Here is a 143,503-nt window from a genome sequence, read left to right on the forward strand (position 1 = left end):
CTGGTTTTGGCAGAGGAATTTGGAGCAGTTAATGGATAAATGCATGGCAGTGGAACCGCTGTGTGTTGAGCTGAATTGTGTGGTTGCTGCATGGTTACAGTGCCATCATGTGGGCTTGTACGATATGAAGTCCATTTGGTTTGTGTTGGCAGCCAGAGTTCTTTCTCCACTACCTGGATCATGTTTTGTTTCCATTTTTCAAATGATGAAACCTGTTGTATGAACTTGTTCTTTGAATATTAAACCCAATGATCTTTAATTTCCCCAATCAAGAAAATCTCAAATTATTGCCTTCCATAATATGGAGAGAAAAAAATGATGGAAGTCAATGGGGTCCATCAACTGTTTGATTACTGACATTCTTCATAATGTCTTGTTTTCAGCAGAAGAAAGAAATTCATACATGTTTGGAACAACTTGAGAGTTTAACTTGGGTCAACTATCCCTTTTAAGTTTGTTTAGGTTATCTAACAGTGGTTCTCAACGGGTTTGGCCATGGGACCTACATTCGCCTATATGGTCTTTAAGCTGTGACCCCAAATTTATTTCATTATTTATTCTTGATTCAATATCAATTCACGTGTGTATATAGCCTACTGTACATATAAAGACAATATTTTGTTGAATGCAGTTTGCCTTTTTAGCACCATTTTTTGCTTTACTTGGGTTAAATTCAGTATTTCTTGCATTTATTAATATTCACTTGTGTGTGCCAATAAGAGTATTGTTAAACTTTTTTTAAGTATATTATTTGAAATATTTAGTGTTTGATCATTCCTACATGCAAAACCTAAAAATAAGTAAGCAGTTATGACCTGCGATACTCTTTTGAGCAACTAGACTAGTAGATACATGTATATTTATTAAAGATACAGGCACCTACTGTGTAAACCATGGCATTACAAATAAAAATGATTTTTCTGGCCACAAAATGACTAATTTTCCTCTTTGCATTGGAATTTAAAACCCTTTTCTCCATTTTAACCTTAAATACTGTATTGTAATCCAAGTAATACAAATTTTTTAGAAAAAATATAATATAAAAAATATATAAATATAAAATATAAGTTGTCATTAATGGACCATAATTATTGCACAAATAGAATTTAGTACCAAAAGATCTCAAAATATGAAATAGTATTGAACTAAAATATAGAACATTTAATAAAAAAAGTGTATAGTGTATGGTCACATTTGACCACCTATGAGTGTGATCAGTAAGGAAAGAATACCTGAGGGTTATATACAAGAAAAACATTAACATTAATGTTGCTTCTCCATCACTCTCCAGAATAAAGTGATAGGCCTACTGTAAATGTCTTCGACGTAATAATCAATGCACACTATGATGCAATGTTTACCAAAAATTGCTGCATATACCTGTATCCTGCTTAAAGCCATTCAAATGTATTGACAGCGCTGGTTTGTTTGGATCTAATGAGAGCTCCATGAACCACGTGACCGTGTGTCGGCGAGATCAAAGCATGTTTTTTCAATGGCCCTGGCTTCAACTGAGGCGCTTCAGCGATCTGTCATGCCGCATTAAGTGTGCCAAAACGGTATTTATTGTTTGAATTTCGTATCAAAACGTACAAAATTTTAAAGCTGAGACTATGTTTCATACCAAAAGCAGGGTTGGCAACTTGGCGTGAGATTTACTTGGGCAGAATGAGCGTGAGACAGAACCTGAAAGCGCGTGTCTCACGCCAAATGCGTGAGAGTTGGGAACCCTGCTGTAATATAGTCGCTGGGTCGAGCAGCTAAATGGATGGCTTAATGTAAACAAATTGCTGCTCTAACCCAGCGGCCCTTTTTTTTTTATTTTTTTTTTTTATCGTACATAAAGACAATCGTGTGCGTCTCTGCTAAAAGCAGTTATGCTATTTTGAATTAAGCTAACGACATATGCAGCGAAAAAAGACTCTTTGTAATGGGGACAACATATAGCCAATAAAGTAGACTAATATTGTACAGTTAGTGGCTCATGACTGGATAAGAACGGCAAATATAAATTCACCAGTGGCAAAAACTTGGGTTGGACTAGTTTTAGGCTAATTACGGTTAATGAACGCCAGAGGGCAGCAAATATCAAGATTTGTATGGAGCGCGAAGCTGAGCTGCATCAAAATAAAATCTAGCCTAGGCTACTCGAGTCATGATGCACCATTTACTTTCGTTAAGGAAAAACATGAAAGAAGTAGAAAATAGTTTCTTACATAATAAATAGGCTACCGTATACGATTATATCAACACATTTTGTTCACGTCGGTGTCACTGCAGACAGTTGAAATGTCCCGGGTGATTTGTGTTTGAGTGCCGATTTGTGTTGTTTACTGTTCTGTGTTTGCTTGACACAATGTTTGTTCAGATGTTCCCTGGGAAGATGTTTCATTCTCTGTGTCTATTGCTCCGCGGCAGTTTATCAATGGTCGTGTAAATACAGAATCTCTTTTTACAAAATCAGTCATCAACATAATTGGCGTTTCTGCGTTTGTCCTTCATCTCTCAAGAGATAGCCTGACTCATTTCATAACATTTTCATATCCCCCACTCAACTCGCCAGCTGTTTGGGAGCACCTGAACCACTCCTCTCTCTGTCTCTACCCTGTAATTTGGAAGCAGGAGAGAAAGATAAACATGTCTTTGAGTGATAGAGGAGAATGTCAAGAATGCTGGTTTAGAAGGTGTTGCTGTTTGTTCACTTGCTACTGTCTGAGTGCGGCTTGGCCTCCAACGATGCCGCCGCCGCCGCCGCCAACTCCGAGCCCTGCAGCCTTCACGTCTATTATCTTTCCAGGGCATTGTTTTCATAATGGAGTCTGTGGGTGTATATGGAGGAGATTAAAACAGTAATTACTACATTTAAAATTACAACATTAAATAATTAAGTTATTGTGCTCACGCACGCCTGTTTAAAGTCACTATGGAATCATCAAAATGGACAATTTTGATTTTTTTTATGGAATATTGTATTTATTATAAATGATTTATCTGTGCACATAATCATCTTTTTTTAAATATTTTTTTTTTCATGTGCCCTCGTAAATTTTCATCAAAATAATCCCCCCTCCCTTTGACATCTCAGATGACGTGTTTACTGGCCCGAGGCCGGGAAAATCTGACAATCTTATGAGATTACACAACCCGATCTCACGGCAGTTCTTACGAATTTTACGAGGTGGCTAATTTGTACGAATTCATACAACCTCACTGATACGAATTTGTACGATTTTTGCTAAATCGTAGGCCTACATATTTTACGAGTTGCCCAATTCATATGAATTCGTAGACCCTGCCCCTAAACCTAACTGTCACTGGGGTTTAGACAAATCGTACGAATTTCACATTTTACTTACTCCTACGAATTGGTCGTGAGATAGGCTAGCGCTGGATGTAGCAATATAGGGCCGGTTCACACAGAGCGCGTTTTTGCTGTTTAAAATGCGAGATGCAGGTCACTGGAATGAAAAAAAGCTCAAGGTCTATGCGTTTTTTAAAAGTTGAACTTTTAACTTGAACGCAGCGTTCTTAGAATCTTGCGCTGTGTCATGCGCAAGACGCTGATGAAGACGTGAGATTTGAGCGCAATGGTTAAAGACGTCCGTCTATTTGTGTTCACACTGAAAAACAATGGAATGCAAAAACTCTTTCTGTGTGAACATAGAGTGCAACAGTGCCTGCCCCCATTTTTCAGTGCAAGTCTTCGTTTCATAAGCCATTAAGTATTCAGATAGGCTGCAGAACTGACAACCGTATTCTACTGCTGTGTGAACGTAATATTCTTCAAATCATTTAAGAAAGAAAGGATAGGCTAGATAAACACTTATTAAATAAATAAAAAATCTTTCAAATAACTATTAAGAGTTGTTTTTATTAGGGCTAAAAGTAGAATAATCAATCGATTATTTCTAACAAAACCCAAGAGTACTACTGTGAAATTGGTACTTCAAGCTTCAATTGTTCTGATGGTTGGAAAATGCCTTATTAAATATAAATATGGGTAGCCTATTAAATATGTCAAATTGCAATGAAATGATAACTTTAATATACAATAAAAGTATCAATGCAATATGTCTATTTATATGAGTACAAATTAATATTAATATGTTCATATTTGTATTTTTTGACTAATCATACCAAATTGGCATGTTAAATTACCAGCCCTAATTTGTCTTCCTAATAGTTTATCTTCCTTTAAACTTGACTCTGCTTTGGTCCATCCTTTGACAGGTGTTTGACTATGTCTGACAAACGTATACGAACCCAGATCAAGTGCCAAACAGACACACTCAAACAGTGTTTCTAACCTGCATCTGTTCATAGCTCGCCTTTTGCCCTCAAAACAGGTGTTATGTCCAAGGGAGCAGGCCATGCCATGTGCCTGTTGAGTAAAGACAACACAGGCTTGTCTGGCCTGAGGCTGTGCCACACACACAGGGAGACATCACACAGCCACACAGAAGATTAATACACAAAAGCACCAGGACTTACTACACCACCTGCCCCCCAAACACATACAGAGCATGATGGGTAGATTAACAAAGACGCCACGCAGAAGCTGAGTGTCAGCGACAGTCGGAGAGGAAGACAGTCTCAGGGACCATTCACAAAGAACGCGCTCGTTTAAAAAGTGAGATGCCACGCTGTCGAATGGAAAAGAATGCTGAATCTCAAAAGAAAGTTGTGCTTCCTGTAAAGGCGCCAATATATTTAACATTGCTCGACTCATTTTCACTGGCATTTCAATAGACCCCAGAGGTAAGTGTTTTACTTTTGCATAATGTGTTTTGTGAGTGTTCCTACTCAAATCGGTTTGCTTTTCTTTTTTCAGAAAGACATTCAACACCAACAACAATGGCTGTTTACTTCAGCTAGTGGACGGTAAGATTAAATTAGCCATGGCCAGGACAGAGGAAAAATAATATTTACCCACACTTCAACAGTAAAATGGAAGAGCACATAAATGGAGAACAGTTCAAACACACAACCAAACAAAAGCTTTGTTTAACAGGAACATTCGGTTATATCTTAATCTTTTTATGGATTCTGTCCATGCGTTTACCCACCCTGTCATCCTGACCCTCTGTCACAAATTTATCCTTGCAGAAAAACAGAAGAAGGGTGTTGAGTGGCTTTGAGACTTCACTGATAATACAGTTATTTTTGAGGAAGCAGCGCACGGCCCAGAAATCCTCCAATCAACACAACACATTACAGACAGCAGACATTCTGTTAGCGCATATGCAGCAAGGATTGAGATGATGGAGCCTGTCGTGATGGGTGATTCAGAAACATGCTTTGTGAAGCTTCGAAACCTTTGTGAATCATTTGTTTCGAACCACGCGATTTAAAAAAACGAGGCTTTGTTACGTCATAACTTTTCGATAGTTCAGTGGTGGACACATTTGTATAGGCTCATAAAAAGGAAGAGTTTTAGTTAATAGTCTCTTATTGGCCTGATTAACCAAGCTCTCTATAAAACAAGCCCCACAATAAAAAATAACACATTACAGACACTTCATTTTTAATGCTATGATTCGTTAATTGATTCGATGTTTAGAAAAGCTTTGTTTCTCCCATCACTACTTTTAACATTTAGCTGCAATTACGGGAGTTCGTATAATCTTTTCTTCCCTGTTGTATCATATTCAGGTGAAAATGTTTGGATATTTGTTTGGATCATTGTGGTTTGTTTGTTTGCTAGAGTTTGCTAGAGCTAGGGTTTTAAGGCACTATTCTCTGTTTTGGAACTATATATATATATATATATATATATATATATATATATATATATATATATATATATATATATATATATATATATATATATATAAATCTAAACAAATAAAATTGAATTGAAAATGTTTCTTTTCAGGTTTGTAAAAAAATGACACTGAATATTATACAGGTAATGTAAATTTTTTTTATTATATACATATATATATTCATCATATTTAATATTAGCTGAAAATCCATTTAATTTTGCATAACTGTTGCTTATGATATCACACTGTTTGTCTCACACATGGAACATAAATATAGCCTACACCTTACTTTGTTTCAGCAAGGGGGTCCATTGCAAAGAGATCGTAATATTCGAGGGTCTTCAGGTTTTAAATCTCCTGAGAAAGAAAACAGACACACATTCATAAAGGTGAGATTGACTATGATGTATAGATGCCACATTTGACCTCTTCAGACACGTTGGCGCGCCCGCCATCTTAGAACGTTCAGCGTGTCATCACTCACAGTAAGAATCGATGATGACACAACATTGCGCAGCTTCTGGTTGTGAAACCGCCAAGATTAAATGCGCAGCATTATTCAATGTTTCTTCCACGGAAACAGGAAGACAGGGCAGGACATCAGCTCATCTCCCTTTTTTAAAATAGCCAGTAGTGTTTTGTTTATATTACAGCTCGGCAAGAGCTGTTGAGCTCGGTAAAGCCGCAGTTTTCAATCTCTAACTGTTTCTCCTCCAAAACTCCTATATCATTGTAAAATATAGCATTTTGTGCAGAATTCAAATGGGTCTGATACGTTTTCTGGTATGCGCCGACTGGCACATATGATCCGCTCTGTGCTATCGTATCTCTGGAACGGACTGTGTGCGCTGCGGCGGTTCACGTGACACTAACGTGAAACCAGACTCCATTCGCCCCAATGGAAAGTATTTTTACAATGTCTGAATCGTTTCCTATCCCCTATATGTAGTGTACTATGTCCCATTCACCATGTTAATTATTATTTATTTTTTTTAACAATTGACCGATTTCAGTCACAGCTTCAGTGTCTAATGTAGGAGACAGGATTCTTCAGATTCTAGAGAGCATTTGATTGGACAGAAAATCTAATGAGAAGCTGAAGTGCAGAGTGATGTCATCAAAATCATTGATCCATATTGGTGGAAGTGAGAGACTATGTTTTAAATGCTTATATCTTCTAAATGTGAATTTTGTCATTGTTTTGGAGCACCCTAGCTTATAGATAACAGGAAGCCTGACATATTCATACTGAAGGCCAAAAAACTCCAGAAGAAATGGGATAACCTTTCACAGATGAGAATGTGTTGGTTTTTGTCTTTATATTAATTAACTTAATATTACAGGCTTTTACCACGGTACTTTTGAATGTTTTTACTTTTACTTTGGTAACTTTTAAATGTTGTGTTAGCTGATGCCTTTGTCTTGTTGTATTGTGTTAGTTTAGCAAAAACATCTGCTGAAGTCTGTTGCAGATTTAGATATTCATATGCGTCTAACTACAGTTGCACACGCTCAGTCAACTTGTTTTTGAATGTTCACAGACATTTGACCAGCTTTGACCGCTCCAATATGGCAGACGGCTTATGTAAAGTGGCCCATAGCAACAGCCACTAATGAGGCATCTATGTATCTATGAGTAAACATCTGGTAAATCCAGAAGATCCGTCTAATCCAAAGTGAATTATATAGTAAGGTGTGAAATGACTCCTAGCATGTGTTCTTGAAACATGATGTTATCAGAAACATCTACATTCTGAAGGATAATCTGTTCCCACCCATCCAAATAGCCGACAGTCACATACAAGCTTGTTTGGGTTTTGTAAGGGGTTGTGTTGTCTCTGTCTTTGCTCTTAAACAAGTCCTTCTTATCTAATCACACAAAAAAAGATAACCAGAAAACTCTCCTATTTCTGTTGTATTTCTCTCACCTGTGCCACCCCCCTCAGTGGCTACCATCACTTCACCTCTCTTTCAACTCAATGCACTGTTCACTATAAGCTCTCAGCTGTTCTGACCCCCCCCCCCCCCCCCCCCGAGTATGTGTGGTCTTATCTTAACAGCTTCTGACCCAGAGTTCTGCTCGCATTTACTCCTATCATCCCATTCCTCTCCCATTCACTTATGCAGACAATGCACATCCACCATCCCACTCCTCCGTGCAGGAATATGAATTTTGCAACACCTTGGTATTAAATATTTACTTCGGACAGTGTCCAGAGGAATGTGAACATAAGCCATGCACATACCTGCAGTTATTTATTAAGTCTCGTGTAACAGTCCAGATCCCTGCAGTTGGTTAGAGCAGCCCGAACAGACACGCATGAGTTAGGGTTATTAGAGTGGCTGAACTCTTTAGAAAGACAGAAATGGATTATTTATGGCTGGTCAGTGCTGATGGTATGATAGTTCTTCTACAGTTTTAGAGATGTGTTGAATAGAATAATATATAGATTTTACTTTGGGCAAAGTTCTCCCACTTTTCTCTACCCTCATTCCTTTCAGAGTTCTGGCATGCCGTGTGTAAGTAGTGCCTGATAATTGGGTGGATGCAATAGTGAAGAATTGTACATGAAATGTGTGTGTGACAGAGTGTACTTCTCTTGCCAGATTATGCATGAATTTGGGAAACATAGGCCGGTTTCACAGACAGATCTTAGACTAAGCCAGGATTAGGCTTGAACCTAGTTCAATAAGGGCATTTAAGTAGCTTTTATAAGCATGCAAGTTGCTTTCAGTTAAAAAAACTCAAACATCTCATTTTAGTCCGGGACTAGGTTAAACCTTGTCTGTTAAACCGTTGGATAGGATAGTAGGGGAGACTGCAACCCGGTGATCCCTACACCAAAGGCTCATTGCTACACTGTAAAAAATTTGCTGTAGTTTAGCAGCTGTTTGCCAGTAACTTACTGTAGATTTAAATTTATGTTATTTACTGGCAACAGTTTGTTCAAAGTTAAATGAACATTAAACATTAACAAGTCTTTGTCTTTAAAGAATAAAATTATAAAATAACAATCTAATGCAAAGCATTCTGGGAACCAGAAATCTTCATCAACCTTTTTCTGTTTTTTTCCTTCAGATTTTGGTTCCCAGAATGCTTTGCATGAGGATGTTATTTTAGTTTTATTCTGTAAAGATAAAGACTTGTTAAAGTTTAATGTTCATTTAATTTTGAACAAATTGTTGCCAGTAAATAACATCAATTTAAATCTACAGTAAGTTACTGGCAAGTAGCTGCCAGTAATACTGTAATTTCTACAGATTTTTCTAACAGTGTACTTCTACCTCCAGTCATATTCATACTTGCTGTCTGGCTTGCTGTTTCGCTGATTAATCAGGTATAGCTTTCATTATGAATATAAAGTAGTAAATAAAGATTTACAGTAAAGACATTTACACTGGTATGATTCTGAAGAAAAACAAACTGTCTATACATCAACAAATCCTGAAAAATCTATTTGGTTTCCTCAAAAATACTGAGCAGCTCAACAGTATTCAACATTAATAATCTTGAGTACCAAATTAGTATTTCTGAAGGATCAAGTTACACTAGAGACTGGAGTAATGATGCTGAAAATTCAGCTTTACCATCACAGGAATAAATTACATTTTAAAACATATTAAATTAGAAAAGTTATTTTAATCATAATAAAATGTCACAACATTACTGTTTTTACTGTATTTTTGATCAAATAAATGCAGCCTTGTTGAGAATAAAAGACTACTTTCAAAAACAACAATATAAAAAATCTTGCTGAACCCAAACCTTTGAATGGTACAGTATATGGCAAGCCTCAGTGATAGTCTTTTCAATGAATTTTTCTCCATCATTCCATTTCTCAATCTTTTTCCTGTTATTTCTTACAGTCTGCATGTTCGTGCAGTTGAGCTGTATCAGAACTGGGAGAGAGAACTGGTGAGCTGGAGAAAGAGTTACCAGGTCTGAATTCTTTTATCTTCCAGTCTTAGAGCTTGTCCATCAGGTAGTGCGGAGCCACTGTGAGACATTGAGACCACTGTCTACAGAACACTGACTGTCCCCTTGCCTTTGAAGGAGAAAGCTCAGGAGAGAGCTCACATGGAATGCTAATGCTACAGTCAAAGTCAGGACAGTGAAATTTTGGGACAGTGTTCCAGAAAGGAGACATTGTGTCATTGCTCTGAGATCCATTAGCATGCCAGGCTGTGTTGCATTCCCTATCGTCGTCTTTTCAAAGGGACAGAAGAGACTTTGAAACTTGTGAAATGAAAGTGAGGTGTCTGCTACACTACAGGTTAATTAGGAAAATGACTAACAGAGCAGAAATGGAAATATGTGGGTTAAAAGTACTTGAATAATTTCTGCGAAACTGTGTTAGCGATTATAACTTTGCATCTCACTTTGTCTCATTCAGAAAGTCATCTGCATACTCAGAAGCAGATGAAAGTCTTGAACCTGCTTTAAGGCTGCGCAAATGTAACAGACAGACATTTAGTGTTACATTATGCGTTTGCCTGAGGCTCTTCTCCTCTACAGTAATGGGGAGTCGTGCTTCCCTCTCTTTTGATATATGAATGACCCTCTTTTTCATTTTTCATCACGACCATGGTGCTTCTGTTACAGCTGTGTCTCATGTCTGGCTGTGTTTTAAATCTGTAGCACAGCACACACAGCATTTCATGAATAACAATGCACTGCTACTATTCCTTGCCCTATGGGAGTAATGGTTGGGTGAGTACAAAGACTCTTGCCCATTAAAGTGGCCTGCAACCTGCAAGCATGACTGTCACTCAGCTCTTGCTGCCTGATTTAAACAAAAAAAAAATTTATCTAATAGCATGTTTTATTCTGTTTGTTGACCCATTGTGTCATTTCCAGCCCTGACTTTATTGCAGAATGAGTTTCTTTGGCTGTTCGGCATAGGTACAACTGTATGATTAGTTTCTTAAGGCAACAAAATATGTACACTTGTTCCTTACCTCTATTAGATTTAATACTCCTTCAAGACCTTACAGTTGCCTTTAAACTACCATTTGAACTTCCTTTTAATGCCGTTCATTCTTTAATTTTCACCCTGTGCTCTTAGCAGCTTAAGTACACAAATATTGCCCTTGTTAGTGCCCTTCTATGTGTGTTGTGTCCTGCATTGTACAGCCAGTTCTGACCTGAATTAAATACCCTTTCTTTCCTTCCACCTTTTCTTCTGACCCTTCTCCCCAATTTCTCCAACCAAGAGGCAGAACGTGTGCTGGAGGAGTGTAATCTGCTCTTCTGCTCTCCTTTATTTCCATTTCAATCCCTTGTTCACAGCTGGAACCCAACCGCTTTGCATGCTGATGAAGAGTGGATCAGCCCGATGTGGGGGAAAAAACACAAACAGACAGGAGGAGGGAATGAGGGATTATGTGGTGGAGTAAAAGAGAAGAAAGGGTGAGAGAACTGAGCAAAGAAAGAGAAAGAGTGCATTTGTTTGTACGCTTTTAAAAAGCACTCAGAGAAAATCTATTATTTCCACTTATAAACCAATCGATTGTTCTTGCATTTTCCCCCTTTCTTTTATATTTCTGCCAGTGGTAGCGCTCGTTCTGTTGACTGCAGTGTGAAGTCATCACTGTCGGGAAGAGTGAGAGATGCTGAGTCAGATTACTCATAACTTAGAGTATTAAGCAGCGTTATTCCACCAGGAAGTGGTGAGCAGCGTTCTCTATGACAGAATAATTGATCTATTGTGTATAATGTTAGAGAGATGTTGAAGTTGAGGGTGTAAGAACGTGAGTCAGATTGTGAAGAGATGAAGTGTTGAAGTGTGTGTGTGTGTATACATTATGTACTATGCATAGTGTTGAAGAACTGCACCATTTCAGAAACACCATTACCACCATTAACATCATTAATATAGGCCTACAGTTGCCCAAAAAAGTATTTGGACACTTAAGGCAGACTTAACAGAACTTTTCTTAGAACTTTTTTTCTGAGTGATTTTTGCTGTTACTTTTAATTATCTGATCCCAAGGTGATTCAGCTCCTCTCACGTATAGTATACACAGGTGTCCATGCATGTATATCATCACATCTATAAAACATATTGCAATGTTAACAGAAAGTGTCCGGAATTCATTTCAGGTTTGAAAAGTATCTATTGTTTTATTTGAATTCATTTAACAAACTTCTTTTTAAAATTTCCCTCATTCCCTGTGCTTTCTTTCTTTAAAAAACCCCAAACATCTTGGTTATATTGGTTAAATCAATCTATCCATCTATGGTTAAAGTCACCATGAAATGGAAATCTACTTTATAAAGGCACCCTTTACTTGATTTTCAGGTGAAATGCTAAACTTGGTCTGGTGACTTATTCAGATCTGCCTCTAGCAAATGGATAACCGATGGATAGAACCAAGTCCTGCCCTGCAATTTTTTTTGAATAGTTGTTTCACTCAGATGTACATCACAAATGGAAGAAATTATTTGTTGCTATACTGATAATGCTGAAATAAAAGAAAAAAAAAAACAAAACAAAACAAAAACCCTGGGCATTAGCTGTTGTTTTGATCTTTCGTGGAGTTGTACTACTACCCTAAGTACCAGCCTTACTTGAAAGTAACATCTGGTTATTTTAATAATTGGTATCTTTCACACTTGAACTATATATACAAACACTTCAGATTGCTGGATTAGGAAAAAAGGAGGACTATATTGTCAGATATCCTGTTTATCCTCAGTGAACTCTTGTACAAATAGACATTTTACTATTGACCTGTGGATATGCTCAGTATTAACAGATTCTCTATCTGTATAATGGATCCTGTCATGATGATCTATCATGATATGCCTCTGTTGAATGATTGAGTCTGATTGGCTGACAGATGTTTTAAGGTGTTAATTATTACTAGCATGGCCATATGAAGTACTTCCAGATCTTGACTGAATTGAATTATTTGTTATTTCCTTACAAATAAATATGATAATCAATAGGATTTTTTATTTCAAAATGAATTTATAAATAAAATAATAATAATTTTAAATAAAGCACCACTCTGATAACAAGATTTCGGGCTGTTTCTAAACAAGATGCTAAATCAATGATGTAAGAGAGAAGTTCTCCCCACAAGATGTGTTTATGTGCTTACTACGGTGTAAGCAGAATAATCAGCTGTTGAATTATTGATAATTAATGCACACCCAAGCTGTGACTTTGCTTTACATTGTGGCTGCATTAGCACCATGCGCATTAACTTTTAATAATTCGTCATCCACCATCATCCCTTAATGCTTTCTTAACTGTAAATCCAAATAAAGCGTTTGAAATGTGTGTATGAGTGAGTGAGAGAGAGAGAGACTGAGTGAGTGTGAGTTTTTGCAGGGGGGCTGACAGAGACCCGCTTGCTTGATCAAAGGGACAGAAGCAGCTCAAGCCAACCGAGCCTGAAGAACACACTCACAATCACACACACTCTCCCGTGGGATGCTGCGCCTCACCATATGCTGAGTATTGATTATGATTCCTATTGATTTATGCTCCCGTGCCTAAGCAGTAAATGAAGCCTCAACCCTTTTCAAAAAATTACTGCATTGAGCGTACAGTACATTACGTTGTCCTTGGCTTGTGAAAATGGCTGAGTTTCCTTTTAACCTGAATAATGTCATGTTTTTGCAGATCTCTGCAGTCTATTTCCGCCAGCAGACATGAGTGAATCATCTAGTAATTTGATTAAAGGAGCACATGGCCATTCCGCTGCCCTGCCACACTCGTCCTGATGAGCGGGTATGCCGGGAGCTTGGCAGCAGAGATCACAGTGCTAAATCATGGCGGTAAGGAGCTTGCTTGCACTGACTGCTTTAGGCTGGGATTTCCGGCTCTCTCTCTTCGATCTCAGCATAAAACTGGCATTGGTGCCAGCGCTCCGTCATTGTGCCGGAGCGTGTGTCATAGGTTCTCTTTCCTGAATGCACCGTCATTGGCGGCTAATAAGATAATGACCATCATCATGAGTAATAGAGGGTGAGAGCGAGACGAACAGATATGGAATTATAAAGAAAGGGCTTTTTGAGCGACCGAGGAAGCAGAAACAAGGATAAATGGAATGAGGTGGAACATGGAAGGAGATTAGGTTAAGGAAATGTGGAAGAAATAAGATTGTGAGAAGAAAACTAGGCAATGGGCAAGGATTAGCGTGCTGGTTGGGTCGATAAAGAGCAGAAGTTTGTGTGTGCGCTGGTTTGGGTTAGTCTGGGGGTTCCCTCAAAGGAGGAGGCCACTCAGGGGAGGTGACATCACTGGGGTTTGGCACTCACTGCACACAGATGGGGCCCCGATAAACCAGCTAACACACACGGACAAGCACAGTTTAATGGATGCACAGGTGGACAAACACTGCCATGATCTGACTCTAGAGACAAGAAATCTGAGCTCAGAGAGCTCTTAGACGTAAAAATGCTCTTGTTTTCGCTGCATACTGCACTGGTTTAATCATCATGTGCAATTGTGGGAACTTGAGCTGTATTGTAGGTGTAAATATGTTTTGATGTGCCCACAGATCAGAGAGCAGTCTTTGTGTTTGGGATTATGCAATGTTTTGTAGCTGGCATGACTTATTGACACACACACTGGCTGCCTCATTAGTATGCTTCATACATAAACAGTCAAGCTTTGGTTCATCCATATTTACCACTTAATTCATTCTGTGGAACTTTTATTATTTATCTTTAAAGCGAGTCGAGGATTTTTTCCACTGAATTTTTCTCACTCTGCCTTAAGCTCCAACACCCCCATCTCTACTCAAGCTCACATACACTTTTTCTCGACTCTGTGCGGAAATGGACCTCAGGCGTGTTACAGGCGTATATGTGTGGAAACAGAGAGTGCTAAAAGTGGATAAAGGTTTAAATTCTCCAGGCATGTTGTTTCAGCATATGAATATTTCAACATTTTTTTCAGAGAGAAATTATTTCATTTATGTAACTGAATGTGTGGTAAGTTTGTGGTATGGTTTTTAATTGAGAGGGTAAGTACTGTTTCAAGTATATTTCTTCTGCTTTTCAGCATCATTACTCCAGTCTTCAGTGTCACATGATCCTTCAGAAATCATTCTAATATACTGGTTTTGTGCAGGATGCAAAAAAGCAGCATCTATTTGAAACAAATCTTTTGTGATAATGTAAGTCTTTACCTTTAATGTCTCTTTAAATAAGTGTGTGTCACTGTGTGTGTGTATATAGAGTAGTAAAACATCATTACATCAGTAAAATCACTATTAATGCAATGTAAATAAGCCATATATGCCCATTTTAACCCCTCTAGTATGTGTGTATTGTGTGTATGTCGTATGTGAGTATTAAACAAAGGCTTTTATTAGGTGCATTGTTTCACAGGCAGTGAATTTGAAACCCACAGTTCTTTTGAGTGAGTCATCTCATGAGTTTACAGTAAACGTAAGTGTCATTGTGCACAGAGCTATGAATCCAGTTCTGTACACTGACTGTGTTTAATGAAGACCATGTCTTCCTCAGTTTCTCTTTTGACCTCTGGCATGAGTTAAGGTCAGTTCACCCACATTGAGCTCTGATCTGTGTGGTCTGTAGTTTATGATAATTTGCTCTGTGTGTAAAGAAAGATGTTCAGTCAGGCTGTGAGGGGAAGGAATGATAGGCTCTATTGTTCTACTGAAAGCCCTCATGAGGATGAACCCTGCAGCCGAAATGTCAGCACATCCGCCCACGTGCCACGCCGAAATGACTGGTACAAATATGCAAACTTTTTGGGTTGGATCCCGACACTGTGCCGCCATGATGACAGACTGTTATGGCTAGATCTAAAGGATACATGTAGCTTGTGGGTTTAGTGTTGTGACGGTTATTCCTGGGAAATAGAGCAAAATATGGATCTGTCCTTGACTTATGCCGGGGACACACTTGAAGACTAGCTGAAACATTCTAAGACTGAACTGAACACACTTACATACTTTTCAATGACTGAAGCAGATTTTAAACACCGACTGTGAACACCGACTGAACGCAACTGTCTCCGACTAGGCACGTTTGGGCACGATCAGTCGTAAGAATCAAATTACATTCATGATCGGCCTTACAGTCATTAAGTGTGTCTCTGGCTTAAACCCTCAGCTGCAGGAAAACCCTCTTGTGCAGTATCTCCCAACAAGAATTTAGCATTACCTGTAATTTTTTTTTTTTGTAATTTTAACAGAAAATAATGTAAAAATGCTATGGTAAGAAAAAAAAAATGTACACTCACCTAAAGGATTATTAGGAACACCGTACTAATACTGTGTTTGACCCCCTTTCGCCTTCAGAACTGCCTTAATTATACATGGCATTGATTCAACAAGGTGCTGAAAGCATTCTTTAGAAATGTTGGCCCATATTGATAGAATAGCATCTTGCAGTTGATGGAGATTTGTGGGATGCACATCCAGGGCACGAAGCTCCCGTTCCACCACATCCCAAAGATGCTCTACTGGGTTGAGATCTGGTGACTGTGGGGGCCATTTTAGTACAGTGAACTCATTGTCATGTTCAAGAAACCAGTTTGAAATGATCCGAGCTTTGTGACATGGTGCATTATCCTGCTGGAAGTAGCCATCAGAGGATGGGTACATGGTGGTCATAAAGGGATGGACATGGTCAGAAACAATGCTCAGGTAGGCCGTGGCATTTAAACGATGCCCAATTGGCACTAAGGGGCCTAAAGTGTGCCAAGAAAACATCCCCCACACCATTACACCACCACCACCAGCCTGCACAGTGGTAACAAGGCATGATGGATCCATGTTCTCATTCTGTTTACGCCAAATTCTGACTCTTTCATCTGAATGTCTCAACAGAAATCGAGACTCATCAGACCAGGCATATTTTTCCAGTCTTCAACTGTCCAATTTTGGTGAGCTTGTGCAAATTGTAGCCTCTTTTTCCTATTTGTAGTGGAGATGAGTGGTACCAGGTGGGGTCTTCTGCTGTTGTAGCCCATCCGCCTCAAGGTTGTGCGTGTTGTGGCTTCACAAATGCTTTGCTGCATACCTCGGTTGTAACGAGTGGTTATTTCAGTCAAAGTTGCTCTTCTATCAGCTTGAATCAGTCGGCCCATCCTCCTCTGACCTCTAGCATCAACAAGGCATTTTCGCCCACAGGACCGCCGCACACTGGATGTTTTTCCCTTTTCACACCATTCTTTGTAAACCCTAGAAATGGTTGTGCGTGAAAATCCCAGTAACTGAGCAGATTGTGAAATACTCAGACTGGACCGTCTGGCACCAACAACCATGCCACGCTCAAAATTGCTTAAATCACCTTTCTTTCCCATTCTGACATTCAGTTTGGAGTTCAGGAGATTGTCTTGACCAGGACCACACCCCTAAATGCATTGAACTGCCATGTGATTGGTTGATTAGATAATTGCATTAATGAGAAATTGAACAGGTGTTCCTAATAATCCTTTAGGTGAGTGTAGAACCGTATGGTTCTTGACTTAATTTTAAAGACTATGTTATGCCAAAACTTCAATCCATTATTCACCAGCACCCACTTCACAAATGTGTCGAAATCTCCCTTAGGACCATCCACTGATAAGCGTGACTTGCACCGCTTGCTCAGGCTGGAGAAATATAAAACACAAAGAGCGAAATCAGGAAAGTTGTTGTGGCACACCATGTCGAAAAAGTTCCTTGTGTGGTCCTCGAGGCTTTGCTTCTTTTGCTCAAGACAGAGCAGCTGGATGGCCAGCAAGTCCGTAACAAAAGGATAAAAAAATATATTCTGTAACGGAGTATAATGCAAGATGAAGATACGTTTAATGAACACAGGAGAAACAAACGCTACACAACCGTTACAGTGTCTTAATTATTGATTGTATTTAAAATGACTCGGAGGACTTTTTCGGAGGAATATTGATTATATTGATATATAATATATGTTTATCTTGTTTGCGGGTCTGATTGTTTTTGTTGTACATTGTAATTTACTTTTTTCATTCCGAAAGCTTTACAATGTTTGTACAGGTATGATTATAAAACAAGGGGAATAATGCCAGTTATTATCGTAAAATAAAGCCTGACAGGGTGATCAGGACCTTGATGTGTATTTCTGATGTGAAATATACTGTGCATCTTTTTTTTGGTTACACTTTATTTGTGTCTTTGTTAAAGTTCAATTATACATTTAATTAATGAGTAATATTAATTAAGTACAGTATAGGGTTAAGGTTAGGGTTAGGGTTCGTTGCATGTAATTATGCATACTGTTATTTGTAACGTGTAACAAAGACTGTGATAGTGTTACCGTAAAAAAAAAAAGGTTTATTTAGGCAATTATTTTCCCCTGCTTCTATACTAAATTTGTCTATTAAAAGAACATCTGTGGTTACAAGATTTTTCATCCCTGTGTGTCTTGTGTATTCAGCATTTATCAAAAAAAAAAAAAAATTGCAGGAATACCATTATAATAAACATACATATATAAAACAATATAATAAAAGGGTAAACAATTACGCGACTGAAAAGATGTAGGCAAATACAAAATAGAGAGAGCAGTTTACATAACCTATAATTGCGAAAATAATGTAAAAAGTGCATCAAATTCAATTCTGCGGTCCAGGCTCTTTTTGGTCTGTCCTTACTCATTCTCTGATTTACTTGGCTGGTGTGCAGTCCTCTTTCCTTTCCCTTAAGCCCCAATTTATCATTCTGTTTCTCTCTTCTCCGCTCCTCTGTTCTGTATCCCCTTGTTCCCCCAGGCCCCATGCTAGTCACACCCTGACACAAGAATCAAAGAGTTCTTCTAACCTCTTCGCTCCCTTTTCATCATTTTATCATTACATCCCTCTGTCATCCAGCCATGCAGAGTACTTCTGATGGTATTGTTCCCAAAGAAAATGACACTTTTGGTGAAAATCACACATACACACACACTTTGGATCACTACAACATTCGGGGTCAACATGAGGCTCTGATGTTTTCAAAGAGCAGAGTCTGGACAGTGGAAAGGTCACAGAGTCGGTTTCAGTTACTAGTATGCTCTCCTGTCCTATAGCTGAGACAGGAAAACTCACAACTCTGTGCCATACAGCAGCTTTTACAGGAGTAATTCATGTTAAAGGAACCTCTTGTTGTTCCAAACCTGTTTTTTTTTTTTTTTTTTTTTTTTAATGGATTTTAAAGAATCTTCATGCTGCTCTTTTTTTTGGAACATGAGATTTTAAATTCCGTTTTAGATTTCCATTTAAATCTCATTTTCCATTATGTTTGTCAGACAAAGCTATTGTATGGCTTGTGCACTACTTTAATGGTGCTCAGTTAGTTTTGTCTAGTTGCATTTTCTCAGTGGTCAGGGAGGGAGTTCCTCTCAATCACTAAATCAATTAATCAATCAATTAATTCATCAATCAATTCTCCTAAGAATTAAAAAAACCCTAAATAATCTATAAAGGTGGTCTCTATTACCTATTTGACAATTAAATATAATAGCTGACCAACATTTCAGTAGTAAATTATACATCAAAAATGACTGGTGCCGATTTATTGTAATAAACATTCAAAAACAAATAAACAAATATGATTTTTTATTTCAAAAAATCAGTCATTTGAGCATGGGATCAGGAAAGTTTTACCTTATTTCGGAAAACCACATGTCACTGATTTAGCCCTTTTGGAGGTTGACTATTGTGAACAATCTCTACTATCAACATGAAAATTCATAATTTTCCATTTCCACAGAAAATAACATCATACATGTTTGTATCAACATGAGGGGGAGTAAATGATTACAGATTTTTCATTTCTGGTTGAACTATTCCTTTTACAGCCATGCTTTTCATATCAGTCTGCCTCATCTCTGATGTTATTGTTACTGGAAAATACATATTTCTTTAAGAAATTTCCCAAAGCAAGGCCTTATTTGTTTCTTGAAAACAGACTTTAACTTTAACCCATTTTTCCTAGAGGACCCTTTGAATATTCCCTAACTTCTGGATTTTAGGCATTAGAGTATAGCTAAAGCAATGCTTGTGCATAGCCGGTGTCTATGTGAACTTTGAAGTGCAAAGAGTCACTTCAGGCGCCATGAGAAAGGCAGTTTAATACATTGCTGTGCTGTCATAACCCAAGAATAGCACAAAATAACAGTAATGAATGACACAGCTGAATATATCACACTGCATCCTCTCCCTCCAACACAAAAGCTCCACCTCCTGTCTTCTCTCTCATATTCTTTCATCTCTTTGCCATACTCCATTTCCCAAGCCCCTCTCCTCTTATCGGGTTCGATAACGCACTCTCTCTCCCGCACACCCAACTCTTACTCTGAGAAAAGTGAAGCAGCTGTTTTGCTCCAGCTATCCCAGGAATGCCTGTTTGAAACCAAGTGTGGGCTTAGAGACTATTTCCAAAGGGACACACAAATACATTGTCTAAACCGATGGAAGAGCTAGAAACAAGTCAATCACACAAAACCTGTAATCTATAGCCAACAACACGTTAGTTACCCCCCCCACGTTTTGTGCAAGAGTATTACATATTTATAGAGCATCAAAACAGCCCTGTGACAGATAAATCTTATTCTTAAACTAATCTCGCATAATGTTTTATTCAAAGTATTTTTTTATAATTAGCCGTTGGTATACCGTGTAAAAGTCTTACTCGTCTTTTGGCAATGTGTTCACTCCAGTAGCACTTTACTCGTTTGGGAAGAGAGAGGAGAGGGGAGGGGCGCACGGTCACCTTTTGTGCAAATATATCAGCCAAGTCACTGCCATCCGCATCAGATTTCTTGCGCCAAGAAGGACGGGGGAGCGCACTAGACTGCTGCGTGTGAGCGCGAAGGAGCTGTACCGAGACGAGACGCTGCAGAGAAATACAACAACGCGACGCGACACAAAGCCGCCAAGTTAAGACGCAACTATGGAGAGAACGATGTTGGGACGGTTCGGGGTTTGCTGCACCTTGCTTGCTGTAGCGCTGCAAGGTAAGGAGGCTACAAATGAGAATAGGCTACTTAGAAAATTTGCGATTTTACTATATGGCTAATTAAAAGCATAAATTGTTGTTTTAACCAATCACAAGCTTTACTTAATAATTTTCAGTGAATAAACGTAAATGGCTTGTTTGAATGTGGAGTAAATTAAGAGCAGGTTACTTTTCTGTTGGTTCTTGGAACAACCTGTTACCGTGAGCGCAAGTTGAAGTGCCGAAAGGAACTTTAGGGGGGACGTATTATACAGGTTATTTTGTGGCTGTCGGCGTCTATGATGGTATGTTGCTCATGTTTAAGTCAGGGAATGGTTCAAGGGTTAACCTGGACTGGTCTTGGTCTTTGAGGAGGGGAGGGTCGCTCCTGCTCCGCGCGCGCTGTCGCCGGATAGACGCGCTTGCTTTCATCCGAGTTCAAGTGTGCGGCTGCCAGACTCCAAATTCATATTATGTCAGTATGATTATTAGTACGCGTTATTGATATTTGGATTTACAACCTTATTATTAGATTTTTTTGAAATCAGATAATATATTCTCAAATAATGGCTTAAATGAAACCTTTGTTAACTCGTCACCTTGTGTTTACAATGCGGTTAACAATTTTCGACATTTAAAACTAGCCTATTTATTGAATTTATTACAGAAATCTTGTGTTGATGTAAAACTACCAGAATTGTGTGCTTCTATTATGTAGCCTACAATACAAATACCAGAGTTAAAAGATGGGTATATGCATGAATTTTTTTTTTCTGTGACACTACACTGCAAAATCAATTTCTGATGAACGCAACTATCAATTTTCCTTTTTTTTTCCTTCAATTAACAATTTTATTAAGAGCCTGATATAACTCAAATTATATCTGTTAGTATTCTGACAGAATATATGAACCTGCTTTGTGCTACCAAGGTCATTGGGGCGTAACTGTCTGCACCCTGCGGTTCAGTTAGTAGTTTTGTTCTGTTTTGAAGTGTTTGGCAGCCTATGACCAATAATGTTTCAGCACAGGGGCAACGTGGCCCCTCCTCTAGCTCCACCTCAGACTGACCATCTTTACCACCTCTCTCGCATATGTGTTGATGTATTACCACTTTTAAAATGAAGCCTAAATGCAAAGTAGCACACTGTTTGACTTGTGGATAAGATTGAATTTTGATACCAAATTTACATTTATGACAGACAATTTGACTTCAGTCAGTATTGAGAATCTATATGTTTTCCACTTAAACATGACTGAGTAAAAACACTCATACAAAGATGCTCCCTCTAAAAAAACTAAAAACTAAAAAACCCTCCCAGGCATACATTCTTCTCCATCCCAGAGGTACTTGTGTTTTATCTTTCTGTCTGCTCTTAAGGCTCTCTCTCGCTCCCCTCCCTTACTGTGTATCTGGTTCTTCCAGTGTTCTCACCTTCTTTCAGTTCTGCGGCTATCGGAAGTCCTTTTTTTTTTTTTTTTTTTTACCTATCTTATCCCTCTGCACCATTCCATTGTTTGAGACTCCTCTCATGTCCAGAGTTTGAAAATACGCGTGGAGCAACAGACAGATGAAGTGTTTCTTCTGATGAGCTCAGTCAAGTCTCCAGGCTGCTGCGTTGGTGTTGAATGCACTGATCAGTGATGCTTCTGTTGCTCTGAAAGCAGGTCCTGTGAGATCTTCTCTTCTGTAGCTGTTTTCTCTCTCTCTCTCTCTTTAACTCAAACGTCATTAAGAATTCACTTTTTTTTTTGCATGTCCTTTAATTGGGCTGATCATGGGATCCGCAGTTGCTTTCTTTTGATGCCAATATCTGTCAGATCTGATGCTCATACCTGTCCCACATGATCCGTGACTTCTCAGGCTCAGTGGGTTTGAAAATGGCTACGCTTCCACAAACACTGCAGCATCTTCATGCATCCTTTGTGCGTGTCCTCAGGAAAACCTGTTTTGATGACTTTATCCTCTTTCCGGGCATAAATTTCAATTGATCTGTAGCGTTTAACTGCCAAATGACAGCCGCTGGAACTCTGCCCGTTCATTTCAATTTGTTGCCTACCTCTCCCAGAGGTGTGCCAGCCTCTGCTAGAGCTTTCATATAATTTGCCTCATAATGGAAGTCTCAGTGATTAGCATTTAAAATGGTTCCCGTCCAGCCTCATATCGGAGCCACATGACCTTGTTACTGTAACCACCAGCACTGATACCAAAGCAATAACCTCTCAGGTGATATTTCAACAATATAATTTGCGTTTTCAGTCCCTAGTTGAGTATCCTGAGGCGGTATCGGTGCAGCACCTTGGTGGCTGCTCATTTGATCGTGGTGGGATGTCAGTAGGTGGCGTAAAAAATTGTTGAGACAGCTTGTCAGCTGAGTTTTAAGGAGCCGCGCAGAAACAACACGCTTCCCTTCTTTGTCTATTTCCCCCAGTCATTTCCTTGCTTAAATTTTCTCCTCAGCAGAACCTCCCCAACCACAGCGGCATCAAACGTGAGCACGCACACACACATCACCCCCCGCAGCCGGCAGTAATTATTATGGAATTAGGAGGCTTCAAATTAAAACCTGCTCTTTGTGCTGGGCCAGCAGATAAAAGCCAATCTTATGTCTGAGGTTGCTTCTGCGAGCTCAAAGCTCCTATAGATATCCATCCACTGCACACACCTGGCATAAAGCTAGTCACGCACACCTGTGTGTGCAGTGTCAACCCACACGTTGTGTAACTGTTCAAACCAAGGTGCTAATTTGGCCGGTGATGATGATAGCGGTGGAAAGAGGCGGTAGAGTGTGTGATTTGGCTCTCTGCTGTGGGCCCCAGTCTCTCGGATCAGCTTTGTGATTCATGCCCGTGAGGAGGGGGGAGTCACTGCTTGGAATGAGAAGCATTCAGCAGGGGACAGGTTACATCTCGCCCCCTGACTCTTCAACCCCCCAGATTCTCTCTCTCTCTATCCCGTCTCTATTTCTCTGCCTCTCTTTCTTTCGGCACAGATGGACGCGCAGGCTGCCAGTGAAAGCAAGTCACGCAACCACAACACACATGGTTTTGATCCAAGATCACAATATGGCACTTGGGTGTTAGACCATAGATACTTTTTTACACATAGGTCACATTTTAGTGGTTTAACAGCCTCATGACCCTGTAAAAGGTGGAAATTAGATCCATTTACAGATTGACAAAACTGTAGCTGCACCTGAAATTGCATACTATTTGATGAGGTACAGCATTTGAAGAACTCGCATGAAGAACTCACTTTGTTGTAAAAAAAAAAAAAAAAAAAGAATATAGAAAATGAAAATTTTTTTATTTAATGTTTTAAATTGAGGAAATTAAGACATCTCATCACGTGACCTACAGCATCAATTGCGGTGCTTCTCTGATTCACAACTTCTCTCCTGTGGCATCATGGGATAGTAAAGTGTCCACAGTTTGCACAGTTCACAATCTCGGCAGAAGTATAGGGTCATTTTTGCCTATTCGCATATATTGTGAATTCAGATATACTTCTCTTTTTATGTACTGTTTTTCAGTAGGAGGGAAGTTTTTCACTTAGGGAAGTAAGCACATTCGGACACAGGGTGTTACTTAGAAGAAAGTCTAAATGATTCATAACACCTTAAATTATAATCAAGAGTGTTTGGGCTTGTTTTAATTGTTCTGAGACCCATCATGAAAGCTTGTTTTTGGATTGGCAGCAGTTATTTTGGCAGCCGGTTTGAGGAAAGCTCACTGCTTGCTGGCACAAAGCAGCAGCAACCACATGGTCACTCTGAATGAGAGATGCTAAGCAGCCCATCTTTCATCTTAATATCATCTAAACCAGTATTTCTTGATCCTCACCAAACCATAAATGTGTTACTTTTTTCACTTTTATAATATATACAGTACATTGGATATCATTTAGCATTATTTTTAATGTTATGAAGGTTGTCACTATTAAAGTATTTCACTTTTAAACTAAAACAATTGATTATGTAGCTTCCTCTATCTTTAATGAGACATCTGAACTTGCTTGTGTTTGATTTTTAACAATTCTGATGGCAATCGTGGATAAGCTTTATAATCATTTATAATCATTTTGTATAGTATGTTTTATATGTTTAATAATCATTTTTAGCGTAAGTACCGGTTTTTATGTGTTGGGAATTATTAAAGGGATAGTTGTGGCCCAAAAAAATTTAATTCTGTAATTTACTCCCTCATGTTGTTCCAAACCTGTATGACGTTCTTTCTCCTGTTGAACACAACATATTTTCAGAAAAGGCTCCAGTTCTTTTGCCATGCCGTGATAGTCGATGTTGTTTTGGACCTGATTGTCTTTCATTAAATGAACAAAATTCTCTCAAATATCTTATTTTCTGTTCAACAGAAGAAACAGTCATACAGGTTTGGAACAAAAAAAGATGAGTAAATGATGACAGAACTGTAATTTTTGGCTGAACTAAATTGTACTTTTGAAGTGAATGTAAACGTATTGACTGATCTGATGCTGCTGCAGATGTTACACTACCAGACACACAACACACACTGAGAGTTTTAATGCTGTGGATTAGCTCTGTCTGGCTTGCTTTTGTGTATGTTAGTCTCACTCTTTGTTTTCAGTAATGGCGGTGGTGTTTGCGATCAGTGGGTGACCATTGATGTTTTCTGTGATTTACGGTTGGTATTGTGCGTGCTCCGGCATAGATAACTGCCTCGTACACTCACAGAGGTTGACCGAAAGGACAGCATGTCTATATAGAATCTGTATGCAGGAACGAATTTATTCACGCAGACCTGCAGAGCTCTTTCACTCAGAATTTATAACCAGTTCTGATTGAGTCATTCTTTCTTAAAAAAGCAGCATCTCTCTATCTCTCCTCCCCTCTTTTTCTCTGTCTGCACTCAAGCCCCCCACCAATCCTCCCATCTTTCATGAAATCTGGGTCCTGCCCAGTCCTTCAGCATTCAAACACTCTGCCCACACCACAAAGCATCCTGGCACGGCAGAAACAGAGATAGAGGAAGTTCGGTAGCCTGATGCCCTTTGATTTCTCCAAGGCTGCAGCTTCAAGGCTGTTATTAGTGGCATACAGGAAACAGTATGTGGAAGATATGGTGTGTGTGTGAGTGCGATGGCTGTTTTCTGTGAAGGATGTTGAAGTGGTCTGATACTAAATTGGGGAGCCGAAGGATATGAGGCACAGTGAAAAGCTGCATCTGTGTGCTGGGGCATAGTGCTTTGAAGAATTGGTGCTTCAGAGGCCCTTTGGGGAGACGAGGTTAAGAGCGGCTGATCCATTTAGCTGTGGAGATTGTAAGGGCGATTGGCCGACGCAAATCCTGAGGCCTCTCACAGGCATTCTTAATGGATTCAGGGCTGATGGGTTTCCTTTTGGGGAAAATATCGTTTTTTAGCGAGGAACTTAGGTCATGCTATACTATCGGCCATCTTGTAGTACATTGCCGCATCTCCCTAAGCTCTATTATAGCGGTATCGATTTAGAGATGGACATTAGTTGTTCTGCATTGATTTGTTTCTCCTAGCAGTGTTTTGGGATTTGGTTTACAAGAAATGCTTCATCTTGGCGCACTTCTACAGCTTGTCTTCTGTCATCGGTGATCTGTGGCTTAATCACATATAGGGCTGGGCAATAATAGCTTAAAAAATTATGTTTTACATAAACTATTTAATATTTAAATAAATATAAAAATATTTGAAAATACATATATCCATAAATATAATGTAGTAATATTATATATAAAAATATATATACAGTATATAATATTTTAAATATGAGGATTAGAACAAAACACTAAACCTGGTTAAGGTGTTTATCTGACAAAATAATTTAGCAAAAATAAGATCTCATAGGAGGACCCATACATTAACTGCAACATAATCAGTTATTAATTTTGGTTCTTGTTTCTTGTTTTTGCATAATTTCTTTGAATGACAGCCTGGCCAAAAATTATGTCTGAAGAATTTGACTTGAATTTTGCATTATCACAAATAAAACAACTGACTCCAAGTGCTATACACAATATGCTTACAAAATCTTTAACACATTTTTAATAAGATTTGAATAAAGAGTGAAGATGTCAATTTTCCTAGGCCAGACATCATTTTTGTCCAGTACCGTATAAAAAAAAATAAAAAAAATGTATTTACACTTTTTAAAAACATATTTAACATATTAAAATTTTCACATGTATTTGGTTCTAGAATCTGATTGGAACTACTGCTGTTGTGTCACGAAATGTAGTTTTAAGAGTTTAAAAGCCGTATATTGTTAATATCTTTAATTTATTTGCTTTTAAATAGTGATTTTGCAGCCATTGTTGCATTTCAAAATGTTAATGTTAAAAAAAGTTCAAAATTAAATATAATCAAGTCATTATTTTATTAAATGATTCACAGAAATTATTCACACTTATTAACTCTGATGACTACGGTGACCGGGAGGGGACATGTTCGGTTCACTTATTTTTGTCGTGGCCACAACATATAAACTCGTGGGAACGTGATATTAAGTCGTGGGAACGTCATAATATCTCGTGGGAACGTCATATTAAGTCGTGGCCACGAGATCATTTTGTTGAGGTAACGACATCATTATGTCGTGGCCACGCGATGCAAAGTCGTGGCCTCAAGATCACATGTTGAGGGAACGATATATTTTTCTCGTGGCCACGAGATCATTTTGTTGAGGTAACGACATCATTATGTCGTGGCCACGCGTTGAGGGAGCCACAACGGCCAATACTGTAACCGTACCAGACTGGGCTACAGCAGAGATGGAGATGACAGAAGAAATAACATTTTACTTTAAATTAGGAATGTCATATAAAGATATAGTGCGGTCTTTGCCATTAAGACATGGGTATGTTATAAAGATAAGCGCATTCTTAGACTTTTTTTGTCGCACGCATATTTAGGGACCGTCTCAAAATTACATGCGACATTGGCGTAAACGTTTCTAACTTCAACAGCATTTGAAGACAATGACTTTCAGTCATAAAACCAATTGTACATTGTTCACCCAGGTCTCATGTATGATGCACACCTTTTAGATTTTTGATATTTATGACAATAAACTGCTAAATCATATGCAAATATTGCTATGTATTTCACTAATGTATGGGATCATATACAGAATATGACAATATTTAAAGCTCAATAGCATTTGAAGACAGTGACTTACAGTCATAAAACCAACTGTACATTGTTCAAATAGGTCTCATGTATGATGCACACCTTTAATATTTTTGATATGACAGTAAACTGCTAAATCATATGCAAATAATGCTATGTATTTCACTACTGTGTGGAATCATATACAGAATATGACCACATTTAAAGCTCAATAGCATTTGAAGACAATGACTTACAGTCATAAAACCAACTGTAGCCTACATTGTTCATCTAGGTGTCAGGTATGTGGCAGTAGTGAAATAGGCCTACAATATGATTTAGCAGTTTATTGTCATAAATATCAAAAATCTAAAAGGTGTGCTTCATACATGAGACCTGGGTGAACAGTGTACAGTTGGTTTTATGACTGTAAGTCATTGTCTTCAAATGCTATTGAAGTTAGAAATGTTTATGCCCATGTCGCATGTAATTTTGAGACGGTCCCTAAATATGCGTGCGACAAAGTCTAAGAATGCGCTTCATGTGTCTTTCACTTATAACGTACCCATGTCTTAATGGCAAAGACCGCACTATATCTTTATATGACATTCCTAATTTAAAGTAAAATGTTATTTCTTCTGTCATCTCCATCTCTGCTATAACTCAGTCTATGGTACGGTTAGGCCTACAGTATTGGCCGCTGTGGCTCCCTCAACGCGTGGCCACGACATAATGATGTCGTTATACCTCAACAAAATGATCTCGTGGCCACGAGAAAAATATATCGTTCCCTCAACATATGATCTTGAGGCCACGACTTTGCATCGCGTGGCCACGACATAATGATGTCGTTACCTCAACAAAATGATCTCGTGGCCACGACTTAATATGACGTTCCCACGAGATATTATGACGTTCCCACGACTTAATATCACGTTCCCACGAGTTTATATGTTGTGGCCACGACAAAAATAAGTGAACCGAACATGTCCCCTCCCGGTCACCGTAGATGACATCTGAAGTTTGCGAGTCTTAACACTTTCATATTTGCAGGTTGTGAAACTAGGGAAAATGGAGATTATTGGTCCATTGGTCCATTGGTCATTTGGTCACATATCAGTTGGACCTCCATCACACCTGGTTTAAACTGTGCCAGCTTTACCTGATGTGACTGAAAACAAAGTAATGTTGAAACAGTGCTTGTTTAAGAGCTCTTTAAACATCCTTTTCCTCACACAGACTATGGCCATTGTCTTCATACTATCAGCTGGCAAACATTCCATGGAGAATAGTCTTCTGACGCAAGGGAGAGAAAAGCCTTTAGCCCTCAGCTTACGGCTGTTTGGTTAGTCGAGCGCACCCCCCAGGCTGAGCTATTCACTGCCCCGCACTCGACAGACCCTTCAAGATGTGGTCTTGCTGAAGATTACACACACACACACAAACACTATTTGTAATCCTGATCTTTTGTTTGCACTCGCACCACCTGAAAAATATACACACAGATCGTTTAGTTACGAGAAATGTAAAAGGTTTGGTTCTTGTTTGAGGTTCACTTACACGTTACAATTTTGTTTATCACTGTTTAAATATTGAATCATAGTTCAGTGGGTGAAACTAGACATCCATGTTGTGTGTTTCCGATTGTGATTTATCATCAGCAATCTATTTCACAATCATTCTTTCTCCATTTTGCACAGTGTGGGCCTTTAACATGAAGGACACTTTTTTTCCTTGAGACACTATTTTTATTTAAATCTGGTTAATGGTTAGCCGAGCATTGTTAACCTCTTCAACGAAAATGGGCACTGTTTGACGAGCCGCATTGTTGATTTAATAGTGCTTGACCCGTGAAGCACCACAAGGCCCTCTGGTGAATTTAAAATAAATGAAGTGCATTTGGGAGTATGTTTGTGTCTGAGGTACATTATATTACATGATTGAAAAATGCTGCAAAATAGCAAGGTGGTTTCTGGCCATTCAAATGTGTGAAAAAAACATTTATAATATTTGCACATTACGTGGCCTGAGGGATTGTGTGCGAGTCAGACATTTGGGGAGGGTCTGAATGTCTGAGATTGGGGCTTCCCAGTTAACACGCTGAGATTGGGTGACCGATCACATTTCATTCAGGAGACACATGTTCAGGTGATTACCTGCGGGAGAGGAGTGTATCTCGCTTTACTCAACCTCAACCCCCACAGCCTGCTCTGTCTCTGTAATACACACTTCACTGTCCTGTATGCTGTAAAACCTGTGTGAACATGTGTTTAAATATGACCAGCACTAGAAGAAGTTATATAGCAAGGAGCTGAAGACTTATATTACCAACGTCTTGCTCTTGCTCTTTAAAAATTCACTTTCTTGATCAGTATTTTTGTCTCGTTTTCCACTGAGAATATGTAAACATCATTAAAACAACATGATAAATGTACTTCTTTAGCAAAATTACAAACGACTTCATAAGACTTCAGAGTGTGTATATATATATATATATATATATATATATACTGTATATATCACACAACAGCTGTTTGGGGTCAGTAAGATTTTGAATGTTTTTTTTACAGAAATCTCTGTATCAATGTTGAAAACAGTTGTGCTGCTTAATATTTTTGTGGAAACCTTTCAGGATTCTTTGATTAATAGAAAGTTCAAAAGAACAGCATCTCTTTGAAATCTTTAACATTAAACTTTATAAATGTCTTAGCTATAACTTTTGATCAATTTAACACACCCTTGCTAATATATAGCCTATTATTATTTTATTTTTTTGCAAATAAAGAAAAATAAAATAAACTTAATTGTTTATCTCATCCAATCATATGCAATTTTGCTTCTTAAATACATTTATCTGATTTTAAAGATGTTTATACATTTTCACTGGAAAACATGACTTATGATTTATTTTGGGATTGCTCTTATTCTCTCTCCTTCGAAACCCTTCATCCCTGTAGATTAGCAAGCACTCTGCTTTAGTTTGTGGTTAATGAGTGTCCCTGGCTGATAGCTAATCAGGAAGGTGGTCTGATGGACCCCAAGGACCGCAGTGCCAACTCTAATTCTGTTGCCTTTCTGATTGACACACAGCTTGATAATCATATTCAGGCCTGCGGGGCTCCAGCATTGGTTCCCCCCCTTGCATAATCTCAACCAATCAGTGATTTCCCTGTACGGGATACCAGCATGACTGGCAGCTAGCATGGCTACATTTCCAATTGAGTTTCAGGTTTCATACCTTGTCATTTCTTAAAGGTTGTAGCCATCCATTTGCTCTCAATTGAAATCTTATTAATGGACAGTAATTGGTTTTGGATTTAATTTTCATTTGCAGAGAACACAGATGAAATTTGTAAGATTAACATTATGCTTCAACTCTTTTGGGAAGGATATTTCTTTACCAGCGCCAGGATCTCAGAAGATCATAATATGTTTATTGAGTTTTGAGAACTAAAATGTAGCACAAATGAAAATCTTGTTACGTATTATCAAAGGATATGGACTTTGTGCGATCAAATTAAGCTTTCATGAGGGCCAGTAATTCTTTGTTTGCTGTCTATTCCTCACAGAGTCCAGAATCTCTTAAAATACAATTAAACAGACAATGGTGGCATTTGGCTTATGGTGGATTAGTTCAGTTCGTTAAAAACACAGAAGCTTATGAAATGGTTCTGCACTAAGACACACAGGGCTTTGACTCTTTAAGACAGACTTAATTAGACTGTTATTTTGGGAAGATGTCGACACGCACTGGAAGATAGAATCTGTTGGGCATATGTTTGAGGGACTTTGTTGGTGTCTTTGGTCCTCCTTGTGTCTCATATGGGGTGTGGAACGCCCGCTGACAGTGGCGGCTGTGACTCCACACCTTGGCTGAACATTTTTGGGACAGCGGTCAGTCTAACCCCTCCGTTCTCTGCCAAGTAATCATGGTGACAGGCACGTGGAATTCCCTAGTCAATTAACAGTTGGAGTGGGAGTAGGAGTGGGCGTGTGGGCGCATATTGACTGGTGCAGTGGGGAGGGCTGATGGAGCGAGAACAGAGGACACATGTTCATTAAAATCATCCATCCTGGATCAGATGGTAGATCTGGAGATTTTTCCCTCCCTCCCCATCTCTTTGAAATGCTTGTGTTGCCCGTTTGTGAGTGTGATACTGTACCTCACTGGGCTGAAGGCAACTTTCTCACACTGCTCTGCCCTTTCCTTTGTCCTTCATTCATTCTCACTCGCTTTGTTAACGTCTCTCTTTTTTCCTTTGGGGGAAGCCCCTTTCCTTTTCTCTCTTTTTGATTTTTCTCTTTTTAGCTGCTGTCACTATATTCTGCAAATGGTGACATCATGTAAGTCATACAAGTCGTACATACAAGCCAGTATAATCAGAAGAGAAAATAAAATCCAATACGAGTAATTATCAAAATGCAGCTGATGGCTGTGGAATTCAGTTTCAGTTTTGCTTTGACATATATAACCTTGTATATTAAGATATTTTGAAGAATATGGGTAACCAAACAGTTGATGGGCCCCATTGACTTCTATGTAAAAGAAAAATCTATGATAGTCAATTGGCATATATTCAGCTTTGTCATCACATGAATGCATTACATTTTAAAATATATTAAAATAACAGGTCTTTTAAATTGTAATGATATTTCACAATATTACTGTTTTAGTAGCTTTGATTAAAGCAGCCTTGGTGAGCATTTTTTTTTTTTTTTTTAGTTTTTGAAAGAGACTGCTATCAAAACCTTTTTATTTTATTTTTTAATTGTACCGACCCCAAACGTTTGAATGGTAGTGTTTTTATTTTATTTTATTTATTTATTGGTCATGTTGGTCCAGGGCATTTAAATCTATTTATGTCTTCTCACTTTCTGTATACATGTGACCACAAACACACACACACATGCATGCTCTTGTACCTGTGCAGCAGTTAAAGGACAAGGCTACATTGTTAAGACATTCCTGGGGCTGCCGGAATGCAGGTATTAATGCGGAGTGATTAGACACAGCGAGAGAACAAGCGCAGAGAGGGCTGGTATAGAAAGGAAAAAAGAAGGACAGAGGGGCTGGATTGGGGGGAAACAAGGGGAGAAGGGAGTGATGGAGTTGGACAGATTGAGGTACAGAAAGGGAACATATTGCAGAATGAGGAGGAGACCTTGATTTGAGGAGAGGATTATGTGTTAGTGAAGGTCAAAGGTCACTTTGTTCAATTCACCCAAAATTCACCCAAATTTGAACATTGTGTCATGACTGACTGTGTTTTCAATGCTTTTTGGCATGCAGTTACTGTACAATGAACGGGAAATGAAACTTTCAAGCTTCAAAAGGGACCAAAAGCAATTAAAAGTATCAAACAAGTGACAGAATCTTCTGAAGCTGTACAATAGCTTTGTATGAGAAATAAACTCAAATTTAAGTTATGCACTAAAGTCTTGACATATGCCCTAGCTCTCCTTTTTACGTTCATGAGAGTTAATGAGAAGTGGTGATTTCTAACTTGTGAATGGATTATTTGACTAGAATGTGTTGATCTGATTCACGAAAACTGTCTCAATGATTTGTTCAGTCTGACTGGCTGAGTTCAAATCACAGACTCAATGATCCAGTTGAGTTGCATTTTGAAATCAGTTTTGGTTTGCTTCTCACATTTTAAAGGACTTATATAGTGCATCAATCGAATTGACCACTTTTATTATACGTTCATGGTCCTTTTTGGAGCTTGAAGGCCCCAGTATCCATAGACTGTAACTGCAGAAAAAAGTGTTCCCCAGAAGAAGAAAAAAGTCACAGGTTTGGAATGATACGTGGGTGAGTAAATGATGGCAGAATGTTCATTTTGGGGGGAACCATCCCTTTAAGTTTAAGTGTGTTGACAGTGTTTGTGTGTCAGGAATGTGCTTTGACATAAATAATATTACAGTATGTATATGCATGTGTTGATATTAGAGGTGGAAATATGCATGTGTTGATATTAGAGGTGTGTCGGTGGTGCATTGCTATCAAAACAGGAGCGTGTGAAAATGGTCTTTTTTCATTCCAGAGAAGAGTTTGGATTTAACTGTATTTAAAAATAGGAAGTGGAATGCCTGGGAGGTCCCAACATAACGATAGCAGTACCAGCTGGTGATCGGATCTGCCATGGATCTGTGAGAAAGGGAGGACGAGAGCGGGCAGGGGAAGGCGGGGGTTGCCTGTTGGTGCTTCCATGGTGAGGACAGCATTGCCAACCAATGTCAGTCGTGCCATCTCTGCTATATGGCCAGGTGGCATCAACCAGCAACATGTCCTGGCATTAACTACTACACACCCCTTCCAACACACAAGGTGGTGTAATCAATGTCAAAGTCAACCTCCTCTACCCGATGATCTGCCCTCACCCCTCCTAGAATCCCCACCCATCTCTCCATCTGCTTCCTGTATGTGCTGGACAAATGGATTGAGGGTCCATCTAACATTTGTGGGTGTCCCATATCAAAAATTAGAAGCTTGCTGTTCAGAAAACTTTCCTTAACATAGCCCTTAGTCAAACCCTTAATTTTTATGGTTGATTTAAAGCTAAAGTTTGTAATTACTTTGTCATTTTCAAATGTAATTGCAAAAATAATAATCTTTTCCCCTCGTATGTCATTTGTTAAACAGATAATCCAGCCCAACTCACAACTATTGTTTTATTTTACTTAAAAATGTTGTCATCTGTATGACATTTTTTTGTTTTCATGTATTTAAGATATGTACAGTATGTATGTTACATATGACATCTACTAAGGTCTATGATTGAAACACTAATTAATGAACAGGCAAGATTGTATACTCTTTTTTTCTGTTGCGCTCCCTCTTCTTTTCACTCTCTCTTGATCTTTCCATCTTTCCGTCTCTGGGAATGATAGTTTACAGTGTTGTGTAGAGCTCTAGATGGAGTGACAGAGAGGGAGTGAGACAGCTGGACACTCATGGCTCCAAAGATCAGCTTACACAAACTCACTGGCATGCCTGGCGGCAGTCTCCCTCTCTTTCTCTCCCAACGTCTCTTTCGTTCCACTTCTCTTATTTGCTTGAATCATTTCTCTGTTTCAGTCAAACAAACTACCTACACACAAAGTGCTATGTGTTACGGTAGAGTTGGCATCTTGTGTTGGTTTGTCTGGAGTGGAGCTCAAGCCTGACATCAAACACACAACTAAACAATGAAGTCATGAAAACAGGATGAAACTGCTCTGGGGCAGTAACTGTGAGCCCTCTCAAACACACACATTCATAAAAACACGTTTTAAAGGCATGACTCCTCAAGCCCCTGCCGTGTCATTCATTTATAAAGAATGGAGCGGATCGCACATGGAAAAATCTAGAGGGTGCAGATTGAGTGACAGACAGGCAGAAACTGCCCCAACACCCTGCCCCCTTCTCTCCCTCTGTACCCAATGTTTTTAAGGCGACAGATGGCTGTTTTCTACTCTTTTCTTCTGTCACTCTGTTCTCTTTTCCTCATACCTGCTTGAACATGGACGCCCCCCTCCAGCCTTGTAAACCCCTACCTTCAGCAAACATCCTAAAATCCACACTTTATCCAAGAGTTAGGAGGACACAGCCTAGGGTGGTGCAATTTTCTCCAGGTGTGTTCCCTCTTGGAAAAGCCTAAGATGGAAGCTTTGTTTTGGAACATGCTACGCAGTAGCTAGTTTCTAGTCGAAGTTGATTCAAGCTAGTTATTTGCTGGGTGACCGGGTACTATGTATAACAAAACGGCAAAACAAAATTGCCCAAACTATAATGAAATCTCAAAATATAAAACTAAATGCTAATTCAAAATATTAATAAATACTATAATATACTAGAAATAGACTAAAATAACACTGACTACAGCTTTGACCACTTCTTTGACTACTTCTCCAGTAGAGATTTAGTACTGATGTATGAAAGAGATATGCTGCATCCACGTATGCTTACTATAATAGTATATAATATGTGAAAATAGAATGTAGAAAAAAAAAAACCCGGATGACAACTGACGCTGGTAGATCACATGACACTGACAACATGGCGGATGTAGTATGTCTGAATTTCATTCATACATCGAAGTATGTTTCACACCAAATGTAGTACCAGACAGAATATGTGACTTCAGACGCAGCTACAGTCTGCCTGTTGAATTGATTAAAAATCATACTAAATATCTTTATGATGTATGGCCATTATGATCATTAATGTCTTTTAAATTGTTAAAATTAATAGTATATAATCAAAGTATTTGCAAGCTTACTGCTCAGCTTACTATCTAGCACACTGCTAGCTTAGCCTTTCTGCACACAAATTTTCAGTTATACATTTTGTGTTCAGGCAATACAAACAGCTACCCCCTGGGGTCCTAGACAAATTGTTCATGACACAGTAGCTCTTTAGGGATTAAGTTACAGGTCTAATAGAGCAGAGAAAGACTAGTTTCCATGACTGACACTTTCCTCTCCTTCTTTTACACACTGTGCACAGCTCCAGTCACACTGTTTGTGTGATGTTTAGTGGATAAACTTTGACATGCCTTTTCATGTAAGATGTGTGCGTATTCGCCTACCTCACCAGTCAGACAATGAATCACAGCACAGAAGAAAGACCGAGATTACATCACGCTCCTTTAATGTTTGTTTTTGTCATGTTTTTCAAATACTTCTTATATTTGAGCTCTGCGTCACACTTTTACTTGTTATCATGTGTGCGTTTGTGGAAGGTTCTCACTTCTCCATAATTTCTCTGGAAATTAATTTCAGTAAGAAGGATTTGCACCCACTGATAGTGTTATTTATTTGCATGCGCTGTGTGCATCATAGTAGCACTCTTCAGGATTTTGCAAATCAGGTAACATGGCACAATAATTTTTTTTGAGTTGAAATACTGAGTGTGAAAGTGGCTGTTTAGTGACTTTACTATTCCGATTTTTCTTGTTTCTGAATTGCAAAAGAAACAATGGGACACAGAGTAGACAGCAGTAGCCTCTGTTCTTATCGCTCTCTTTCACCCAAGGTTCCAGCTAACTGCCCTCATCTACAGCTCTCTCCGACTATCCTTATCTGCACATGCCCAAGGTTCTGTCCGTCCTGCCAGAACAGTTGAAGCTGAGCAGCCTGTTCAATTTCATTCATTTTTTATAGCTTTTCTCCTTATTGTTTTCCTTCTAGAATCAGTTATCACTACCTCTGTTGCTAGAAGCCATAGTTTTAACATGGCTGCATTACACAGTGACTTTCAAGGAGGGTTCCCTTTGGGGGTTGGAGGGCTGACGTTTCGGATGGCTGCCCCTAAACATAAAAACAACTTGCTTTCTCTGTTTAAGCTTTTACTCTTCTGAACAGATCTGTATATTTACATTTGTATTATTTTATATAAGTCTGGTTTGTGGTCTTACATTTGTGTTTTTTTTTCAGCATTATTCAGCATTTCAGCATAGTATTTTTTCAGTATTTGAAAAATGAGTCAGCTGTGTTATAAATTTATTTATGATATACAATATAATTTTTTTTTGGTCCAGACTGGATTTTATGCTATAATTTAAGACAACCCCAACCTCTCAGTTTTGATGCTAATTCAAAAGAAAAGTGTTGGGAAATATTCCCTCCGGTCTGGTAATTGTTTTACTCTCTCTGTTCCATTTGTAAGAACTGAACTGGGAAAAGGTGCTTTTATGTACGCAGCTTCATTTGAATGGAATTTACTCCAAACGAAATTGAAATTACAAACTCTGGTGCCTATGGAACATTTTAAATCTATTATTCGGTCACCCGAAGAAGACTCATTGATTTGCAATTGTTTTTAAGTGTTTTAATTGTATATTTGTTGTTTCAATCTGTAAATTGTGACTGTAACTGCTGTCCATTCTTGGCCAGGACTCTCCTGTGAAAGAGATTTTTAATCTCAGAGAGATTTTCCTGGTTAAATAAAGGTAAAACAACAACAACAACAACAACAACAAAAAAGAAGTCCATTGAGGAATTTAAGCTTTATTTTCTGGAGTCAAGTTTGCAAAGTCTCTTTCTATCTTTCTCTCTCTTCTTCTCTTCCTGTCAAGCTGGAATTCTGATTAAAGCGATAATTTGTCACCTGCCACCCTAATGATATTTCTGGCAATGCTGGTTCTTCCTTCATGTCTTTGTTTTCTCTTTACTCTTTGTCTTTAAACTTATCTGCTCCTCAGCAGACCATGAACTCCCCGGCCTGTAATAACATTTAGTTATTACATGCCACTCTGGAATACTTGATTCTGTTTGAACAACTGTCAAAAAAAGTCGAATGTGTGTGTATTTTGACATTAAACTGTACATTTGACCATTTTATGTGACAAAACAAAATCTTTACACTGTGTCTGAATCCGTATTATTTTTAAGGGAAGGAAGGTAAATGAAGGAGTGTTTTCTGTAGGTGGTGGAATGTCGGGAGTCAGATCTGAGGGGCGGATACGGAGATAAAGATGTGTTTACTGGCAACAGCATTAATGGAAGGTGGCGTGAGCAGCAAGCAGCGTCCCAGAAATAGAGAAACCCTTTCGTATGATCATAAAAGAGAGAAAGATGCAATAATATGTACATCCGATCCTTATATCCTACCCACAGCCTTAAGGAACCCTAGTCTCAACATCCGACACTGAATGACAGATTTTAAACAGCCATGAGAGAATGTGTGTGTGATTATCTCAATCTGGGATGGTGTCATGGATTCCATGTGTGGTCCTCAACATGATGTTTTATTCCACCTCCCTCATTTTGTGTGTGTGTGTGTGTACTGACACTCCATTTTCATCTCCATTTTTGTATATACAGACTTTTCTGGCTCTTCTCATTAATTCTAGCGCTCTATCCCCCCCATCCATACTATCTCTCATCTCTTTAGTTCCTGGCTCCTGCAGGTTGAGACATGTTATGTCTAATGCAGATAATGACCATTCTTCAGTTCACACTGCAGATCTCAATCTGTACCGCAGCTCGCACAGGCTGAGCTCTGCTCTGTTGTTAAACTTTTAATGTGCTTTTACTATTATTCACTAAAAAGTAGGTCTTTCAATGCTAGCTTTGGAGGGGAAATCTTTGAAATTCCATAGAATGGATTTAAACCCTTGCTCTTCATTAAGCTTCCTATGTTGCTAATTTGAACTAGTTTTATAAGACTGTTTTTCTTATCCTAAATATAAGTCAACATGAAACTTTGTTCAGCACCCAGCGTATTTCTGAGTGGGACGGGATATTCTCTAGAACAGTTCAATTTTTCCTGATTCTTGTAGCACTCCATGGTCTCCGTCGTCTCACGTAATAAAGTAATTTAAACACCCATTTAATTTTTATATTCAGATGTATTTCAGAGCGAGGCAGACTATCCAGAGAAAAATTCATTAACTAGAATTAATTTGGACTTGATTACACCATATACCATTTCATATACCAAATTAGAGCCAAATGGTTGGAGTGGAGAAGTAAAAAATTAAGCAAGACATTTGGCATTAGGGAAAAGGTGAAGCAAGTTTAATCATTTGTATTAATGCACACTGCAGAAATGTCTAATAATAAATTAAATCGGGTCAAATTTGATTTCATGCTGACTTTAATGAGGGTTTTTATGTGGGGTGTTTTGTCTCTTCTGTGATGTCTTAACTCTGATCTCTGCTTTATAACTTTATAATAATGCAATCAAAAAAAGACAGGCCTGTGCATGACCTGACCTGACCTGACCCCACCCTAGACCCCGCCACCTATCTCAGTCCTCCATCCCGCCTCAGTCCATCTTAGGGGACACGCCCCCTCCCCATCTATCTCTGTCCCCTTAGTGACTGTCCTACAAAGACAATTACCCCCTGCTTGTAAACTTGTTGACAGTCCATTGTTGTCCTCTCCGCCCTTCAAATTTAGGGCTTTTCCCAGTGGATACAAAGCAGGAAGCATTTATTTTTTTCTGATTTGGTATGTATGTATTAGTTATAGGCGACCCCTTTTTGCGACAGGGTGGAAAAGGCAAGTGGACGTGCTGGTTGAGTGTGTGTGTGTGTTAACAGACTGATATATTACAGGTGTCTCATAATTGGACAGATTAGGTTTGAATATCCCATACAGATACACAGTGGATGGAAATGCTTTGGTGAGCAACTCATGTGTCTACACTCGTCTATCCAATCTGTTCATCTGTGTCTCAGTGCTATCATCCTATCCGTTACATCAATATGAATGGAATTCAAACTTCTTTGCATTTATGTATGCGGTGTGTGGAATGTTGCTGCTCACATGACACAGAACTCAGAACTGACGCAGGTAATGAAAGCATGATACACAAACACATATTGTCCCAGCGCAGATAATGCAAAAACACATGGTATTAAAAATGTTTAACATGTGAGTGTGTTATCTCATGTGTGCGTATTACATATGAGGCAAGATGTTAAAACGAAAGGCCTTTCCGTCACTCAACATGTAAAAACAAAGTAGTTTTTGTGTGTACTTTTTGTGCTTTTTGTTTTTGTGTGTACTTCTCCACTACAAAAACACAAAGTAGTTTTTGTGTTGTGTTGGTAATCAGACTATATTAGTGGAGTAAATCGACAATTTCCCTTAAAGTCCACTAAAAGCATTCTGTAATCAGTTCACTCCATCATTTCTCCAGGTTTTCCATTTCCTCTTCCTCGCTCACTTTGGGTTTATTCCTCTGTAAAGTTCTTTCAGGATGATTTTTTGTTTGTTTTATCAAATATCATGAGCACCAGACATATTAACTAAAATCATCTTTGTGCAATTTCCGTACATTTTTGAGAGTGATGCGTTAATATGGTTATGAAACTGCTCCATTAACTCTATTTAACCTGTAGTGAATTTTTGCAATTGCATTATAGGCTGTTAACGTGTCAAGCATGATGGAGAGGTAACAAAATGGTTTTAGAGTGAGATAAAACACAGGCATCTACATTTCATCATTATATGGCACTCTGGAATACTTGATTCTGATTAGTCAATCGCAGCATCCTGCAGTAAAATATTGTTGTAAATGGCTATTAAACTGTATGCTTGAATGTTATATATTTTTTCCAAATATTTTACTAAATAATTACAAATAATAGTTATATAACATTTAATATTGTTTTTAATTTGTATTTTAATATTGCATTTATTTGCTCAGTTTGGTGGTAGCAGCCTGTGGTCTCTTCTCACATAAGCAAATCATATAGTGTAAACTCATACTATGAGTTATTTTGTGTCTATTTATATATTTATTTGGTAAGTTGTCATCTAATTTACAGCATAATTTACTCTGTCAAATAGTCATTATTACTTCGACTTAAAAAAAAAAACCCAAAAACACTAGCACAACCCTGCCTTCACTGCTCACATGCTCTGTTGCTAATATTTTGCATAATTAAGTTCAGTTCCCAACAAATTGAATTTCCTGCCAAAATGAATAAAGGTCTGCAAGTGCCCCTCCGTGTCTGTGGTTGTGTGTTTTAGCATCCTCTGTGCTAGGTGACCCTCTGTTTTAATCAATCAAAGTGGCTCACAAGACCTTGACAGCTTGACACAGAGAGGATGAAAAGAAAGGCAGAGAGTACAGTATAGAAAGATGAGGAATGATGTGAATCTGTGCTGTAATTGCACAGGAGAGAAGTGGAATCATTAAAGATAGAGTGAGCTGCGCTAACGGGGATAAGATGGATAAGCTAGCCATGAGCTGCATCGATCCCTCTGTCATACTCTCTGACTTGTTTACACGCTCAATGCCCTGAGTTACAGAGCTAGAGACACAAACCCCAAGCGCCTGTAAGACCGTGACTCGTTACCCTCCACTTACTCACGGTCATTCAAGCATTATAAAGCTAATCCGCCCTAATAGGGAAAAGAGAGAGAGAGTGAAACAGAGGGCTTGGTGTAGTAGTGAAGGAGAGCAAGCAAAATGGAGGGATAAAATGGAAGAGTGGTTTTATACTAGAGGCTTAGCTCTGTGTTTTTGCTTCGAGACACTGATAACCTGTACAGACAGTCCCGGGTGGTGATGGCATGTCATGTTTTGTCCCGCCAGTATAAACCCAGCCATAATCATACATAAATCCCCTCCAAACACTGAAATACACTGATACAAATGGTTTGGCAAAGGAGAATAACAAGGAAATTTGCAAAAAAGTGAAATGGTATGGTATTATCATGTTTTTGATATAGTGGTACCATAATAATATCATGGATGGTATTCTTTAAGTTCAATGGAATATTAAAATAATGTAATATAATTTAATATTCTTTTGGGAGATACGACAATCATGATATGTTACTGAACAATAACCAATATATGGATTCTTTTCACAAACTGTAATGATACGGTTGCACAGGTACTAAAATTGTAAAACTAGCAAAGTTTTTAATATTTTCATTGAAAAAATTTAACGTACATTTATAACACTATACTTTGTTTGTGGTCCATGCTTTAAAAAAAGTGACTATCCGTATTTAAATTAGTTAATCTCATTTGCATGTATAGACATGACAACTTTTTAAATTGAGGAGATAATACTTATTCTGCAATCCTAAATGCACATACAATGAACAGCTTTATTTTTATTCAACATTAACAAAGATTAATAAATACAGTAACAAATGTATTGCTCATTGTTAGTTCATGTTAGTTAAAACATTAACTAATGAACCTTATTGTAAAGTGGGTAACACTTTATTTTACAGTGTCCTTGTTACATATGTTACATGTTCTTAATGTTGTAATAACAGTAAATAATGCATAATTACATGCAATTAACCCTCAACCAAAACCTAATCCCACCCTAACCCTGTAGTAAGTACATGCTGTTAATTATTATTACTCAGTACCTATATTTATAATTACACTGTAACAATGAAACCTTCAAACAAAGACTAATGGCAATAAAAAATGCCAGTACAAAAATACAGTAATGTTATGATTCTGATATGGTCCCCAATATATTGTACATTTATACTGAAGTCCCTTGGTTTTACCATCTGATGTTATCACTGTGCCATAGTATAGTACTTTTTTGCAAAGGTAATAGAAAAATTCTTTCTATCGAATAGAAAATTCTGACCTGCAACTGAACAGTGAGTGAAACAGTGAGAGGAAAGATGAAATGGTGTGTTGAAAGTTTGTGTATGTGTGTGAATCTGACCTTTAGCCTTCAGTTTGCTGTTAGCACTGTCAACATTGTAAACAGACTCACTTTATACCGGAGACAGGCTCAGAGAAGAAAAAGAAGCAGAAGCAGCGGGAAGAAAATAAATTCTGGAGGGAGGGACGTGAGGCTGAGAAAAAGTGAAGAGAGAGAGATTGGAGGGGAGGGGAGGGGAGAGGAGGCAGGCAGGTGCAGGACTGACTGTAATAGCATTGTGCAGAAAACAGCAGGACACAAGCAAACCCTGACCTGCTCCTCTCCTCTCGCTCTGTCCTTCACCCTCTCATCGCCCTTATCAGCCCTCAGTCCTCCCTTCTTCCACTCAGACTCTTAAAACTCTCTCTCAGATTCCGATTTACTCCATCAGAGCTGAGATTTACACGGCCCAGTGGGTCTCGCTATCTTTTCCTGACACACACACACAGACTGCGGTCACTACAGCGGCGGGGCCTCCGGTAAGTGGACCTCATGAGATCTTCCCCGGTGTTCGCTTTCCCTGTTTTCACGGGACCGGTTCGACAAGACTCCACTTATTGTATTTCACCATGGAGACGTGCAATGTTATGATAACAGTCTCCTTTAATCCTATCGGATTAACACCGTATCATTTGATTAAATTTTCGCTCATGGGGGAAGCTGTCAATATACGCATTGCAGATGTAATTATGCATAGTCATTTCGCGTTTATCACTCGGCCCACAACAGATGCTTATTTTCTTATATCCTGCCCTCATTTCATTCTCTTCCCATTCTCACCAACCTGGAAACGGGAAAGGAAAACGACACCAGTTTAACTATATGCCGGTTGACAGGAAAGCAGGCCCGGGGATGTACAGTCAAACATCAGCAGCCTCAGGGTTTGGAGTCACTATCCCTCCCTCCCTCTTCTCCTCTCTGCTGCCAAACCGAAGCTCATTAGAGGAAAAGGGATTCCTGACTAAATAGAATGGGGCTCCTGCCAGACTGGGTGAAAGATGAGGGAGAGAGGAAAAAAAGAGAAAAGTGAGTAGAAGTGAGTAAATATATTAATTAAAATGATCACATATATATATATATATGAAGTATATATATATAAACTTCACTAGTAATTAATTGTGCGCGGTCTATTAGATTTAGAATTTGAAATTTTACACTGTAAACCCTGGGTGAAAATTCTTATTTGCATGTTTATGAGGTTTAATAACATAGATGGGCAACTATGGCATGCAACAAGCACATAACCCGTTTTAATATCTGCTTCATTTATGGAAATGTCATCACTTCAGTTAATATGTGTTGACATTTTTACAGGTTCCCTCAGACACTATATGAAAGTTTCTGTGCAGAGCTCATGAATATTTAATGAGACAGGCATTGTATCGTTTATGACTGGCTGTCTAACATTCTAGTACCGCATTGTTTCACACTGTACCTTTTTTGGCACAGCAGGGCTTCATACCCCAGGGTTAGATATGGTGCCAACCCCCTTTCAAAATGACAAATGTGAAGCGTTACTGAACCCAGTGTTAAAACTGGCCTGGTGAAAAACGTAACTGTGAGCTAAAACAAAATGTGGTGTACTGCATAGCCTAATCATCCTTAAATCTTTAAATTTAAAAGCCAAAGAAAATAGTGAAATGTGGGCTGAAAGTTGCAGGATTATTTTGTTTGTAGGATCCTGTTACTTCCTCAGTTTACAGTAAAGCTACAGTAAAGTTTACTTGACGGTTGCGTATATATATATTATGAAGTTTGTGTCCCAGCCACCCGCAAAGTCACCGCCTCATAGCCCCTCCCTTCAAATGTCACCCGCACCATTGTCCAACTAATAAAGCACCTGAGTGTGAGAAATGTGGAGCTTAAGGAGGGTGAAAGAAACAGTGAAAGAGCAGACAAAAGGAGAAGTGTTAACTGAAGTCAGGAGACTAGCATTAAAACTGACATGAGCAGCAGAGGGCTGGAGGAGGGAAGCATGTATTTGTGTGTGGCCTGGCTGAAAGCAGACCTTCGTTTGAACTTAAGTTCATAATGACCAGAAAACATGGAGAGAGGAACTAGTATAACATGAGATCTCAGTTCTCAGTTGCCATTTTTCTCTTAGACATGGAGATTAAAATGAGGTCAAGCATTGTGATTGATGTAATTGGTTCGGTTTTCCTACTCTCTCAAACTACTTATAGTCAAGTCAAGTCTATACAGATTGTTTCAAGCAGCTTTACAATGATAAATGATTCAATTGTGAAAATAGTGGCATTGTTCAGCAATAAATAAAATATATTGTTACTTTACTTACACTACCATTCAAAAGTTTGGGATCAGTTAGATCTTGTTATTTTTTTTATTATTATTATTATATATATATAAATGTGAAATGAAAAACATAAAAAATCAGTAGTGTGCAATCAACAACTTTAAATCAATAGTTGTATGTTTTTCATCGGATTATCTCATTTTACAATGCTTTATACGCAATTGCAGTTTACTCCCTCATTAAGAATGTGAAGTACACTCAGTATTTTTTCTTTTTTCTTTCATACATTTTATTTTCGGTCAGCTCGAAACACTTTTTTTTTTTTTTTTTTTTTCTTCAATGAAAAAAATTACAATGAATTTCAACAATTTTCTCATCTATTTCTATATGTTTTTAATTTGTGAGCAATTGTATAAAAATACACAATTAGCCAAACATCAGTCATTTTAATAAATAAAATAATTAACTATAATTAAATCATTTCAATGAGAGATATAATTGACTTGGATATCTGACCTCAGTGGACATATTTGCAGTGTTTTGGGTTCATGTTTATTTTTATGACTCGGAAACATATAACATATTTCCTGCTGGAACAAAGCTCTGTTGTTTGAGCCTGGATAACCCCTTTTCCTTCTGGTTATCTACACCCTAAACACACCGCTCTGTCTGCTCAATATTTATAAATACAACTTACTATCATTCCTCAAAGAAAACCATGCTGCACAAAGGGAATGTTGGGACGCAGCAAGAGAGAGATGGAGTAGAGAAGTGAAGTGGCTCTGGATGGAGAGAAATAGAGTGAGTGAGTGTGTGGGTGTGTGTGTGTGTGTGTGTGTGTGTGTGTGTGAGAGAGAGAGAGAGAGAGAGAGAGAGAGAAGGGGCAGCACTCGCTGTCCTAACCCTTTTAGCGAGATTAACTCGAGCCGTAATGTCTCTCTCACATGGCCCTACTATTTATCTTCTGACTCAGCTCTCTCTCTCTCTCTCTCTCTCTCTCTCTCTCTCTCTCTCTCTCTCTCTCTCTCTCTCTCTCTCTCTCTCTCTCTCTTTCTTTTTTCCTTATCCTTCTATCTCAGTAATAAGGTTGGGTGGTACAGCAGAGCCTGCATTGTGGATGCGGCAGCTGTAGGATTAAAACACACCAGCAGCATGGCAGCTCTCATGCAGTAACTGTCAGCACTAATACACCCCACACAACCCCTTCATCCACTCCCACCCAACTGCTGTCAATCAAGTTCTTTTTTTACTGCTGCCTGCCTCCATTTTCAGTTTTTATTCCACCTCTTTCTCTCTTAGAGCTCTCCTATTTAATTCACTTCATTTTAGATGTCCATTACTGGCTGTTCCACCATTAACTGCCATCTAGCCCGACTGATTGTTTGCTCTGCCAAACAATGCATATATCTGGCTCCTGCTATAGATGCCCATTTTTTGCTCAAATAAATGGGTGAGTGCAGACATGCACTCAATTGGAGCATTTAGACTCCTTCCATTTAGACATCTCTGTCTCTTTTTATATTTCCCCATTTGCATCCATCCATCTTTGGGGTTTTTGCACTCTCTGCTCTCAAATGTAACCGCCCAACCCCCAAAGAGTAGCCCATCTCCCTCCCCAGATTTCATTCTCACATTGGTCTCTGCTCTGGGAGCCGAAGTTAGGAATACGGGGCTGTAATTGCACCGCCTGGGGGCCCGTGAGGTGATCGGGAGAGCGGGAGTTGTCCCTCAGCATTAAATATTAACTCTTTTTTTCATATCTGCCTCTTTGCTGACATGCCCTAATAAGAATCCCATCTCTTCAGTTTTGTCAATGTCATGTGAGGTTCATTCCAGTTCCTTAGAGGCGATTTCAAATCGAGTTTCCTGAAACAGGTCATTTGAAACTTTCGAGAAGGGCCCTAATATTGCGCTCCGTCCCTTCTTGCTGACCGCATAACGAACTATGATCAGATTAAGTGACATACATCATGTATTCTGATATAATTTGTGTCATTTTGGCAAACAGATATGCTTCTATATTTAGCCTTGCAGTGCAAGCTTACATATCTAAGATTTGGATATTTTCCTCATTTAAATTTTAAGTTACTTAGTAAAAAAAGAATAAAACATCAGCTGTGTTGGCTGCAGAGGATATATTTTGTCTGAATTATTAATTCTGGATTTGCGGCATAACCTTCTTAGACAAAATGCACCAGCCTAACTAACCAGACTATAAATTATAGATGCAGAACAGTGTATTGGATAGCTTTTAATATATCCCCTACATAGATTTAGCATTTGATGATGAAGTGCATGCTTAATAACACCCATCTTTTATTCATTTATCATACAGATCATCGTAATGTGATCTTCACGTTGCTCCATTTTATTTGTGTAAATGTAGTTTCCAATGTTTCTTTCCTCTTTCTCTCAAGTTATGTGTTGTTGTTAGGGCTGGCCCTCAGATTAAATGCGTTTGACTCGTGGTGCCATTGTCAGGGCGACAGCAATAGCGGGGTGGAATGCCAGCAGCACAAAAGACCAAGCGTGAACTGACCTTGTAGCCCACTTCCCACTGTTCATCCTCAGACATCAAGATACTGAGACTATTTACCTATTTATAGAAAAACTAGAGTGTCCTGGGTTTACTTTATCATCGAGAGAGAGGGCCTGGAAAATAATCATTTCGGTTGACTTAGTCAATACGAAATCATGTTTTTACTTTTCTAATGTGCTTCCTTTTATTGTAGTGTAGCAAGTCTAAAGACTTAGTTTATGTTCTATATCAGGTGTGATCTAGGTGCATGTATTTTCTTTCATGTGTTATGTGTTTTGGTTGTGTGGGGCTTTAAGGTGTGTGCACAGTTATGTGTGGGCGGGGTCTGGGGAAAAAAGTTTGAGGTTCGCAGAGAAACATTTAGAGAAACATGGTGGGTCACATCGTTTCAACATGGCGATACATTGAGGGGAATGACCCACATCATACATAATTTGCACACTTTTGAAAGGAAACCATTTTAGTACAGTCTTATGTGACTGTACACCACTCAGATCGCTCTTCACTAAAACACATTTTATTTTTAATAGCAACAAAATTTTAATTGGCACCAAACTACTGAATGCGCTTTTAATTTGGAAATATACCACTTCACAGATGTAAAATGGGTTTCAAACTGCAATTGACAGCAACTTCACTAAAGTGCAGAGAAATGTGTAAGGCTAGTCAATGATTTAACAACCAATAGCATGCAATCATAACAGCATGACTGTAAATATATACTATAGCGTCATTTGTCACAGGTCCACGGTCCCAAAAGGAAAACAGAGAGATGCACGAGGCGGAGGAATTTAGCGCTTGGCAGGAGCCAAAAGATTGAATGCTCTTTTGATGTTCTGTTTTAGTAGAAGACTCTGACCACACACACAGACAGTCTTTAAATCTCAGTCAGTTAAGCCTTAACGCTTAAAGTAAATATTCAAGCCTTAGTCTTATGTCAGTGAAAGTGTAAGTGCAGTCTAACCAGGGAAAGATGTGCTTCAGATGTGACCACTTTCTGGTTTATGGCAGTCATGTGCTTAACTCAAACAGGAATTATCAAATAACTTGAGTAAAGTGTATTGGTCATAAGGAATGTCTTCGTTTGATGACTGGCTCACACATGCACTTTACAAAACGTACCGAAATGCAAAACAAATGCTCAGAGGGTCTGACTAGGGTGACTCAATTCACATGGTTTCAATTTGTCTCAGTTTGTTGGTGTAATAGGTGACTGTAGGATAAATGTCTGGCTATTCTAAGTGTAGCTCAACCTATGGACTAAAAGTTTAGTTCTTTAATTTTCCTGTCTTTTTGCTTTTGGCAATTTCCTGCTACTCATCCCCAGTTTCACTTCTCATTCTTTCTCCCACTTATGTCTCTTTTTCTCTCCTGCTCCAGTACGTGTCTGTCTTTTTCTGCTCACCCTGATCTCTTCTCTTTGCCTTGTGACTGAGGGTTTGTGTGCCAGTGTGTGTGTGTGTGTGTGTGTGTGTGTGTGTGTCAAAGTCAATGAGAGAGCCAGCAGCTGCTGTTGGTGCTCTTGCACCTGTTCTTGTCTCATCATGGCAGTGATGACGGATGTCAGGCCTTACATGGACCCATCATGCCCCTCTCCACCCTCCACATCCATTAAACACACACATACTCACAGATACTCTTTATCTGCAGTTTACACTTTTTGTATTTGGCACCTTTTTTGAAGATGTCAGGAAGGAAGTTCTACATTTCCCACCCACTTCCTGTTCTGAAGAAGCTGTTTTCTTAGTGTTTTGTAATTAGCTTTCATAGGTCTTTTTGAGGTCTTGTGAGTCTTTAGTCTGAATGCTGTTGTTTTTTTAAACCTGCATGGTTTCTTGAATTGTTGAAGAAACTGCTGGCCACTGTAGTTAAAGTGTCAAGCTCTAAAGATACCACCAAAAAGAAAAGCAGAAGTGTTAATTTAGTATTGTCTATGTACTGTTATGTTTAGTAATATTTTGAATAAGCGTTTATTTTATTTTCAATTTTCAATTCAATTTTAGTTTAGGTTTTCTGATTTGCTTGTCATTTTGACTATTTTTAACTCTATTTTTATTTCAGTTTTAGTAATATTAGTAGCCTACTTGAAATTATTTATTTTAGTTAGTTGCCAAGGCATTTAAAAGTGGAAGTTTTTTCCTTTAAATAGTTATATTTTATTTTAATCAGCTTTGATTTCAATGAACAAAAACAATGTCATATTTTTAGTTTAATAAATCTCCCTAAAAGTGGTCCATATGGCGTTTACACTATTTTCTAAGTCTAATAAATGCATACAATAACTTTGTGTGTCAAAAGGATTGAAATTTAAGTCTTGACATCTGCTGTCAGCATCGGCAGTAGTGAACGTCACCCAGCTGTAACTACTGACATTGAGGCAGCACTGATACTTTCCCTTCCCACTCACTGCTGTTTCCCCATCGGCAGTTCTGCTACCCTGTTGCCATAGCAATAATGTTCAGCACAACATAATCGCTGAAAATTACAGCTCTCCATAAAAATCAGCAAGGTTAACACTTTTTCTGTTTGTGTACTGTACACATGTGTGGGTTGATATTTCCTCATGAATATTCATGTTGTTTGTGTCTGAATGCATTTCTGTTTATATAATTTAAATATCAGAATCTGTTTGCTTGGGTTAGTATGCAGAATCCATACTTGAGGGTCTAGAAAAAAATTCTTAAAGAGGTTAAAGTTAATTCAAATTCTATATGTGCCTATAAGCAATTATTACTGCAGTTTTAAGTTAGACCAGAACTTATTTGAGAATTTAAAAGCATGAATCTCAGTACATTTTGAACAAGAAAAACCAACAAGAAAAACTCTTGTCCAGTGGTCTGAGAAAAATAAAACGCATTTAAATCATAATAAATTCTCTGAAGTTTTTCTATGAAAAGTCTACGACAATCTCTTATGCAGTTTCTCAAGTGAATTTATCCTATGTTATGTTCACCAAAACAAAAAAACGAGTTGCCCCCAGTGATTGATTTCAGCTGTGTTCGCTGGTTGTGTCAGATGCATAGGCAGTTTTCATACACTGTAAAACCCAACAAGTTAACTCAACTCAAACCGATTGAGGAAACTGATTGCGGCAAACCATTTAAGTTTAAAAATAAATACATATGAGTATTGTGAACTTATATATATTGATATATATAAGTTCACAATACTCATATGTAAACAAATTGAGTTGAGTTAACTTGTTGGGTTTTTCAGTGTACAGATCCTTCTGAATAAATGAAACCTTTCAGCTGTGCTCACCCGCTGTCACATGCAGTTAGACATTTTCTATCCATTCAGTTATTTTACGGACTGGATATAATAAAGGTAGTCAGAATAAAATGAGAAGCGTGAAAGGTCAAGTTTTATTTTAATAATAAAAGTAAACTGAAAGTGGCCAAGCAGATATAGAAATGCAGAGTGAAGATACTTTCAGAGCACTGTTAGATTATCATCGTTTGTGGGCAGCAATGGCTAAAATGACTTTTTACAGTCACTAAGATCAGCCACAGGGCTCCAGAAGGTTTTTGTGTTTGTTTCCAGCCACAAACACACACACCACATCTCAAACCACTCCCATGAGACACTCTCTCACAGTTTATAACCTCTGTGTGTAGCATCCAAACACAACTAGTCTATTGATAATTCAGTTTCAGTTTTTTAGTGAACAACAATAAACTATAGCTTTAAGGAGTGAGATGTTTTTTGACCTTAGGCCATTTTGAAATGAAGGAATAAGATTTGCGAGGCAACTGTTGCAAGCCGGACTCAAACATCTGAGCACCAATTGAAACACATGCAGTTAGTGCCGCTCCTGTTGCTTGAGCCCTCAGAAAAGAGACAGATGATGTACCCGTGACAGGGTGTTAATGGAAAATTGAGTTTACATTTGAAACTGTTGGCCATGAGGGAGCGATCACCTTTCCACATATCAAACCATATGTGTGTGCGGGCCTGCAAAAGTGTACAGTATGTCCGCCCAGTGGAAAAGTACTGTATACACATCATTCATTTGTATAATACATCAGTCCCTCTGTGTGTGCATGTGTTGGCACCAGCCAGAACATTAAAAAATGAGGTTATAAAATACTGTAGAGGGGAGGGCATGTTGTTAGATTAAAAATGGCACTGAGTCTGCCCACTGTTACTTACACAATTTATCGTACTTTATAGTACTTAAATTTGCTCTTTTTGTGAATGGCATATTGCTATTTGCACTTGGTGTAAAGAGATAATATTTGTTGCTTTTGTACACTTGGTAGAAACTGTAAATAGCCTCTGCCTTAAAATATATTATGAAAGAATATTTAAAACATATTACACAAATAATATTATTTCGTCGACATGAAAGTCGACATGAAAAAGAAATTGCGATTGAGGGGGAGGGATGTTAATGTTTCATATTAAAGATTAGAGGGCACGTTAATTTAGAAAATAATGATGTGCATGGATTAATCATTTAGAATAAATACTGTAACATTCCATTAAACAAATAAAAATAGTCAATTTCGATTTCATGGTGAATTTAAATAATAACGATTGACTGAATGATTCAACGATTCACTCATAAGTCACTTCTTTCGTTCCTGAATGCGTAGCAAACACTATCTCACGACCAATTCTTACGAATTCGTACGAATGATAAAAAGGTGGCTAATTTGTACGAATTCGTATGACCTCACTCGTATAAATTTGTACGATTTGTCTAAACCCACGTGATGGGTAGGTTTAGGGGCGGGGTCAGGGGTAGGTCATTCGTATGAATTCATACGAATTGGGCAATTCGTAAAATATGTACGATTTTGCAAAAATGTGGTCGTATGAATTCGTACGAATTAGCCACCTCGTAGAATTTGTACGTTTTCCCGTGAGATCAGGTTGGACTGACTGACAGTCTTGTCTGGAACGTGCAAACACAGACAGACTGATAGAAGCAGTGAAAAGTCAGTGCTGTTGTACTGTTTGTCAGCTCACTGAGCCAATCAAATTTGAGGACAAGAACTGTTATATAAGAGAGGTATAAGATTAGAAAAAAGAGGACAAAAATAAAAAGACAGACATTGGAAGTTGAAGTGGAGAGGCAGCTGGCTCTTATCACAGCAGCGTCTGTTCTCCTACTGTGTGTGCGCGTGTGTGAGGGATTCATCTAAAACTTTGGGGTAGAACTTCAGGGGTATAACAGAAGTCTTTTACAGTGGCAGCTCTCTGTCTCTCTGAAGTTGACTGGCCCGTTTCTGTCTGTAACTGTCTCGCCAGCAGTTGCCAGTACTGAAATGATCCATCTGTCTCAAAACTGCCTTGAGTTTTCAGAATGCAGTGTGCCGACCTGATGCGCTTCATAAATACTGAATGTGAGGGTGTGTGTGTGTGTGCACGTACGGTCTCCTCTCAGTGTGAGTGTCTGTCGATGTGTCTGCTGCTCACAGTCAGAAAGTCTCCTGTCCATCTGCTTCTTTCGCCGCCGATCACGCATGCTGTCTTTCTTTCTTTAAATCCGATTATCTTTACCACTTGCTATGACTCGCACCCACCCGCACGTGCCCTTGACCGCACCCCATCCCGCCCCTGCTGAGGGGGAGATTGAACAGAGGAGGCACTAATTGCCTCTTAATTGCCCCTCTGTCTGTCCAGCTGCTCCCCTAGGCAGAAAAGAAGTAGTATTGATCAGAATGGGGTGAGAGTTTTAAACAGACATATTAAAGGGATAGTTCACATAAAAACGAAATTTCTTTCAACATTTACTCGCCTTCATGTCATTCCAAACCTGTATGACTTTCTTTCTTCTGTGTAACTAAAAAAAAAGGTAATACGAAAGTTAGGACAACCAAAAATGTTTTGAAGAATGAAAACACAGGTTTCCAAAGCATTCCTACCAATCCGTCCATAGGTCGTCTGCTGCTTTAAATGCTCTTTAAAGCAGGATGAATTCTGATTGGCTGTAAGAGTTTTACCGTTCAGCTGGTAAAAATCATTTTGAAAGTGATTCCAATGATATAGTTTCTGTGTGTGTAATCGTTATAATGTTGGTGCGAACTTCCATATCCTCAAAGAATAGTAACGAATATTAAAAATTTATAGTAGTTATTGTAGTTATCGTCTTTGGTGTGAACAGTTCTTTAATGTGCACTTGTGACCTTGCGATGACCTTTGCGCTCACTATTGGATCACTATACTCTCAGTGGATATTACAAAACAGTCGGTGATGAACTACATCACCACTGCAAAGGCTGGCATGTGGGACAGGGCCAGATAGTAAGTGATGGAGATGTAGGAGGGAGTCAAATCAAGGGAGACAGTTAATAAGAGAAAGGATATGAAAAAGGAGTATTGTTTTTGAATGTCACATAGACTACAGAGGAAAACGTATGAGAGACAGAGAGACCTTTGACCCCACTATAACATACTGAGATCTGTGAAGCGTTCTGTCAATCACAAGAGGAATGTCACACACACACACACACACACACACACACACACACACACACACACACACACACACACACACACACACACAATTGTAAGGCACTCTGAACTTTATTGACGCAAATAGCTACTACAAGCTTCTAGCGAATATACACAAATCATTTGTATTATGACATTAGATGACTTGTGTTGTCCATATCAGCCCATTTCAGTGCTAATTGAGTGCTAATGCAGAACTCTTCAACTTCTGGACCTGACTGTTGTGCGTTGTGTTAATCTGTTGTGCTGATTTATTTTTAAAGGGAAAGTACAGAGTCTCTTTGTTTCACTGTTTCTGTAGAGCTCAGTGTGTGAAGTTGCTCTCTTCTGAACTGTTTTTAACCCTTCAGACAGCGTGCACTGTATAAGAGTGATCATGAGCTGTTTGTTTGGGTTCTGTGCTCCTGGTGGGAGTCATGAGAATCTGCTGGTGGGTGTGTTTATGTGTTTTGTCTATCAGCCAGAGGGATCTAGGGAAGAGGGAGGATCTTAGAAGAGATTATTGTCTGTCTGGATGCCACACTACTCCTGAGATATTTCTAAACAAGGCAACTCCATGGCCATTTTACATATACACATGTGTATATGTAAAATGGCCATGGAGTTGCCTTGTTTAGAAATATCTCAGGAGTAGTGTGGCATCCAGACAGACAATAAATTACTCTTAATCTGGGTTTCGGAGTGTTTTGAAAAAATCTAGTTATCTATTCTACAGTTTTTGTTTGTTTGTTTTTCACAAAGAAAATTTATATTTAATCATTTATATATAAAGGAAAATTATTAAACATAAATATTAAATATAGGTCCAGATATGCACCAATATACTGTTTAAAATGTCAATAAGATTTTTTTTGTTTTTGTTTTAAAGAAATGTATTAATCAAGGATGCATTAATATGATCAAAAGTCTTGATATTAAAGGGATAGTTCACTTTGAAATTAAATTTTTGATATGTTTTAGCTTACCTCAAGCGCATCCAAGATGTAGGTGTCTTTTTTTCCGCAGTAGTTTCAATTTTGATATTTTTAGGTCAAACCGTTCTTGTCTGTCAGTCATATAATGCAGGTCTATGGTCACCCCCTCAAAGAGCATGCACAGAGTCCAAATTAAAACAATTCCCCATCGTCCAAATTAAACAATTCCCCATCGTAAGTACACATTGATGGCCTAAGACACGAAACGAGTGGTTTGTGTGAGAAAACGAACAGTATTTATATCGTTTTTAGCTCTTATACACAGCCACGTCCAAGTGATCTGAGGACGCGCGCGCATCCTGGTGTGTGACGTGTGCGCAGACTGGTGCATAGATATATATATACACTAGATGTCGCCTTAAAGACATTCGTTCCAATGAACTGCCGTAGCCAAGGCGACATCTAGTGTATATATCTATGCACCAGTCTGCGTACACGTCACACACCAGGATGCGCGTGCGCCCTCAGATCACTTGGACGTGGCTGTGTTACAAGAGGTAAAAACTATATAAATACTGTTCGTTTTCTCACACAAACCGCTCGTTTCGTGTCTTAGGCCATCAATGTGTACTTACGATGGGGAATTGTTTAATTTGGACGACGGGGAATTGTTTTAATTTGGACTCTGTGCATGGTCTTTGAGACAGTGACCATAGACCTGCATTATATGACTGACAGACAAGAACGGTTTGACCTAAAAATATTAAAATTGAAACTACTGCGGAAAAAAAGACACCTACATATTGGATGCCCTTGAGGTAAGCTAAAACATACCAAAATTTAATTTCAAAATGAACTATCCCTTTAAGCAGCAAAACTGTTTTCAACATTGATAATAATAAAAGTTTCTTGAGCAGCAAATCATCATATTAGAATGATATCTGAAAGATCATGTGACACTGATGACTAGAGTAATGATGCTGAAAATTCAGCTTTGCCATCACAGGAATAAATTACATTTTAAAATATATTCAAATAGAAAACAGTTATTTTAATATTATTTAACAATATTAATGTTTATTCTGTTTTTTTTTTTTTTGTTTTTTTTTTTTTTTTTCCAAAAGCCTTGCTGAGATTTTTTTTTTTTTCTTGTAAACCAAACCCCAATCTTTTGAACAGTTGTGAAACAATAAACAGCAATTTGAAATGTTATAAGATTAAGATCTTTAAATAGATTTATGGGATTCATAATTTAAAATGGACAATTTGGAAAGATTCACTGAAATGAATACAATTTCTACACCATTTTTGGAAATGAAGCTATTGAATTAAAATGGACACATTTAAAATATCTTTCACAGCCATCTCAAGCTGCATAACATTTTTTTTTAAAGAAAACTTAATGGAGAAATTAAAAACGCATTAAAATATTCATGATGTTTCTTAGTTTTATATTGCCTTCAAAATCATTGCAAATATATTATGGATTATAAAATATATCGCTCAGCCCTACTGTGGACTCCTACTACCCGATTTCACGAGAGCAAAGGGTTATCAGCAGTCTTTTTTCTTGCTCTCTCTTGCACCTGGTTCTCTGCAGCTGGGCTTCATGTTTGGAGGCAGCGGGAACACAATGGCTGTTTCAGTCTCACAGCGTGTGGATCATTTCTCACTGCGTGTGACTCCGAGACTGCTGCAGTGAAAAGCCGTCTGGCAAATTATTATGAGTGTTGTTCACTGCCGCCCATCCAGCCCTCGATCCTTCCCGCCAAAACAATCCTAATTCTCAATTAAAATAGACATCATTGCTATCACACAAGTAATTTTTGGTCTCTTTTTCCTTCTCTTTACAGTATGTTTGGCTTCTGTAAAGGTCACTGTGACCCCAAAGGTGGAAGTGATTAAAGGAGAGACCGCCATACTGCCCTGCAGATACAACATCTCTAAGGAAACCTCTAATATTGTGGTCCAGTGGTACATTGTGAGTACATGAATGACTTAGAATATATCACTTTTTTCATTTAATCTCTCACTTGTTTTGCTTTTCTTATTTAATATACGGATCATGTAAAATACTGGGTCCCACTTTATATTAAGTGTCTTTAACTACGATGTACTAACATTTAAATGAATCATTTGATACAATGCACTTACTGTGCACATACTGTACATTGTAACCTGCTTGTAATTTCAGCTGTAATTATTATTATTATTTTTAAATCATATTTATGAAATAAACCATTTTACATATTATAAATGTAATCTATAATTACACTGTTGACCCTTTCCTTACCCCTTAACCCACCCTTAAACCTAACCATACCACCAAACCCATCCTTAACCTACCTCAACAACAGTTAGTTCTTTACTGCATTGATGAATTTGTGTTTCCATCATCCTCAGCAAGTCGCAACTGCAAGAATGCAAATCGCTTACAAGTCTCTGCAAGGTTTTGGTGTTGACTCTGGCACACCATTGACAGAACGCTTAAACATGGGAAAGGACTTGTCCCTCTCCATCTCCCCAGTCATGGTGGAGGATGAAAGAAGCTTCTTCTGCCAAGTGACCGCAGGGCCTCTTGGGGTGTCTGACGCTGAGACCAAGCTCAAGGTTTTCTGTAAGTCTGACTGAAAATGAATGCATGTCATATTTCTTACGTCTTTATTAGCTTAGCCTATACTTGGTTTGAGTGCTTGTATCCACTCCTCTCACAATTTCCATAAACTCAATGGGACATATGGCCAGCAATTTTTACCCCTATTCATTAGTCTTGTGTGTTGTTTTGAGTTGGCCCGGGGTCAATTATGGCCGTACAGATTGCATTTGACACTATTGATTAATAGAGTGATTGCACTTGTCATGTTTGATGGATGTCATTTTAAGAATTATGAGAGCCAAAGAGCTCTATGTGCATTGAGCACTGTGTTAATGACCACTGACCTGAGAGCAGAGCTGCTTTTCCTTGACTCGCTGATCCCAGAAATGCTGAGAGATCTTATACTGAGAAAACACAATTAAGGGAGGAACATCTAATCAGTGATGGGTTGAGGTGTGTTTTCTGTAGAGTCTTCATGATTGGCTGACTAGCACAAATGTAAAATGTAGAGCTAGATATTATAATCATGTTTCTGTGTGCCAAATAATACATAAACTAAAATAGATGTTAGAATAAACAGACTTTTTGTCAGAACTGCAACTGTCAGAATTTGACAACTGTAAAATTCACAGTAAAAAGATGATCTCGTTTTCCTGTAAAAATATTGAAACATTCGTAAAACAACAAGATACACTGACTTGAAACAAGAACAAGAAAAATGACGTTTAATACGCTACTATTCAAAAGTTTTGAATACTTCAACAAAGATGCATTACATTGTTAAATTGTAAACACGTTTATAATGTTAAAAAAATAATTAATTTCAAATGAATGCTCTTATTTTGAACTTTCCATTCTTAAAAGAATTCTGAATGGATTTCACGGTTTCTGAAAAACAAAATATTGACTAATGAGTTGTTAATTATATTAAAATTTATGTAAATATTTTAATAGGATTAACAAATAAATCTTCTCAAATGGTTGGATGAATGATAAAAAGATTTTTAAACATATATTATTTATATTTAATCACTGAGATGGCACCCATTTCATAGAATGAACTTTGAGTTTACTGTAAAAGGTGGTGTAACACTGTATGTATATTATATATTATAGACCTCAGTCAGGGTACATGGCATATTTATCACAATTTATGGTATATTTAATTTATCACGGTTTATAGATTTTTTATATTATTATTATTATTATTTTGCGTCTCTAATTGGCCTGTATTAGATGGTATTGAACTTTCAGCCCCCTGCTCAGCAATTCATTATTTCTTTAGAGACCCTCCCCCAGCTGTGTGTGATAGGGTCACTTTATGAAAAACTAGACAATTGTTTGTGTGTAGGAGGGCGTAGGCTGCGTAGTATTGTGTGTGTGTGTGTGAGTGAGTGTGTGTGTGTGTGAGACACAGATCAGAGAAAACAGCAGAACAGACTCTTTGTTCATTTTCCATCCCAGACTGCATGGAGCGAGAGAGGCAGTAATGGCTATAATAATTGTGAATGAGAGCAGTGGGACTGGAAAACAATGGCATCTCCTCCCAGGAGACGAATGCTGCTGCCTGCTTCATGGCTAATGGCTGCACCAGAGGGACATGTCCTTATGTAGAGGGAGAAAGAGACATCTATCTCCATGCAAACTCACACATGTTCTCTGTGCTGGGTCTTTATTTAAAGTGTCTTTTTAAAATATTTTTGAGAAAGATTAAGACATGAGGGCGATGCTTTGGTGACTGAGAGACCGACCGAAACTAAGTGCTCTGGGAAGAATGGCATGACTGTTAATGTTATTAAAAATGATTCAGTTTATTTTAGAACCAGATGACAGCTGGGAGCAGTGATATGGTGACCTTGCGTGTGAATTGGTGGGTAGGGGAGTGGCTGCAGCGTAATTTGGAAATGGAGCTGGAAGTGTCATAGTGTTAATGCATTTGCTTTTTAACATATTTAGCTAATTTTTTAGGTTTCCATGGGCAAAATTAAGCAGCAAATTCACAAAAGTTTTTTGCACAAGGTATTTAAGTGCGAAAAACCTTATTCTTATTCACCCACTAGCTCCAATCCAGTTATACCTGGCAAAACCATTTTAAACTGAGTGAATGTCATTCTTTTCGGCACAATCGCGCCTTTGCATGCAAATTAGGCTCGTTATATTGTGCCATATTCACAAAACTCAGCACAATTTGACTGACACATTTAACGTTACGGTATTACCGCCCATAGAAAGCAGGTGGTAAACTGAATTTTATTTAAAAGAGATGTTTGTGTATATTTCTTTTGATCATGGCAGCAGTTATTCATTAAAATAATGATAAAAAGTTGGAGAAGAAAATTATAAATGGGCATCCTGGGTATATATGGTTTAGTGCACATTTTAAAGAGCCAGTTATCAGCTGTCATGATTCTTTCATTGACTTCCCCCTCAATGTGTTGGTACTTATATGGCCAATTGCAGTGGCCATTTGCATGTAATTGGTTTAGGAAACCATATCTCAGACTTGATTTAAGTTATTAATGAAAATGATCTTCCCTTTTCCTCTCACAGTTGCTCCAGAGAAGCCGGTGATAACAGACAATAATCAGGCCATCACTGTCAGTCATGACACTACTTCCTCCTCTGAGGTGAATCTTGTGTAGATGTTTTAGCTATATAGCTATGAGTCTTGAAATGTATATTTCATTTGTGCAGCCTTACAATGACTTAATGCAAAGCTTGTTAAAAATCTTATAACAACATCTAGCATGTCAAATTTTTGTGTGGTATGTTTGTTTAGGTGGGCAAGTGCACCAGCAGGAATGCTTTCCCTCTGCCTCGTATTATCTGGTTTAAAGACGACAATCCGTTGCCTGAAGAAAGTAACCGAAAGGAAAGTAAGTGCAGAATCTGAAAAGTGGTCAGAATAAGTCAGCTCTTTAAAGTCCTTTAAATGTTCTTTCCCACCCATTGCAGTATTACTGGAATCATAGTGGGGTCCAAAAATTTAGGATTCAAATGGGGGACTTATATTCACTACCGATCAAAAGTTTGGGGCCATTTGTAAAAAAAAAAAAAAAAAAACTTTTTCAAATAGAAAAATAGAAAAGAGTTATTTAAAATTGTAATATTATTTAACAATTTTACTGTTTATACTGTTTATACTCAAATAAATGTCAGCCTTGGTGAGCATAAGAGACTTCTTTCCAAAACATAAAAAAATTACAGACCCTAAACTTGTGAGCAGTAATATATTATATTAAATACCTTTCAGAATATATACATATATAATGTATCTGTTAAATTAGCATTCTGCGACTCCTCCCACACTTTTAGATCTCCTACTGTAAATTTAATCTTATTCCTCTCTTTTTCTCAGAAACGTATATGATACTTAGTTCGGTGAAGGAAGCCTCAGGCCTGTTCACCATCACCAGCACGCTGTACATGCAGCCGGTTAAAGCTGATGCTAAATCAGTCTTCCACTGCACGGTGGAATACCGCATGCCTGAAAACAAAACCCTACACGAGAACTCTGATAAATTCAACCTCTCATTGCTCTGTGAGTCAGACACACACACACTTACAAAGAAACAGTAACCCGTGCCTCATGCGTCAACTATACGTCTCAAACTCCTCATCCTGTGCTCTCCTCCAATCAGATTCGACAGAAAATGTTTTCTTCAAAGTTAAGAATCAGGGGCCAATCAAAGAGGGGGATGATGTGGAGATGGTGTGTGAGACCGATGGAAACCCTCAGCCAGAGTTTGAATTTACTAAAAATCAGGTGAGAGGCCATGTAATATGTAAATCACAACCAAATGTTCTAGTATTTTATTTTCACTCCCGTATTTACTCTCACTTGTAAGGGCTCAACACTGAGAGGACAGCAAGGCACATTACATATGAAGAGTGTCACTCGATCGGATACTGGAGAATATCAGTGTGATGCTCAGGACTTTGATGCCTTAGATAATGTCGACCTTAAGAAAACTCTACACTTAAGGGTGCACTGTAAGTATTCCAAACTCTATAATAAATACAAATGTGGGCAAGTTATTAAATGACACGCATAACTGATTCTTTGTTAAACATTCTTCATTACCATCGCTATTTCAGACAAGATTTACAGAACAGTAAAAAAGAGATTTCCAAGAATAGTGTGATTATCAGTCAAATGTAATGATGTGTTAAAAATTGGCTGGATATTATTCTTAGATGGTCTGGAATGAATCGTGACATTTTATATGTTAATTAAAATTACACACTAGTTCATTTAAAACTGTCATGGCAATCAAGGCAAATGCTTCTCATTATTATTTTTGTTTATGTTTGTTGTTATTTTTGTATTATTTTATATAGGCTACTATTAGAGTATTTTTTTCATTTTTTTTTCATTTTAATTTTAGCTTAAGTTTTTGTAATTTTGTTAAGTGCTTTTCAATTTGTATATAATTCCATTTAGCTTTAATTTGATTTCAGTTCTAGTTTAAGTAATTTTAGTACTTACTTTACTACTTACTTTAGTACAATTCACTTGCCAAAGTAACGTTTCTGTTTCTCTTTTTCATTTGTTATGTTTTCATCTTATATTTATTTTATTTTATTACAGCTTTATTTTAATTAATGAAAATAATTTTTTAATAGCTTTAGATTTAGTTTACAATAACATCACTGCTTCTCAACATCAACTGAAAAGAGCATCATTTGAAAGCGATTACAAGGGAACACAACTGTTCCTAATGTTTATACAACACATTCATTATGCTGCTGTGAACACTTGAGTTGCTTTCAACACAAATAAATTTTTTTTTTAATCCATGACAATACAATATCTTTTTACAAAATCTTTGGATAACGAGTGTTTAACTTTCCAAGCACAGATCCTCTCTATGTTAGATACATTAGAAAAGAGCAAAAGCTTGTCTTAGAAAATGGCAAATGGCAGTTGTTAAGGTTTGTCAGTAATGTTTGAGGGTGGGGCTTAAAAAGGGATCAGTTGCTAAGTTCACGTTTAGTTGAATTTTCCATCACCTCATAGCTACATTCATTCTTGTGTCGCTCTGTCAGATATTGACCCTGTGGAAGTGACTCCTAAAGGCCCCTTGATTGTTTCTAAAGGAGATACTGTGGAGCTTCTGTGTAAGACCAAGTCATCTGATGCCTACACCGTGCATTGGAAAAAGGCAAGTATAAACTTCAACAAGCTTCCATCCCCTCTCCAGTTGTTCCTAGAGTGGAACACTTTGATCATTTGCTACCTTCATATTGGTCCAAACCCTTAAGAGTTTGGTAAATCTTTGAAACACAAATTAAAATAGTTTTAATGAAACATGAGATGTTTTTGGTCCTCTATTGAAAGTACAGGTAACCTAAACATAAAATATCCAAAAAGTTAATCAAAGTGTTAATCCAAGTCTTGTGGAGAGAAACTTTTGCTTTATATAATGAACAGATTTATTTTAAGCTTTTATTCACATATAAAAACACACATACGCATCACATAAGGTAAACACGAAAGGTCGTATAGAAAACGATCGCATATTCAATTTAAGACACCTGGACTTTCAATGGAGGGACAGAAACCTCTGATTTAATTAAAAATATCTTAATTTTTGTTTTAAAGAAGAATCAAAGTCTGAAACACTTTATTTTAAAGGTCCCCTTTGTACATTCTGTTCACTATAAGTAGGCTAATGTTGCACCTACAGTATGTGTCAACTAACTCTCATTAGAGTATTAGTTGAATGTCTGCTTAATATCTGCTAACTCTTTACTGTGATGGTCCTCCAACAGACATTCTACTGAATAAGTAACTTTGCAAGTACATGCCAACTTATTCTAACCCTAACCCTACCAGTCTACTAATACTCTACTAACACATAATGAGAGTTAGTAGACATGTGGTGCAATGTCACTTGTAGTCAACAGAATGTGTAAAAGGGACCATCAAAATAAAGTCTTGTGGGTTTGGAATGACATAATGTTGAGAAAAAAAAAAAAATCTTGTTCATATTATATGGATGTACACTTTTTGGCTAATAGAAATAGTGGATTATACTAGATCTCATTTGAATCAACATCTCATTTCATCTCACTTTATTTCATAGGACTCAAAGATGTTGTTGAACACGGGTGCGTTGACTATACAGGAAGTGACTCTGGCTCATGCTGGTGTGTATATATGTGTCGGAGCTGTACCTTCAGTGCCAGGTCTCCAAAAACAAGCCAATGTCACCCTTAACGTCAGAGGTACTAAGTGCATATACGGACACATACAGCTTTATTGTGGTTGATCAGTGCAAAGTGTCATTATAAGCTGTCATCAATGACAAAGCAGGTTGTATTGAAGAGATAGAACATGAGTTGTCAACAAACAGTTGATACTTGTTATACCAGCTGGTTTCCGTTGTGTGAACATTGTTTAGATGCAGGTTGGAGTTCAATGTCAGAAGGGAAGCGTGTTTGTTTGAAAATGCTGTTTAATCTAGAGTAACTTTTAACAGCGTATTAAGAATATTAAGTTTACAATAACATCACTGCTTCTCAATATCAACTGAAAGTAACAGCGATTGTAAGAATATTAAAATGTTGGTCAGGCCAGTGTCATGGCTGACCAGTCGAGCTCAATAGTAAGTAAAACACCATTCAAATCTCCTTATCAAAAATTAAATGAAAAAACATTATGAAACATTTAAAGACAAAACTACAATGGCTCTTATATTGTCAATGGGAAATGGGAACAAATGCTGCATTCACGTCCTCACAAGTTCGTTCTTACGTGTTTGTAAATCATTTACAATATGATGTGCGCTTAAGTGATTTGGAGTAATTTTTCGTTATTTCATATTTATCTTCTCCCCCCCAAATGTCAAAAAGCCATTTTCCGCCAATGCTCCGTAATGAAGAGTAAAGAAAGCACATTAGGTGTGTAATTGATGCTGATCTGTGTGTTTTATCATTCTTGTGCTGCCATGAAGGATGATGGGAAATGTTTGTCTCTTCATAAACCAGCTAAATGATTCAGGTTTTCTGGCAGTAAACAAAATGCTTACAAACTAAATGGCACTGTCAACATTCACATTTACAGCTAATTATGATCCATGACAATTTGCTTCAGCTGTACAAATTACATTTTTACACCCCGAACTCAGGGTGTAAAGAACTTTAATTAAGCTGCTCATTTGAATTCTTGTAAATACTTTTATTCTGATAAGAATTCCTGAATGTGTAAAGAGTCCAAACTTGCTTAGCTAGATAATATGAAAAATTGCATTAAAGCAGTAGAGTTGTTTTAGAAGAAAAAAACTCATCCGTTGATCCTCATAGACCTTTTGCTCGGTGCACTTTAATTATGTTCAAGGCGACTTCCTGAAATGCCTGTGGTGAAAATGAATGGGAGATATATTTCCATGGCCACTTAACAATGTGAGCAGTTACTGTTGAACTAATTTCTATAATAAAACTCTAACATGAGTTAAACACTTTGTCGTCCTGCAGTATGTGACATACAGTAACACTAGGCAGTGTGCCATCTATCTTATCTGTGCAATCAGGAAATCTTTCATTCTACTGTTGATTTCCTGGTTTTGTTCTTTACGCCTTCATGGCATTTATAGTATTCATGGGGGTAGTTCACACCCTCCTGGTTTCCACAAAAGGATGGTGAGGAATTTACAGTGTGGTCCATAAATTCTCCACTGTTACCTAGCACATGGAATATGACGTCATGGCTATTGTGTAGGATGCAGCCACTGTTTTCAGAGCCATATAGTTAGTGTTTGGAAGTCGACTCCAAAAGAGAAGATTCCTTGACTCTTAATAGCCCTAGTCGACTCCAGCACAGTAATTGACTCTGTTGCTGTGTCTGAAATCGCTCACTCGTGTGTAAGAGAGCTGAAGCTGTTGCAGAAACAACATCACAGTCACATGGTTTTATCTTACTTATATACAATAAAAATAGCAGCCAAATATGTCGTAATTATATACAAACCTCCATGCCAGGTTTTGTGGTTTCATCGGTTTTATATAATTTGGTTTGCCATGGTATCCTATTTTGTCTTCATAATCATTAAGAAAAACTGTCAAAAAGAATAAACACATTAATTTACATTATTCTATTTATTTAGACTAGATATTATTTTTTTGTTTCTTGATATCTCCTGTCCAAACAGCTTTTTTTGCGCTATTAAAAGTGATGACACATTTAGCGTCCTCAGCCAAACATTTGGATGTATTAGATGAAAAGTAGATTTGTTAGGATGAACATGTGACAAAGACAGGCTTAAAGCAAATGAACTCAAAGATTGGCGACTTATAATAAACACATGCTTTTGTTTTGAAGGTGAACCTGAGATTGATGGTTCAGGGAATGGTTTGGTTGCAAAGGTGGGAGAGATGGTCACTCTCAACTGTTCTGCTCTTGGCTATCCTTCTCCACAATTCATCTGGAAGCCTTCTGGCAAAGAGGTGGATTTGTGTGCTCCAAATAGATTCGGTTTGAACTTGATATTTACATCAGAGAAAACTCTATTCATTGTATTTTGTAATGTTATCCATCTGTCTGTTTGTCTGTGTGTAGTCAGTGACAGTAGTGGGGAATAGGGTGATCAGCACGGTCACTCTTGAGGCCACAGCTGCGGTTCTGGCGAATGGTGTGATGTGTGAAGCATACAATGAGCATGGAAGAAAGAGCATGAACTTCAAGGTGTCCATCAAATCAGGTTAGTGCTTCCTACTCAAAACTGAGGCAATGTTAGGATTGGAATACTACACTCTAAAAATGACTAGGTTAAAAATAACCCTACTCGTAATCCAGCAATAGGTAAATATCAGACAGAAACTTCCAGTTTTATCTAGTTTAGTATCTAGTTTTATACACTACCATGGCCGCGGGAACTAGGGGTGCTGAGGGTGCTGCAGCACCCCCTGACGACAGCTGTTTCACTACATTGGAATTTAAGATGACATGACTTTTAAATAACTTTTTTATTTTTCAACCTGTTTTTTAAGAACACCTTCAACCTTTATAAAATTACTCTAAAGATTATTTCGTTTTTATATGTTGTCGAATAGGGTTTTATGACTCTAAAAGAAATGAATATATCATAAGGCAATAAGCTGATCTCGCATGGAGTGAGTGACGTGACACTGGTTGAGGACCAGCATCTCAGAACTGATTTGACACTCATTTAATGCATGTGAAAAAAATAAATATAGATGTCGGCATTAGGGGCTGTTCACACAGAACGTCATTCCACTCCACTCTGCTACTTTTCCAATGTTTTTCAGTGTGAACGCACTACTCGTGTTTAACTGTTGTGCAGTTAAGCAGTGTCTCGCGCATGACACAGCATTCTCAAAACGCTGCACTCAAGTTAAAATAAGCTAAACTAAAACATGCCTCGAGACTTTGCGTTTTCCCCCTGTTCCACTGCCCACGTTTGGAGTTTGGCGTCTGGCGTCTTGCGTTTTCGCTTTGAAAGATAATATTATAATTGAAAGGTAATATGCAGATAAAGGCTATGTACACTACTGATCAAAAGTTTGGAGACTGTACAATTATTTTAGAACATTTTTGAGAGAAGACTCTTTTGCCTACCAAGGCCTCATTTATTTGATCAATACTGTAAAAACAGAAATGTTGTGAAAAATTATTACAATTTAAAATAGCTGTTTTCTGATTAAAAATATTTTAAATGTTAATATTATTTCTGTGATGCCAAAGCATCATTACTCCAGTCTTCAGTGTCACATGATCCTTCAGAAATCATTCTAATATGCTGATTTGATGCTCAAGAGAGATTGCTTATTAAAATCTTGCTCATTGTTTATTATTTTATTTTTGAGAAAATCAGGATTTTTTTTTCAATATTTATATTTTTTTAGAAATGATCCCAGACATTTGAACAGTATTATATTTACTCAGATATTTTTTACATCACAAATCCAGACGAAATATGATTGGAAATGACATGTCATATCTCTATTTAAACAATTCAAACTATCAGCCCGCAGTTTAATTGGGCATGAGGCTTCTGCATTAATGCAAATCATTTTAATAAATAGTATTTAGTATACAATTCTGAACATACCTTGTGTCTTAACAGACCCAGATTTATGTGTAAAACGTTAGCTGTTCTCCAAACCTCATTCTTTTATTTCATCTGTGCAGATCGAGATGGCTCAGACCCCAATGCCGCTAACCGAGGTAGACACTTGTCCCAGCTCTCTCTGCTCCTCCTCTTCCTCTCAGGACTCTTTCTTGTACATACTCCATAATCTAACTCTTCAACACTTTACACTGTATATTATGTATGGTTTCCAAACACTGTGTATATTGTATATTGTATTACGTATGTGATCTTTGTATGATGTCTGTCCTCTATTTTGTTGATGGTGCACCTTTAACTTTTCCCTTATTTGGGACAATAAAGGATTCTGTTCTATTTTACCTTCCTCTCTTTCCTTCCGCTCTTTGTCTGGGGTGTTTGTCGCTTAATACTGATGTCCTTTCCTTTCATACTTGAGCGTGCTGTCAAATGTTTAGCTTGTGCAGTCACTTTAGAGTGTGTGTGTGTTCGTCTTCATCTCATTGATGGGCCTTGTTATGTGTGTGTTTGTGGGTTAATGCTGGAGTTTTTTTTTTTTTTTTTTCGTGTGCTGTTCAATGGTACTCAACTTTCTCTTTCCCATAATGCTGCTCGAAGGAAACCCCATGTTTAAAACAGGTCTGTATAACCCCTGCTTCTTTTCTGTATGTGTGTGTTTGCATATAATTTCTCAAACTCTGACCGTATCACTGAGTACTTTATGGGTCTCGCATTTCCTGTCAACAAAAGAACAATTGGTAATTGTTCTGGTTTACTTCCTCCCCACCCTCCTCAACACACACATTCTCCCTCTGTGTCCTCCTTTCTCTTCCTCTCCCACCTATAAGTATTACTTCTTCACACTCACCATTAACCATCAACTTCTTACCAACTCTTTTCTCGGTCGCTCTTCTCAGCGGAGAAACAGCAGGGGGGTTCGAGTACGGTCGTGATCGCCGTGGTGGTGTGCGTTCTGCTGCTTCTCATCCTGGTGGCTCTTCTCTTCTTCCTCAGTAAGAAGGGCAAGCTGAGCTGTGGGAAAAAGGACAAGAAGGATGTGTAAGTAAACCATTATAACCAATACTTGCAAACCACATGTCCACATATTCATTCTCATCTCTTCTTTATTTGTACTTCCTCCTTGCAGGGCATCTGACGAGGTGAAAGGTGATATAGTGGTGGAGATGAAGTCCAGTGAGAAAGGCAATGAAGAGGCCGGTCTGTTAAACAAACCTCATGCATAACAGGTGAGAGGTCAAAGACTAGGTTTAGCACAGTGGTTCTGGTTTTGATTCAGCCCTCTGGAATAACAATAGCATGCATTCATTAACAACCTTTCCCTTTTTCACAGTGTTAAAAACGAAGAAGATAAGAGACAAATAAGAACAAGATCTCCAGAGACATAGAGGATGACGTGGTGGAATTAAGAGTGCTCTGATGGATGAGAGGAGAGAAGATGGAGGACAAAGAATATGCGGAGGATAAGAGAGAAGATGGAGGACAAAGAATATGAATTTGTTTTTTTTTGGGGGGGGGGGGGCTTTGTAGGACGGGCTATGATGTTGAACTGGGCTATGATGTTGAACTGAGGGTGGGTTTCAGTTTAGAAGTGGGAGGGGCAAAAAATGTAAATCTGCCACTACTGTGTCCTGATTGCGTAATCAAGGCAATCTTTGTCCAATCAGAAATTTACTGGGCAGCACAATTCTATAGAATAAAGCATGACTTAATGCAGCTCAGTGTTCATCTACCCAAAACAATTCCGAAAAGTCACTGTGGACACTGGATGTTGCTCTTCATACTGTGCTGCACCCTGGTTATGTTGATTTGTTCATGTTGTTGAATAGTGCAGTACGGCCACTTTTTGCATTACACACTGCACTTACTGTGTATGTTTTTGATTGAGAATTGCACACATGCCATTATCCCAAGTCATAGACCCTACAGACCACTATACATTTTGGTCATGATCTGCATGAAGCATTTGGATGTGCCATTACATACACTGTCCGGCTGTACATTTAACACTGCTGAAATGTTCAAACTCTGTTATCCTTTGTATAGTCAAACATTTATGTTTTTGCCCATATTTAAGACCATGTCCTAAATTCCACACTCTATTGTCTTACACCTATGTTTTGAGCTGAAACCAAAAGCCAGAGGTGACACAAAGAATGAAAGTGTGTGTGAATCTCTCTCAGAGCATTATCTGAATGCACAGACCCATTTAGCTCAAGTCTGAGAGTTGTGGAAGTGGTTCAGAATTACAGAACTAACTCAATCATCTCATTTCCTCTGTACTGCACTGAATTTAACTCGACAAGCTTGAACATGTTCAAAGACTTTAACCCAACTCTTTAATTATTAAACATGGGTTAGTAATGGGACAGGTCAGGCCTATCTTCTGGGTTTTTGTATTTTAAAATGGCTCCTAGTGGGATTAAGAGTTCATTAGTTTATTCATTCTCACCTGAACTTTCCTTTTTGAATGATTAAAGTGCTAAAAAGTGATTGGAAAATATCTACTTAATGAGCACAAATCTAAATGCACATGCTGTCTCATTATACTTTTCTTCAATTTATTTTACCAACGCTATTAATATCACTAGGTTGGCATTATTTATACATTTAGAGAAACATATAAAATTAAACACCTTCAGCCTTTTTTTTTTAAACTTAAAAGTTGTTGCTCTGTGTTTAGTTGTTAAAGGCATAGTTCACCCAAAACTTCACCCATTTACTCATCCTCATGTCATTCCAAATCTAAATGCCTGTCTTCCATGGAACACAAAAGAAGATATTTTGAAGAGTTTCAACTCTCCATAATTAAAGTTAGTGGAGTCCGAACAACGCTGGATCTCACTAATTTTCATTGTATGAACGGATTTTCTTTATATATATTTATATCTTCTAATATAGGTTTGCAATGACATGAGGGTGAGTACATGATGAAAATTTTCATTTATTCTGAGAGTAAGGAACAGTTGAGGGACAGAGAATTTTTCCACTGTTGTTATAGAGTAATAATCTTTTTTGTTATTTATCAATATTGATATTCATTGCAGCTTTTTTTTTTTTTTTAAACCAAAATATGAACATAAAAAGCGATTTCTTTAAGCTCGTATGTGATGTTCCAGGGTTGTGTTTTGCATATATATGTATTTTGTATCTTTCTCAGTAATAATAGCACACTGTTGTTCAGATGGCACAGCTGGAACATTCTAGAATCACTATGTTGTTGGAACACCCTGTCATTTTTTTCCCAGGCCCTAATGTTTAACAAAGCCATGAGCCTTGTTATTTGCTTCAAATAACAGATTCACAATCTGCTGTTCTTTGAGTCGGGTCTTCTGCGTGTCAGAGCAACACCCAGAGACAGTTTTTCAAACACTACGCAATTTCTCAATAAGGCCATATACACATATGCACATACATGCAGTGCTTTTCTGTACCAACAAAACAGTCATTCTAGATTGTCTATGCAGCAGGTTAAGTACAATTTAATGAGGTTAAAGAGGGGACTGAGGAGAAATTAGATTGGTAGAGGGTGGGAAAGGGTTTTGTTTGGATATAACATTATTTTTCTTTACCTACTGAGTCGTTGTATGTAGTTGAGTGTTAATGAATCCGTATGCTTTAATTTTTCACTAGACACATGGAACATGAGCTAATACACCTATGAACATCTCAAACACTGGAAAAAGTATGATGGCCATGCAGTTTGTAAAGGCCTCTGTCTCAGACTCCTCATGGAATTATTGTACTTTTTATCTTAATGCTATTTTTCACATTTATTGATATCATTTTGCAAAATGTACTCATATGTTCTGTCAGTGCGATGTGTGATTTAGAGTTATGGTCAATATTTGCATACCAAGATATTTGAACACCAATTTTATTTTATTTTTTATTGTAAAAGGAAAAATAAGTTTTTCTTAAAGAGGATAGTCTACATGTCTTAACTACTGAATGTTTTTGCAAATTTAGCTGGTATTGCAAGAAAGAAGATCGCTGTTTTGAAAAAGGTGTCCTACTTTATGGATGTCTGTATGTATGCTTATGCCCTCCAGGTCTACTGTATATTTTGTGGTACGCATTTGTGAACTTTGTAGCTTGTCTTCTTCTGATTGGAACTGTGTAGAGTTTATACTGCCAAAAAAAACAACAACAAATCCCAAACTGTCTCATGTTTTGTGTCCAAAAAGTTCTAAAATTGCTGTAACCTTGAAGTAACACTTTAAATGGCTGAATCAACTGAGAATGTTAAACGTTGTTTCTCACCTTAAAGGAGAACTCCGGTCAATTTTAACATTGAGCTCATTTTTTTGTACATTTGGAGTGCTGTCAATACAGAGAACAACGACAAAAATCGGTGTTGCCTACACCGAGTTATTCTATTTTTAAAATTTGCACCCTGTTGACTTCAATGGGGCAAGTACTAAACCTGCTTTTAGCCTCTTAAAGGAATAATATCTTCACTAGAGGGAGCGGGGGCCGGTGAGAGGATTTTTCACGAGTGAAGATATTACTGCGCCCAAGTCGAAGTGCTTCCAAGCACTTGCTATGGTATTCCGCCATACAATATAGTTATCCATTTTACACGCTTAGAAAAGCGCAACGTTTTGTTTTGTGTCACCGTCCTAGGTCGAGTTACACTACTCGAGTAACTGTATTTAAATAGGGAAAACGTCAAGGTGTTTTGTTGCTTCTCTGCTTGGCACCTATTGAATGAACTGGGCTAAGCTAAGTGCTAAAAAAGTTTTGCGCAAGACAGAGCGATTTAGTGCACGCACTGAGACGAGAGAGGTATGTATCAACTCGTCTTAGTTAAGGGAATAACATAGTTTAATATGAAAATACGGTGGAGTATTTTACTTTAACATCCTTGATGTGTCATTACAAGTGCACAGAAAATGTGAGTGATTCCTTCAGAGTGAACAAGAGTGAATCTGACTGCAGTAGATGTGAAAGATATGTATAAAAATGATGTTATTTAAGCCAGCGCAAATACCTGTGTTTACATCCTGTTTTCGGTTGAAGTCCAAAGTAATCGATTGCCGAGTTCACGCGCGTGATCATAGGTAACTAAACCTATGCACGTGAACTCGGCAATCGACTACTTTGGACTTCAACCGAAAACAGGATGTAAACAGAGGTATTTGCGCTGGCTTAAATAACATCATTTTTATACATATCTTTCACATCTACTGCAGTCAGATTCACTCGTGTTCACTCTGAAGGAATCACTCACATTTTCTGTGCACTTGTAATGACACATCAAGGATGTTAAGAGGCTAAAAGCAGGTTTAGTACTTGCCCCATTGAAGTCAACAGGGTGCAAATTTTAAAAATAGAATAACTCGGTGTAGGCAACACCGATTTTTGTCGTTGTTCTCTGTATTGACAGCATTCCAAATGTACAAAAAAATGAGCTCAATGTTAAAATTGACCGGAGTTCTCCTTTAACATTCATCTCGAGTTTCCCTTTGGAGTTTCAGTTTTTGTTCTTTACCTGTAATGACAGTTCATATTTAACAGGTTTTTATCTTTGTAACAGTCAGGTAAGTATATCATGCATGATCTTGTTAATCATTAAATTAACCCCCTCAAGGGATTTCTACATGTAAAGACACCCATGTAAAGATACACGCTTCCGTAATTGAATGACATTTAACTACGACATCATTACATTATGTATAATCTGATAGGCGTGGGGTTTGGTTATTTCATCTTTGTGAGAATAAACTGTCGTATTTATTGATATGCAGCTATAGGAACCTTGCTGAGGATTGTGTTCACTTGCAATAGATTGTGGAGGGACATGATTAGAATTCTGCTAATCCTTGCTTCGTTTATAAAACAGATTTTATCTCGACTTCTCTTTGATTGTTGTTGATTGAAGTTGTAGAACAAATCATAAAAATCTCAAATTGCAGCAATGTCCACCACAGAGATTATTGTAAACCAAAAACCTAAACTAAACTCCCGAGAGAACAGAGTTTGGAAAGGCCCAAACATTTTCGTCATGATACGTTTGGACTCTCCACGCATTTTTTAATTTATTTATTAGGCTACATCAAATAATTCAAACTCAAGATAATGTTTTATTTAATCATTCATTTTGTAAGCCGCCATGAAATATGTTTGATAATGTACAGTGAGACAGTCATTAGCCTATAGAAAACTGACTGGCTGACTGTATTATCACTTTTTAGAGGCAAAAAAAAAAGTAAATTTCCTGTTGTTAATAGTGTAGTGATATTTAGTGCTGTTCACAGAATTCAGTGTCAAACTAAGCAGCAATTTGATGGTCAACCCATTGTGAAATCTGTGTTGGGAAATATGTTGCACTCATGCAAAATTCACAGTAAAGAGGATTCCTTTTGAAATGACTTGATTTCGCCCACGGAAATGTACAGAACAATGGTAAATGTGACAGCACCTTTAGTTGAGCTGCCTGAATGGTGGTGATCTCATGTCTTTATTTTACAATGTTGCATATTATGCAATATACTATGCCATTTAGTAGAAGTGTGAGTAGTTTATTCACACTGAAAAAGACTTGATGATGTACTAGATGAATTGTGAATACACACCCTCAAGATAGTTATGTTTTAAAATAGTGAGCTTCCTATACTAGACAGAGTATGGACAGCTGACACAGCCAATATGTGTCAAACCTTCACCCACAGCCTTGTTCATCCTTGTCTTGGCAAGGTACTGAAATTCCTCCTTGAAATTTGCATATAAGGGGATCATTTCTAAATAGTAGTCCTACATACTAGACAGCCAGACACTAAGGTGTGATTAACTTTATTTGCCTGTGCTGTCCACTTGAGTTTGGGGAATGAGACAGATATACGAAGCATCTACGGATCCCTCTTAAATCCCTCATCATTGATTCTGACAGCTCATTCACCCGTCAAACCATCAGCATAAACAAATGCATGTTAATGCAGTTTGATATTGAGATGAAAATAAGGACGGAAAATGGAAATTAAACTTCTAATTGTCTGCAGATAAGAAAAGATGTTTCATATAAAAGGAAAAGACATGTTCCAACAGGCTGCAGTTGAAAAAGCTTCTCCAGTCATTTTAGATCGGTAGATATTCTAATGGATAGAATTAGGAAGGATGCTTGGAGAATTATGTGAATCATAAAAGAGAGAGAGGATGTTAGTGAGTCAGCTATATCAGATGCTCTCAAGCACATTGCTGTGCATTTCATTTAGTGAATGGAGACACTGATGTCTGAATCTATTCCATTGATTTAAGGATGATTCTCCCTCATCAAAGCAAGTGCCTCTCCATCTTCTGCCAATACCAATCCACTCTGTACGGCTTGGTAGTATGTGAGTGAGTAATTAAAGGTGCACTATGTAACTTTTGGCCCTCTAGCGGTTAAAAAAAAATAAACCATGCATTTTGCGGAAGAACATTGTTTCGGTTGTGCTTTGACTCTGTGTGCGGATAGTTAGGGTTCTTTCTCATAATTAAAAAATCCCACTGCTCATAAAAACATTTCTCTACTAGGCTTAAGAGATATAATCAGTTTAGATTGAAAGGATCTAAAGCTGACTAAGACGTTACTACTGTATACTGTAGCTGTATCACTAATTGATACTGTACCTCCTTGGAAATAAATTCCAGCACAGCGCTACAACAACCTAATGAAGTGACCCTTCACTTTAAAATGAACTCTGTTAGAGAGCTAAGCCAATGTTGATTCTCGTTTTTTCACGAGCTCTGTCATGTTCTCTTTTTGCCAGCTGACTCTCCTCTGTTGGGCATTTTAAAAAAAGGGTGATTTCCCATTATTTAAAAAGTTACTTAGTGTGCCTAGAGAAAAAGATACAGCCCTTTTTTTTTTTTTTGGTCCATAACCCCTGCCTAAAACCAGTATAGTTTTTGTAACATTATAATATTTATTTTTAATTAGCTTTTATATTTATACTGTAACAATCCCTGTTTCAAAGTTAGTCTAGGGGATTGTAACAAGATGAAAGTCACTTGTTTCACTTCCTTGACTCCATAACTTTCCCAAAACCAGGAGAAAAAGGATTTGCAAAAGAAAATGGCACCCTCCTCCCTACGAGTTACAAATGAAATCTTCAGTTTAACAAAAGAAAAAGAAAAACGATCAAGTAGCTCAAAAATTAGAAAATGTTGGGGATTAACACTCAGGCAGGAGCAAAACAGCAATACTGACTGGAACACTATCACATGTTTTACAATTTAAGACTTAGTATCAGTTAGTTAACACCAAAACTAGCAACAATAGTGGCTGCAGAGAAGGTCCATGTGGCGAAAGAAATTGATCTGTCTCTCTCTCTAGCAGGTTTCCTCAGAGATGGTCTTATGGGGAGATGAGAGGGTCTGTATCTCTTACCATTGGAGAAAGCGTAACGGCTAACTTGGATCCCATGAGGCACCTCAGCCTATCGTGTAATGGCAGTGACGTCAGTGCATGCGGTTCAAAATTTTATGACAGTCAGTTTCAGCTTACGTTAATCAGTTTCATGTGGATTATTAGCGTGTTTGTCTTTTGAATAAATGTTCTATGTTTGGTATTATATCTCTAGCAAAGGTACAGTAGGACTGCATTGTTTGTGGAATGTGCTTTATTGCAGAAAAAAGCATGAATATGTCTATTAGCTTCAAAGTACTAGTCACTGCAGGGCGCAAAAAACTAAATTTAAAACTTAATTGTAATAAATACAAATTTAATTTACTAAAATCATATGTATTTTTTACCATCATTCATTAAAAAGTGTATATCATCATCATTAGGCACACAGTTAACACAACACTTCATGTTTAATTTTAATTAAACATCATACAATATAATAAAATATTTATAATTAAATTAATCATTTTGTATTTATTCATTAAAGTGCATAATATTTGCGTCATATTATATGCATACATGCAGTTATAATAGTCATTGCAATTCAAGTCTTATCATAACTGGTAAAACCTGAAAGCCAAAGAAAGAAAATCAGTGTTTTTTACTTTCATTGGACAATATCACTCAATATTACTATTAAATAATAAGGTGATACCATAAATGAGTCCTGCCTGTCGCGACAAAAAAACGGCCTCTGCTCTCCTTCCCTGCGCACAGGCGTTAGCATTAGCTGTTACACTTTTTTGGCTAAAGGTTGCAGGCTTGTCATCAAATGGCTTTGGTTTCCTCCCTGGAGGAGCCAATGAGTGAAGTGCTAGTTGGCTATCAGCAAATGGGTAGCAGGTGCTAGCAATCAGGCATTCAGCTCATGTTAGAGCAGCAGCATGGAAGAGAAAAAAAAGGAAAAATAAACTAAAACACATGACTGCCCCCAGAACAGTACAAACTACGTCACGGGACGTAACGATATTTTCTAAATGTATCTATTTAGCTTTAATTATTATTTTATTTGTAGTCAAGCAGCAGAAGTCGTCAGCAGTGTGTAATGGCACTTTTCCATTACCAGTACCGGCTCGACTCGACTCGACTCGCCTCGACTCAGCTCGGCTTGGCTCGCTTTTCGCTCCGTTTTCCATTGCAGAAAGTACCTCCACAATAGTACCTGGTCGTCATAGCGACGCCACAGGAAACTGCTGTGACTTAATCTTTTACGCAAGACACGCGAGACACACCCGCTACCCACACACACAGGACAATGGAGGAAATCGAGTGTATGCTGTTTTTGGACGTTTTTGTTTTTGCTGTTTTTTATTCAGGATACTCCGTCTGGCGCGTGCAATGATGACGCAGTCAATAGTGACGATTATCTCTGAGCAATCAGTAGTCTGCCGTGATTTCACGTCACATTTTAGTATCGCCTCAGCTCGCCTCAGCCCGCTTAGCACCTCGCCGGAGTTGGTACGAAAAAAAGTACCTGGAAGCAGGTACAGGTACAACTTTTACACAGAGGAAAACCAAACAGAACTGAGTCGAGCCGAGCCGAGGCGAGCTGGTACTGTGTAGTGGAAAAGCGCCATAAGTGTATTTGTATCTTGTCTCACTTTTTCCCACACTCTTCACCTGACCAGGAGGGGTGGGGGTACTGGTCTGCTCATCTCCAATGACTGGAAATTTAATCCTTTACCATCTTTGTGTGACAATAGCTCCTTTGAATTTAATTTAAGGGGCAGTCATGGCCTAGTGGTTAGGGAGTTGAACTGGTAACCCAGAGGTTGCTGGTTCGATTCCAGATTCCACCTAACCCCTAATCGCTCCCCGGGCGCCACACAAAGGCTGCCCGCTGCTCTGGGTGTGTGTATCCACGTTTGCATTGTGTGTGTGTGTTAACTACTCACTACTCTGCTCCTAATGTGTGTGCATTAACTTGGATGGGTTAAATGCAGAGGTCAAATTCCAAGTATGGGTTACCATACTTGGCCGTCACGTGTCACTTTCACTTTCACTTTGAATTGCAAGCATTACTACCACCCACCCCATTAAAACGCATTTTGTAGTTGTTTAGGTCAGCTAGGTAACTTCTTGGAGGAGTTGTGTGTTACTCTCATCCTTCCCTAAGGATGGCACTCCTTTGGTAGTACTTGGAAACTTCAACATCCACCTAGAAAAACCTCAGGCTGCTGACATCCATATTCTGCTTGCCTCGTTTGAACACAAGCGAGTGTTTACTGTGGCTACTCACAAATCAGGTAACTAACTGGACCTTATTTACTCACGCTACTGCTCCATTGATCATATGCTGGTTACTCCACTGCACAATTCAGATCACTGCCTCCCCACTCTTAACCTCAACCTAGCTACTGACACAACACACACTCCTCAACAGGTCACTGTCACGGAGCAAACCCGTGATCATGAATGGACTGTATGTAGGTACACCATATCAAACACACAAACATGTGCAGCATTAACGCAGTCTATGTACTGACACTGATATCCTGGATATTCAGACTGCAGTGTTGTGAATGTGCAATGTTTGTGCAATACTTGAATGTATTGTGTATAATGTGTTTTAGATATTTGAGGGTACAATGTGTATTTGTTTGTTATGTGTAGTGGATATGTACAACGTGTTTGGGTATCATTAGCCGCTAACATTGTTCATTCATCATTATAGAGAACCACAACACAAATATGTTTGATTTGAAAACTTTATTAAAAATTGTGTATCACATTATTACAAATCTAACTTACCTGCTTGGAAAACACCTGTGACCAAACCTGTATTAGTTTAAAAGCAGAGTATTTAAACATGGTGGACATGCTGCCTGATTGGGAGAAACCATGTTGGGTAACTGGGGGGGGGGGTGTTTCCAAATGTTCCTGTAAAGCAAGGTTTATAATTGTTAATTCATTGTTTTGCATCATAGTTGCATGTTCTTGTTACTGTGTAATTTAATTATGGATGTTGTTTAATATGCATTAGGTGGTTGGAAGTACATATGTTAGAAAGTAAAACTTACCTGTAGAATGGTACATTCCAGGGTGTGGCATAGACAATAAATGGCTGCCAGAAAGCATGGTGCAGGAGGGTCAGGTTGGTTGTGTGAAGTGGAAGCAAATCCATAGAAACTTGTTCCAGAAAGTTTGTTAACCAAACGATACAACTGCTGTTGTGGATACCTTCCCACAAAAACTTGTAAATATTTATGTTATTTTTGTAGTTTTTCTTTTTCTTTTTCTTTGTTTTTTTTTTCTTTTTTTTTGCTGTTGGATTTGCACTGTCTTCACAATAAATTCACCTTAATTGGGATTTCCTGTCGCATTGGTCTTATTATGCCTCTGATTGCGAGGGCGATCGCTAACAGTCACCCTTTGGCGTAACCTGCGCTCATTCTCAGCCTCCCACCTGCCTTCCACCTATCCTTTATGGTCTCATGCTCACTTGCCCTGCTCTCAGTTATCGAAGTTATGAGACTGGAAAGATCAGCTTCCAAATCATCAGTAGTCATCTTGCTGGATCTGTATGATGCTTTGAAGTTAACCACCAGATCGTCCTGCCAACCCTCATGACAAAGGGCATCACAGGAACTGCACTCAAGTCGTACCTCTCAGGTAGGTCCTTCAGGGTGTCATGAAGGGATGAGGTGTCCACGTCACAACATCTAGCTACTGGGGTGCCTCAGGGCTCAGTGCTTGGACCACTTCTCTTCTCCATACATGTCATCACTAGGGTCTGTCATTCAAAAACATGGCTTTTCCTATCAATGCTATGCTAATGATACGCAACTCTACCTCTCAATCCAGCCAGATGATCCAAGGGTAGCTGCTCGCATCTCAGCCAGCCATTTCTGGCTGTATGAAGGACCTCCACCTTCAGCTCAACCTTACAAAGACAGAACTGCTTGTGGTCTCGGCAAACCCAACACTTTATTACAACTTCTCCATTTAGCTAGGTTTGTCAACCATAACTCCACAGGAACAGCCAGTAACCTTGGAGTTGTGATTGATGATCAATTACACTTCACAGACCACATTGCAAGAAATGCCCCGTCCCGCAGATTTGCCTACAACATTAGGGAGATTAGGCCATTCCTATCGGAGCATGCAACACAACTCCTTGTCCAAGTGCTTGTTCTATCCAGACTGGACTATTGTAATGTTCTTTTGGCAGTCCTTCCAGTAGCCTACTGTCAAACCTCTTTAACTGATCTAGAATACAACAGCGAAAGTGGTCTTTAACACCCTTTCCACACCTCTCTTCATCAATTTGCACTGGTTGCCAATAGCCGCTCGCTTCAAATTCATGCACTGATGTTTGCCTACAGAACAACCACTGGCTCTGCACCTCTATACCTTAACTTACTACTCCTAGCTTGCATTCTGCAAATGAATAGCGCCTTGTGCTGCCATCCCAAAGAGACACAAATCACTTTCATAGACCTATACCTTGACTGTTCCTGGTGGAATGACCCATTCAAGAAATAGCTAAAGACACATATTTTTCGTCAACACATGACCCATTAATACTAAGACTTAATATTATATTCTTTTTTTATTTCTGTTCCATCTGTTTATTTTTTTATTTAACAAAAAACCTTGCTACATATACTGTGCTAGACTAACTGGGACTTGTCACAGCACTTACATATTTTTTGGACTATTGTTGATCTGATTGCTTCTATTGTTTTCATCATTTGTAAGTTGGTTTGGATAAAAGTGTCTGCTAAATGATTAAATGTAAATGATAAATGTAGTTTTAGTACTTCAACTTCAACTTATATGTTTTAATTAGTTGCCGAGACAACATAACGAGACAATAATTTAAAGGGATAATTCACCCAAAAATGAAAATTCTGTCATCATTTACTCTCCCTCAAGTTGTTCCAAACCTGTATGACTTTCTTTCTTCTCTGAACACAAAAAAAATATATTTTGAAGAAAGTCGGCAACCAAACGACTAATGGACCCCATTGACTTCCATTTTTTCAGATTTCATTTTTGGGTGAACTATCCCTTTAAGTTTTTCTTGTAATATACATATTTTTTAATATTAGTTTTAATTCAATACCAAAACCGTTTTAATAGTTTTAGTTTTAGCTAACTATAACAACACTGTACCTTTAAGTGGCATAATTCAGTTTCAGGCACTTAGTAATTTTTACCTCATTAAAAAAATTAATCCTTATGATGATGAGTACTTATGATAAAAATAGTTGATGATTAGATCACATGACCAGCTGAATACTACTGACTTTATTCTGATTAACAGTCCTGTTACATGAAACTGCATTCCACTGGACTGCTTTTCCATTGTTTTTCTATGTAAACATGCACAAGACGGACACGTTTGACCGTTGCGCTCGTGTCTAGTATCTTTTGCAGCATCTTGTGCATTACACAACGTTCTAAACATGCAGCTCTCAAGTTAAAAGAAGTTAAATAAATAAAAAGGGGATTTGTTTTTTTTTTTTCACTGACTTGCTTCTTGTGTTAACCGCAAAACATGCTCTGTGTGAATTACCCCTAAAAAATGTTAAAGTGTAAGAGGCCAGCTGTGCGATCTGCCTGGACATGCCGTCAGTCTGTGTTGTACTGCTGTTATCAGTCAGCACAAGTGCCTTAGAGAGTACTGTCTCACATGTAAAATAGTGCTTGGTATGACAGAGAAAAAAAAACTACTTACACATTTGCATTTTTGGATAAGGTAATATTCTGTAAACATTTTGTCCTTTTAGACAAAGAACATCAAGTTGCAAATATCAAGATATGACTAAATTACTGTTATGTCTTTATAGTTCTTCCCACAAACTGAGGGCTGTGTTAGAAGGAGCTTTCATACTCTTTCCACTGACTCAGTTTCTTACCCATAATCCCTTTCTGTCATCGAAGAGAGTTTTGTGGCTTGATTTCATCGTGATGTCTCCTAAACTGCTAATTGTACATCTGCACGTGTGTGCTCATATTATATGTTGTTGCACGTACACTTAATTTGCTCTTTAATTACGCAGTGAGCGAGACCTCCTCCATTTGTCGCTATCCTCGGCCCTCCATTACATCCCCTGCTGTGTTCGGGTTCAGAGCAGAATGTTATCAAACCAGCCTTGAAGATTAGCGAAATTATCTCGCTTTGCCACTTCAAGTGAGACATTTTTTTAATTAGCTGCTTTTGTGATGAGTTTATTCTTTTTTAATTAGATTCTGTGACTGATAGAAGATATTTCAGTGACACGCGAACCAGCAGGCGAAATGTGGGTGTATTATGGTTGTCAGTATTTGGGAGGGAATTTCTCATGCTTTAAAGGAGAGATAGCAGAAAAGCCTTGACATTACTCACATAACTGAGCCCTTTCTGTTTATCAGTACAACTCAGGCTTTAGTACACCGCCAAGCACTCTTGATGACCTGTCTAGCTTTCAAGAGTGTATGTGAATGTGTTCCTTCCATATTTCTTCCTGAAAGACAAGTACATTAAAGGGAGATTTGTTTTAGGATATCTTTACTTCCTAAAAGAATGTGTAGGATACTTTTATGCACATATGAGATCATTTTTATACAATGGGAGTGTGAATGAATTAATCTGTGAGTGATTTTCTATATCCCCTTGTTTAGTTTGCACACTCTGATAGTGCCTGTTTACAGCTCTGGTTAGTTTCTTCTCCTCACTCATGGAGAGTAATGGTAAATCTTTGAATAGTGTCTGTGAATAGTTTTACTAAAACAAGGAACAGGATAGCAATGTCAACATTCTTTTTGTCTTGTGGGTTTACATTGTGCATTGCAAAAACAATCCCTCTGGAGTAACCTGTGGTTAAGTGGTTTACTTTAGAGTCAGTCTCAGGTCAACCAACCATTGTTATTAACATCCATCCCACTGTTCATGGTATTAAAATGCTTCTCAAATGTGTTTCCAGGGGCCACATATATAACTCGCAAAGATTCAAAAATCTTAGTACAAAAATCCAAACTGATCACACTTGTAACACAGCTAGTCATTCTTTCAAAACCTGATCCCATGCTTTCATTACAGTTGTACACATTCACATAATCATTTTTCAAACACAAGATTATTGTAATATGTAATGAGAACATTTGGTTTAATCACCCAAACACAACAGTAAGATCTTCTTTCAATTCAGTACTTTTAACAGGCAGGTCATTTAATAGCAAACAATGCAAGATACCATACGTGTTTCAAATCACCCTTGTTGCTGAAATAATTACAGTAACAGCAGCTACAGATTCCACATTAGAAAATACACTTATATAACCTAACTTATAACATAAACTCCATAATGTTTGTAATAGTATTTATAGTGTAACGCAATTGAAAACATACTGAAATGTTGGAAAAACTTTTGATAATCTGTTGTGATATTATAAGAGTTTTGAAAATGCACACCTTACTTGTGAAAATAGTACCAAAGCGAATAAAAGAAACTGTAAAGACATCTGAATAACTTTGTTCATGAAAAGTAAAGCCTGTTCTCTGTCACTGTAGGCTGTGTTCCGCCTCAGGGTTTTGTTTGCAATGCCGTGAAAAGTGCTTTTAAGATGTGAATTCCTGTAAGTGCCATTATAAAAAGCTGATGACAGGTATTGTCAGTTCTTTTCACATTTTCATGTACTGTTTGCGCGCACGTGTGTGACCTGTGGAGTATATGTAATCGCTCCTGCCTTTTTCTTGAACATATGTTTTGTTATGTTAAGTCTCTTGAAAATATTCTTGGTATTTTATGTTGGCATTTAAAAGTGTGTGACAGTTTTGTATGTCCTCAGGCTACAAGTTCCCTTCAGCATTCTTTTATGGTGTGTACTAGACAAACACACAAGTGTTGTAAAAAGGAAATTCTGAGTCTTTTGAACACACTGGATGTGTGTGCACACGTCTGTTTCTATAGTATGCACACAGTCATGCCTTTTAGCAATGCATTCTCATTTCTCAGATTGACACACACACACACACACACACACACACACACACACACACACACACAATATGCAGCTTGTTCTATACTATTCTCTGTCATTTTGTCTCATCAGAAGTTGCCTCAGCTTAAGTAAACATGCTATTTAAACCACAAAATGGTTTACCACAAAATATGGTTCCCTGGTAGCCTGGGAAAACCCAGACTACTTCCGGCGAATTTTAATTCTCTCTTCAGGATAGTCTGGAGTAGAGGGCTGCATTGGGATTGAGTCCCGCCGGGTCCCGCGGGACCCAACGCAAATCTCGCGGGAGCGGGCGGTTTGAACTTTGCTGCGGGCGGGAATGGGCGGCTAAAGAAAAACACTGCGGGATCGGGAGGTAGCTATAGCGACATGATGGAGATGTCAATAATGGCGCTTTTCCACTACACAGTACCAGCTCGCTTCGGCTCTACTCGACTTTGTTTGGTTTTCCACTGTGTAAGAGTTGTAATTGTATCTGCTTCCAGGTACTTTTTTTCGTATCACCTCTGCCGAGGTTCTAAGCGATCTGAGGCGATACTAAAATGTCACGTGAAAACACGGCAGACTGCTGATTGTTCAGAGAGAATCATCACTATTCACTGCATCATCATTGCACGCGCCAGACGGAGTATCCTGAATAAAAAACAGCAGCGAACAGCGAAAACAAAACCATCCAAAAACAGCACACTCGATTTCCTCCATTGTCCTGTGTGTATGTGTCCAGAATACATGCCGGCCAGGGAAACGAAACAAACAACCCCATGAATCTCTTTAATAATAGCAATACAAATATGTGTTTTTTCCTGCGGGACGGGAGAAGACACAAAATCAATGCATCTCTATTATTGTGCGGGAATAAATTCTCAGAGTTTTGCGGGTGCGGGCGGGAGTGGACATACATATTGCGGGAGCGGGCGGGAGTGTAACACATACGTTGCGGGAGCGGGCGGTAATGGTCAGAAATTCGGCGGGCGCGGGCGGGAGCGGGATGAAGAAAACAGTCCCGCGCAGGGCTCTAGTCTGGAGAAGAGCCCATTCAAACTCATTACTGTGCCGCTGAAATCGCGGCACCAATCAGAAACGTTTGGGGAGGGCTTTACATGCAACGCATTCTCATCCTAGGGCGTCATAATACTGACGCTTTTGAAATTTCTTTAATATCCGACGCAAAGGGCACCCTTTAGCGTCAACATGTGACGCCGGTTGCCGCCGTGAAACATCACTCGTTTGAATCATAGACAGTATAAACGAATCAATTATCGCGTCTGTTTTGAGCGATTTCTTACCGTTTTCGTTAAAGGGATACTTCACCTCTGGGAAGATGAATGTGTATTTAAAATAGGTCATTTAAGTAGAAGAAATGTGAAGAAATTTTTGAATTTGGAGCTTTCTAGACTGAGGAAAGCCAGAAAATGTATTTTTGGCTTATGTGGATGAAAGACAACAACTCCCAGAATGCACTTGCTTCGCTGCCTTAGGAGGCCACGCCTACCGGTAAGAGTGCGCAGTTGTAAACAACAAAGCTAGCCTACGTGATGAGTTTGCCAGGGATTTAGAGATCGTCCAAAATGTCCGGGATTCGGCTTTTGCGTTCTACAGTCGCCATTCATCATGTTTACTGTGGCGAGCAGGACGAGGCTGACGGCCGCGGGAGAACGGCGCGAGGCCGGTGGCGTCATTACATACTGAGACGCGCCGGGTCTCGCATCTCTCACGGAGGAGCGGGAATTTTTCTTAGCAATGGTAAAACGCACATCAACTGATCACTTGTTTAGCGTTCATGTAAACACTACATTCAAATTCACCAATCGGAATGAATTCAGTTAGATTGAAAGGTGTGCATGTAAACAATGAATGGCGACCGCAGAAAGCAAAAGCTGAATCCCGGACATTTTGAACGATCTCGCCCGCCGGACAAGTCCGGGAAAAGGAGGATGGTTACTTACTCAGCTTTCTCCTACTATTCAGCTTTCTCCACAGAACAAGAGCCTGCTAGCTTAGCTTCCAAAGAAAGACGGCTGACTGTGTGTACATTCTGTGAGTGAGATCCCACCCTCTATGGGCGAGTTGAAAACATGCGGAACAACGCCATCTACTGGCTGTAGTCTTTAGCCTCTGGCCAGAAAATCCTCCGATGACGCAAAATGACGATTTTTGCGTCATAGGAGGATTTTTTCCAGACAAAAAATACATAAATCTCTTGTCTCAGGGGGATATGAGGGTGGAAAGCATGGTAATTCGAAAATACTACCGGTTTTCTACTAATACAAAGCTTAATGCTAAATCCTGAAGTAACCCTTTAAAACCGGAGCAAAGAACAACACTCGAAGCATACGTCATCCCCTTCATCGATCTGATTCAGAGCCATAGAGAGAAAGAGTTGCGACACTCGCATAGACCTCCGTTGTAAATAATGGCGGCGCTTTTAACCGCCCACTTCCGGGATTTGAAGATCGGAAAAGTTCCAAACACTGTCATTTTGGCGTTGGACACCATTCACTTACATTGCTGCGCGTCGAGTTGTTCCAGAGTTAAGTTGCTGAAATATCGACCTCTTTTGAATTGTCAACTGTCTATTTTGTATCAGAGGCCCTTTGCAATGCTTATACTGGTCTTCATTTGTACATGCACAGCGTAATTATTTATATTTTATGTTAGTTGTTTCAACCAATTTTCAAGCACTGCCTGCTGGCTAGTTAGCTAGCGCGACTTCGTCAGTTAAGAGTTCGGTAATGAATCGCTGCCACCTTTATAGCAACTTTTATTTAATGTAATTTTTTGGGATATACTAACTTTTCATTATGTTTTGTTGTCTTGAGTGAAGCGGCTTGTGAGAACAATGCTGGACCTCTAGGATTGTTATGGCCATCACCAGTCCTGTCTGTTTCATGGATCACCTGCCCCTGGTTTTTGTTTTTCTTGTTCACACAAGCACACATTTTTTGTTGTCTGTCATTGTTTAATAAAAATAGTTTATTTGAAAACCTTCATTTGTATCAGCAATGCTTAAATTCGTTTTTAATCTGTTATAGATTTGATAATGTGTATGGCTTAATATTAAAATAATATTCTTAGTCTTAACATGATAATGTTTCACGTTGTGGTTCTGGGGTGGCCACTTTCATCAGAAGAAGTGAGCTAGCTTAAGCGAACTCTGAACGGACCGCCACGGCAGACCTCTTTGCGTGATCACGAAGGTAGGCTAATGGCTGAATCAAAATTTATAAGCAAAATCACGGGAATCAATAGCCTAATAAAGCCCAGTTGTGCTAAAATAAATATCATGAGACGTCCATCATCAGATGAATGATATGGAAAAGTTAAGTTAGAGCCGCTAAAGCCAGTGCTACTACCCGCGAACATGAACACTAAGCTTTTCCCTCCAAAAATATAGCCTAAAACTTGTCTCCAAATGCAAAACTGACATTAACAAAATGCAATAACAGCTAAAAAAGTACTTGGGGTGTGTTTTATTTTATATTTACCGTTCAATAATGCAATCGCTGCTGTCTGTCCCATAAAAGAACATGACAGCCAGCGTATGTTTTGGAACTATTGGGGCTTACATGAACCACGTGACAGCCATAGCGGTGACATCAAAGAGTGTCGCAACTCTTTCTCTCTATGGCTCTGGTTTTAAGACTATACAATTGCGCCCAGATGAATTTGAGCTACGTCAGCTGGTGACGCCCCTTTGGAAATGATTTGTATACATAGCTTCCCCAGACCCTATACTCAGTAACTGAGAAGGGTCTGGTTTTAACCAGGCTTGTTTCCTGGCAGTGGTTCAAATAAATTGAAAAAGAAAATAGTTTAAAACTAGAAAGAAGGAGAGTTTTATTTGTATTCAAAATTTGCTTTGTAGACAAAATTTGTCTACTTATTGGTATGCGATAAAATGGTTTATAGGTGGTAGATATTTATGTGTGGCAGCAGGAAATACAGTGCTACTATCACAGTGGTCGATCTGAGATGTGAGGCCGCTGTTTTCATTACAGGTCCTCTTCAGCTACATTTATTGTAAAACCGTTTGATCTCTCTGGATCCTCTATACCAGCAAAAAAGCCAATTGAATGCAAAAACAGCAAGACGGAGTAGTTTAAAATTCCACTCAGTCCAGAGGTGAACCTCCATTTTCCATTAGATTGCTCATGCAGTTTTGTGATATTGTACATTTTTTATGTCTGACAGAAATAATCATAATTAGGCCACATGTAGCCTAAATATTAAGTTACAAAAATATATTTTGATAAATTTTTGGTTTAATTTTACCAGATAAGTGTATTATCTGTATTATCTGCTATGTATTAACTGTTTCTATTATTATTATTATTATTATTATTATTATTATTATTATTATTATTATTTATCTTTTTAAAGTCACTGAAACATTTTTTAGTCTTGTCTGCTAATTGTGTTCTGGGAGTCAGTGTTATTTTAGTATTATTTGAATTAGCTTTTATTTGACATATTTACATCTTAATATAATTTGTATGTGTTTTTGTAAATTAAAAAAATATATATATTTCTATTTTGCTTTCAGTTTTAGTAGCTAATTTTAGTACTTTAGGCTTACATTATTTGCAACGCTTTTCATCTAATATTTATGTTTTATTTAATTTAAATGATTTATGTTTTAATTTATTTAATATTTTATGTTTTATTTCAATTAACGAAAATGTTTTTAACAGTTAGGGCGTGGTCATATGATCTGGAGTGGAAAACAGCCGATTGATTAATAACTATTTTCGTTAGCGAATTTAAAGTACTTTAAAGTTTAATCTTAATTACTTTTAGTTTAAACGTTGTATTAAAATATCTCACTTGCAAATGGTGCTGTATAATCTGAAATATTCATAAAGGTAGACAAGAGTTTTATTTAGCCAATTAACTTTTAGCAAAAACAAAAAGCCATTTCAGTGCTAGCATAACAAACAAACGAGCATGATGCATTATCCACTTATCACCAAACATATCATTATGTTGGTAAACCTTGAGCTTGAATGAATGCTGTTATTATGAAACACAGGTGTCCCTTTATCTCAACACACTTGAGATCAATATGGTGGCTGTTGAAGACTCTAGATCACTCAGTCTGTATTAAAAGCCCTTCAATGAAACCATTAGAACAGAGAATCAGCACTCACTTAGCGGCCTGGGGAAACAATGGAGGAAGGAGGGGTGGCATGGAGCAAATGACCACAGAGAGTTTACACAGCCACATAAACAGAGGTGGGTGGACAGTCTATCTATCTGCTATGCAAAAGAGTTGCTGAATGAGGCACATGTAATTAGACAGAAATGGAATCCAAATAGACAATGTTGTAGCTGATTTAGGGGAAATGAGAAGAGAGCAGATGGGGAGAGAAGATAAAGTGAGATGAAAAAGCACTTACTGAGATGCAGAAGAATGTTTTATGGAGAGTATTTACACACTCCTTTAGTTTGAGATGGCAAAGACAGTCAAATAGAAAGAAAAGACCATTTATACTGCAGAAGCATTTGCTTGACATGAAAAGTATATTCTCTCTAGAAATATGTTGCTAATGTGCTTCAGTTTATTGTTAAAGAACAGACACACGAGAGAGATAAATGGAAAAGAAAAAGTAGAAAGCATGCAGTGTGTGTGGGGTCTGTTGAATGATGTCCATCACTTGCAGGGGAATGTGCATCCTGGTACAGTTAGGCTACAGTAATAAGTCTGCTTTCCATCTCTATTGTAGCTTGAAATTCAGATAAACAGAGAGGAATTTCATTTAATGTGTGAGAGATTGTTCAATAACTGGAGTGTTTAAAAAACAAGTGCACTGGTCTGTGTAAATGAGAATAAATGACAGATGTTATGCAGGTGGATTACAACAATGGTTACAACAATTACAACAAAAAATAAACATAAACAAAAGTTATTTTTTCTTATACCCCATTGACAATTTTTGGGGTTTATTTGAAGAATTACTGATCAAATTTTCGTTACACTTTTATATTTTGTTTTAAAAAAAATTAAGAAAGAAATAAAACTTAATTTATTACAAAACAAATACTAAGGTTATTTTAATTTTTTTTTTTTTTTTTTTTTTTTTTTTTACTTGAACACAAGAAATAAAAGACAATAGTTATTTGCAGTGTATTTGACTGCTGAAACAGACACACCTATTGAAAGACAGATAAGGCGAAAGGATGGAGTAGGCCAAGAGGGATCTGTTGGGATGGGCGATGGGTGGAGAAGAATGAGGTAGTGAGAGAAAGAAAACAAGAGAGATAGATGACAGTGGAGGAAAGACAGATGGTGGTGTGACTTTTGGTAGAAGCATTAATGGACACAGCTGTCACTTCTCTCTCTCTCTCTCTCTCTCTCTCTGTGTGTGTGTGTGTGTGTGTGTGTGTGTGTGTGTGTGTGTGTGTGCGCGAGAGAGAGAGAGAGAGAGCGAGTGCAAGGGAGATGTGCATGAATATTACTATAACTCTCCTAAAATAAGAATTTGAAAATTTGATTTTCATTCTCTTTTTCTCTCCCACTGTTTGATGAATCCGTTTTCAAGTTTTGCCAGTGAGTCACCATGTGGGTGCAAAAAGCCTCTTTCTCCATTGACTGCCATTCAGTAGCAGCCAAATGCTCTGACTAAATATATATATATATATATTATATCAAGCAAAATATATAGTGTATTTCATTATATTATAGATTTTTAACCAGTGACCATTTTGTTTCATTATTTTAATATAAATAAACATTTGTTTTGTTATTTACTACATTTATTCAATATTATTAATTTATTATGAACATGAATGCTGACAGAGGTAGGCTATTATAGACCAGTGATTCTCAACAAGGGTGTCAGGGCCCATAGGGGCCTCGCAAACATCAAAGGAGACCTCAAGATGACCTAAAAGGATTTAAAAGAAGACAAAACAAGTTTTAAAATGAGGTAAAACAGCTTAAATGGAAAACATTTCTTATTGTAATGCACCCCTCAACAGCATTTTTTTCTTTCCTTTTTTCTTTTTCTTTTTCTTTGAAGAACCAGGGTTCCCAGTCTTGGAAAACTAGAACATTTGAAATGTGAACTAGACCTAAAAAAGATAATGGGAGGCCATTGAGTCATAAAATAATAATATACATCTTCTGCCATCTAGTGCTAATAAAGGAAACAGCACATATTTAACATGCGTTGGTTATGTAATTAAAAATAACACTGGCCAAAATTTTTAGTGAACTCATTAAAACCAAAGATTAATTCAATATCAAGACATCTCTCTCTCTCTCTCTCTCTCTCTCTCTCTCTCTCTCTCTCTCTCTCTCTCTCTCTCTCTCTCTGTGTGTGTGCCTCATGCAGCATTAATGGCTTTTATCAAAGTGAATTAGGCATGAAGAATAGAAAACCTGAGGTATCCCAGTGGACTGCACATCAATGGAAAAACAGAGAAATGTAAAACACTCGCTCAACACCTGAGAGCAGAAAATTAGCCTGGAGACACTCCTCCAGATAAAGAACCCATTAAAGAAAGGACACATTAGCATAACATTATTGTTTGATTTTTCTGGTTATTTTTTATATATTTTTCAGGTGCTGTCTGCAAGGAGAACAAGTTTATTTATGTGATCACATAGAGCCACAGAGAATCTCAGATTCTCAGAGAAAGAGAGTGATGGAGAGATTGGTAAAGACAGAGATGGCAGGAAGAGAGGAGATCTGTAAGATTCAGGTCTCACAAGGCAACACCCATCTGAAATGTATTGGAATTGGAAATATAAGAAATTAATGTAACTAAATATAAATATAAGACTTAATTTGCTAAAGCACAGTATGTTTATATTGACTTTAGCTTGTGTTTTTGTTAAAGTCCAACGCTATCTCACGACCAATTCGTACGAATTCGTACGAATGATAAAAAGTTGGCTAATTCGTACTGATTCGTACGACCTCACTCGTACGAATTTGTACGATTTGTCTAAACCCACGTGATGGGTAGGTTTAGGGGCGGGGTCAGGGGTAGGTCATTCGTATGAATTCATACGAATTGGCCAATTCGTAAAATATGTACGATTTTGCAAAAAACGTACTAATTCGTACGAGTCAGGTCGTATGAATTCGTACGAATAAGCCACCTCGTAGAATTTGTACGTTTTCCCGTGAGATACATCTGACAGTGTTGGGTTTCGATGTTTTATGGAGACTTATACATAATGTTTTTATTCTGTACAAACTGTATATATTCTATCCCATAATAACCATACACAACCCTCACAGAACTTTCTGCATTTTTACGTTTTCAAGAAAAAAAAATATTTAGTATGATTTATAAGCTGTTTTCATCATGGAGATGGAAAATGTAAAAGTTAAAGACTGATTTTTTTGTTTTTGTTTTTCCAAAAATGACTAAAAATACTTGTTATGAAGGGAGTGAACCAGTAGTGGGCGTTTTTTTTTTTGTGTTTTTTTTTTATCTGTCACCCAACTTTGATCACTTTGGCTATGTACCGATTCAAAGGCTGCATCCTTCGAAGGTCGGACTGAGAGTTGTTAAATGGGACGGTCCATAGCCTACGGAGGACTGTTCTTGTCACCTAGCAACTGTGACAACTGCTGTTGATGTGACAGTAACATTTGTTCGTTTGTTTTTTTAAAGTTATATTAAACTGTCTGAAATCAAAACAGGGCTCATAAACTGTCTAAATATGTTCAACATGGTCCATTTCTGTATATAATAAAAAGTATAAACTATAATCACATCTTAGTAAGATATTTCTATTCTTCTAGGGTCTGTTGACTGAACACGTAATACGTATGTGCATGACGTTACCGTTTTCACAAATTTGTGTTTTTGTGGTTTACGCAGAGACAATAACGGGAAAATTTTCAAAAACGTGTACCCGTTTTCAAAAGTTTTGTGTTTTCTAGCCCACAAAACGCTGTTGTCATGTAAGTTAATGTGTCGTGAAAATGCCCTTTTTAATATGCAGTTCAAAATTAAGAGTAAATAATTGGACACTCTGTGGTTGTCAAAAATTAGTCTGTCTTAATTGTACTTGAGCACCTGTGTGAACCCTGAGGGGAACCTTAAGAGTCATGATGATCAAACCAGTCTTTCCTAATTCATCACTGTGACCTGAGGTCTAGAATCCAGAGCAGTCGCACCATCTGGACAGAATGTGAGGTTAGGTGAGTAATAAATGTTACATGGCTGTTTCCAAATTGTTTGTGTGGGTGTGTGTGTGTGTGTGTGTGTGTGTGTGTGTGTGTGTGTGTGTGTGTGTGTGTGTGTGTGTGTGTGTGTGTGTGTGTGTGTGTGTACTTACAACTATCTTTGTGAGGACCAGTTTGAGTTTTAGACCATTGGAGTGAGGACAAAGAGAGTAAAGTGAGGACATTTTGGCCGGTCCTCACTTTCTGAGACCCCTTTAAAGGCGTGTTTGAGGGTCAAGACTTATATATTTATAATTAGGTTAAGAGTAAGGGTTCGGGTTAGGCACTTAGTTGTAGTGGGTAAGGTTATGGTAAGCGGCTTGAGATTGCATTGTGTCAATGAATGTCCTCATAAAGATAGATGTACAAGAATGTGTGTGGGTGTGTGTGTGTGTGTGTCTGTCTGTCCTGGTAAATCCTACTTTAAAGGGTCAAAATGTGAAAACATAAAACATGAAAACCCAATGGGTGTGTGTTCACTACTTGTATTTGCCATATTATTATATTCCACACTCTAATTGTGAATGCCAAGAAAAAGAAATCTATTTTAAAAGTTAATGTGCCATATATATATATATATATATATATATATATATATATATATATATATATATCAATATAAATAATGAATGAATAAATAAATAACATGTCAAAAGAGATGATTAAATAATGCAAATCGACATGATCGTTAACTTTTTAGCTTTTTCACCCTTTTTTAGGCTATGTGAAGGCCAGGCGATAGTTTTGCCAACAAGATGGTAAGTAACATCAGTTAATAATTGATTGTCACTGTTGCACAATATTATCAGAGTACATTCACATTTGTTTTTCTTATCAGGCTTAGTCAATGAATTTCACATTACATGTAAAACTCACGTGTGTCTACAGTTTACAATATTATTTAAACACATTTAGTAATATTATCAACAGAATTACATCAATAACATGCTTGTATTTTGACATTATAATTGTGAATGGAGATCTGAAATCAATCAATTCTCAGTAGAAAGTATAGATGACAGTTTATTGTATTTTCGATGTGGCAGGTGGTTAAACAAGGTTGTTGTTTTGAATTCTTTTCAGAAAGCTTTTCGTCTGAATTCAGCTGTTGCCCTGGAGCAAAGTACAGCCTGCTGTGTGCCACGGCCGACCCTTTTCTCTCTGCCACTAGCTCTGTTTGTGCAAACCTGCTGATTTATAAATATTTAAACCTAAAATCTGTCTGAGCATGACTAGGGTTATAGTGTTCATTTGGGGTGAAACATAAAGAAATATTACTGTCATTACTTGCTCTTCCTCATGTTGTGCCACTTTTTTCTTTTTCCAAACAGCTGTTGAACCATATAGTGATCATAATGACCTGTGTAATGATCTGTCAATCTCCAAAAAGGACTAAATCATTGAACTCAATCACTACATTCCAACTCTTCTAAGAACAGACTGAAATTTAAGTTGTTGTATTCCCTTATAATCTTCTGCCTGAAACCACAACCGGTGTATGGTCAGATATGTAACTGTAGTGTTATGCAGGTATTATATCTTTCAATCAGTCCAAACGATTGTAATGATGCTGATAAGTAGAAATGATTATCGACAAAAATATTAAAGTAGCACAATTGTATTCAACAATCAGCATATTAGAATGGTTTCTGAAGGATCATGTGACACTGAAGACTGGAGTAACGATGCTAAAATTCAGCTTTATCATCATAAAAATAAAATAGAAAACAAGTGATAATATTTCACATTATTACTGGTTTACAGTACTGTTGATCAAACAAATGCAGCCTTGATGTGGATAAAATACGTTTCAAAAGTCTCAAAAACATATATTAAAAAAATCTAGCCCCAAACTTTTGAACGGTATTGCATATAGACGTGCTTTATAGTATCATTTAATAAACTGAATATCTTGTTAAATGTGATAAAACAGTTTGTAAAGTAACCAGTAAATAAATAAAAATAATTCTCTTGGAACCTTTTTTTCACAGATATGGTTACTTGAGGAAGGTTTTGTTGTTTCATTGCCAATATACTTAATGGTTGTAAAAGTTAATCTAATGTTGCATGATAATTATATGTTATAGCGTATCAGTTTCAGCAATGTCTGATGGATAGACTTATTTTGTGTAATATATTTACATTTTTGAATTATTAAACAAAGAGGATCATCTTATGCTGCTAAAAGATTATTTAATTTATAAAGCTCATTATATTGAAATTCCTTGATTCCAGTCAGTCATGACCAATTGTACTTAACTGATAACCAGTCTCCAGTGAGAGAGTTTGCATTCCGTCATAAGGCCTAATGTAAACAGTTGCATCCTTTGATCCCTCTAAAAAGATTTTGCAGATGCCATGGAAACTAATCCAATTACAAGTAATTCTTCATTGCAGTGTGTAAACTTGCTAATTTTGTAGCACTTACGCTTCTAAATGATTGGTAATTAGAGTGTTCATATTTTCGATCTGTTTGGTATTACTTACGCAAAGGCCCTCAAGCAAAGAAAATGGCTTGTTTTTCTACAATTGTGGAGTTTTATTGCAATGTGTTAATGCTCATGGACACAGAACCACTAAAAGTTGATATCATACAAGGATTTATTTAATCTATAAAGAGTACAATGAAACAGTCGATGATTGTTTTAACCTAGAAGCATGTTAGAGGTGACCAGGTAACAGTCAGTGGCGTAGAATCTCTGATCTTCATCCAAAAACAGCATGTGGTTGAGCATTATACCTGATTTTACTTCACATCGTACTTTTCCACTGATGTGTGTCAGGGTGCTTTTGCAGTATATTGACAGGACAGAGGTAACTGGCCATTGGGAGATAAGAGTTCAAAAGTCATGTTTTCACCCCAGACTGTGCCGTCTTCTTGAGGGATGCATGTAATTGTGATTCCAGCGTAGTGACAGACTCAGGACCAGAAACAGATGGAGCGGTGTTGAGGTCTGATACTATGTAACTTAAGCGCTGTCTTGAGGGTACAAAATGTGGTACACCTGGTCGTTGAAGATGCCGGCATAGGTGCTGACGGCACGAACTGTCTCGTCATACAGGTTTCTTGATGAGGGAGGAAAGAAAACGTCAGAACAAAATGGATAATGAGTCATCATGATCAGGGTGTTGTGAACATTAAAAGCTCTTTATTGACCATGTTTCTGTCTAAAAGCCCAGAGGAGTTGATAAAGGGAACGTTTGTGAGTACGGACTAGGGTAACATAAAACTGGACTTACTTGGCTTTCTCTTCCAGCTTGTAGCCCTTGATGCTCTCTAAATAGCTGCTGGCAGTGCCAACGCTCTGGTCGTAGTATGACTTCAGGCTGTCCACCACAGTGGCAATGGTTCCCTTCTCCTCCTCCTCTGCTTGCCTGGGCACACGGAAGCTCTCCGCTCCTGCAGGGGGAGGGAAAGTTTGCCCAGTGTTTCACTGTCATTTTACACTATTATCAGCAATGGGGACATAATAATAATCTAACTGTGTGTACGTACCCAGAGCAAGGAAAGCAATGAGCACTGTGATCGCCAGAAGCTTGTTCATAATGCCAGGTAGGTCTGAGGGATTCAGTAAAGCACTGGTCAGATAATGACAGCACAAGAATGAAAATATAAATATGACCACAAGAGGGCAGTGCTTTATCCCTTGTGACAAACTCAATTAAGTCATCAATAAGCTATAAAAAAGCATATATATTCTGTTACACTAGATTGTGTCTTGTGTTGCTGAACATTGCAAGGCAGTTTTAGTAGGATATAAACAATTAATTTTCATTTATTTTACTTTACTCTTACTTCAAGTTTGTATTTTTTTGTAAGGTGCTATAGGTGCTATTCATAGGTGCTAAACAGTCAAGCATCATAAAATCTGTCCTATTATCTGAACATTTTTATAATGCCCCTTAATTAATACAAGATGGAAAATATGGCTGTACTCACAGTTTCTCTTCTGCGGAAAGTGTGTCAGATGGATTAGAGGCAAACACTCTTTGGCCTGTCTTATATATGTGGTTGCAGATTTATTGACCTGATAACCCAGGTGCCAAAGTGCAACCGTCTCAGATAAATGCTAAGTGAGTGTGTATGTGTGTTTATGTAGAGCTGTGCTTTTTGCTGGGGTTTGTTGCAAGATAAGATAGACTAAAATGAGATTACTTGTTAAAAAGATATGGCTCTTCACATAAAAAGACAAACTGACTGATCACATTATACAATCGTGCTGGCTTTGATCAACAGTCTGACATTTAAGAATAAGGAAAGCTCATACCTGAGCTCTTTTATTATGATAATACGCTACGATAGCGTCTTTTATATTCTGTGTCCCATCCACCAGCAGACAGATAAATGCTCACAGGCTCTTGTCTTGCGTAATTGAACTTCAACACGTTTCCAAATAAAGTCCTAAGTCTGTTTCACCATAGACACGTCAGCCTGTTAAGGCTACTTCAGGTTATTTGTGTAAAAGTGTGTTTGTATTTGGAATCAAGGTGGGATGTTTCAAGTTTATGAAATCAATTTCCTCCCAAACATGGTTGTATAATATCATGCTGTGGAAATGTTATGATATTCTTGAGCAACATGGAAAGAAAAGTGAGAAATCACAGTGAGGTTTCTATCATAATCGTGACACTGTTGTCCCTTAGAGGGATATTAGGTGTTCTGTGTTGCTTGAAAATGGTCTTGATATTGAATTAATCTTTGGTTTTAATGAGTTCACTAAAATTTTAATGAGTCATGAACCTCAGCAGGTGGTTACCATTGGGAGCTTCAGTTTTGACTGACACCGAAAAAACACTCTTGTTGCACACTTGGGGGCATTATTACATTAAAGAAAGGCAAAGCTTCAGTTGGTCGGATATTTTTCAACTAAAACCAATGTTTTAAGTTTTGAATGTTGCCATGTTTTTACCATGCTATTACTACATTTACACTCTCATTATTGATTAAAAAATTTTAAAAAATCTTTGAAAAGTAAAATTTTAAAACAAAACAGCATCAATATTACTCTGAAATGTTTTCAAGCAAAATCCATTAATTTTACTTGCATAAACTTTAAGATGAAAAATACATTTTCATCAATAGGTGGCAGCAGAGCTTTTTCAAATTGAGCTTATTTGATCCATGAAATTTTTATCTACAGACATTAATTTAAGTTGTCATTTTATTTTAATTCCGGAATTGTGTGTGTGTGTGTGTGTGTGTGTGTGTGTGTGTGTGTGTGTGTGTGTGTGTGTGTGTGTGTGTGTGTGTGTGTGTGTGTGTGTGTGTGTGTGTGTGTTGTGTGTGTGTGTGTAGTCTAATCTAACTAATAGATGTAAAAAAACAGCATAATTTCATGTGTAAAGCCCCAGTTTACTTCTGGGTCAAAACTGACCCGGACGCAAAAGGTGTAACAATTTAGCTGAAATGGTTAGATTACATAAAAAAAAAAAAGAAGAAAAAAAAGAAGAAAAAAAAAGATAAATCTGTGTTTTCACAGTCTTAACACATATCCAAAGAATAATTTGTGTACTAAAAACTATAGTTTAGAAAAAAATCATATTCTACATTCGGGTTAAAGGGGTTAACATAGACACACTAGACTGCTAGGTGTTCTGTATGGTTGCTAAGACATTGTTTGACGGTTGCATGAGTTTTCTGGGTGGTTGCTGACTGTCTTAAGTCTCTGACATTTTAGACTGTCTTTTGGTCTCTGACCCTAAATATTTTTTCTTCTATTTTATCATCAGGTGAAAATCCTGTCCCATCAGCAATATCACACCTCTCCTCAATAAGTTGCACAATTTCAGACAATGTTTATGTTGGTAGTAAAAACACAGGACAAGTTATGCTTCCAGGTTTATTGATCATCATTAAGGGTTTGTCCACAAAGTATGAGCAAATATAATAGTAATGCAAGTCAGTAATGCAGTCATGCTTAAACGTTTACATATCTGCAAAATGTTAATTATAAAAAAAAAGAGGGATCATGTGATTTGTTTTAGTGTCCTGAATACGATATTTTACATTAAAAATATTTACTTATAGTCCACACACAAAAAAAAAAAAGCTGAATTTATACAAATGACCCCATTCAAAAGTTTACATACCCTTGATTCTTAATACTGTTGCAATCCTGTGTGTCGTTGCCTGGATTATCCGACTGTTTATTTATTTTTTTGATGTTCTTGAGTCCCTTGTTTGTCCTGAGCAGTTAATGCCCAATGTTCATCAGAAAAATGCTTCTGGTCCTGCAAATTCTTTAGTTTTTCAGCAAAGTCTAGTCAAGTCAAGTCACATTTATTTATATAGCGCTTTTTACAATACAGATTGTTTCAAAGCAGCTTTACAGAGATAACAAGAAAATAATTCCAAAAAAGTTTGTTTCCAGAAGAAAATACCGGCACAGTCCAGCTTAAGTAAGTTCAGTGGTGTTTCATTTTTGTTTTAAAAAGTTATTAATTTAGTTCATTTATATATATATATATATATATATATATATATATATATATATATATATATATATATATATATAGCCGCTCTGGAGTAAACCCTGATGTCCTCGTCCAGCTCAGTTCAGTTCTTGTATAATAGAGTCAATGCAGGCAGATCGATTTTATGGTTGAATATTAAATTAAATGTTAAATTTAATTTCCCCAACTAAGCAAGCCAAGCCAATGGCAACAAAGGTGGAAAAAGGCAACAGTGGCAAGGAACCAAAACTCCTTCAGGTGGCAGAATGGAGAAAAAACTTTGGGAGAACCCTTGCTCAGTCGGGTGGCCAGTTTTCCTCTGGCCAATGAACGAACAGTATATGCTTATGATTCAGGCAGCATCATAGGTCAGAAGTCAGATTGGTTTGGAAAAATCAGAATATTATCCAGTTCCATCTGGTTGAAGATCGGAGTCACGCCGGCATGGGACGAGTTTGCTGAGGATCAGTGCTGATGGCTGTTGTGTCGACGAGGCCTTCACAGGGGAGAGTCTAGTTGATACAATCTCTGCTGACACTTCAGGGATGCGTTGTGGTCATGTTTAGGCGCAGGTCCTCCATCTGATCTGGATACGGCCTGGATCCGGCTAACTACATCATGCATTGTGGTCGTGTCTAGGAGCAGGTCCACCATCTGATCTGGATATGGCCCGGATCCAGCTGATTACAGTGAACCTTGGAATAAGCAGAAAGACTAACATTAATATAGATTCCATTCTTCTTAAGATGTAACGGGTACATTGGGTGTTATAGGAAGTGTTCCCGGTTCTGGCTGACCTAATTTATGCAGCCTAATAATCATTTAACTGATTTGAATAATAGGAATGTATCATTTTCTATGTGCATTCCAGGTTAAAAATGTTTTGTTTTAGGTTTAAACTGACAGAGTGTGTCTGCTTGCTGGACAATGTTAGGAAGACTGTTCCAGAGTTTAGGTGCTAAATAGGAAAAGGATCTACCGCCAGCAGTCAATTTTGATATTCTAGGTATTATCAGCTGGCTAGAGTTTTGAGATCCCAATAGACGTGAAGGACTATAATGCGTTAAGAGCTCGCTCAAGTACTGGGGAGCTAAACTATTTAGTACTTTGTAAGTAATCAGCAATATTTTCAAATTTATACGATGTTTAATAGGGAGCCAATGCAGTGTTGACAAAACCGGGCTAAAATGGTCATACTTCCTGGTTCTAGTAAGAACTCTAGCTGCTGCGTTTTGGACCAGCTGTAGTTTGTTTATTATGCGGGCAGGGCAACCACCCATTAGAGCATTACAATAATCTAGCCTTGAGGTCATGAACGCACAAACTAACTGTTCCGCATTTTTCATTGAAAGCATATGTCATAATCTAGATATATTTTTAAGATGGAAGAATGCGGTTTTACAGATGCTAGAAACATGGCTTTCAAATTAAAGATTGGTATCAAAGAGCACACCCAGGTTCCTAACCGACGACGAAGACTTGACAGAGCAGCCATCAATTGTTAGACAGTATTCTAGGTTAGTACGTGCAGAGGTTTTTTGTCCAATCATTAGAAAAAAAAATTTCTTCAGAATTAAGTAATAGGAAATTACTAGTTATCCAAATGTTTGCATGTATGCATTCCGTTAATTTCTTGGCCGCGAAGAGATATAGAGCTGAGTATCATCGGCATAACAGTGAAAACTAATCCCATGCTTCCTAATAATATCTTCCAAGGGTAGCATGTACAGAGTGAACAGCAACGGTCCTAGTACTGAGCCTTGTGGTACTCCATACTGAACTAGTGATCGAGCAAAGCAGGATGAAGATGCCCCAATTTTTCTTATTTAAAAATATATATATATATATAATTTTTTTTATTTAGTACTGCCCTTCGGAAGCAACAGTACAACAGTAAAAGCAACAGTACAATTTACCTTGATTTTCAAAATCAAAAATTTTTCACCCCCTGGATCTTAATGCATTGTGTTTCCTTCTGGAGCATCAGTGAATGAACCTTTTTAAATAGTTGTATTTGAGTCCCTCAATTGTCCTCAGTGTGGAAAGATATTAAATGTGCAAAATTTCCTGGAAAACTGAGGAATTTACAGGACCTGAAGTATTTTTCTGAAGAACATTGGGCAGTTTAACTGCTCAGGACAAACAAGGGACTCAAGAACAACCATCATCGTGGATCATCCAGGTAATGACACACTATTAAGAATCGGGGTCATTTTTATAAATTCAGCTATTTTTTGTCTTGTGGACTGTATGTAAAATATCTTGATCAGGACAGTAACATGCATTTTGTATGATCCCCCTTATTTTGTTTAAATTAACATTTTGCAGATTCTGCTAGATGTATGTAAACTTTTGAGCATGATTGTATTACTATTATTCTTTTTATTAGTTGACACTAAATTTATAGAATCCAAAAGCTAAAGGTGAAAATTGTATGAAAATAGCTTTTTATCAGTGATGGACAGAATGAGTTGAGTATACAGAAGTTGCTAATTTCTATTCTGTCACACATTTCTTCTAGAGTCTAATTCTTACAGTATGTTCATGTCAGAGTGGGACTGTGGACCTTATCAGTAGTCATTACACAAGTTTTCAATGAATGTGTGAAAACTGACCTTTCAGGTGACCTTTCATACATCATGTTTACATTATTATACCTATGTTTTAGTTTTGTGCTACAGCACACATTAGTTAATCACATCCAAAACCAGGGTTTGCATTTTCCAGAATCTTTTTTTATTTCAAATGAATCTTGTTTCTTTATGAGGCACACAAAATCACATGACCGGATGTTATTTTTTTCTCTGCACTAAACAGAACAGTATCAAATACACAGATACAGTATATAGATGCAAATAAACTGTACTGACATGTTGACTGTGCTGGACAGAACAGTATCAAATACACAGATACAGTATATAGATGCAAATAAACTGCACTGACATGTTGACTGTGCTGGACACACAGCTGTCAGATCGTTTCAGATTTGGATCTATTATTGAAGCAATGAAAATGCATGTCTGCTTGGTTGAAGTAGTCAGTGTTTGATGAGCAGTGGACTCTAAGCCTCTTGAGGCAGGACGGTATCCAGCACTGGCTTGATGCTGGTGATTGCTTTGTCCAGGTGTTCGCCAACGTAGGGACGGAGGTAATGGCCATAAGCACCGAGAAGAGCCATGCGAGCTTTGTCCACCACAGGCTCCATCTCACCGGCCAGACCGCTGGAAAAAGCACACATGGATTTACTCACAGTTTCCTCACATAACGCCGTAAGAGCCATTTGACAAGTTTGAGGCCGCCCTCACCTGATAATTTTGACGGCGCTTTCCACTCTTGGGCTTTTCTTAAGTTCATCATAAATCTCCTGGGCTCTTCCTCCTGTTGGTGAGTCCTCTAGCACTGGCTGAGCTGAGTCTTTAACCTTTTCCCAAGCAGTGACAAGCCTCTTAAGGAAAACTGCTTTCAGTCCCTCATATTTCTCAACTAACTCCTTGTCAGGCTCGGGCCATTGCTGTGCCCAGACACACACCGACACTACAAGAAGAAGAAAAGACCTTGAGAATGATATAAAAGAGCACTGTGCCCACCTAAAACAGCATGCTTACCCACATTCATTGAAGAATTTCTGGTTATTATGTGTGAAAACAGAATTTGGACCAGATAAAGGTCTGCACGATTATGTGCACCTGGTAAACTGCTGTTCATCGAAACATGTCTACTGAGATGCCACTTTACAGGTAACATGTATTTATACAATACTTATTTTACTTCTTGTTTGAATAAAATCTGCTTAAAACTTCCATTAGGGTCATAATTTGGATGAGCAAATCACAATGAACAGGCCTTCTGTTCTAAAATATTTTTCTTTTGTACAGTTGTGCACCAGTTAACAAAGAGATCCGATTTTTAAGAACTAGTTTTTACCTTGGAGTGCAAGGATGAGAGCAAATGTCAGCTTCATCTAGGAGAGGAGACAGAAATTTAGACATGATATGCTTGGAATATATTTGAATATCACCCATGTATTTAAAACATGCACAAACCAAAAATTCAAATGTATAAACAGTCAAGAAAATATGTTTCAAATGCAATATGCACTCTTTTGCATTTGCGGCAAAAAAGAGAGAGATGCATTTAAATTCTTTTCAAAATAATGAGGCATTGTAAGTAGTTTATCCCCATGTTAATGCATGAATGCATGTATAAATAAGAGCATCATAGTGAAGACTCACTTTACCTTGTGCTAGTTAGATTCCTGTAGAGAGAAATAAAGGACTGGAGTCAACTGCACCAGCTGAGTCTGCAGTTATATTGTCTGCCGTCCATCCCTATATCTGCCCGACCGCTTGACCAAACAAACGTCATCACACACACACTCAATAACTCACAATCAATCACACACTCATGCTGCATGTATACACACCCACGCGAGTGGACTTACTGTTCGGGCAAACATGTACACCATGGTTTGTCCACTCAGAGTCCACTGTTCCCTGCATGTGTATTAATGAGACATGAGACTATACTTATGAAATCACTAATTAAAGACGTTAAGTGTTTAAAGATGCATTAAGGATAAATTCATACACAAGTAAATTTGATACAAAGCCGCTTTGAAAGCAAAGCAAAGCAAAACGAAAAGAAAAGAAAGAAAAGCAAAGCTTTATATATATATATACTTTTTTAATTAACGATATCCTTTCTTTTCTACCCATTATTAGAGTGATGTAAGATGTATAAACCTAGAGAGAAACATTTCACTTCAATTCAAATTTATTTGCATGGCGCCTTTCACAATACTGTTATTATAGTTTTGGGAGACCTAAAATATTTCCCTGGTTTTCCATTGACCTGCTTTGCGACCTCTTATATGTTAAAGACGCTGATGTGAGTGTTTAAAGATACATTAAGGATAAATGTATACACTTAGCAGGCACTTTCATACAAGCAGCTTCAAAAGAAGAAGAAAAGAAAAGAAAAGCTCTAAAAGAAAAGAAAGGATATGGTTAATAAAAAAAGGTAATATTTTCCAGATATTTTTTTAATCATTTGTTGGTAAATATCCCTACCCATTATATTTCAACCCATTATTAGATGTTGTGAGATGTATAAACCTAGAGAGAAACATTTTAGTTCAATTTAAATTTATTTGTATAGCGCTTTTCTCAATACTGTTGTTTTAGGATATTTCACTGGTTTTCCATTGACCCCCCTGAAACCTTTTTTTGACCGCTTTTGACCCTATCCCAGTTTCAAAAAGTCCTGCCTGTAAAGCACACATTTTATTAGTTCGTATTTCCCCGGGGTTTAAACCCAAAATCTTGGCGTTGCTAGCACCATGCTCTGTTGAGTTACATGAACACAAAGAAGAGACAAAAGAGACATTTTGTAACAGTTGCAATCATAAATTGCACATGATGGCTTTTTTAATATAAAGAAATACATATTAATATATTAAATATGTGAATAAGCTTCTCAACACAGAAGTAGGCAGTCTGAAAGGCTAAATATTTCTACATTTTTACAGTTTTTTTAGACATTCAAATAAACATTTCTCATTTTCTTACACATTTTCTTAACCTATTCAGCACTACATTTACTGATTGTGCTTGGACAGCAATTTCTTTTTTCTTTTTTTTTTTTTTTTCGCATGAGTGCCAGAATCAATATTCTTGACTTTAATGTACATAAACTAATAAGGGTTGAGCAAAGGCTGTCCAAAGGTTGTGAAAAGCTTTCAACATGCCAAATTGACAGAATCAGACCCAGTGAACTTTCCACTTTGGAACATAACGTGTCTAATCTAAAACCCGTGGACCTTTTTTTTCCCCTTCTTTTAAATTTTTTTCATTAGATTAAATATCATTATTCATTTAGCATTTTTGTCTCTCATTTTCTTCCTTAATTATTTTCCTATTTCCTACTCCATCCACAGTTTCTCATTCAAAGATTCCACAATCTATTTGTTCTGTGATATTATCCAGCACTTTTATTAATTAGGTGTTAAAAGGAAACATTCTTACAGTTTAGTTGCACTTTTTACATTTCGTCATGTTTGCATTATTGCAATGGAATGACTACATTGGTGGTATGATTCAGTGCATTAATTCCACAATATCAGTATACTTAAAACTTAAGTGAGGTTTGATCTGGAGTCTTTTTGTTCCCTAAAGGTCTGTTCTGCTTATTTATCTTGGGTTGATCTGAAGGTGGGCACTTTTCTTTTCAGTCTCTCCCAAAGGGAACTTGCACCGTCTTTAGCCCACTCTATGTAAGAGTCAGCTACAGGTTGGAGATGGTCCTCAAAGTACATGCCAAAGAAATCAGCAGCTGTGCTGCCAACATTTAGAACTTTAGTCTTTGTGTCCCTGTATCAGTCAGACACACAAACAAACACAGAAGTAAAACAACATGTCCATACTCAATTTTAGCAGTGAATAAAGAATTTGTATTCGCTGTACCTGTACAACTGCTGTGCTCTTCCAAGAAGTCCAGCATTGTCTGGAGCAGCAGAAGGCAACGGGTTTGACAATGTCAAACACACTAGGGGGCCATAGATTTACAGATTTTAAAGTAAGTTGCATGATAGATATTTCCATTGATTTTTAAATCTATATATCTTTAGTCTTTTATATCAAAAGCAGCAATAAATAAAATATATACATGCATAGACAGACCTTGCAACATCACCACCAGAACAAAGAGCACCAATCTGGACATCTGGCAGATCAATCAGAGTTAATCAATTGGTAATAATAGATTTGGTTTAGCTTACATATACATTATTACCAGTGATGTAGTGCAGGGTATACGCAGGTATACGGCGTATACCCACTTCTTGTTCAGTCGGCATTGCGTATACCCACTTCTAAATCCCCTCTGATTATTACAGTATGGTAAGTATAAAACTTAAACATATATAGTACATATGTACCTTTAGAGTTAATGTAGAAGTGGAGAAGTAGATGTAATATTTTTTTCTTCAGAAGAACTGTTTGCCAGACACACGGTTGTTTTTCTGAGGCTTTTGCGATGAGGTTGTCTTTGGTTCAGTGTTTTCTTTGAAGAGTGCTAACTTGCTCCAGCAATGCTGTATTTGTATCAATTCAGAGAAACAGATCACACCAGCTCTGAGTAGGCACTGTCTTCTGTTTACTTAGCAAAAACAAGCCTTTGTGGAGTTTGGGGTACAATTTTATATTTATAAACTTAAATAATATATAAATGTAAGTAAATAAGTAAAAATCACAATTATATGTTACATAGTATTTATATAAGTATTTATATTTATATATTTCCCAGGGTTTCGTTTGTGGGGTGTTCACTTGAAGGTGGGGTCGGGGTCCATATGGCCCTGAGCCATTTGACTATCTCCATTAATCTTACGATATTTTAATTGGTTTTGGCCAAAGAAAATGCAAGAAAGATATGGAGAATAATATGCAGTATCATTACCAGATCAGTTCAACAGCATGATGGTTATTGGTTTAGCAACGCATACAGCAACCTTCATGCTGTTGAACTCATCTGGTAACAACTACATATATAATGTATATTGTTACAATAATTTAGATTTAACAATAGTATATTGGTAGCTTTTTGGGATATATTCCTGTTAAGTGAAGATGCACAGAAAAGCCTTCCACAAAAGGTCTATATATATTAGATTATTTTATAAGCATGATTCCTGTTACCAGCTGACAGTTTTTCAATGACTGTTAGCCCATATGGAGGATGTTTCAACCTTGATCCTTTGAGGTACTGAACAGAAAAACAAGTTTACATTAGTTGCATTTAGGCCAGAGAAATTCAATAGTGGGATGTAATTCAAAGAACAGGGGTCAGTTAGTCAGTCCTCTTGACTGCTGAACTGCATGGGTTGATATTAATCATTTGAATGTAATGATCATTAACTGAGGACAAACAGTGACTTTAGCCTGATGTGGTCTGATGCTAGAAGCCCCTTGACCTATGATTTGCAACTTTGCATACTGGTTTATATAGTATATATTGATTGACCCTTTATTGATTGGTGTTATATTAATGCTATGGCATCATTTATAGTTAGTGTGTGCCTGTATATTGCTCTTTATCAGTTTATCTGCTTTTAGAAATAACTGACTAAACTACTAAAACTGATTTATAACATTATGTAGCATATTCCTGTTATGTACGTTGATACAAATATCTAAAAAGTGTATTCAAATTTATATTCACAATAATTCAATATGTCATTGTTAATATGAGCACATTTCAAATGAAACAAACACAAACTGGTTCTTTTTTCACTGTTTATTGTTTTGAAAAAAATTCAGAATGAATTTTTCCATAATATTTAACAGCATCCCACAAAATTGTAAGATACTTTACAGATTACACAAATGACAAGCAGATCATCACAGTTTGAAGTCGTTTTAAACTGTAACAAATGCACCAGTTGGCACAACAGGGTGGGGGTGATATCACATATGACAAGGTCATTACAGGGTTGCAGATATGAAGGGTATGGTCATCGTTTTTTGTTTTATTGGAAGGTTTCAGACATCTTCTGCTTCATCTTCTCAAACTGCTCACTAAACCAGCTCCTGCCAAGACAAAAGCACACATTCATGTTAGAAAAAGCCACAGAAATGTGATGCAGCTTCTATGCCAGTACAAATACAACATGACCATTTTAATAATGCTTTTTATAAATAAATATAACATGTAAAGTTGAGTTACATTTTATATATAAAAAAAATAAATAAATTAAATTATGAATTATAATGATCTTACTTGGTTTTAGTAGCAAACTCGCTCTGATCCAACTGTTGAAAGGTGGTCTTGGTCTTCTCTGTCAGGTCCTCTGCAATCGCCTTCACCTGGGTCTGGAAAGTTTCGAAACGCTGCTCCAGTGTTGGCTCATCCTGGGCCTCTGTTTGAATTTCAGGTAAACGTTGTAAATGCATAAATCTCATTTGAACTGATGTGAAATAGCATTATATATACTAAGAACTGATGTTTAATATGTCTTGAGAATATTTCATCTTAAAAATCAGATGGACAATTACCTGTGTGTACAGCAAGTACAAGCATCAGCACGGCTGCAGCCAGGTACAGTTTCATCTTTTCAGTCTTTTCTGTAACACACAGAAAAAAAAAGAAAAAAAAAAACGAGTTTAGAGAGCCACCGATTACGGACAGTGGTCATTTCGACCGATTAAGATACAATTATTTGATTAATACGTCACAAATTGTCACAACAGTGCGTAGACGTTTTTTTTTCTCCTGTTTGTTATTAGGTAGGCCTACTTCGTAACTGTTTTAAGCGAAATATATTTTATATAATGATATATTTCAATTTTAAAGAACCATCTGCTTCAACGAGAAGAGTTCAAATAACCTATATGATAATGTATGTGCTGAATAGCCTACACGAAGACGTTCGCTTTTGGAAACCAATGCAAATGAAGATACAAAACAATACTAAATAAATAATTTAAAAAATATGCTTATTCTAATGCTTGTTTTTCCATATTTTCAAAGCATTGTAATTGTTAAGCTGTAGCTGCTGAATGTACAGATGCTGACAAGCAATGACGCCTAGATGTCGCCAATATACTATTTACCTAAGGTAAGAAAAGAACGTCTGTTCTATTGCTCCACTGAAAAGCTCGGTAGATTCGCTCCTTACTCTGTTTAAAAGTTTGGAAAGTTATCACGAGAATAAATTTAATGTAAATTGTCATACCTTGCTTGTAGTCCTCAAGAGAATGGGGTTGAAATTGTGATGACCCACCGATGGCTTGGTCCTTTATAGCTGGACTGAGCTGACGTAGTGTGATAACGCTACCTCTGACCTATCAAGACCTCCTGTGGTCATTCACTCTTCCCGTAGGCCTACATCTCTGTTGTTCTTCTTTCTGTTTTGCCATGGCTTAAATGGCTTTAGTTAACATCTTGTTACAAAACAGTAGGCATTTTCTTTATACTCTGGTGCACAGTCACTGGATGGTACAACGCTAATTCATTATAAGGGATTTTACAATAGCTTACATGCTCTTCTCAACACTTACATACTTTCTAAACTCTTCTGAAAGTCAAAACAACAGTGTCTGTGGACTATAAATTCATAAATCTTTCCTCAGTCAAATTCCTCTAGCAATCCTCAGTGTCTACTGCCCCATTTTGCACAAAACTTTTATGCTCAAAAAATAACATTTACCTAAAATAGTATTGTGCTTCATTGGCAAAGTCATTATTTATTGAATATACAAGATTTAAAAAAAGGATCTAAAACTTTAGTTCCCATTGTAGCTGAGAGCAGTTTTGATATTGATTTCAGTACTATTTAAAGTGGTCAATAATGGTCACGCTATGCTGTTGTATGTGGCTAAAACTGGAACTAATGCTTGGAAGAACCTCATATCTGTAATAGAGAATGCGCCATGTCTTTGTGTCTATATGGAGGCCTTGAACCAGAGAGGAAGTGGGCAAAATGCCAACATTTGGGAAATGCAAATAGATAGCATGTCACGTCATGCTAAGATGGCATATTTTCACCATCCACTTTGCTGTCAATTCCTTTCACCCTAAGAAAGTAATAAAATATGACTGTCCATATGATGATTTATCTTTCTGGACACGCTGGATGTCTGAACATCTGTAAAGAGATTCTTCCTGACTGTAAAGCAAAGATAATGCTGTAATCTTAGCCTTAGTTGTTTATCAGCAATTAAAAGCATACGTCTTCTTACAGTGTGTTTTGGACACACTGATTTACTCCACGGCTCTTTAACCATTTAGCCACATCATAACATGAGACAGAGAGACTGAATTTGGACTAAAGTAAATTGAAGTGGTTTATCTCAGTGTAGTTGCATAACCCTTGCTTCATACCTATGGCATAACAAAGACGCAGGATAGCCTGCTTTAAAACCACCTTTGGAATTTAGGTCAGCAAGATGATTAGATCTCTAGTCAACTTTATTGACCGAGTGTCATGCACTAGCCTTCTTAATTGCATTAAATAAAGTAATGCATGTTCCGTGCTGCTATAGAGTATTTATGTCATATACTGTGCTTAAATGCCCAAACACATCACCTTATATGCCAAGTTTTACTTAATTTTCATTAAGATACAGGTCTGGAAATGTATCTATTTATTTATTTACTTATACTTACTGTAAAATATAGACACATGTACATAAATTAAAACCATTTAGGTTTGTATGATTTTTTTGTTGTTGATAAAAAATACTTTTATTTGGGATGCATTAAATTAGTCAAAAGTGACAGTTAAATCCAAATTGTTGGAAAAAAAACATAAATGCTGTTATTTTTTACTTTATATTAATCAAATCATCCTTAAAAATATGTATTAGTTTGCAGTTTCCAAAAATATTAAATAATATTTCAACATTTACAATAATAAGAATGTTTTATGAATATTATAATCATTTCTGAAAGATCACGTGACACTGAAGACTGGAGTAATGACTGCTGCAGTATAATTACTGTGGAATCATTTTGTTAAATATATTACAATAGAAAATATATTTTATGTATGTTAATATTGAACTTTTTATATATAAATATGTAACAATTTAACTGTATTAATATTCCCCCTTTATTACAGTTTTTACTGTATTTTTGATTAAATAAATGACTTTTTTCAAAAACATTAAAATATCTTAAATTATTAATTTCACTTAATATGTTAGCATTTATTATAATAGTATTATTTTTTTTATTTTAAGTTCCCAAGCCAAGTCAGAATCTTGCACCGTAGATCTTAAATCTGTCCTGAAAAACTGTCCCCATAAGGTCCAAATTTACTGGTATTATTTTCCTTGCAGGGAAGTTTGGTCCCCATAACGTTGGGAATACCAGGTACACACACACACACACACACACACACAAACTCATTAGTTCTTGATGAGCGATGACCAATGAACTATGTATTTTTTATTCTCTTGGTCAAGAAGATATCTCTGCCCTTTTATTGATTTTTTTTCTCTCTTTTTTTTGCGAAATAACAGGCTTTCTTGTACTATGGTACATCTATTTAAAGACTCGATCGTGATAGAAAATGCTGACGGAGAAAAGTGTTCAAAGTGCTCAAGTGCAGCATGCAAAGTGTTGAAAGCGTCTAGACTCAAAAAAGGGGAAGTGAGGCTCTGTGGAAAATGAGGACATAATGTTTATGCGGGATCACACCAAGAAGCAGTGATCTGCAGTTACCTCTGCTGACATCTGATCAGTCATATAGTCTAGGTGGGTGAGGGGGACTTAAAGTGGTTCTTTTGTTAGTTATCTGCAATCTTTGCTGCACCTTTTAGACCAAAGCCATTCAGACAATCCTGCTAACCGCTTACAGCTTTCCTTGTCATGCATGCATGCATAATTTGCCACTTCTTTTTCTTTGTTTCACATGTTCGATGGACCATAGTCTTTCATTTAATGTGAGAATAGAAGGACTCATCCTAGTGTCTATAGTCGGCGACATGCTGTGCCATCTAAGGTTCATTGTTTGACCTTTGAGACAAAAGATGTGTTTCAGAGCTAGTAATTCTTCGTTTGTAAAAGATTGCATAAAAGTGCAATGTGACTTTGTTTGCTAATGACATGAAATGTTAGCTCTTCAAAAACGTTGTACAAACCTGATTTTTTGTTGTTGTTGTTGTTGTTGTTGTTATATATTAAAAAAAAATATTAAGTAGGTGTTTCTAATATACAGGAACAGGCCTGGGCTGGGTTTTTATTTTGTGTTTTTTTTTTTTTCTGCCAGACCAGCTGCATGATTAAAAGCTAAAATCTTCAGATCGAGACACAGTTTGCTACTGAAAAGGAATGTTGTGGTATCTCTCTTTCACCATAAGCTAACTAGCAAATCCATCCATCTATAGAGAAGAAAGGGACTCTTTTTCCTTGGAAAACAGGGAGTAACCAGGATTACGACATATCTTTTCAGGAGTGATGCTCAATAACCTGGTTATGTAATATTTTCTTTCTTAGTATTATCTTTTTTAGTATTTTATTAGCTACACGGACTTGAACAAATTAAGAAATTGGAAACAGCAATAACAAAAGTAGGTTACAAAGACTATGATGATATAAATAATAATTAAAAAAAATAATAAAAAAGAGAGAGTGAAATGAAAGGTGGAATCTTCTGGTAAAATGTACATCCAACTACGAGACAGATGAAACTGTTTGTTTGGTAGTGCATTGTTTGCAGTCTCAATGCATTTGTTGTTGTGGTGTGTGTTGCTTATCCAGATGTGAGTACAAGATAGCAGAGATTAAAAAGGAAAAACAAAGACAGTGAACATAACCAGGGGCACAGCATGTTCCTTTATGCTGCAGTCCCGCAGGCAAATAAATGGAATTTGGCAACAGATCTCAACATGTCTTTCTTGAGATTCACAACAGCAGGAGAGAGAGATAGAGACAGGGAGAGAGAGGAGAACGAAACAGGATAGCGGTTTGAGAACAGACCCTTTGATCATGAGACAATCAAAGCTGAGAAACATGGATCTGAGAGTAAAAAGATCTGTGCATCAAGAGTTTGAGGAGAGAGTTTACTAGAAAAGACAGAAAAGGTGGATCCGTTTTAAAAGGTGACAGGAAGTGTTTATAATGTTGTTGTTTTTTCATAAAGCATAATGCAAAACAAAGGTTCCTGTCAATGCAAGTCGTTGTGAAAAGTAAAATGTGCATGTAAGCTGTTTTGGCCAGTGGATAGTTTGTTGTGTTTTTCTTGTAAATGAACAACAGCGAAAATTCTTCTGATTAGGCCTGCCAAATTCCATATTCTAGTTTACCTTTGTCTTTAGAGTTGTGTTCACTATTTAACCCATATCTACACACACACACTCACACAATATGAAAAAAAATTGGTTTTATTTGGACCTAATTGATAATAATGTATTTAAATGTATTTAAAAATCCAACATTAAAAGACCTTTCCTTGAACTCCAGAACTGAGGAATGGTTTAAATCTCCGATTACTGGAGAAGGAAAGGTGTGACCAGTAGATTGATCTTGCCCACACAAGTCCTATTGAAAATGCAGGAGGCGGCAGAGAGATGCGTGACAGTGAGCTGAAGGTAAAAATGAGGGAATAAGGGGGTGAATAGAATCTTAAGTTTACAGCGTTATTGCAAACACCGATAAAAAGTGGAGCAGTCAAGTCTAAACATACAAACACTGAAATGTGAGATCATGCTAAATGCTAACTGCTTTTTGCAGTATATGTATGTGTTGTTCTCTGACTTTTATTACAGGCTTAGGCCTATATTAAAAGGCCATGTATGTGTTGTTCTCTGACTTTTATTACAAGCCTAGGCCTATATTAATAGTTGTGTGTGACAGTGCATGTTTTAGCCAGACTGATTTCTTAGCCTGTTATTAAGAGGATAATTCAGATTATGGGCCAGAAATATACTGCAAAACAACCTGAATACTTTTGGCTCCAGCACTACCTTTTTTTTTCTTTTTCTTTTCTTTTTTTTTTCTGGGGTACCGTTCAAAAGATAATTGAGACTTTTTATCTAATAGTTGCAAGTTTACATCTCACAATTTCGGAGAAAAAAAGTCTTAATTGTGAATTATAAAGTCAGAATTGTGAATTATAAAGTCAGAATTGTGAGATAAAAAGTCACCATTGCCTTTTTTATTTTGTGGTGGAAACAAGCTTCCAGTTTTATGTTCACCAAGGCTGCAGTAAAAACAGCAATATTGTGACATAAATGTAGGTTCTATTTTAATATATTTTTTAAAATGTAATCTATACTTGTGATGGAATTTTCAGCATTATTACTCCAGTCTTCAGTGTCACATGATCCTTCAGAAATCATTCTAATATGCTGATTTGGTGCTTAAGAAACATTTCTTCTTATTATCAATGTTAAAAACAGTTGTGTTGCTTAATATTTTTTGTGGAAAAAGTTATATATTTTTCATGATTTTTTGATGAACATTAAGAACAGCATTTATTTGAAATAGACATTTTTGTAAAATTATAAATGTCTTTACTGTCACTTCGTTCAATTTAATGCATCCTTGCTGAATAAAAGTTAAAATTTCGTTAAAAGTGTTTTTTTTTTTTTTTTTTTTTTTCTAGTGTTTGGGATGTGTGTGGGATTGTTAAAATGAGTTTGGTGGGAACTGGGAACAGAAATAAGAATCAAATGAGAAACTAGTTGTGTAGTAGGACGCACATTTATTGCAAACAAATTCAAGCACAGGAGTGCACAAACATGAAGTAAAGGAGCAAAATAATGCTATCTTTGCATATATTCTGATTTAGTTCAGCAGATGAAGGCACTTTTGAATTTTATTTTGAATGGTGCCAGGTTGGCCCCACATACTAGAAAAAAATCTCTTAGATAACTTCCATGACAAGTTGATTGATCTCTCTATAAAGACTCTGCTATAAAGACATTATGGAAAGTATATCCTCAGACAGTGGGTTAATACTGAGAAAGTAAACATGGTGAGTACATGGTATTCTTTTGTCCAATAATGGACAGTGCTAGTCCAGTCAAGTCCAGTTCTTAACCACTTATCAACCTCTCACATAATGAAAAAAGCACATTTCAGTAACACAAAACCTCCCTTCTTGTTTCTGTTAGGTGTTAACACTAGATAAGTGTGGAGCTCTTAAGCTTGAGTGGGAAGAGCTGCTGAGGCCTCCTTGATCTTGTCAATGACAATCTGCAGCTGCTCACGGATCTTCTCGGAGTAGGGGGCGAGGAGGCTGGTCAGCTCATCCATGCGGCCTTCTAGGGAGGTGCGCAGTTCCTCTGCGGTCTTTTCCAGCTTCTCCTTCAGAGCTCCAGCCTGGACCTCCAACTGCTCGCTCATCTCCTGCGCCTGGGACTTCATCAGCTCATTAATGGCACCCAATTTCTGGCTGGCACCATCCTGAGCCTGGGTGAGGTATGGCTCTAAACGGTCCTTCACGGCATCAGCGTTTTGGGAAACACGAGACTGCAGCTCACCCATGTAGGTTGCCACAGTGCTGTAGGGAATGAAAGTGAAGATTGAATATTTTTAAAAATTACCCATGTTTTCATTAGTAAAATGCTTTATCCACATTTTTTTTTTTTTTTTTGCATTTGACCCAAGTAGTCCCACTTGCAATTCTTTCAGACCACCTGAAAGAGCATCCAGACTTACGTGCGGATCTCCTCGGTGTCTTTGTTCAGGCGTTTCTTTAGTTTGCGTGTGTATGTGTTGACACGGGCTTTCACATCATCTGCGTTCTGCTCCACCATGGTCTTCAGCTCTTGCATGTACTGAGTGGAACGTTCCTTGGCATCGGTCATGTCAGTTTGCAGTTTGCCAGCCAGAAGCTGGAGGTCTTTGGTCAGCTGACCAGCAGCGTCAGAGGCGTATGGAGCCAGCTGGGTTTGAAGATTTTCACTGTATGAGCCTAGCTCAGTCATGGTGTCATCAATTAGGGTACTGGAAAACAAACAAACCAAAAACACTGGTCACATACAATGCTTCAGCAGCACATATGCTATTTGATAATGTAAGGATGAGTATGATGGGGCTGTAGATAGATGTTAAAATGGCTGCTGAACTTACTCAAGCTCTCTGCTGAGTTGGGAGTCCTTGATGTTCAGCATCACACCATTAGCATGTGTGTTGAGTTCGGACACATGCTGCCAGAAGCGGTCCACCATCTCCTCCCACCTGGGTTGAGGAGCATCAGCCTGGAACAGGCTACGAGCATGGCAGCCTACAAGGGGTGTGAAGAGACTGTTAACTTTATGCCATATTAAGTTATTCACAAATGAGAGAGCTAGATAATTTACAGTGATTACAAAGCTTAGCATATAACATTTATGTGATGTAGTAGTTGATAAGATGAACTATAAAACATTTAATTGTGAACTGATATTCAAAACAGATAGAAAAACTAAACCATGAGTGAATGGAGATTTTATTTTCCCATACCAGTAAAAACTGCCAGAGCAAAGATAACCACCAGAGACCTCATTTTGATGGACAGACAAGTAAGTTACTCCTGAGGAAAGATCAACACAGAAAAAAAAATCGATATCTTAAACCACTGGCACAAAAAAATGCAAGATCTTTAAAGAGAAACAAATCAGATCAACGTCAACAGTAAGTATAAACTTTGGAAATTGGAACTTTAAACTTATTAATTATCATGTAAGCTATTGAACAATTTGAATCCAAACAGTATTCTTTAAAAGCTCCTTCTAAAAATGCACACAAAACAAAACCGCATCTGAAGATACGAGTATGCATGCAGGATTTGCTTCACTGATACGCGTTCAATACTCAGTGACCGTTAACTGTAAGTTTAGTAGGCTGGCTAAGCAATAGTTTTACTGACAAACTGGTTATCCAGTATAACCAAACAGTTAGGTAAAAAGTTGTTGAGCCTACTTCATTAGTGAAGAGCGAGCACTACTCACCTGAGAAGTGTGATTTTCCTCCGTGAAGACGGAGTGGGACTGTTAGGTCTTTTATACCGTCCCGGGACGCACCCGCTGCCTTCACAATCGCTGCCACGTGATTTCGCCTTTGTTCGGCGCTCGCGCATCATCCCACGCGTCACAGACTGTCGAAGTCCGCATCTTTTCGAACCAGGTGGAGATATATTGCGCAATTTTTTTTTTTTTTTTTTTTTGAAAATCTTAAGGGCACATTTCCTTTTTATATCTTGTTCGGGAATTGCTCATGTATGGTCTGCTTATTACAGCAACTTTGCGTCCCTTATTTAGTGTAGCCTCTGTTAAATATCCAGATATTTAAAAAGAATATCGTTGGCAGTATACCTTGAATGCAAAATCTTCATAATTGTCTTTAATAACAGGTATTTAATAATATGAATATATTTTTTTCTTTTTTGTTTAATTATTTAGTTTCAGTATTGCTGCGTGGATAAAAATCGAAGTTTTTGTCCTCAAACGGAGTTTATAAAGTCAAACAACTGTAAATGTTCCATGCTGGACATATTCCTCGTGCTTAAAGAGACAATTTAGCCTAAAGGTAAAGTTTTCTTGCAGGCGCCAACATTGATGCTCGCACGTATACTGCAAATCAACATGGATGAGCCTATTTGCATTTCTATAGAGACCTATTGGCCATAGGCTATACTATTGCTCACTTCACACATTCGGATTGGCATTCATATGAGCAACGGCAATGGTGGTAACAACAACAGTACATTTTATATAAGGAAAAACAAATGTTTCTTTATAACATCTGCCTTCCTTGTAATTTTAGTTACAATATATAGGCTAGTTATTTTATGATGTTATGGTGTAATAGCCTATGTAGGCAAGTGATGTCATAAATTTCAAACTACTGCTGATTGCAGCCCGTTTGATCACAATGCCCTTCCACGTCTGAATGGCATAGTGTTTATCTTAAAAGATAAGACATTCCTTAGTATTCTCTGTAAAGAGTTAATATAATGTATAGCCTACAGCCCTTTATTTTTTTCAGCGGTTCTATTCCGAACATAACACCACCCAACATGATTGTGTTTTTTATAAAACTAATCTTTTTTCCGGGCCAAAAAGCCTTGGGTAATTATGTTTTTTTTTTGTTCGTGACAACGTAAGAAAGCCTTATCACTCTCAATTTGATTCCACCTATTCAGTGATCTTTAGCCTCTTGTCCCAACTTGTCCTCTTCTTCTGGCTCAGCTCTGTCTGCAGCTGATGAAAACAAACATGGCTTTAGTATACAGAGGGCCCAGTATGATCACTGCACATGCAGACTTCCGCTATTATTTATGCTCCTCTGTACGTTCAATCTACTGTTGATCCTTCTGCGAATAGATTTTATTTTATTTTATTGAAATATTTATAAACCCTAACTTATAAAACTACTTTATTTTATTTTATGGTCAGTTTTAATGTTCTTGGATGTTTATGCCTCCTAAGGATGAATCAGTTTGTCACACTTCATATGATGCTTCCGATAAAAGCATCTGCTAAATGGATACTGTAAATGTAAGATAGTTTTGATCAATGACGTTTATTTTGTGTTGCAGTATGCCACATGACCACTGACAATGATCAAACGTCTGTTCATCACCAAAATGCTGATGCATTATATCAAAATAGATACTTCCCATTTTTTGAAATAGAGAGTATAGGGCAACAAAAGAATACTGCAAACTATAATGACTGACAGTGTATACAAGAAAGGCATTTTAACTGACTACGAAAAAAAAAAGGCAAGATTAAGAAAGATTTATGACTGTTATGGTTGCTTCAGACCCTTCTCATGCTTTTGTATTACCCTCTTAATGGATTAGTTTGATGAAAGCACTGCAAACAGAGCTCCCTCTGTAATTCTTTTTTCTGTTTTTGATAACAGTTCTTTCATAAGGGGAAGATCGGTGCCAAGTGTTGGACAAAACATTTTCCGTGGGTTTACAATTAGGTAGGAGTGAACACATGTTTTTTTTTTTTTTTTTTTTAGACTGAATTTTCCTCATGAAGTATTTGACATGTGGTTTCACCAGAGTGAGTATTTAATTATTTGGTGTTGCATCTAATGAAGAATGAAATTGGAGAAAACTTGATGATTTAATTATAAGCTCATGAAAGGACTTGGTTGTTTATGTCCCATGTGGTTTTTGGATAAATGTGTGAAGGGTGAATAGTAAGCAATGAACGCATGTAACCTCGGCCAACTCATCATTTAGCAGAATGGGGCTGCTAGGTCCAGTGTACCGTGTGAGAGGGTCTATGTGCTGATAACATCTATTCTTCATCACAGCCATGACTCATGCAGATATACACTGACTGGGTTTATGAAACACAAACAGCACAAAAATGCCTTCTCTAAAATAACGGAGGATGAACTCTAGTGACTATAATGTTTTTCACTTTTCTTGCTTTCTGTGGTTTGTGATTAAGTCCTCACTTGTGTCATTGGGGAAGATTGTCTACATTAGTCATTGTTTTCAACATTCAGGCATTCCAGGTCAAAGGCCTCTCAGCTGCTTTGTGTAGGAGAAATCAGTCATCTGTATTTTAATCTGTCTTAACCCCCTTGTCTCTGTGCAAAAAGTTATTTGGTCACACTTTATATTAGATATCTTTAACTATGTACTTACATAAAAAAGTTGTTTAGTACAATGTACTGATTGCGTTCATGTTGTATTGCAAAACACTTTTGCTGCTATTAAGGTGGGATATAGGTAAGGGACTGTTTTTTTCTTTTGGTATAGTTAGGTATGACCCTTGTAAGAGAAGGGTCAACAGTGCAATTATAGATGTAATTACAGAAACTAATTACAGCTGTAATCACATGCAGGTTTTTTTTTTTTTTTTTATATATATATATATATATATATATATATATATATATATATATATATATATATATATATATATATATATATATATATATATATATATATATATAATCACATGCAGGTATCTGCACAATCAAATTATTCATTTAAATGTTATTACATTACATTTAATATAAAATGGGACCTGTTATCTTAAAGTACAAATAACCAGGCACACATGCAGAAAACTCAGCAGAACTGGAACAAACAACGTTCACAAACTTCTACAAATCCCCTTCCACCCCTTGCATGTTTTTAAAATGAAATGTTTGGGCTAATTTGATAATGCTTCAGTTACCAATAAGAATGCAGTACTCTCAGTCATGTTTAACAATTCAAATCAGTTTGTTTTCCCAATCTCAGTGCAGAATCTGCTAAATTAGTCTAGAGTTAATCTGTGTCTACAAATGACCAACAAAACTATATAGCAAGCAAATAGACTACCACATACCATTAGACTTTGAGTAGTAAAATTCAGTTAACTTAAAGTGTACTAATAGTAATGCAAATGAAACTAGAGTTTTTGTGCACTGTATCAGGTTCCTTTTCTGTTTAAGGTCACTTCAGTTTACACATTTAGCAGATGCTTTTAAAGAGTCTGTTTATGCCTTCCCTGGCTGTTTTTCCAGGAAGGTAGTGTCTTGATAATGATGACATGCATGAATGAACTCTTGGAAATGTGAGGATTAGCTTTTTTGTGTGAGGTAGAAGATGAAGGTTGTTTTGTTTTGTTTTGATGGGAGTGTGTGGGAGACTCTTGGAAATGGCAGAACATGTACTTTTACAAACCTGCAAGGGCAGCTCCCGACATGTTATCGCTGGCATTTATGTGGGATTTTTATGTGTTGATCATGATGTGGATGTTTATCATTTTCTGGCAGCGCATATGTGTCTCAATGCATCCTTTAAAAAGGAACTGGCAATCAGTCAATAACAAATTGGTTGCATGACCTGTACATCTTAATCATCTTATTTTTGTGATGACTTGAAATGATAGTGGGCATCCACTAGGTGGCATGTGTGGTGCACAAAACTAGTACAAAGTACATGGCAGCACCATTGTCCACATAATAACTTAGTGATTGGTGCAGCTCTTATTTTTATAAATAGGCCATTGTTCACATGACCTATAGTTCCAGAGGTCCATTGTCAAATAGGCCTTTGGGCAAAAAACAAAAACAAAAAACATTTATTGTGGAATAATGCTATTGTTTTTCACTTACTAGATTTGAAAGACTGTATTATCCAATCATGTCACTGTTAAGACAAATGATACTGTCCCATCCTTACTAATTGTATACAACTATTAATGGCATTTCATTTTATAGTCTATCATTTAATATCCTGACTTATAAATAACTACAAGTATACTATACACTACAAGTACACTATACACTACACTACTAATATATTTCAAATAAATATTTTTAACATTCTATTCATCAAAAAAATATACAGTATATAATAATAATAAGAAATAGAGTAATGGCTGCTGAAAATTCAGCTTTGCCATGATAGGAATAAATTACATTTTAAAATATATTAAAATAGAGAATTGTTATTTTTAAAATGTAATAATATTTGACAATATTTATTGTATTTTGATCAAATAAATGCATCTTTGGTGAGCATAAGAGGCTTCTTCAAAAACTTTTAAAAAGTTTTTACCAACCCAAACATTTGAATGGTAGCGCATATATCCAAGCCTCAGCAGAACCTTAGAAGTTTGTAGATCTTAAAGAGGTAATATTTAACTAATGAAATACTGCTGTATTCACTGATGTCATGAGTTTTGTTATTTTGTGTGGAAATATAAGTAAAATAAATAAATATATATTTATGCATAAGTTAGCTTTAGAGGCAGAGTGAGATCAAAGGCTAAGTTGGAGACTGTTTGCCAGTTAGTTGAGCCATAAACTTCAACAACATGAAAAAAAAAACCTCTTACAACTCTGCTGTGTGTGTTGAGTTCCATGCAATTTAAAGCATGCTAAGAGTCTCAAAAACACCTAAAAAGAATATTAAAGTATTCAAGATATCAAGAATCCACATGTGTGGTGTCTTGACATTATACTAGCGAAGTTTGAAGCAAATCGGCTAAAAAAGAGGGCGATTTCAAAGTATTTTGAAAGTGACACACTTCCTGCTGCCAGCTGGTGGCGCTATGACTTTGACTCACAATAGTCGCATCCATGTGATCGGCCTCCTACAACGAACATATATCTGAGGTTTCATCAAAATCAGTCAATGTATGTAATATGCAGAAGTTATAACACCCTTCCTGTTTAAATTTGTTCACCATAAATTTGTTGCCTCACCATGATCAACCCGTTTAAGATATCAAAATTTAGCATACTCAATGTCTTGACTTCATGCTGACCGAATTTGGTGAATCCCCTAGGAGGAGTATATCAAATTCAAGAGCATGCGTTTTTCAAACAACCTATAATAGCCGACTTCCTGTTGGGCTGGCATACCTGACTTATAATATAAGAGTGTATAAGAGTGGAGAAAGTCGTTTGGCCTGATAAGATCTTTAAGTGTATTAAGTTTGGTTACTTTAGGTGAAAAGGGGTGCACTAGAGCCCCTCAAATACAACCAAATAAGTGTGCGCCACAGAGGAACCCCCACACACTTTAACTTGTGCCCGGCTCTGATGGCCGATGATTCCAATGTGTGTGCAAAGTCTCAAGAGTTTTTTAGCATGTTAAGTTGAAAAGAAATAGGGCCCTAAAGATTAAACATACATGCTTGAAACCAATTTTTTTGTTAATAGATGATATAAGACATCATAACTTTCCTCATATATTTAAAAATGATAATGTTAGAGTAAACATAACTGGGTATTAAAACTTGCCATACATCTGTTATTCTGTCACCCTGTAGTAAAGAAACATTTGAGACGTACGTCCTTTAACAAAATGTTTATTTCATTTATATTAATTCTCGAGATCTAATTACATTAGCAGCAATTGGCAAAAGTCTGTTGGTAGAATCTAACTTCTCTTGACGAAGGATTCGTACAGGGAGGTGAGCTGGTCCTTCAGGTCCTGTGCGTAGGGGTCCAGCTTTTCCTTCAGGTCTTCAGCGTAGGGTGTGAGACTCTGCTGGACCATCTGGGCTCTCTCTCTAATCTGGGCCTGCAGATCCTCAGCCAGAGGGGTCACGGTCTTCTGGAACTCCTGCAGACGCTGGTCAACCTTCTCCTTGATTTCAGCAGTGTAGGGCTCCAGCTGAGCCTGTAGATCCTTCACGCTCTGCTCCAGGTTTCCTCTCAGCTCCTCACTCTTCTGGAGCAGAGTGGCCTTCAGGGTCTCAGAATCCAGGGATTCTGCATATGGAGTCATGGCTGTCCTGAGCTCCTCCACTCTCTGCTGGATCTGGCTCTTGAGGTTGTCAGCATAGGGCTCCAGCTGGTCTCTCACAGTGATCAGGTCCTGGCCCAAACGCTCCCTCAACACTTCAGTCTCTTTGGTGATTCTGGTCATCAGCTCTTCAGCCAGAGGATCCATCTGTTTCTTGAGGGTGACGGCATATTCACTGGCCATATCGGCACTCTGGGTCAGTCTAGCACTGTTAAATGGAGAAGGACATTTGAGTTTCATATCAGGGCTCAAGAAATAGTCTAAATAACAGTGTCCTGGAGGTAAATATTCTTGACTTACTTGACGTCCTGTCCCAGTTGGGAAGACCTGATCATCTTGACGGTTTCCTCTGCAGTTTGTGTTGCCTTTGAAACATAGCTCCAGAATGCATCAGTCAGCTGCTCCAGCTGTGGCTTGGGCTCATCAGCAGAGAATAGGTTGGCCTGGCAACCTGTTGATGGAGCATTTCAGTCTGATCACATGGTATTGTTAATAGATTCTGTAAATTTATCAAGCCTTAAGACATTTTCATATAGTAATTTTCTCAGAATTTCTCACCTGTAAACACAGCAAGTGCAAGAACCACAAGAACCTTCATGATGTTCAGTTTTAGTCTATAAGTAAAAAAAACACACTTTTAATGAATGTCTCTGTCTTTTACATAAATGTAAATAGTGCTTTATTTTGAATTTACAAAAAAGTGTGAAAGTTCTTACCTGTGTCAGTGTGTTTTGATTGACGCTGTCCTGTCTGAAGAACAAGTGTGAAGGTTGCTGTTTCACATCTGTGTTTATATAGCATAGGGAGGTGATTGCCATAGTGGAAACCCAAAGTCCAGTGGGTAGTGCCTTGCTGTCATTACTCCACATCATAATGCCCTGACTGTACCTCTTATCACTAAAGATTCCTGAATTCAATACAGACTATGATAACTATTGGACAGTAAATCGTACTAAATGCCAATATAAATATTGTTTTAGATGAACAAATAAGACTATTTGTAAAATATCTAAGTAAAAGAGGTTTCTTAATAAAGGAATAATAGTATTTCGGGAAATGTTTCTGTAGACCCAATTCAACACAGACAATCTCATTGTAATTTAATTCATTTTCATATAAAGACGTTTTGAATACCGCCATTTAGTTAAACCATAAAACCAGACAGAAGCTGATGTTGAACCTTTGAACTAATAACAGTAACAAATGATACCAGACTTTGTTCACTTCCTGATAAGATTTGACACATCACTCAAAGATATATGTTTTTGATCCTGGATGAATTGTTGAGCTCTATAAATTCATTTTAAGAAGATAGATATACTACTCTTATGTCTTAAAAGTTTGCAGTAAGTCTTAAAAGTTTGCAGTAAGTAAATCACCTCAAGTGATTCTTAGGAGGACTTATTATCAGAGTCAGGGACTATACACGTAACACTCTGTCCAGGTTACACACCTGCTAAACACCTAAAGATAAAGGGCTGTTTGACCTAGAACCAAGCTACTGCTGCTGAAGGATGACCTTCCTAACATTTTAAAAATGCAGACTACATGGGAACTTGCATTTTTTAGGTAAAAGAGAGCTCAAACAAAATGGCTTACAGAAGGTCAAGTTAACATTTCTCAATGCTATTTGAGTAACTTAAAGATAATTATAACTCCTAAAAGTTGACTCTGATAAATTTCAGGGATAAACTGTAAGGTTTGTCTAGTGAAGTTTCATTTTCCTTTGGCTAAATGAAAGACCTTAAATCTGTTTCACTAAGACAACAATGATTATGAGTAGGCCTTAAATAAGCCATAATAGCCTACTCAGGAAGTTAAAAACTAGATGTAGGTTGAACCAAATATTGATTATGCACGTATTTACATATGAAAATTTGAAGACTTCAAAAAGTGGTGTTTTTACCACTGTTTTGGTGAGATGAGCAAATTCACATGTCATCCTTTAAAGAGTCCATGTTTTTATGGATGTTCAAACATCCTACAAAGTGAAATAGTAGGCTACCAGAGATTGTTTAAACGCTAAAAGGCAGCTAGTCCCACCTTCCGGTAGGCTACACAAAGTAGGCCTACACCTGTTTGTTTGCTCTAGCTACATTTCCGCCAGCGATTACAAATGCTTGAATGCACTCACGGTGGTTGAGCGCGGTAAAGTTAGTTTTAGGTTCGATATTCGTCGGACATGTGTTTGCCCTTCCCACAGTTCTATATAGGGTCGGCAGTCTTACAATTCAATTTAATTTAAATACGATGATTAGTTTTAACATTATGTAGCCATTGTATATCGACATGAAATATTCATTCAAAATCACCTACGTGTGTTATAGCTGCATATTTATAGGCTACCTGAGAATGATTTGACGCGTTTCCACAGCGCACAATGTCTAAGGAAACGTCGACTGCACACCAACTGCGGTAAACAGCCTAAAATTTGTATTATTTAAAATTACTTTTAACATTTAAAAACAGACGTTTTCAAATCCCAACGCTTGTAGAAGGTTCCTATTGACAATACTGACTTAGGCTACAGCTTTCCTGGTAGCCTTGAGTAAATTAAGAAAATGATTCATAAAAACATAAATATCAGTTGAGCCTATGTTTACTTTCTTCACTTACACAGACGAAAATGAAAAGACTATCAGTCAAAGTTCAGCTTTAGGAGGGGAAGAAATAGGGCAGGATAAGGAGACTGAGATAAAAAGAAAGATGAAGATGAGGAGAGAGTATTGACAAATAGTAATCTAATGCCCACTGACATGGTTTTAAAGCTATTTCTTATCCTTTTTTTGGGATAAAAAAATTGCACATATGTAGGTCAGAGGAATCCACATTTTCTCGGGGAGAAAACCCCGGAGGGTCCCCGAACCCCCCCTAACTACCTCACATTTGAATGCCTGTGTCTGTGGTAGGTGGGGCTGTGGATGGTAATGTGGGCTGGTGTGGCTACAGTGCCAGGGCTGAATTTTTCCATTTTCAGCCCAGTCAATTTTAACATGATATCGTCATCATCAGTGTAGATGTAGATGGACCAAAATACAACCATTAAAATATCAAGTAGGCTAGCCTAAATAAGTATTGTGATGGTTGGTGCCACAGTGACAGTCTTGTCCCAAAAAGTATTACTATAGCCTACCACGATACTCAATATGTTGGCGCACGGTGAGTAATTTTTCTAGAAGTAAAGTTTAAAAACCTTGCTTTATTTTTGTGTAGTTAATTAAGTGAAAGTACACCGCCATCTTACTGACTTAACGCACAGTCTGCCGTCGTAAACACGACTTCCCACCTCGTAAATACGAACTTCCCTGGAGGACTTGAACTCACTATAAACGTGCCAAGCGTAATCTTTCGCGTGGTGTTTATGTCGGCCAATAGAGAGCGCTGCTTGCCATGGCAGTTTAAATCATTCAATCGTTATGATTCGTCTTCCTAATGAATTGTCCAATTTGAAATTTGATCTGAGGGAACGAACGTATTATCATCATGCCATCGTTATTAACTGCAAATAAAGGAGCATAATGCATAAACGTCCTATGGGTCACCTCTTCCACACTTTGATTGGTTGCTTTACGGTGCCTTCATCCAGGTAAACAGCAGGTTCACACAGGACTCATTCTTGCACTCTCTTTGACTTTTTAATCCGCAGGGATCTCTTGTTGTGAGTGTCTTTTGCAATAAGCCGTTTTTAAAGGGATAGTTCACTTTGAAATAAAATTTTGGTATGTTTTAGCTTACCTCAAGGGCATCCAAGATGTAGGCTAGGTGTCTTTTTTTCCGCAGTAGTTTCAATTTTGATATTTTTAGGCCAAACCGTTCTTGTCTGTCAGTCATATAATGCAGGTATACGGTCACTGTCTCAAAGAGCAAGCACAGAGTCCAAATTAAAACAATTCCACATCGTCCAAATTAAACAATTCCCCAAACGAGCGGTTTGTGTGAGAAAACGAACAGTATTATATCGTTGTTAACTCTTGAACACAGCCGCGTCCAAATGATCTGAGGGCGCGGGCGGGTATAGATATATACACTAGATTTCGCCTTGGCTACGGTTTCGTTCCAATGAAATGCAGTAGTGAAGGCGACATCTAGTTTATATATCTATACCCGCCCGCGGGCGGGTATATATACACTAGATGTCGCTTGGCTATGGTTTCGTTCCAATGAACTGCAGTAGCCAAGGCGACATCTAGTGTATATATACCCACCCGTGCCCTCAGATCATTCGTTTTCTCACACAAACCGCTCGTTTCGTGTCTTAGGCCATCAATGTGTACGATGGGGAATTGTTTAATTTGGACGATGTGGAATTGTTTTAATTTGGACTCTGTGCATGCTCTTTGAGACAGTGACCGTATACCTGCATTATATGACTGACAGACAAGAACGGTTTGGCCTAAAAATATCAAAATTGAAACTACTGCGGAAAAAAAGACACCTACATCTTGGATGCCCTTGAGGTAAGCTAAAGCATACCAAAATTTTATTTCAAAGTGAACTATCCCTTTAAGAGTGTCAAGTTGAGAATTTCAAAACGCGCCTGGGTTCTTGTTCTCTTACCTAGCTTGAGCTAAAAATGCTTATGTACGCCCTTAGATGAAGCTAAGAAATTAACACGTGAATATTAATTGTGTGGTGCATCTGGCAATTTCCCCTTAATTAAAATCAACATGATTAATAGCTACCAGTTATTTACATTTCCATAATATAATTTATTTATTCTGCATTTGTATTCCTTTCAGCAAATAGGCCGTTAAGCCTCGATCCTGGTCGAACGTCAGCGACTCCAGCTATAAATGTGAGGTAGTTTGTTTTTTATTCATAGAAGTTAGACCGATAACACTTTACCATCATTTTAACAATGTAGCCTATGTGTTTTTTAAAAACTAGTGAGTTTTATGTTGTGAATATATTTTTGTTCTTAAATAAATTGCTGCTGTTGTTTAATGCTTCCTGTAAGTGAATGTTATCAAATTTATCATTTGTGTGTCTGGTTGCATATCTCCATTTATATACCAGAGAGAAGAGATTGTTGCAATAGAAACCCAAAGTCCAGTGGGTAGTGTCTGACTGTCATGATTACTCCATATCAAAATTTCCTGATTGGGACTTTTTGTCACAACAGATCCTCACGTTCAAAGCAAACCATAAAGGATGCCAAACGGTGTAGCTAAAAGCAATGGACACTTAAAAACAATTAAAGGCCTTTGATGTCACATCACAACAATAACTATGGTATTTTGGCAGAATGTACATGGTTGAGGGACAATTTATTGTTTAGATTGGAGGAGGACTATTATTGTTTAACACTTATCTAGGACTATATTTAATGTTGTTGTTTAATTTAGGGCTGTTTGCCCTTCCAAAAATGTCCTTTGGGTTTGCCTCCTACATTTTTTTTTATTTTTTTTTTTTATATAGAGTATATATATATATATATTTTAATTATTGTCAGAGATTTGCTATTTTATTTACTAATAGGAATCTCACATACTCCTTTCAACAAAAGCACCATTTTGTAAATGTTTTTTATTATATTCTTTTTACTGATTCATAATTAAAATAAAATGGGGCATTTGTAAATTTGCAAGAAACAGGAACATCACAAAATTTTCTCAGAAATAATAAATGTTTCTTATTTATTCTAAATAAATATCCACTGTTACACAAACAAAAGAGAGAATTTGCAAATGTGAAGGACATCGGATGTTGCATAGTGTAATTTATGAGACTGTATCAAACTTTTTTTTTTTTGCTTTAGTGTAAGGCATGGTAGATTGAATGAATAGAGGAAAACACGGATCAAATATGTCAAATTTTTAAGTTCATGAGTAATTCTGTAGTTCTGTTGATAACAAAGTAAGAAGTCTTTGAAGCATCTAATTTCTCTTGATGAAGGACTCGTACAGGGAGGTGAGCTGGTCCTTCAGGTCCTGTGCGTAGGGGTCCAGCTTTTCCTTCAGGTCTTCAGCGTAGGGTGTGAGACTCTGCTGGACCATCTGGGCTCTCTCTCTAATCTGGGCCTGAAGATCCTCAGTCAGAGGGGTAACGGTCTTCTGGAACTCCTGCAGACGCTGGTCAACCTTCTCCTTGATTTCAGCAGTGTAGGGCTCCAGCTGAGCCTGCAGATCCTTGACGCTCTGCTCCAGGTTTCCTCTCAGCTCCTCACTCTTCTGGAGCAGAGTGGCCTTCAGGGTCTCAGAATCCAGGGATTCTGCATATGGAGTCATGGCTGTCCTGAGCTCCTCCACTCGCTGCTGGATCTGGCTCTTGAGGTTGTCAGCATAGGGCTCCAGCTGGTCTCTCACAGTGATCAGGTCCTGGCCCAAACGCTCCCTCAACACTTCAGTCTCTTTGGTGATTCTGGTCATCAGCTCTTCAGCCAGAGGATCCATCTGTTTCTTGAGGGTGACGGCATATTCACTGGCCATATCGGCACTCTGGGTCAGTCTAGCACTGTTAAATGGAGAAGGACATTTGAGTTTCATATCAGGGCATAAGAAATAGTCTAAATAACAGTGTCCTGGAGGTAAATATTCTTGACTTACTTGACGTCCTGTCCCAGTTGGGAAGACCTGATCATCTTGACAGTTTCCTCTGCAGTTTGTGTTGCCTTTGAAACATAGCTCCAGAATGCATCAGTCAGCTGCTCCAGCTGTGGCTTGGGCTCATCAGCAGAGAATAGGTTGGCCTGGCAACCTGTTGATGGAGCATTTCAGTTTGATCACATGGTATTATTAATAGATTCTGTAAATTTATCAAGCCTTAAAACATTTTCATATAGTAATTTTCTCTGAATTTCTCACCTGTAAATACAGCAAGTGCAAGAACCACAAGAACCTTCATGATGTTCAGTTTTAGTCTATAAGTAAAAAAAAAACACTTTTAATGAATGTCTCTGTCTTTTACATAAATGTAAATAGTGCTTTATTTTGAATTGACTAAAATGTGTAAAAGTTCTTACCTGTGTCAGTGTGTTTTAATTGACGCTGTCCTGTCTGAAGAACAAGTGTGAAGGTTGCTGTTTCACATCTGTGTTTATATAGCATAGGGAGGTGATTGCCATAGTGGAAACCCAAAGTCCAGTGGGTAGTGCCTTGCTGTCATTACTCCACATCATAATGCCCTGACTGTACCTTCAACCACACAGACTTTCAGATTCAGAACAGATAATGATAACAGTGGAACTTTGCCTTTAAAAGCAGTAATGTATTTTTTGATGAAGTTTTAATTGGGACAAAATGAAAATACATAAAATATTGTTTGGGCTTAGCACTTAATATTACACAGATGTCATTAAAGGGAAGTTTAACTAGAATCCCCTATACTTCCTAAAACAAACAGGTAAAGTATACATAATGGAAACATTAATTTAATTAAAATCTAAAAGCCTAAACTCAGTTATCCAGAAAAGTCCAATTATTTAAGGTCCATATTAGATACTAAAACCAGACAGAGCCCCACATTTGAACATTTGACCTAATAAAACAACAAATGATAAAGACGTTCTGCACACCCTGATAAGATCTGTCACATCACCCAAAGCCTCTTGATTCTGTGTCTGCTGGTATTAAGTATTTTTACTCTTGTCATTTAGCTTTAAATTCTTGGAGTTAACTTTATTAACAATGATAATAATTTGCCATTTATTAAGTATTACATAAATTGTTTCAAAGGAAATAGTCTCCACATAAACTGATTCTGTATCCCATGGAACTGTCATGATCCCAACTCCAGGGATGAAAGAACAGAAAGCTGTTTAATTATTCAATAACAATATTTGACTGGTTAAACTACAGGAAAATAATTTGTCATTTTATCATATAATTCATTTTTACCAAAGTTGATGAGAAGTAGGCCCACCTATAATCTAATTTGAATGAGAGATGAGTGGAATAATGCATTTCTCACCACTAGATACTACCACTACAGTGAAGCTATATGGGTTAGTTAACCCTTTATGAAGATTTGTATTTATTTATAATTGTTTACACTAACGATCTCATCACTTCCTGCAAGGAGCAAAACATTTATCATGTGCAAAGAGTACATCAGCATTTATTAAAAATCAAGCCTGAAGTGAAAAGTCAACCTCAAATGAAACAGTTGTAGAAGTTTTTTCACATTTATTTAAAATATTATATCATATTTAAAATATTGCATTTTGAATAGTCAAAATGATTGAAGGATCACAAGAAATCCCAATCATAAAATGCCACTGGTCTAAGGAGGCAAGGGAGGCTGAGCCTCTTCAAATATGTGATGTGATAAAATTAACTGTTGTTTTTAACCAGTCACTTATGATACATATTGTATTATAATACATAATGGTTTGATTTCACAGACAGGGTTTAGACTAAGCCAGGATTAGGCCTCAGTTCATTTGAAGCATTTAAGTAGCTTTTATAAACGTGCCTTATAAAAAAACATAACTGATATGCATCTTGAGACAAAACTATGACACAGACATATTTTCAGATATGTCAGTGCAAGTTGCTTTTAGTTAAAATAGCTCAAACATGATTTTAGTCTGGGACTAGACTCAAGTCATGTTTGTGAAACCGGGGGAATGTATTTTATAAGAATAATTTTGCAAGCTCATTCAGTGCAAGATGACCACTAAGCTCCACAACACATAGTCTAGCATAATCAGAAGTGTAAGCAATGAATTATTAAACTCAAGGTTTTTTTTTTGTTTTTTTTTGTTTTTTTTTGGACATGACAGTCTTCTACAAATCAGTGACAAATAATAAAATATGGCAGATTTTTTATTGTTTGCAATAATAATGAAATATGCTAGAAACAATATAATAAATGAAATATATTTAAAAAATATGAAAACTCAAAAATAACTCTGCAGATTAAATCTGGGACTGGAGGTCTTCAGTTGATGCAGCAAAAGATTTTTTCATTTCCTGCAGGTTTTGGTCCACATTCTCCTTGAGTTCAGCAGTGTAGGGCTCCAGCTGAGCCTGCAGATCCTTCACGCTCTGCTCCAGGTTTCCTCTCAGCTCCTCACTCTTCTGGAGCAGAGTGGCCTTCAGGGTCTCAGAATCCAGGGATTCTGCATATGGAGTCATGGCTATCCTGAGCTCCTCCACTCTCTGCTGGATCTGGCTCTTGAGGTTGTCAGCATAGGGCTCCAGTTTGTCTCTCAGGGTGTTCAGGTCCTGGCCCAAACGCTCCCTCAACACTTCAGTCTCCTCTGTGATTTTGGTCATCATATCTTCAGATGGAGGAGTTTCTGTTAGTCTAGTGTGGGGATGTGGATGGGAAATGTGTAATTTATGTCTGGTAACAGAAAATATTTCTAATTTTACTAAAAATAATATTGCTGGTAAATATGACTTACTTGAGTTCCTGTCCCAGCTGGGATGTCCTTATCATCTGTGAAGTTTCATCAGTAGTATGCACTGCTTGGGCAATATAGTTCCAGAATGAATTTATTAAGTGTTCCAGATGTGGATTTGGCTTCTCTTCATTAGATAAGTTGGCTTTGCAACCTGTTGTGGGAATTGAAAATATCAGATGATTCAAACGTCATTTTGGAGGTAAACAGAAAATTACAATTTGTGCACAGAGGAGAGAAAGCTTTACAGGTTTGGAATAGCATATTTTAACATATGTTTTCTTATAATTTAACTTCTTCAAACAATGTAGAAGTAGGATGTTCCTTCAAAACTATAGTCAAGCTTCTACTCACAAGCCTAGATCAAAAGTATTTTAAGATCACAAGAAACAAATGTATCCAAACTTTTGATGGGTAGAACATGATGTATTATGTTTAATCCACTAGGAACATTAATGTAAGTTAAATGTATTTAACATCCTGTTTGGAACCTTTTTTTCTTCTTCTTTAACTTTATATCAAAAGTTATAACTCTAACCTGTAAAAACAGCCAATGCAAGAATCACAAGAGCCTTCATCGTTTTCAGGGCTTAGCCTGTAAAATAACACATTTTCCATTTAAACAATCTATAATATAATGTAGAACATTTTTATATAAAACTAGTTTTAAACTGGTATATAGTAAATGTATCTTCTTACCTTTGTCAGTATGATTTAATTTACACTGTCCAGTGTGAATAGCAAGTGTGGTGGTGACTGTTTCATATCTGTATTTAAATAGTATTGGGAATGTATTTTAATCTCCAGTGGATGTTTTTGTCTAGATGTTGTGACTACACACTCTGTGTGACAAGATGTGCAGATCTGGACGTCCTTTGAAAGGACCAGGTCCAAGAGTTACTGCGTACACCTGCGTCAGCACTGATAATGGAGTACAGACATTAACATAATGTATGATCTATCATTATTACAGCTAGAAGTGACTGGAAAAGGTCAATTTTTGGAAAGTTCTCAACCTTATCTAATCTTTATTATGTGTTACAAGAAATCAGTTGAGATGACCTTTATCTTTTCTGCTTGCCATATATGTTATAGAGTTGCTTTATTTAAATAATCTTTTGTCACTTGTACAGACTTTTAGAATTTTTGTATTAATCTGTCTGAGTGTTATATGTCAAATGCCACACTTCTCATGGGATAACAAGGCCATTTATAACTCCTGTTTTTTCTGTTGATTTTATTAAAATGTATGTCATATTAGCCTTGTGCATTTTCTGAGGGCTACTTAAGTAAATGAAATATTTTTATATTTTGAATGATAATTCAGCTATGCGTATCTACATTACTGGACATAATATTCAGAAACATTGTTAATAAATGGCAGGTGTTTTATTGTTGATAAATAAGACAGATGATACACTTAGCTTTTATAAATTTGCCAGAAGCAACACATTTTTCTGTCAGAGGTATTAAAGAGTTGCTAAACTGAAATAAATACACAATAGTTTTTACAGAAAGAGAGCAAAATTTCTGCATCTATATAGATGAATGGTTAAGATGTAAACAACAGGATTTTAGCAAAAAATCACTTATCCTATATATTAGTGTTTGGCCTGTCAACTGTAAGACATCTTGTTGATGCCTAATAGTATGATTTAGGTCATGGTTATCGGAGATATGTGGGGTTTTGGAGTCACAATTCTCATGGAAGGAAAAACAGTTCTGTTGGTGACAAAGGAAGAAGTCTTTGAAGCATCTAATTTCTCTTGATGAAGGACTCATACAGGGAGGTGAGCTGGTCCTTCAGGTCCTGTGCGTACGGGTCCAGCTTTTCCTTCAGGTCTTCAGCGTAGGGTGTGAGACTCTGCTGAACCATCTGGGCTCTCTCTCTAATCTGGGCCTGAAGATCCTCAGCCAGAGGGGTCACGGTCTTCTGGAACTCCTGCAGACGCTGGTCAACCTTCTCCTTGATTTCAGCAGTGTAGGGCTCCAGCTGAGCCTGCAGATCCTTCACGCTCTGCTCCAGGTTTCCTCTCAGCTCCTCACTCTTCTGGAGCAGAGTGGCCTTCAGGGTCTCAGAATCCAGGGATTCTGCATATGGAGTCATGGCTGTCCTGAGCTCCTCCACTCTCTGCTGGATCTGGCTCTTGAGGTTGTCAGCATAGGGCTCCAGCTGGTCTCTCACAGTGATCAGGTCCTGGCCCAAACGCTCCCTCAACACTTCAGTCTCTTTGGTGATTCTGGTCATCAGCTCTTCAGCCAGAGGATCCATCTGTTTCTTGAGGGTGACGGCATATTCACTGGCCATATCGGCACTCTGGGTCAGTCTAGCACTGTTAAATGGAGAAGGGCATTTGAGTTTCATATCAGGGCATAAGAAATAGTCTAAATAACAGTGTCCTGGAGGTAAATATTCTTGACTTACTTGATGTCCTGTCCCAGTTGGGAAGACCTGATCATCTTGACAGTTTCCTCTGCAGTTTGTGTTGCCTTTGAAACATAGCTCCAGAATGCATCAGTCAGCTGCTCCAGCTGTGGCTTGGGCTCATCAGCAGAGAATAGGTTGGCCTGGCAACCTGTTGATGGAGCATTTCAGTTTGATCACATGGTATTATTAATAGATTCTGTAAATTTATCAAGCCTTAAAACATTTTCATATAGTAATTTTCTCCAAATTTCTCACCTGTAAATACAGCAAGTGCAAGAACCACAAGAACCTTCATGATGTTCAGTTTTAGTCTATACTGTAAGTAAAAAAAAAAAAAAAACTTTTTAATGAATATCTCCTTCTTTTGCATAAATGTAAATAGTGCTCTATTTTGAATTTACAAAAAAAGCGTGAAAGTTCTTACCTGTGTCAGTGTGTTTTAATTGATGCTGTCCTGTCTGAAGAACAAGTGTGAAGGCTGCTGTTTCACATCTGTGTTTATATAGCATAGGGAGGTGATTGCCATAGTGGAAACCCAAAGTCCAGTGGGTAGTGCCTTGCTGTCATTACTCCACATCATAATGCCCTGACTGTACCTTCAACCACACAGACTTTCAGATTCAGAACAGATAATGGTAACAGTGGAACTTTGCCTTTAAAAGCAGTAATGTATTTTTTGATGAAGTTTTAATTGGGACAAAATGAAAATACATAAAATATTGTTTGGGCTTAGCACTTAACATTACACAGATGTCATTAAAGGGAAGTTTAACTAGAATCCCCTATACTTCCTAAAACAAACAGGTAAAGTATACATAATGGAAACATTAATTTAATTAAAATCTAAAAGCCTAAACTCAGTTATCCAGAAAAATCCATTTATTTAAGGTCCATATTAGATATTGAAACCAGACAGAGCCCCACATTTGAACATTTGACCTAATAAAACAACAAATGATAAAGACGTTCTGCACACCCTGATAAGATCTGTCACATCACCCAAAGCCTCTTGATTCTGTGTCTGCTGGTATTAAGTATTTTTACTCTTGTCATTTAGCTTTAAATTCTTGGAGTTAACTTTATTAACAATGATAATAATTAGCTATTTATTAAGTAATACATAGAGTGTTTCAAAGGGAATAGTCTCCACATAAACTGATTCTGTATCCCATGGAACTGTCATGATCCCAACTCCAGGGATAAAAGAACAGAAAGCTGTAGAATTATTCAGTAACAATATCTGTCTGGTTAAACCACAGGAAAATAATTTGTCACTATCATATAATTCATTTTCACCAAAGTTGATGAGAAGTAGTCCCACCTATAATCTAATTTGAATGAGAGATGAGTGGAAAAATGCATTTCTCACCACTAGATAGCACTGCCACTACAGTGAAGCTATGGGTTAGTTAACCCTTTATGAAGATTTTTATTTATTTATAATTGTTTACATTAATAACGATCTCATCACTTCCAGCAAGGAGCAAATCATTTATCATTTGCAAAGAGTACATCAGCATTTATTAAAAATCAAGCCTGAAGTGAAAAGTCAAACTCAAATGAAACAGTTGTAGAAGTTTTTTCACATTTATTTAAAATATTATATCATATTTAAAATATTGCATTTTGAATAGTCAAAATGATTGAAGGATCACAAGAAATCCCAATCATAAAATGCCACTGGTCTAAGGAGCAAGGGAGGCTGAGCCTCTTCAAATATGTGATATGATAAAATTAACTGTTGTTTTTAACCAGTCACTTATGATACATATTGTATTATAATACATAATGGTCTGATTTCACAGACAGGGTTTAGACTAAGCCAGGATTAGGCCTCAGTTCATTTGAAGCATTTAAGTAGCTTTTATAAACGTGCCTTATAAAAACATAACTGATGTGCATCTTGAGACAAAACTATGACACAGACATATTTTCAGATATGTCAGTGCAAGTTGCTTTTAGTTAAAATAGCTCAAACATGATTTTAGTCTGGGACTAGACTCAAGCCATGTTTGTGAAACCAGGGGAATGTATTTTATTAGAATAATTTTGCAAGCTCATTCAGTGCAAGATGACCACTAAGGTCCACAACACAGCCTAGCATAATCAACAGAGTAAGCAGTGAATTATTTAACTCATGGTTTTTTTTTTGTTTTTTGTTTTTTTGAATTGGACATGTTAGCCTTGTGCATTTCCTGAGTGCTACTTAATTAGATGAAAAAATAATAATATTTTGAATGATGATTCAGCTATGCTTATCTACGTTACTGGACATAATATTCTGAAACATTGTTAAGAAATGGCAGGTGTTTTATTGCTGATAAATAAGACAAATGATACACTTAGCTTTTATAAATTTGCCAGAAGCAGCACATTTTCTGTCAGAGGTATTAAAGAGTTGCTAAACTGAAATAAATACACAATAGTTTTTACAGAAAGAGAGCAACATTTCTGCATCTATATTGATGAATGGTTAAGATGTAAACAACAGGATTTCAATCAAAAAATCACTTATCCTATATATTAGTGTTTGGCCTATCAACTGTAAGACATCTTGTTGATGCCTAATAGTATGATTTAGGTCATGGTTATCGGAGATATGTGGGATTTTGGAGTCACAATTCTCATGGAAGGAAAAACAGTTCTGTTGGTGACAAAGGAAGAAGTCTTTGAAGCATCTAATTTCTCTTGATGAAGGACTCATACAGGGAGGTGAGCTGGTCCTTCAGGTCCTGTGCGTAGGGGTCCAGCTTTTCCTTCAGGTCTTCAGCGTAGGGTGTGAGACTCTGCTGAACCATCTGGGCTCTCTCTCTAATCTGGGCCTGAAGATCCTCAGCCAGAGGGGTAACGGTCTTCTGGAACTCCTGCAGACGCTGGTCAACCTTCTCCTTGATTTCAGCAGTGTAGGGCTCCAGCTGAGTCTGCAGATCCTTCACGCTCTGCTCCAGGTTTCCTCTCAGCTCCTCACTCTTCTGGAGCAGAGTGGCCTTCAGGGTCTCAGAATCCAGGGATTCTACATATGGAGTCATGGCTGTCCTGAGCTCCTCCACTCTCTGCTGGATCTGGCTCTTGAGGTTGTCAGCATAGGGCTCCAGCTGGTCTCTCACAGTGATCAGGTCCTGGCCCAAACGCTCCCTCAACACTTCAGTCTCTTTGGTGATTCTGGTCATCAGCTCTTCAGCCAGAGGATCCATCTGTTTCTTGAGGGTGACAGCATATTCACTGGCCATATCGGCACTCTGGGTCAGTCTAGCACTGTTAAATGGAGAAGGACATTTGAGTTTCATATCAGGACATAAGAAATAGTCTAAATAACAGTGTCCTGCAGGTAAATATTCTTGACTTACTTGACGTCCTGTCCCAGTTGGGAAGACCTGATCATCTTGACAGTTTCCTCTGCAGTTTGTGTTGCCTTTGAAACATAGCTCCAGAATGCATCAGTCAGCTGCTCCAGCTGTGGCTTGGGCTCATCAGCAGAGAATAGGTTGGCCTGGCAACCTGTTGATGGAGCATTTCAGTTTGATCACATGGTATTGTTAATAGATTCTGTAAATTTATCAAGCCTTAAAACTTAACATTTTCATATAGTAATTTTCTCTGAATTTCTCACCTGTAAATACAGCAAGTGCAAGAACCACAAGAACCTTCATGATGTTCAGTTTTAGTCTATAATAAAAAATAAAATAAATAAAAACCTTTTAATGAATGTCTCTGTCTTTTGCATAAATGTAAATAGTGCTCGATTTTGAATTTACAAAAAAGTGTGAAAGTTCTTACCTGTGTCAGTGTGTTTTAATTGATGCTGTCCTGTCTGAAGAACAAGTGTGAAGGCTGCTGTTTCACATCTGTGTTTATATAGCATAGGGAGGTGATTGCCATAGTGGAAACCCAAAGTCCAGTGGGTAGTGCCTTGCTGTCATTACTCCACATCATAATGCCCTGACTGTACCTTCAACCACACAGACTTTCAGATTCAGAACAGATAATGGTAACAGTGGAACTTTTGTTCAGATGTCATTAAAGGGAAGTTTAACTAGAATCCCCTATACTTCCTAAAACAAACAAGAAAAGTATACATAATGGAAATTAATTTAATTAAAATCTTAAAGCCTAAACTAAGTTATCCAGAAAAATCCAATTATTTAAAGGGGTGGTTGATTATGATTTCACTTTTCTAATTTTAGTTAGTGTGTAATGTTGCTGTTTGAGCATAAACAACATCTGCGAAGTTACAACGCTCAAAGTTCAAAGCAAAGGAATATAATTTGCTTTTAAAGAAATCGTTTTTTTAAGGACTACAACAAACGGCTGGTAGAGACTACACAACATTTCTCCCGGGTTAGTGACATCACCAACCCTAGAATTTACATAAACCCCACCCCCGGGAACGCAAATTATAGATATCATGACAGAATATGCTAATCAATGACATAAACTACATAAATTCATCAACTAACCATTCAGAAATGTCCTGTTGTAATCTACATGTTGTCACTTCTTATTGAGGCTCTCCATCAGTAGCTACGTTTACATGGACACAATCGGAATGAAATCAATCCGATTGATGAATCCGAACAAGGTGTTTACATGAATGATAAATAAAGTAATCGGGTTGATGTGCGCGTTTATATGTCACAAGTTTCAAATCGGATCTGATGTTTTGACATGCGCACACTGCACGAATATACAGACTTTCCCGCATAAATATTCTCATCTATTGGTTCTTTATTTGTTTTAAACAGCAGACGTAATATTAATTCGTCTCTGGTCATAATTTAGAGCATATTAACCGTTTTGCCGTGCTGCTTATTGATCACGCAGTAAAAATGCCCCTCCCCGCAGCCAAAACCAGTCGTCTGTGGATGAGAATCCAAAACAAGCACTGGTGGGACGTTGTCCTGCTTCACTTCACAGACGCGCGAGTGAAATTAGGATTTTAGAATGACGGGAAACTTATTAATATGACACTTTATTCAACAGGAAGAACAGCTCGTTCCGCGCGTCATACGTCATTACGCTATTTAACGTCATCGCACATGCGCAGTCCTTTTAGTTTCGGTTTTCAATCCGATCAAGTGTTTACATGTTCTCTCGATCGGATTACAAAAGGGATAAACCACCCCTTTCAATCAGATCGAAATTTCATTCGGATCGAGCTCAATCGGATCGATTAAGGTGTTTACATGAGGGTTTTTTAGTCCGATTGAGCCGTCAGTCCGATTATAAGTGTCCATGTAAACGCAGCTATTGTCTGACTCCAGTTTGAACATAAAAGATTAAAAGTTTTTGAAATTTTCAGTGTGTGTCTGTGTGAGGTCATCGGAGCTGCTAACACAAAAACATACACAGGAGCTCTTGAAGCTCCGCCCTCTGTGACAGGAGCAGCAACTCATTTGCATTTAAAGGGACAGACACAAAAACGGTGAGTTTTTGCTCACCCTCAAAAAGTGACATTTTTAACATGCTATATAAACATATCTGTGGGGTATTTTGATCTTAAAATTCACATACACACTCTGGGGACATCAGAAACTTATTTTACATCTTGTGAAAAGGGCATTATACCACCCCTTCATTTAAGGTCCATACTAAAACCAGACAGAGCCACAAATTTGAACACTTGAACTAATAAAACAACAAATAATAAAGACGTTCTGCACACCCTGATAAGATCTGACACATCACCCAAAGCCTCTTGATTCTGTGTCTGCTGGTATTACGTATTTTTATTCTTGTCATTTAGCTTTAAATTCTAGGAGTTAACTTTATTAACAATGATAATAATTTGCCATTTATTAAGTCATACATAAATTGTTTCAAAGGATATAGACTCCACATAAACTGATTCTGTATTCTCCTTGAATCTTTTAACTCAAAAGTTAAAAGTGTAAATGGTGATATTGCTCCTGTGAAAGTCAGGAAGAAGAGTGGCAGACAAAAAGCACCTTGGAGAAACTCAACAGCAGTGCAAAATATGAAAAGACAATGCAGAAAAGCAGAGTGCATGTGGCGGAAGACAAAACTTGTAGTCCATTATTACATCTACAAAGACAGCACCCATGCTTTCAATATGGAACTAGGCAAAGCTAGACAGACTTTCTTCTCGAATATTATAAACAGCAACTTAAACAACACACACACTCTTTTTGCTACCGTAGAGAGACTGACAAACCCCCCAAGTCACATTCCCAATGAATTGCTCTGAGACAGCAAATGCAGTGAGTTTGCTTCCTTCTTCTCTGAGAAAATCAATAATATCAGAAAGGTGATCAGCACATCCCTGAATTGCTCTGGGGTCAGACAGTTCAGACCACAACCTGAGAAAGTAGTCACTATGTCTGATTTCAAAGAAATTGATGGCAACATTTTGGAAGAAACCGTACAGCACCTTAAAACATCAACCTGCGCCCTTGACGCATTTCCCACATATTTTTTCAAAAGTATGTTAAACTGTTTAGAAGTAGATCTCCTAGAAGCGGTAAATTCCTCACTTCTCTGGGAGTTTTCCAAACTCCCTGAAAACTGCCGTTGTCAAGCCCCTCCTGAAAAAGAGCAATCTGGATAAGACCATTTTAAGCAACTATAGACCGATCTCAAATCTTCCTTTCATAGGCAAGATCATTGAAAAAGTTGTCTTCAATCAGCTGAACAAATTCTTAAGCTCGAATGGATACTTTGGCAATTTTCAATCTGGTTTCCGACCGCACCACAGCACAGAGACAGCCCTCGTTAAGATAATAAACAATATTCACTTAAATACTGATACAGGCAAATTATCAGTGCTGGTACTACTCGACCTCAGTGCTGCATTTGACACTGTCGATCATAACATACTTGACAGGCTGAAATGGTTCAGGTCATACTTAGGAGGGAGAGGTTATTATGTGAGTATAGGAGGCCATTAGTCTGAGTGGACATCCATGACATGCGGAGTCCCTCGAGGCTAAATTCTTGTGCCACTTCTGTTCAACCTGTATATGCTCCCACTGAGCCAAATAATGAGAAAGAACCAAACTGCTTACCAAAGCTATGCAGACGACACACAGCTCTACTTCGCCCTATCGCCTAATGATTACAGCCCCATTGACTCCCTGTGCCAATACATTGATGAAGTAAACATTTGGATGTGACAAAACTTTCTTCATTTAAACAAAGACAAAACTGAAGTCATTGCATTTGGAAACAAAGATGACGTTCTCAAGGGTGAATGCATACCTTCACTCTAGGGGTCAAACAACTAAACATCAAGTCAGGAATCTTGGTGTGACTCTAGAGTCAGACCTTAGTTTCAGTAGTCATGTCAAAGCAATAACTAAATCAGCATACTATAATCTGAAAAATATTGCAAGCATTAGATTTCCAGACAAGACTTAGAGAAACTTGTGCATGCTTTCATCACCAGCAGGGCGGATTATTGTAATGGACTCGTCACTGGCCTTCCCAAAAAGACTATAAGACAGTTGCAGCTCATACAGAACGCAGCCGCCAGGATTCTGAGCAGAACTAGAAAATATGAACATATCACACCAGTCCTCAGGCCTTTGCACTGGCTCCCAGTTACATGATTGATTTTAAATGATGTTTTATAAACAAAGTTCGGGAGGAGCACATTCAAATAATCAATCCAATCTACTCGTCATCAAACAATTATGTCTACCCTAATCAGCATGACAAGAAGTATATATATATCCACTCTGTCAACTCACCTAATATTCCTTGACAGTTTTCCAGCATCCCTCCACCACCCCTACTCCTAACTCTTGGCTCAATCTTTTACAGCCAGGAATACGGGGGGAGTACTCTGGGTTCGGGCCGAATACCGAGCCCGGAGCCCTCTCCTCGGACAGCACGCCAAATACGCATTTATTCTATCTGACTTATTTGTAAGTGTGACTGTGAACTAGTGAAAGTATTATTACTGGTATATAAATTTCAATGGCCTAGGACCTCAATACATTGCAGATATGCTCACTGAATATAAACCCGACAGATCACTCAGATCATTAGGATCACATCAGCTAGAAATGCCAAGGGTTCACTCTAAGCATGGTGAGTCTGCTTTTAGCTATTATGCCAGCCGCAGCTGGAACCAGCTTCCAGAGGAGATCAGATGTGCTCCTACAGTAGTCACTTTCAAATCCAGACTCAAAACACATCTGTTTAGCTGTGCATTTACTGAATGAGCACTGTGCCACTGTTCGTCCGACTGTTTGTACTGTATTTTATTTTACTTTTTTATTCTAAACTGGTTTAAT

The 143,503-nt window shown here is 37.6% G+C and overlaps 10 protein-coding genes and 1 pseudogene across 12 annotated transcripts; 1 reads left to right on the top strand and 10 right to left on the bottom strand.

The window, feature by feature from the left end:
• Positions 1-20,520: 20,520 nt before the first annotated feature.
• Positions 20,521-71,926, top strand: bcam (basal cell adhesion molecule (Lutheran blood group)). Its single transcript, XM_081388300.1, has 16 exons — positions 20,521-20,712; positions 56,960-57,087; positions 57,510-57,723; positions 60,253-60,329; positions 60,482-60,578; positions 61,061-61,243; positions 61,344-61,468; positions 61,551-61,695; positions 62,752-62,867; positions 63,792-63,933; positions 66,026-66,150; positions 66,263-66,404; positions 67,856-67,891; positions 68,690-68,831; positions 68,920-69,019; positions 69,124-71,926. The coding sequence occupies exons 1-15, from the start codon at positions 20,649-20,651 to the stop codon at positions 69,014-69,016; spliced, it is 1,833 nt and encodes a 610-aa protein (XP_081244426.1). The 5' UTR covers positions 20,521-20,648; the 3' UTR covers positions 69,017-69,019; positions 69,124-71,926.
• A 23,911-nt stretch (positions 71,927-95,837) lies between these two features.
• Positions 95,838-97,599, bottom strand: apoc2 (apolipoprotein C-II). 2 transcript variants are annotated; one of them, XM_081388369.1, is made up of 4 exons: positions 97,255-97,599; positions 96,811-96,873; positions 96,555-96,714; positions 95,838-96,380 (listed from the first exon to the last, which is right to left on the bottom strand). In XM_081388369.1, exons 2-4 carry the CDS (start codon positions 96,857-96,859, stop codon positions 96,284-96,286), a joined length of 306 nt encoding a protein of 101 aa, XP_081244495.1. In that variant the 5' UTR covers positions 96,860-96,873; positions 97,255-97,599; the 3' UTR covers positions 95,838-96,283. The 2 variants fall into 2 exon arrangements, with proteins under 2 accessions (XP_081244495.1, XP_081244496.1); XM_081388370.1 differs by having other exon boundaries at positions 96,811-96,893; positions 97,255-97,285.
• A 4,887-nt stretch (positions 97,600-102,486) lies between these two features.
• Positions 102,487-104,141, bottom strand: apoa2 (apolipoprotein A-II). Its single transcript, XM_081388835.1, has 4 exons — positions 104,005-104,141; positions 103,692-103,728; positions 103,073-103,301; positions 102,487-102,988 (listed from the first exon to the last, which is right to left on the bottom strand). The coding sequence occupies exons 2-4, from the start codon at positions 103,726-103,728 to the stop codon at positions 102,829-102,831; spliced, it is 426 nt and encodes a 141-aa protein (XP_081244961.1). The 5' UTR covers positions 104,005-104,141; the 3' UTR covers positions 102,487-102,828.
• A 1,014-nt stretch (positions 104,142-105,155) lies between these two features.
• On the bottom strand, positions 105,156-106,875 carry apoc4 (apolipoprotein C-IV). The gene is made up of 4 exons (XM_081388616.1): positions 106,702-106,875; positions 106,445-106,487; positions 106,229-106,310; positions 105,156-106,135 (listed from the first exon to the last, which is right to left on the bottom strand). Exons 2-4 carry the CDS (start codon positions 106,485-106,487, stop codon positions 105,952-105,954), a joined length of 309 nt encoding a protein of 102 aa, XP_081244742.1. The 5' UTR covers positions 106,702-106,875; the 3' UTR covers positions 105,156-105,951.
• A 1,178-nt stretch (positions 106,876-108,053) lies between these two features.
• Positions 108,054-109,530, bottom strand: apoc1 (apolipoprotein C-I). The gene is made up of 4 exons (XM_081387937.1): positions 109,498-109,530; positions 108,818-108,886; positions 108,543-108,681; positions 108,054-108,352 (listed from the first exon to the last, which is right to left on the bottom strand). The coding sequence occupies exons 2-4, from the start codon at positions 108,870-108,872 to the stop codon at positions 108,292-108,294; spliced, it is 255 nt and encodes an 84-aa protein (XP_081244063.1). The 5' UTR covers positions 108,873-108,886; positions 109,498-109,530; the 3' UTR covers positions 108,054-108,291.
• Positions 109,531-114,952: 5,422 nt separating this feature from the next.
• apoeb (apolipoprotein Eb) lies at positions 114,953-117,422 on the bottom strand. Its single transcript, XM_081389080.1, has 5 exons — positions 117,206-117,422; positions 116,718-116,787; positions 116,346-116,499; positions 115,932-116,219; positions 114,953-115,773 (listed from the first exon to the last, which is right to left on the bottom strand). The coding sequence occupies exons 2-5, from the start codon at positions 116,758-116,760 to the stop codon at positions 115,413-115,415; spliced, it is 846 nt and encodes a 281-aa protein (XP_081245206.1). The 5' UTR covers positions 116,761-116,787; positions 117,206-117,422; the 3' UTR covers positions 114,953-115,412.
• A 5,595-nt stretch (positions 117,423-123,017) lies between these two features.
• On the bottom strand, positions 123,018-124,241 carry LOC308703902 (uncharacterized protein). Its single transcript, XM_081387926.1, has 4 exons — positions 124,191-124,241; positions 124,033-124,088; positions 123,775-123,925; positions 123,018-123,682 (listed from the first exon to the last, which is right to left on the bottom strand). The coding sequence occupies exons 2-4, from the start codon at positions 124,070-124,072 to the stop codon at positions 123,106-123,108; spliced, it is 768 nt and encodes a 255-aa protein (XP_081244052.1). The 5' UTR covers positions 124,073-124,088; positions 124,191-124,241; the 3' UTR covers positions 123,018-123,105.
• Positions 124,242-128,981: 4,740 nt separating this feature from the next.
• LOC308703868 (uncharacterized protein) lies at positions 128,982-130,520 on the bottom strand. The gene is made up of 4 exons (XM_081387855.1): positions 130,436-130,520; positions 130,278-130,333; positions 130,020-130,170; positions 128,982-129,927 (listed from the first exon to the last, which is right to left on the bottom strand). Exons 2-4 carry the CDS (start codon positions 130,315-130,317, stop codon positions 129,351-129,353), a joined length of 768 nt encoding a protein of 255 aa, XP_081243981.1. The 5' UTR covers positions 130,318-130,333; positions 130,436-130,520; the 3' UTR covers positions 128,982-129,350.
• A 1,702-nt stretch (positions 130,521-132,222) lies between these two features.
• LOC308703870 (uncharacterized protein) lies at positions 132,223-133,671 on the bottom strand. Its single transcript, XM_081387857.1, has 4 exons — positions 133,520-133,671; positions 133,359-133,415; positions 132,824-132,974; positions 132,223-132,723 (listed from the first exon to the last, which is right to left on the bottom strand). Exons 2-4 carry the CDS (start codon positions 133,396-133,398, stop codon positions 132,333-132,335), a joined length of 582 nt encoding a protein of 193 aa, XP_081243983.1. The 5' UTR covers positions 133,399-133,415; positions 133,520-133,671; the 3' UTR covers positions 132,223-132,332.
• Positions 133,672-134,192: 521 nt separating this feature from the next.
• On the bottom strand, positions 134,193-136,661 carry LOC308703867 (uncharacterized protein). The gene is made up of 4 exons (XM_081387854.1): positions 135,673-136,661; positions 135,504-135,564; positions 135,246-135,396; positions 134,193-135,153 (listed from the first exon to the last, which is right to left on the bottom strand). The coding sequence occupies exons 2-4, from the start codon at positions 135,541-135,543 to the stop codon at positions 134,577-134,579; spliced, it is 768 nt and encodes a 255-aa protein (XP_081243980.1). The 5' UTR covers positions 135,544-135,564; positions 135,673-136,661; the 3' UTR covers positions 134,193-134,576.
• A 1,265-nt stretch (positions 136,662-137,926) lies between these two features.
• Positions 137,927-139,181, bottom strand: LOC308703865 (annotated as a pseudogene). Its single transcript has 4 exons — positions 139,026-139,181; positions 138,859-138,914; positions 138,596-138,746; positions 137,927-138,503 (listed from the first exon to the last, which is right to left on the bottom strand). The product of its transcript is annotated as an uncharacterized misc_RNA (transcript).
• Positions 139,182-143,503: the final 4,322 nt, after the last annotated feature.

This window comes from Scardinius erythrophthalmus (assembly GCF_964197995.2).
Source record: "Scardinius erythrophthalmus genome assembly, chromosome: 16".
NCBI lineage: Eukaryota > Metazoa > Chordata > Actinopteri > Cypriniformes > Leuciscidae > Scardinius > Scardinius erythrophthalmus.

Coding starts and splice junctions, on each gene's coding strand:
- apoeb (XM_081389080.1), bottom strand. CDS start 116,760: ATGAGGTCTCTGGTGGTTATCTTTGCTCTGGCAGTTTTTACTG. Junction 116,500..116,717: donor TGCTCTGGCAGTTTTTACTG/GTATGGGAAAAT, acceptor CACCCCTTGTAG/GCTGCCATGCTCGTAGCCTG. Junction 115,774..115,931: donor GACACCGAGGAGATCCGCAC/GTAAGTCTGGAT, acceptor CATTCCCTACAG/CACTGTGGCAACCTACATGG.
- apoc1 (XM_081387937.1), bottom strand. CDS start 108,872: ATGAAACTGTACCTGGCTGCAGCCGTGCTGATGCTTGTACTTGCTGTA. Junction 108,682..108,817: donor TGTACTTGCTGTACACACAG/GTAATTGTCCAT, acceptor AAATTCAAACAG/AGGCCCAGGATGAGCCAACA. Junction 108,353..108,542: donor GAGTTTGCTACTAAAACCAA/GTAAGATCATTA, acceptor TTGTCTTGGCAG/GAGCTGGTTTAGTGAGCAGT.
- apoa2 (XM_081388835.1), bottom strand. CDS start 103,728: ATGAAGCTGACATTTGCTCTCATCCTTGCACTCCAAG. Junction 103,302..103,691: donor TCTCATCCTTGCACTCCAAG/GTAAAAACTAGT, acceptor TTCTTCTTGTAG/TGTCGGTGTGTGTCTGGGCA. Junction 102,989..103,072: donor AGCGCCGTCAAAATTATCAG/GTGAGGGCGGCC, acceptor TGCTTTTTCCAG/CGGTCTGGCCGGTGAGATGG.
- LOC308703868 (XM_081387855.1), bottom strand. CDS start 130,317: ATGAAGGTTCTTGTGGTTCTTGCACTTGCTGTATTTACAG. Junction 130,171..130,277: donor TGCACTTGCTGTATTTACAG/GTGAGAAATTCA, acceptor CTCCATCAACAG/GTTGCCAGGCCAACCTATTC. Junction 129,928..130,019: donor CAACTGGGACAGGACGTCAA/GTAAGTCAAGAA, acceptor TCCATTTAACAG/TGCTAGACTGACCCAGAGTG.
- bcam (XM_081388300.1), top strand. CDS start 20,649: ATGGAGAGAACGATGTTGGGACGGTTCGGGGTTTGCTGCACCTTGCTT. Junction 60,330..60,481: donor ACACTACTTCCTCCTCTGAG/GTGAATCTTGTG, acceptor ATGTTTGTTTAG/GTGGGCAAGTGCACCAGCAG. Junction 68,832..68,919: donor AAAAAGGACAAGAAGGATGT/GTAAGTAAACCA, acceptor TCCTCCTTGCAG/GGCATCTGACGAGGTGAAAG.
- apoc4 (XM_081388616.1), bottom strand. CDS start 106,487: ATGTCCAGATTGGTGCTCTTTGTTCTGGTGGTGATGTTGCAAG. Junction 106,311..106,444: donor TCTGGTGGTGATGTTGCAAG/GTCTGTCTATGC, acceptor ATGGCCCCCTAG/TGTGTTTGACATTGTCAAAC. Junction 106,136..106,228: donor AGAGCACAGCAGTTGTACAG/GTACAGCGAATA, acceptor TGACTGATACAG/GGACACAAAGACTAAAGTTC.
- LOC308703867 (XM_081387854.1), bottom strand. CDS start 135,543: ATGAAGGTTCTTGTGGTTCTTGCACTTGCTGTATTTACAG. Junction 135,397..135,503: donor TGCACTTGCTGTATTTACAG/GTGAGAAATTTG, acceptor CTCCATCAACAG/GTTGCCAGGCCAACCTATTC. Junction 135,154..135,245: donor CAACTGGGACAGGACATCAA/GTAAGTCAAGAA, acceptor TCCATTTAACAG/TGCTAGACTGACCCAGAGTG.
- apoc2 (XM_081388369.1), bottom strand. CDS start 96,859: ATGAACAAGCTTCTGGCGATCACAGTGCTCATTGCTTTCCTTGCTCTG. Junction 96,715..96,810: donor CATTGCTTTCCTTGCTCTGG/GTACGTACACAC, acceptor CTCCCCCTGCAG/GAGCGGAGAGCTTCCGTGTG. Junction 96,381..96,554: donor AAGCTGGAAGAGAAAGCCAA/GTAAGTCCAGTT, acceptor TCCCTCATCAAG/AAACCTGTATGACGAGACAG.
- LOC308703870 (XM_081387857.1), bottom strand. CDS start 133,398: ATGAAGGCTCTTGTGATTCTTGCATTGGCTGTTTTTACAG. Junction 132,975..133,358: donor TGCATTGGCTGTTTTTACAG/GTTAGAGTTATA, acceptor TTCCCACAACAG/GTTGCAAAGCCAACTTATCT. Junction 132,724..132,823: donor CAGCTGGGACAGGAACTCAA/GTAAGTCATATT, acceptor TCCCCACACTAG/ACTAACAGAAACTCCTCCAT.
- LOC308703902 (XM_081387926.1), bottom strand. CDS start 124,072: ATGAAGGTTCTTGTGGTTCTTGCACTTGCTGTGTTTACAG. Junction 123,926..124,032: donor TGCACTTGCTGTGTTTACAG/GTGAGAAATTCT, acceptor CTCCATCAACAG/GTTGCCAGGCCAACCTATTC. Junction 123,683..123,774: donor CAACTGGGACAGGACGTCAA/GTAAGTCAAGAA, acceptor TCCATTTAACAG/TGCTAGACTGACCCAGAGTG.